Source organism: Xenopus laevis, chromosome 2S (genome assembly GCF_017654675.1).
Source record: "Xenopus laevis strain J_2021 chromosome 2S, Xenopus_laevis_v10.1, whole genome shotgun sequence".
Taxonomy (NCBI): domain Eukaryota; kingdom Metazoa; phylum Chordata; class Amphibia; order Anura; family Pipidae; genus Xenopus; species Xenopus laevis.
The window spans coordinates 9,763,797-9,907,975 of NC_054374.1; the positions used below are offsets into that span (position 1 = coordinate 9,763,797).

General features: G+C 39.5%; 3 protein-coding genes across 6 annotated transcripts; 2 read left to right on the forward strand and 1 right to left on the reverse strand.

The window, feature by feature from the left end:
• Nucleotides 1–29,491: 29,491 nt before the first annotated feature.
• On the forward strand, nucleotides 29,492–50,429 carry samsn1.S (SAM domain, SH3 domain and nuclear localization signals 1 S homeolog). Its single transcript, XM_018248844.2, has 8 exons — nucleotides 29,492–29,693; nucleotides 33,671–33,742; nucleotides 35,611–35,766; nucleotides 39,733–39,865; nucleotides 43,750–43,898; nucleotides 45,468–45,674; nucleotides 46,254–46,404; nucleotides 49,471–50,429. The coding sequence occupies exons 1-8, from the start codon at nucleotides 29,631–29,633 to the stop codon at nucleotides 49,668–49,670; spliced, it is 1,131 nt and encodes a 376-aa protein (XP_018104333.1). The 5' UTR covers nucleotides 29,492–29,630; the 3' UTR covers nucleotides 49,671–50,429.
• A 9,170-nt stretch (nucleotides 50,430–59,599) lies between these two features.
• Nucleotides 59,600–78,419, reverse strand: liph.S (lipase, member H S homeolog). The gene is given in 11 exon segments (NM_001094386.1): nucleotides 59,600–60,622; nucleotides 61,006–61,107; nucleotides 62,929–63,102; nucleotides 65,271–65,382; nucleotides 65,891–65,986; nucleotides 68,449–68,616; nucleotides 69,556–69,645; nucleotides 69,807–69,908; nucleotides 71,179–71,287; nucleotides 73,902–74,278; nucleotides 78,240–78,419. Coding segments are annotated over 10 exon segments (1,383 nt in total). The 5' UTR covers nucleotides 78,307–78,419; the 3' UTR covers nucleotides 59,600–60,622; nucleotides 61,006–61,019.
• A 7,454-nt stretch (nucleotides 78,420–85,873) lies between these two features.
• On the forward strand, nucleotides 85,874–96,320 carry rbm11.S (RNA binding motif protein 11 S homeolog). 4 transcript variants are annotated; one of them, XM_041583138.1, is made up of 6 exons: nucleotides 85,874–85,935; nucleotides 87,357–87,615; nucleotides 89,746–89,908; nucleotides 91,505–91,583; nucleotides 92,835–92,931; nucleotides 95,377–95,846. In XM_041583138.1, exons 2-6 carry the CDS (start codon nucleotides 87,520–87,522, stop codon nucleotides 95,674–95,676), a joined length of 735 nt encoding a protein of 244 aa, XP_041439072.1. In that variant the 5' UTR covers nucleotides 85,874–85,935; nucleotides 87,357–87,519; the 3' UTR covers nucleotides 95,677–95,846.
• Nucleotides 96,321–144,179: the final 47,859 nt, after the last annotated feature.

Below are 144,179 nucleotides of genomic sequence, written 5' to 3' on the forward strand. Positions count from 1 at the left end.
TACTAGCCTGCTGGGATGGGGGGCTGAAGAGATAACATGGACTTGCCCAGGAAAAGGGTAGAAAGTAAAACTCATCCTCACATTTCTTACTGATACCTATGAGTTCAGAAGAATGGTATTCATCTAAAGTTATGAATGATTAGCAGAACTCTTACATAGGAAATTATAGCAGACTGCGCTGGTCTTATGCATGAGCACCTCCTCCAACATGTCCATACACTTTTGCCCATACAGTGGTGAGATTAGACTTCAAGAAGCCATAATTACATTTCTTCAATTCTTTATGTTTTTTAATTAAATGTTTTTGTAAGCAATTACGCTGGTGTTGTGACTGTTTTGCACCACTCTTTTTAACCTTACATGGTGCCTCCATGTAGGATTTCAGATACCAGTGTAGATGCTTGTCGCCAGTTGAGTTGTAGATCCTCTCTATATTTCTTATATTATCTATATTTTACTCATTTAAATATTATTAAACAGTCTGCCCCACCTGATGACATCATTTCCAGCAACAGCATTTCCTGTATAGTGGTGATCAGAGGGTCGTGAATCAGTTTGTGGATAAAGCAGATGCGGGTCGGGTAGTGGGTCCAAGCAGGTTAAAATGCAGGTTGTTGGTCCAGGTCATGTGTTTTGGGTTTCAAAAAAAAAAAAAAAATTGGTGCCGTGCAGGACTGATATTCTGAAAGTGATTTATTATATTATTCCCACTCTATGTTTTTGCGAAGTAAGCTACCTTTGAAATCTTAAAATAAGAGGACAGTGCTGGTTTATTGAAGACTTTCAATTTTTGAAAGGAAACCTCATTTCAATGTTGACTTTGCATTGATCAATAATTAAAAGTAGGGTCGGGCCAAGCCGGCCAGGCCCCAAGGCAACCCGGCTGGACACCACGCTCCCCAGGAAACACTACTACTACGGGTAGGTAGAAGACCCTTTCATAGGTACCTGAGGCCCTGTTTAAAAGATAGATAGAGGCCCTTTCTGCCTGAAAAAATCCTCCCTACAGTGTGACGGTGAGAAATTTTAACAGGACTTTTCCCTAAAGAAACTGATGGCAGTCTCTTAATCTGGAATTGCTTTTCCGATCCTTTGTACCAGCTCATCACTAGGAAAACTGCTCATGACTTGCAAAGCTTCGATTTGTTCTTTTAGATTTTAAACTTTGGTTGAACTGCCTGAATTCCTCTGATTGTCTAGTGAAAGTTTAATTAGTGAATACCAAGTCGAAATAACTGCTTTGCAGCCAGGTCAGACTTCCCTGTTAGAAGCTTGGGGGATTATTTATTAAAATCCGGGTGCCAAAAACTCAAAAAAATTGAGTTTTTTTTTTTACTATAGAATGCAAATTTTTAGTGGAAAAAAAATTATACCCGAGGATGGGAAAAGTCCGAATTTGAAAATTCTGCATTTCTGACCTACTGAGGTTGTATATAAGTCAATGGGAGAGGTCCCTATCCTATTTGGATTTTTCTGCGGTCTGCACTGGAATTAGCCTGAAAATCCGTCTATTTTGGAGTTTTCAGGCAAAAATCTAAAAAATTCGGGAAAAACTCAGAAAAAACGTACGATTCAGAATTCCGTTCGATTTTTTTCGGGTTTGTCCCCCATCCGATTAAATCGTGCTTTTTTAAAAATAAATACACTCCAATTGTGGATTCTAGTTTGGTTGAACTTTTTTAATTAAAATACTCAGATAAATTCAGATTTTGATAAATATTCCCCTTGGTTTTTGTATCTCTCATGTCTGCATTTTAGCAATATTGACACGTGGTGATCTGCTACAGAATTATTCTGTAGTAAAAATATTTTAGTTATTTGGAAAGTGTGAAACAGTATCGACTATGTATGAGAGGTGCTCAAAAGATAGATTGAGATAGCAATAGCCCATTTAGTTTAAGAAAAATAGATCTCAAGAGGAACATCAGAATAGTTTCTTGGTACAGTAAGTTTCCACCAAAATGAAGGGTGTGTCATTTCATACCATGGTGCAGTGTAATGTCAAAAAAGTTTTCTCTGTTTTTATTAAAGCTCTTCCACTATAGTAGAGGGAGGGCAGCCCACCAAGCATGACTGGATCATCTCATGAAAGTTGTAAGTGACAGCATGCCTCTGGAGAAAGTCAAGTGACAACCAGATGAAACTTGACTGGAGACAGGAGAACATCCTTTACATAAATTTATGGTTTTGAGAGAAAATACATCTCAGGGTTGCAGCTGGATTACCGGAAAAACTTGACTGCATTTGTTTATTTATTGCTGATATTTTTTCAGAAACTTGCAGCTTTATGACTTTATTACAGAGATATGTTCCAAATGAAAAATGGTTCCTCCTTTTCACTGTTTTCACCATCATTTTTTTTTTTTTTTTTTTTTTTAGAAAAAAAGGTAAGGGATTTTTGTCTGGATCACTATACCTTAAAGGGGAAGTAAAGTCTAAAATAGAATAAGGCTAGAAATGCTGTATTTTGTATACTAAATATAAACATGAACTTACTGCACCACAAGCCTAATCAAACAAATGATTTATGCTTTCAAAGTTGGCCACAGGGGGTCACCATCTTGTAACTTTGTTATACATCTTTGCAAGACTAAGACTGTGCACATGCTCAGTGTGGTCTGGGCTGCTTAGGGATCGTCATAAACAAAGCTGCTTGAGTTCTGCATGGCTGGGAAGTAAGGCGGGGGCTCCCCCTGCTGTTCATGAGTATGATTGTTTCCCTGCAGAGCAGTTAGGGACCGTCTGACAATTCCTATCCACAACAGTAAATGAAGGGGGAATTTCACTGCATATAGTCAGGTTTCTTATAAAAACGGTACACATTTTTTAATTAAAGTATATTGGAGATAGGTTTCTTTTTCATTAAAGAAAGTAGAAATGGGATTTTATTTTTTTGCCTTTACATGCCCTTTAAGGCAGGGGTCCATAACCTTTTTTTTTTCCCGTGAGCCAATTTGAAATGTAAAAAAAGTTCCTGAGGGTGCCAAATATGGGTTGTGATTGGCCATTGGTAGCCCCTATGTGGACTGGCAGCCTACAGGAGGCTCTATTTGGCAGTGCACTTAGTTTTGATGCAACCAAAATTTCCCTCCAAGCCTGGAATTAAAAAAATAAGCACCTGCTTTGAGGCCACTGGGACCAAGGGGTTGCAAAGCAACGTGTTGCTCGTGAGTCACTGGTTGGGAATCACCGCCTTAAGGGCAGTGTCCGATGGGGAGATTTGTTGCCCCCTATTATTTATGCACAGCTGCGGAAAATGCCTCACCATTGGATATATCATGGAAATCACCTGCAGTAAAACTTGCATATTGCAAAGTCACCTGAAGTTTCCTCCCAAGCCGACTAAGGAAAAACGAAGCGATGTGTTGGTTTTACCTCTGGCAATTATCAGTTATTTCCAATGGGGAAGTATTTTCGGGAGATTTGTAGCTCGCAGTCGTGTATTTTTATCTCAAGTGATTGTGCTCCTTGTCAGCCACTGCCCTAAGGCTGCTAAAAAATGATTATACCCTCAAGTATAAGGCACTGTTTAATTATTACAGAAAAAAAGAAAATCATTTGTAAAAAATTTTAATTTTACTTTTAATTATTTGCTTAAAATGAGCTCAATGGGAGGCGGCCTTTATGTAATTTAAGGCATTGTGGATAACATGTTTTCAGATACTGTAATAGATCCCATTCCTATATGGCTCTGCATAGTATATTGGTGCTTTATAAATATGCACTAATAATAATTTATAATGAATAATTCCTAAAAATCACAGCAATCAATCCAATTAAATCAGGAGTAACTCATTCAGGGCTACATGAGTTTCTTGAGAGAATAGTAGTTCCTTGTTGTAATAATTGTACACATTTATATAAAATCATTTCAGAAATGCTCATAAATTTCCCCAAGAATCTTTTACTTTTTGATGCATTTTATTAACGCATACATATAAGAACGTTCATCCTTTTAACGATTTGCCACCACTGTAAATAAAGGAGCATTGTGTGGGCTGACCTCATTGTTTCCTCCAGGTTAAAAATAATAATGATCTGAATTTTAGGGCAGCTTTACGTCCACAAGTGCAGTGTGCAAAATGCAATTTTAAGTGCAATAGCCATGCTTTTTCCCCAAAATGCAGCATTTCCCCCCAGAATTCCAGAGTTAATAGGTTCTCAATGGGGATTTCGCTTGGTGCAACTGTGCTGCGCCTACCACTAGTGATGGGCGAATCTGTACCGAAAAATTTGCCAAACACATTGAAGTCAATGGGCATCAAAATAATTTTGACGCGCATCAATTTCGACTAGGGATCCGAGATTCGGTTCGGGATTCGGCCAGGACTCGGCCTTTTTCAGTAGGATTCGGATTCGGCCAAATCCTTCTGCCTGGCTGAACCGAATCCAGATCCTAATTTGCATATGTAAATTAGGGGTGGGGAAGGAAATCACGTGACTTTTTGTCACAAAACAAGAAAGTAAAAAATGTTTCCCCTTCCCACCCCTAATTTGCATATGCAAATTAGGGTTCAGATTTGGTTCGGTATTCAGCCAAATCTTTCGCAAAGGGTTCAGGGGTTCGGCCGAATCCAAAAAAGTGGATCCCTAATTTCGACGAGAGCAACAATTTTTATATGCGCGACTATTTGGTCCAAATGCATTAAAGTCTTTGGGCATCCGAACAATTTTGGCTCTGCTGGAGTTTTTGACACGGTTGATTTTTTTGCCTGCAAATTGTCACTGCAGTTTTGCGGCGAAACGTGGAAATTCGACACAAATTCGTGTCTGTTGATTTTATTCGCCCATCACTACCTACCACAGTTGCAGACAATTCAATTCAATCAAAATCAGCACAATTGCAAATGTGCTTCCTTACAAATCAGGAGCAATTGCCCCAAATATTTGTTTACATCTTTCTGTTATTTCCTTTTTAGCTTTTGGGAATTGAAATGTAAAATCTCAGATCAACAGCAGAGGGCAGCGTGGAACTGATTACACTCGTTTGCATCTGTAAATTGCCTTCATATTGCAGAGATTCCACATTTTTCTTTTTATGTAACAAGAGTTTGTACCTTTGTTTAGCAAAGTTTCCCTACTAACTATTTGGAGTATAAGAGCAAAAATTTTTTATTAGCTCAACTCTAATTGATAAAATAACAGCCCATAAAAGATTATAGATTAAATATTATAAAGACTTCTGCTAAACTGTAAAGCACATACTGTACACACCGTATAACTAGCAACACTTTACCGCAAAAAAAGTTTCTTCAATCCAAAACAGTAAGTACATTTTAAAATATCAAACAAATTTATTCCGGCTCCACCATTACATCCAACCATTCGACCCAGGGGTTAAAGGATTTGACCACAAATATGGATAAGTAGGAAGCTGTATCTCATTGTAATTTTTTTTACAATATATAGCAATTCCCAACTTCATGAAATACTTGCTCTCTCTTTGAAAAGCAACATAAAAGTAAATGTTAGTCCCTCCCGCAGTTGATAGATAGACATCATTCTCAATTAGAAGTCAGGAGCCGATACGTCTCGATGAAAACATTTTTGGGGTTCAGGTTTTCTCTGTTTTATATGTAATGACAAAGTTTAGGGAAAATATTTGATAGTGTGACCTTCTGAGATCCTTTAAAGCTAAACTCCAGATACGATGTGCTAAAAAATTAAAATATAAGCAAAAAAAAAAAGAGTGATAATTTTCTAACTTGACTTGTAAGTAGTTTTTCCTAATACTGTATCCATCGCTGATCAGCCATATTGCATTTATGTGTGTGTTTCACTTAAGTTGGCCTGGCACAAGAGACTGTCAAGGGAAAGTCATCAAATAGTCAATAGTGAAAACAATAATATGTTCAGCCAAGGCAGTTACCTTTGCCCCAAAAAACTCTGATTTTTCAAAGTCCACTTAATGACTCCAGATAGGTTCTATGCGGTCCCCCATAAGCTAAAACAGCAAGTTGGCAGGTTTTAGAGGCACAGTACATGATCAATTTCGATATTCAAATAGTCACATTTTTTTTAAATTGAAATCGAATTTTGGCCTATTCGTCAAAGTACACAAAAATAGCTCGAAATTTGATTTTTTTTTTTTTACTTTGAATTTTCACTTCAACCCTTGATAATTCTGCCACCTAGAGACCCATTTAATAAAGGTCAAATGGCTTTTTGAAACCACAATCAAACTAATTTCTCTAAAACCATGAATGCCATGAAATGTATTAAAAGCTCTGCATAGAAAAAAATACAAAAAACAAAACAAAACACTGCAGAATGTGCTAGGAGATATGAAAACCTCTAAAATTTTCTTTTTGGACAAAAGTTGGCAAAGTTTTGAATTTCATGGGTTTTTACACTTAGGGGCTGATTCACTAACTTCGAGTGAAGGATTCGAAGTTTTTTTTTGGGCTTCTTCGACCATCGAATGGGCTACTTCGACCTTCGACTACGACTATGACCTTTAATCGAAGGATTCAAAGTAAAAATCGTACGACTATTCGACCATTCTATAGTCGAAGTACTGTCTCTTTAAAAAAAACTTCGACCCCCTAGTTCGCCTTCTAAAAGCTACCGAAGTCAATGTTAGCCTATGGGGAAGGTCCCCATAGGCTTGGCTAACTTTTTTTGATTGAAGGATATTCCTTCGATCGTTGGATTAAAATCCTTCGAATTGTTTGATTTGAAGGATTTAATAGTTCGATCGAAGGAATTATCCTTCGATCAAACTATCTGAGCTAAATCCTTGGACTTCGATATTCGAAGTCGAAGGATTTTAATTCCTAGTTGAATATTGAGGGTTAATTAACCCTCGATATTCGACCCTTAGTGAATCGGCCCCTTAACGTTTAAATTAAAACCACGAGAAAAAAAATATGAATCGTGAAAAAAATAGAAATCCGAATGCTATGAAATAGGCCAGCCTAGGTTTTCTTCTAACTGGTGTATCCTTAAAGCAAAGTTTTATAGTGCAGGCAGTGTCTTTTGGCGCATTATAATTGGCGCAGTTTTGTTGTTAATCTTAAATTTATGATAGAGCTATAGAGGAAATTTACTTTTTTATTTCTTTAAATCTGGCAAATTTGCAGGACTGGTATCATCAATTCCGCGTGTATATTCACATTCACTAACGGGGGCTAAACAGCTTCTTCATTTTGTCAATACACTTTTGTGCATGCACCTTAACTAATGGCTCCCACAAATTGGTTTAAGGCCCCAACTTTATTGATTTTGCTGCCTTTATGCGATTTCATTGCTTTTTTTTTTTTTCTGGCACCTTTTATGTTGTCTCATTAAGGTAATGGACTATATTTGCAAAGCTATTTGAAGACCTTATGGGTCATTAACTTGAATGATCTGTTATTATCTAACTCAAAAACATGTTTATATTGTACACTGCTTGGCAAATAAAGGCTGTGTGGGCAATGTATAAAAGGCAAGTTGTATATTAAAAGAGATGTAGACCTTAGTAATAATCAGAATATTATCATCAATATAATGTTAGGTATCCTTGGACCTCTCAGGGTAAAAAGACATTACATTCAGAAAACAGTTGCATCCAATTCATCGAAATGAGAAACGAACTGTCTATGGCAAATCCCAAGTGATCACTAACTACTGACAGAAGCACTTGCTGTAGACAGATGGTTTCTCATTCAGATGAATGGTCTGTGGACACTGGTGCTTTTGATCTCCCTCCTATGTGACTTTAGCCTAATAGCAATGGCAATTTTATCCATTTTACCTTTCAGATCATAATTGTATACGGCAGCTATATACATAATGGTTGGGAGATACACGTATACACTGATACTGGAAGAGGTCTACAAAGAAGTAAGGAAATTATTCATAAAATCCAAGTTCTATTAATGTTCTATTCCTATTTTATAAAATGTCATGTGAAATACAGGCCACATCCAGATTGGTCTGTTTCAGACCAACCTATAAAGCACGATAAGAGATAATAAACCGATTGTAGAGGCTTCCTTGAATTTAAAGTTGACCTTTGCTAATAACATATAGTTAAGTGGTTCCCACATTGGAGCAGCGGCAGCAGAGCTCAGCGTAAAGGTCAGCTAGGGTGAGTATTTGCTCCAGCAGATTCACTTTTTTGCCATCCTCTGGATCAACTAACAGTTAGGCAGGTTTTATATATACATAAAGGGGGGGGATTTATAACACTTGGGGGCCGATTCACTAACCTCGAGTGAAGGATTAAAATCCTTCGAATCGTTCGATTCGAAGGATTTTAACGTTCGATCGAAGGAATAATCCTTCGATCGTATGATCGTACTATCTGCACTAAATCCTTCGACTTCGATATTCGAAGTAGAAGGATTTTAATTCCCAGTCACATATCGAGGGTTAATTAACCCTCGATATTCGACCCTTAGTGAATCGGCCCCTTCGAAACGGTTCTGATTCGACTATGCTCCACCTAGTGCCGGACTGGGATGCCAGGGGTCCACCAGAAAACATTAGACCATGGACCCACTTTACAAACTATTATTCCTCTTCTCCTCACTCAACCTCTTTATTCTCCTAGTCTTTTATATTTACTTAGTCTATTCTTCCATTATTAAGCATTTTTTCCCATAAAGAAATAAGGAATGACCATGAAATTGTCCACATAGAAGCAAAAAACTATTTGACATGCAATAGTCAAGTTTTTTTTTTTTCGTAAGAAAACTCCACAAGACTCCAAGATTGAATTTTAGACATTCAAAATTTTTCATAAGCAACATCCCAATCGAATGCTGAATAAAAACAAATTTGCATTACTCTAAAATTCGACCTTTGATAAATAATCCCCAAAAAGTTGAACTTGATGGCATGTATCTTTTTATAGAACCGTACTTACTATTGCAGCTTCCTTATTCATGAGATGAAAAGGGATTTTAATGATTTGGAATTGGTTTGGCCAGGAACTTGGAGTCAGCCGAATCCTGCTGAAAAAGGCCAAATACCAAACTGAATTCCGGATTCGGTGCATCCCTACTTACTATGTTACATTGAAGTCCATCTTAGGGTGAGATTTTTGGTGATTTCCCTTCCAAGAAACTATAACTAAATGAGTGATGCATCAATATTTCTCTATATCTGTACCCATGTCATGAATTAAAGGGCGCACTGGCCAAAGGTTGGACCTTCAAGTGGAGTCTGAACTGAAAAAGTTTGCCAACTTCTTTTATTGGATATGTATGTAGGGTCTTTGAGAAAAAACATACTTATGTTATTTTTTATTTTTAATTGTTGTATCAGAATATTTTAGATTAGGAGAGTACCCAATGGGAACTCACACAATCACAGGGATAACATACAAACTTTGTGCAGACAAAGGCTAAAAGAAACACCTTCTGCACTGCCAGCCAAAATGCTCCCCCACCTATTGTGATGTCCATATTATATGTCAATCGCATTACCGCTTCTCACTGGTCTGACCACTGGAATATGTTTTTCATTGGCCACAAAAGACCAGCACCACCAGCTATTGAGGCCCCACAACTGATGATTGAGATGATATCGGCATAATTATACAATAATGTGGGGATACTTTTACTCTATATATAAAAATCTGTGCTACCGAGATCTATAGAATAATTTAGAAATGTATGGACATCTATGGGGCAGATATCCTAAAGGGCGAAGTTGATAGGTGCTAACGTTGCTTGCACTCTAACGCCAGGCAAATTTTTGCTCTGGCGAATGGACATAACTCCTCAAATTCACTAAGATGCGGATTTTACTGAACGTTACCTCTTGCGCCAGACTTGCCTTCGCCAGCTCAGACCAGGCAATATGCAATGGAGTGCGTAGATCTTCCTCAATTTTTAGTGTGAAAAAAAAGTCCCAAAAAACGCTGGCGTCTAGCCGTAAATCTTTTTTGGAGTAACCGGGTTCCCCCATACATTTTCTAACATATGGAACATAAACTATACAGTGGGCTCATGTGTAGGGCAATATAACAACTCTATTGTCTTTATTAAGGTTCCCTGGACTTGTGTAATGTAATGTATTTGCTGCAACAGATATGTCCATGTAACGTCATCATTTCGCAACGTGTGCAAATTAGGTAACACTAGCGCATCTTCACTTAGTAACGCTAGCAAAATTCGCCAGCGTTTGGCGCCCTGGATGCAACCACGCACTTTAGCGAATTAGCGTTGCCCTAGCGAATTTACGCCTGGCAAAGTGTTGCAATGGCTGCAAAGCCGTCACTGGCTTTTTCGCCGGTTAGGGAATTTGCCCCAAAGAGTTCCCCAGCATGATTCCAAATGAGCATATCATTGGCCATAAGTAAACTCTTTTCTGTTTTACAGTTCTGAAGATACTTTTAAAGCGGGCAGTAAAAGCAAACGGATGCACAAAAGACTGCATTGGAAGCCACGTTGCTGAATCACTAATAATGATTCCACCTCAAAATGATTTTTTCCCCATAATCTATATATTCTTGTCTCTCCCTGTGACATCTGCTTCATTCAAGGTTACATTATTCAGATGAAGCTCCCTGGTACTCTGACATGATGAATCTGTGCAGCTTTTACTTGATAGAGTCATTTCACTATTGGCCTGCAAAGAGCTTCTGCTAAGTCAAAAATATTAAAGTGAGTTGCTGGCAGCACATATATACCAGGTCCTGCATTGCAATCTGCTGACTCAATACACTATAAACCATAAACGCCTCTCACCTTTCTGACTCCTGATCTTGCACATTCCCACACCTTGTATCTCTTACCCATTTCTCCTATTAGAGTGTAAGCTCTAAAGAGCAGGGCTTTCTTTACCACCTGTATTGTTAGTACTGTTCTGTAGCCTATATGTTTGATGTGTACCGGTATTGGATCCGTTTTCCGGAAAACGGTTATCCAAAAAGCTCCGAATTACGGAAAGGCTGTCTCCCATAGACTCCAAATAATCCAAATTTTTTAAATATTCTTTTTCTCTTTAATAATAAAACAGTAGCTTGTACTTGATCCCAACTAAGATATAATTAATCCCTATTGAAAGCAAAACCAGCCTATTGGGTTTATTTCATGTTTATATGATTTTCTAGTAGACTTACTGTAAGGTATGAAGATCCAAATTAAGGAAAGATCCGTTATCCAGAAAACCCCAGGTCCTGAGCATTTTGGATAACAGTTCCCATACCTGTACAACCTGTACAATCTTCCATTGTACTATGTTGTGGGATATGCTGATACTTGTTAATAATGGTAATAAAAAGATGTCATGTATTCTTACAATGTATAGTTTCTTTATTAAAATGCATTTTTTATTTCTCTTAAATTTTAAGAAATATGGCAATAAAAATTAATAAAGGCAGTTGTTTTTAGATAACTACAGAATTACAGTTGTATTATTAATCAGTACCATGAATAGTAGTATTTCTAACTAACCTAGAATAGAGCCCTAAATTTGTCTCTTTGGTCACTGCGGTTATACAGTAATGTCGCAAAAAAGAAAAATATTGCTATCAGAAATACTTTCTTGTGGAACAGCGCCTAAAGCAAACGGTTACCGTTTTATTTAAAAAGTTAAGGACATGTGGAATTTTCCACTCAAATTTGTTTGTATAGTTTTGGTCACAAATAGGTAAGTCTTTAGCGGTGTCACCAGTTTGAATTCAAAGGAGGAGGTCTCTCTCCCTCGTGGTGTCTTCACCGCAGCTCGTCTGTGAAGTCACTTCTGCCTGACGCGTTTCACCGACCCAATCGGCTTCCTCAGAGTCATGAAGTGTATGTGACAAAGCATCCTGAAAGGGATGCTGTCATGGGAAAAAACATTTTTTTCAAAATGAATCAGTTAATAGTGCTGCTGGGCAGAATTTTGCACTAAAATCCATTTCTCAAAAGAGCAAACAGATTTTTTTATATTTAATTTTGAAATCTGACATGGGGCTAGACATTTTGTCAATTTCCCAGCTGCCCCAAGTCATGTGACTTGTGCTCTGATAAACTTCAATCACTCTTTACTGCTGTACTGCAAGTTGGAGTTATATCATCCCCTCCCTTTCCCCCCCCAGCAGCCAAACAAAAGAACAATGGGAAGGTAACCAGATAACTGCTCCCTAACACAAGATAACAGCTGCCTGGTAGATCTAAGAACAACACTCACATTGAGAAAGAAAAACAGCAGCCTGCCAGAAAGCATTTCTCTCCTAAAGTGCAGGCACAAGTCACGTGACCTGGGGCAGCTGAGAAACTGACAATATGTCTAGCCCCATGTCAGATTTCAAAATTGAATATAAAAAAATCTGTTTGCTCTTTTGAGAAATGGATTTCAGTGCAGAATTCTGCTGGAGCAGCACCATTAACTGGTGTGTTTTGAAAAAAAACATGTTTTCCGATGACAGGATCCCTTTAAAAAGCTCATTGTCCTTGGTTGTTGTTGATTTAAGTTGTATGGAACTGCTCAGCAACCAATAAATGATTAAAAGGCTACCATGTATAACTGAGCATAGCTGCTAAATGATACCATTGCACTCCCCATTGCAACCAATCACCAATTAGAGTTGATCAAATTTTCATCAGCATTAGCCACTTCGCCCTTTAGTAAATTTGCCCCTATAGATTTTCCTGATACCAGTGCACTCCCCATCGCAACCAATAACCAATAAAGTTGATCTGGTGCAATACAGAAAATCTATAGGTTGATAAAGGTTTTTCCTGCCTCTAGTTCCGAATTAACGACAGTTTGACACAAGAGGCTGCAGGAGAACCCTGGAGTTAATGCGGCCTCCGAACCAGGCGGTAGCTCCAGAGTCTCAATTGCTGCAACACAATTGTGCTGTGAGAACAGGGCACTGCAGTTGTGGCTATCATGTTAAGATTAGCACTTCACTGCAAAATGGACATCATCGTGCTGAAAAAGTCCAGTTGGCGTCATATCCAGTATTCATGAACAAACGTGTGTCCTGTTCTCACAGCACAATTGTGTTGCAGCAATTGAGACTCTGGAGCTACCGCCTGGTTTGGAGGTCACATTAACTCCAGGGTTCTCCTGCAGCCTCTTCTGTCAAACTGTCGTAAATTTGGAACTAGAGGCAGGAAAAACCTTTATCAACCTATAGATTTTCTGTATTGCACCAGATGAACTGTAATTGGTTATTGGTTGCGATGGGGAGGGCACTGGTATCAGGAAAATCTTTATCAGCCTTTAGATTTTCTGTATTGCACTAGACTGATCAACTCTAATTGGTGATTGGTTTCGATGGAGAGTGCAATGGTATCATTTAGCAGCTATCTTCAGTTATCCATGTTAGCCTTTTAATCATTTGTTGGTTGCTGAGCAGTTCCATACAACTTACATAACTCACCTCGGTAACCAAGGCCCAAAACATTTTGGGAGAAAATGCTGCATTGTGGGGAAAAAACATGACAACTGCTGTCCAAATTGCACATAAATGACCCCTGCTATAAATGTGTATTCCTGTTTATACCAAACTGTATGGCTAAAGCTTCCCAAGTCTAGAAGATCCTTCTCTACTAAGTGAAGATCCCAAACTACTTCTTCATGGCTACATTAATGGTATTTCCTCTTTCCTAAAAAGACAAATGAATGTTAAAGAAATGCATGGTTGAACTATGGGCAGTTTGATCACATACTTATAAACCACGAAGATTCTAGCAGGTTTTACTGTGTTATACAATTCATTTTTGCAAAATACAATAAATCCTACAATAATAACATGTGCAACCTGACAAACTCTTTGACTTTACAGATCAGCAAGTACTATTAAACAACCTGTAATTCAGTGATGTTAATTGTAATTGTCAGGATAAGTGTCTATTTTTTCCCTTCTTTAGTTAACAAATGTGTGGCCCCTTATGCAAAGAGAGGCTTCAAGGTGAGGAACAGGCGGCTTCTTGGGCACCAGCCTTGCCACTCATTATTCTCTTTGACCTTACCTTGTGTTCTCTCAAATGTTCCAGATTAATGAGGCATTTGTTCTCAAAAAAAAAGAATCTATTTAAAAATCCACTTTTAATGAGTTGCCAAAGATTAATGATAATTAGCTGTTTGTTATACTTCTCTTGCGCGGCCGGCTTTTGGCTTGGGAACAATATTATATAGGATTGAAACACAGTGCTATGTGGGCTGTACCATTTTTTAAATCAGTTCTGTTGTCTACAAGTGTGCCCTGATTAATAGAAAGTCAGGTTTGGAGTCTGGGATTATACAAATACTTCAACCTGATTTATTAAGAAATACAGGTATGGAACCTGTTATCCAGAATGCTCAGGCTTTCCGGATAATGGATCTTTAGAACTTCATACCTTAAGTCTACTAGAAAATCATGTAAACCTTAAATAAACTCAAAAAACAGATTTTGCTTCCAATAAGAATTAATTATATCTTAGTTTGGATCAAGTACAAGCTACTGTTTTATTATTACAGAGAAAAAGGAAATCATTTTTTAAAATCTGTATTATTTGGATAAAATTGAGTCTATGGGAGATGGGCTTTCCGTAATTTGGATCTTTCTGTATGACGGGTTTCCAAATAACTGATCCCATACTTGTCCTTTCCTTGTTTATTAAAGGGATACTGTCATGGGAAAAAATTTTTATTTCAAAATGAATCAGTTAATAGTGCTGCTCCAGCAGAATTCTGCACTGAAATCCATTTCTCAAAAGAGAAAACAGATTTTTTTTTATATTCAATTTTGAAATCTGACATGGGGCTAGACATATTGTCAATTTCCCAGCTGCCCCAAGTCATGTGACTTGTGCTCTGATAAACTTCAATCACTCTTTACTGCTGTACTGCAAGTTGGAGTGATATCACCCCCTCCCTTTTTCCCTCCAGCAGCCAAACAAAAGAACAGTGGGAAGGTAACCAGATAACAGCTCCCTAACACAAGATAACAGATGCCTGGTAGATCTAAGAACAACACTCAATAGTAAAAACCCATGTCCCACTGAGACACATTCAGTTACATTGAGAAGGAAAAACAGCAGCCTGCCAAAAAGCATTTCTCTCTTAAAGTGCGGGAACAAGTCACATGACATGGGGCAGCTGGGAAATTGACAAAATGTCTTGCCCCATGTCAGATTTCAAAATCGAATATAAAAAAATCTGTTTGCTCTTTTGAGAAATGGATTTCAGTGCAGAATTCTGTTGGAGCAGCACTTTTAACGGATTCATTTTGAAATTTTTTTTTTTCCCATGACAGTATCCCTTTAAGTATAAAGAGCTTAGCCACAGATCTCTGGATAATGATTTATTCGGTCCTTCTTTGTCCAGAGATGGAATAAATATTGGCAGAATTAGGCAGTCATTACTTTTCCTCTATCATATAAGAGTCCAACCATAAATCCACTGCAATGTGACTACCAGATTCTCGTGCTATGTATTTATGGTGTAGAAACCTTTACACCGACGTGATTAACTTTCAATATGATAATTAACACGAGAAGAGCCAGAGGAACGCTAACAATAGCTTCAAATTAATTTCAGCTTTAGTATTTCACATAAACCTGAGAACCAACGAGCAGCATTTATATTATGGACCTCACCTAGAATAGTAGAATTTACTGAGATTATGTATATCATGTTCAGTCTGGAAAACAACATCAGTTTTAGAATGACTAAACAAATTTAATTGACAGTTAATTAGTTAATTTGGGTAGAAAAACAATAACAGGCAGATAACAGTTCACCGAGTCCATCTCGGCAATGGCACACAAGGTTCTCATCAACATTTTGTAGCTTTGTGGGATTGGAGAAACATATCTAAATCTGTCCCCATTCACTTTGAATAAGAATGAGAAAGAGTACTTGTCTCTAAGGGCAGATCCTGATGAAGGGTGGGTGTTTCCCCCCCGAAACGTTGATGTTTGGTGGCTGAATAAAAGGGGATATTCCCCGACTGCATTAATCGGTGTGTGTGCGGATCTGTTTCTTTTACACATTGGTTTCTAAGGGCAGAGACACATGTGGAGATTCGGGGAGACTTAGTTGCCGGCGACAAAACGTCTCTTCTTCGGGGCGACTAATCGCCCGAACTGCCTTCCCGCCGGCTAGAATCTAAATTGCTGGCGGTATGGCATTTGGAGCGATTCGTTTGCTGAAGTTGGCCGAAGTTTCCTGTTTCGGAAAATGAATTGCTCCAAATGCCATCCCGCGGGCGATTTAGATTCTAGCCGGGCGACACACAAGAAGAGTAACATTGTGTTAATTAACCCTCGATATTCGACCATCGAAGTAAAATCCTTCGACTTCGAATATCGAAGTTGAAGGTTTTAGTGCTATTCCTACGATCGAACGATCGAAGGAATAATCGTTCAATTGAGCGATTAAATCCTTCGAATCGAACGATTCAAAGGATTTTAATCCATCGATCGAAGGATATTCCTTCGATCAGAAAATTGTTAGGAAGCCTATGGGGACCTTCTCCATAGACTAACATTGGCCTCGGTAGGTTTTAGGTGGCGAACTAGGGGGTCGAAGAATTTTTTAAAGAGAAAGTACTTCCACCATTGAATGGTCGAATAGTCAAACGATTTTTAGTTTGAATCGTTCGATTCGAAGGTCGTAGTCGAAGGTCGAAGTAGCCCATTCGATGGTCGAAGTAGGCAAAAAAAAATTCGAAATTCGAACTATTTTTCCTCTATTCCTTCACTCGAGCTAAGTGAATGAGCCCCCTAGTGACTGCCATATACAATGCTGTTTTGGCAGCTCTCCCTGGAAGGTTTAATAACACATCAAAGCTCCAATCTTGCTAATAAAATCAACTCCTAATTTAATGACATCATTGTGGATTATGATAAACAGATTATGCTGATTGGAGCAACATTACAGAGGATATAAAGCGAAGCAAGATCCTATGCACAAGTTATTCTGAATAGGGATGGGCGAATTTGAGCCGTTTCGTTTCGACAAAAATTTTTTGGACGCGTCTTTTTTTTTTTTGACGTAAGCCAAAGTCTATGGCGCGTCATTTCCATTGCGAAACAAGGCGAAAAAATTCGCCCATCCCTAATTCTGAATTGAGGAAGCCAGTTGGGTGACTGGTGAAACGTCTTCAAGGAAAACACAGCAAGGCCAGATGATTTGACTTATTTCTATAGATATACCATGACCTGGATGAACGAGAATCTTCACAAACAATCTGTATGGCAGTAATATAATACACGTAAATGTACTACAGGTATGGCATCCATTATCCGGAAACCCATTATCCAGAAAGCTCTGAATTACGCAAAGCCTGTATCCCATAGACTCCATTTTAATCAAATTATCCAATTTTTTAAAAATGATTTCCTTTTTCTCTGTAATAATAAAGCAGTACATTGTACTTGATCCCAACTAAGATATAATTCATCCTTATTGGAAGCAAAACCAGCCTATTGGGTTTATTTCATATTTACATGATTTTCTAGTAGACTTAGGGGGCCGATTCATCAATAGTCGAATATCGAGGGTTAATTAACCCTCGATATTCGACTGGGAACTAAAATCGTTCGACTTCAAATATCGAAGTCGAACGATTTTGCGCAAATCCTGTGATCGGTCGAAGGATTTTTCATTCGATCGAACGATTAAATCCTTCGAAACGAACGATTCGAAGGATTTTAATCCAACGATCGAAGGAAAATCCTTTGATCAAAAAATCACAGGCAAGCCTATGGGGACCTTCCCCATAGGCTAACATTGACTTCGGTAGGTTTTATCTACCGAAGTAGGTGGTCGAAGTATTTTTTAAAGAGACAGTACTTCGATCATCGAATGGTCGAACGATTTTTACTTCGAATCGTTCGAATTCGATCGAATTTAACCAATTCGATGGTCGAAGTACCCAAAAAATACTTCAAAATTCGAATTTTTTTACATTCGAATTCTTCACTCGAATTTTGTAAATCTGCCCCTTAATGTATGAAGATCCAAATTAGATAAAAATCTGTTATCTGGAACACCCCAGGCACCACCGAGCATTCTGGATAACATGTCCCATACCTATATAATATAGGTATGTGGAATTATTATTTGTTCTAATTATTTTATGTTATATATTATAATTATTTGATAAAAACCACAATAACCAGCATTATAATTACTGCAGAAGAAGACGTAGACAAAGTACAGTACACAATGTGTTTGAGCTGAACCCTAGGGAAGCAAGTGAAAGTGGAGTCCTGACCTTGCTGTCTGCATAAATATCCACATGATCTAATTACAAAGAGCCACTGACACAAATGGCTGGTAAATGAAATCTAATGGAGATGCTTAGTAACTTAAAAAGGGCTCTTCTTCCCAGGATAGGTTGAACAGGCACGTGGGACATAGTAATATATAAATAACTGTAACTGTATGTGACCTCGATCATGTCCGAAATATTTATCTTGAACCAGTTAACTGCTCGCGGGAGAACAAGAGAGGTCTTTTAAAAGGAAGCCATGTTAAATGGAGCGACTCCCAAATTACTGTGAACTTCTGCCCTCTTCCAAAAGTTTTTAGATCAAACAATGAGCGTGCGTTCTCCCATGTATATTTCTGTTATTAGTGACTTTCCGAGCTCTCTCATTAGAAACAAGCAGTTGGTTGGAGAGCAGACGCATCTCTAAACTTCTGACCTAATATTAACAACACCAATGTCATTTTCTGCAGTACAAATCTGATGCTTTATTCAATGCATTTCGGTGGAACGTTGTAGAGATCCTTGGTGCTCAGGGCTAGAGTCCTGCAGCGGGTTGGGTACCCCCGGGTTACCCGCAAAAACCTGCGGTATCCTGCAGGTTGCGGGGAGAAGTTCCGGGTGCGGGTATAGACGAGGGTCAGCGGTTCTGCGGGTTTGCAGGTCATGGGTTGGGCCGTGGGTCTTCTCAATATCGATTTTTACTCCTTTTTTCCAAGATGTCACTTCCGGTTTACAATGACCGCACTTCCTGATTCTTGATGGTCAGCGAGTCACGGGTCCGGGTTGCCGATAAGGTACTTGCGGGTCGGGTAGCGGTCCAATCCGGTAAGCATGCGGGTCTGGGTTGCGGATTGCAGGCTACAGGTTGGGTACGGGTTCCAAAAAATGGACCCGCGCAGGACTCTACTCTAAGCAATCGCATGGGATTATGAAAAATCTGAACTATCCCAGAAGGTCGAAATTGTATTTAAAAAAGTATTCCATGTATCCATGCAGATACAGGTGTCAATTAAGCAACATGCTGAATCATGCTACGGCGTGTAAGAGTTCAGCAGCAACACTGAGCTCAACCTCCTCGTTAATCGTTCATCGTTAATCCCTGATGAAACTTTTTAAATATTGAGAATTAAAAAATCAGCCCTGAGTAATTGATAATTCATTTTACTGCCTGCCCTATAGTTAGGGTTGCCACCTGTACGGTTTTGACCAGGACAGTCTGTTTTTTGAAGGGCTGTCCGGGTCAAAACTGCCTGCCTGGTTTTCCAAAGTAGCAAAACCGGGCAAGATTTCCTATGATTGACGTGGCGATAGGCTAATCGCTGATCGCAATATCATAGCTCTGCCCCTGATGTCATGACCTGCCCCTGATGTGTCACGGACCTGCCCCCATTACATCACAGCTCCGCCCCCCTGACCGGAGTTCCACTGGACAGAAGGTGGCAATCCTACCTATAGCAAGTAATAAGGATAAGGTTCCCTTGGGTGTGCCAGAATTGTGCTTGGCATCTGATCTTTTATCTGCCCCTAGAGTGCTGCCAGACCCCTGGTGCTTTTGTGCACCTTGGTGCTTTTACATTTGCATCCAGGGTCTGGCTTTTCTCTGCACATCAGCTGCCTCTCATAAATACAGCACTGGGGTGGATGCAGGTCTTTGTGCTCTGTTTTGGGTTGCAGGGTTGCTAGATAGCATCTCACTTTCAAAGCACAATGCGAACAACGAGCAATTCAGTCCCCCTGACATCACGTATATCACATATACAAAGAACTGGCCTTCACAATAAATTGGAAATCATATCCAGCACCATAGACTGGCTGATGTTGGTTTTATGTTTAACTTGGAGTTGCCCGACTCTGTCTCCGAACAATGAGATATTTTTATGACTCTCTTAAATGTTCACTTTAAATGGCCGGCTGGCTTCATTTCTAAATAACGGCTACAGATAATTTTAGCCTTGTAAAAGGTAATTAAATATTTTATAGTTTTCATTTAATTTTCTTCGCTTTTATGACTTACACAATGCTCAGCGTATTAAAGGTAGACTTTGATGACGGGGGGTTCTAGATCCATAATTAAGGCTCCAGCGAGAGGGCACGGCTAGTGAAATGCCACTGCAGGTTCTCTCTTTATGCAGAGAGCTGTCGTTTTGAAAATGACTTCAGGTTACAAGGCCCCGTGTCAATTTGCGATACTTGTATAAAATCAATTTCCTGGTCCTGGTTTTTAGCCCCTTTTTTTTTATAAGATGTAAGATTTCTGCAGTTTGTGGAAAAAGCAAGCACTCGGATCAGAGCCTTGAGCCAAAAATATGGATGGGCCTCCTTTGTTTGTTCAGCTATTTTTTTTATTACTATTATTATTTTAAAAGGTGTCAAGGTGAATGTTTGGGACCTGGGGTTTTCCGGATAATGGATCTTTCCATAATTTGGATCTTTATACCTTAAGTCTACTAGAAAATCATTAAATAAACCCAATAGGCTGGTTTTGCTTCCAATAAGATTAATTATATCTTAGTTTGGATCAAGTACAAGCTACTGTTTTATTATTACAGAGAAAAAGGAAATCATTTTTAAAAATATGGATTATTTGGATAAAAGTGATTGTAGTGACTTACCTGATACCCCAGACCAGTGGTCCTGTTAACAGAAAACTGGGGGATTGATCCGCTTCTTCAGCTTCTTCTTTCTTCACATTTCCTGGGGCATACACAGTAGCATAAAAAGCTTGCGTTATTCTCTACTGCGCATTCACACCCGTGCCAAAAAACAAGAAGCAGGAAGAAGGTGGCACCATGGTGCTCAATGGAAGAACAACAATTTTTTTGCTCATAGGAGCACTGGCCTGGGGTATCAGGTAATAACTTCAATTCCCAAGGGATTTTTGATGTTTCTTCTCCTTTAAGGGCCAAACATTCGAGATCTGTATTTCGTTAGTAGTTTTTCGCAAGAGAACTCTACTGACAGAAGTTCATTAGGAAGCCAGCCCATCCCGGATCATCCCTGTGCCACGTCTTTCTTTAAAACAAGATGGAGTTATTTGAATTTTGGTTGAAAATTAAAATGCATTTAAAAAACATGCCTTTGTCATGTTTTTAGTCACACGTATAACTTTGATGGAGCCTTTGTTTCCCGTGTTTTATTGTATCCAAATAAACCATTGTGAAAGAGAAAGCGGAGGGAATGTAAGTCCTATTTCTATTCAAGGTCAGTGTAAAAGCTTCGGATGGGACGTGTGCCATGGGAAACTGCACATTTTCATCAGATCAGATGAAACGCGTCTCCTATAATGAGAAGGTCACCTTGCAAGTTGTAATCTACAGAGCACATATGGGTACGAATCCTTGGCGCACTTCATTGTAAAACTCATTAGACATGCACTTAATTGCTTGGCTTGTCACAATTAGCAGTGCAACCAATTTTATAATTAAAGGGCAATCACCAAATTAAGAGTTTTCATTGATTTTCAATTGTTTAGCCCTTTAGGTTTGCTGATGTTATTGTGCTATAGACACATGAGAAGCAAACAGCAAACAATTACATTTGCGCAAAGCAGCTGAGCCATAATAATAAGTGTATTTATTCCTTATTTTACGGAACTCCCTATTTATACCCAGGGTGCCTTGAGCCATTATGTCGCCTGAGGTGCCACAGCGATGCTGCCAAACCCCAGCCATCTTGAATAGTTATGGGCGAATAAATTAGTCTGGCACTAATGCGCGGCGAATTTCAGCATTTCGCCGCCGGCGAATATATTCGCGAATCTCCCGTGGAAATTCGCCGGTAAAAATTAGCCGGCGTCAATTTCCGAATTTCCCAATTTTTCGTGCAAATATCCGATTTTCATGATTTTTTCGTGCAAATATCCGATTTTCATGATTTTTTTGTGAAAAATGTCAGATTTTCACTATTTTTTGGAGAAAACGTTTGAATTTCAAGATTTTTTTGTGAAAACGTTCAAATTTCAAGATTTTTTGTGAACTTTCCGATTTCACGATTTTTTTGCGAATTTTTTGAGAATGGGAGAAATTCGCCCATCTCTAGTCTTGAACATAAGTCAGGGAGGGAGAGATCACTATTACTCTACTAAACAGGCAGTTGTCTACTGGCACCTGTGAAAATGCCACCTGAGGTGAGGATCTCATGTCAACAGATCCCTCGTTTATACTGGGATCAATGTTTCAAAGTCAAAGGATTTACAATGTTTGCACCAGGTCTAGTAACCCATGGCAACCATGGACCTGTAAATGCCTCCTGCTTACGACATTACCCCCCCTATGAGAGACAGGCAGTGCTGTAGAAATACATATACAATATAAAGAAGCAGTATCCTTGGCGCACTACACACCCTCGCATTACACATGTGAGCAAGCATGTCCCCTCAGTTTTTATATATATATATATATATATATATATATATATATATATATATATATATATATATATATATATAAAAACTGAGGGGACATGCTTGCTCACATGTGTAATGCGAGGGTTCTCAACTGAACTAAATCCGAGTCAATCAGGCGCACTTGTGACTAAGAGGGCACCATTGTTACTGCAGGGAAGAAAAAAACACCCAGTGCAACCGGCCAAACCCACCCCTCCTGTGAGTGTGTGCATGCGCTATGACTAGGGTTGCCACCAGTTTTTTGGAAGGGCTGTCCGGGTGAAAAGTGACTGTCCGGATTTCCAAATTAGGATATTGAATTAAATGGCATGGCGATCAGCCAATCACTTTCTGCAACATCATCAGCCCCACCCCTGATGTAATCAGCCCCACCCCTTATACCAGTGTCCCGCCCCCAATGTAACCAACTCTCCCCCTGATGTCACTGGCCTGCCCCCGACTTCATTGGCCCCACCTATTGCCCAGTTTCCATCAAACGAAAAGTTGGTAACCCTAGCAATGACAGCTGGCAGGGTGGGTGAAATGATGATTGGCCGGTGGAGGGACATTATGGGCAGGACACAAGTGCCAGGACTAGGGATAAGCAGACAGGAGAGGTATGTGATTAGTACCCCTTTAATCTTAAAATGACATACAGGGCTGGGCAGCAGTGCATTGTAACAGTTGAGACACAACATGCAGAATTTGGGTAATGGATATTAAAATGCCTGAGCAATTAATATATCGACAAAATGAGCTACAGGCAAAATAGTCACACATTTATTTGCCTAATCATAAAAAGAGTATATAGGGGGTGCTGGGAGTTGTACTTGTATTAATGCTGAATTAATGCTGTCAATTTATAGGATTTCTGCATTTTTCTTGTGGGAACTCTGGGCAGGGTGGCGGGACGGGCAACGTTCAGGGCGGGGCAGACGACGTCGGGGGCGGGTAAGGCTTCAGGGTGGATCTCTTGTGTCAGGGGTGGGGTTATAACCAATGGCTGATTTGGAAGTCTTGACAGGCAGCTTTCACCAAAAACAGGGCTGTCTTGGTGTTAACCAGGCAGATGACAAAGCTTATCAATTTACAGATGTTTGAAATAGTCAGTTAACAAAATAAATAATATATGGCAATTCAACAGAGATTGTTAGAGAATGAAGGGATTCTGTTGTATTCCCGTATATTTCTATCCAACCCAGTTGTGGAATATTTCATAAATATTCTGTTACTCTGATGCATCTCTTGGCAGGCAAGCATGGAGGCACTCATGAGCGAACGGCACACGCGCATGCGCTGGCGGCGCAGCAACGGAAAAGTTTTTTTACTTGGAGAGAGGGGTCTTCTGGAGAAGGGGTTTGGGCTGGCGGGGACCCATGAGGTTCGGGGCCCACCTGTTTTTTCCCGGTGTCCCGCTGGGCCAGTCCGACACTGATACTAATAGATTTGACACTCATAAACTGACAATATTAACGGACAATTTTTGACTACTGTAATAAATGTTCTCAGCTGCAGAGAACAGTGTTACTCAGATTTCTGTAGCTCCAACTTATGACCTGGGTTTTATTTTCCTAATTACGATTTAAAGAATATTGTTTGTGCGGGCTCTTTAGTATTGCGCAATTATTTGGCCATAGGTTGGAGTTGATGTGAATTTTGGAACTACACGATGCGACTTCATCAGTTCCGATGCGATGAGAAGAAAAGGATACGAAGAGACGGATGCAACGAAAATAAGTTAAGTAATAGAAATGTCGGACCTTGTCGCTAGGTGCATCTGACACTTCACCACTGTCGAAAGAAGACGTAATATGCAGCGTTCGCATTCGACAGTCGTGTAGCGTTGGATGCACGGAGCGACAAGGTCCGACATTTCTATTACTTATATTCTTTTCCTTGCATCGTCTTGTCGCATCCGTTTCTTCTCATCGCATCGGATCTGATGAAGGCGCATCGTCTAGATAAAAGAAATCATTTTCTTGGTTCTGAAAAGTTTAGCTAGTGGAAAGGCATGCTCCATAAATGAACAGCTTTTGTCTGCCTAAAAGCAACTGTAGAAAGGGTGTTAATGATTTATGAAGTTCAGCCTTGATGGTGACCCATATTTGAGGCTTGTATTATCACAATAAATCACTGTTTGTACTGTATCTGTAGTTACGGAGCTTCACAACTCAGTCAGCGGAATCCCAACTGGGAGACAAAGTGTTATAAACATTGCTTTTAATATCGCCCTGTGCAAAGTAGCAACAAAATGTCCCTGACAAGCTTACGGTAACTTAATGCTTTAGAAACAAAAGGGCGCACAAGCCACTCACATACAAACACTGGGAATGATGGCAGCCGTCCCCGAAAATAACACCAGCCAAAATATGAATATATTAGCTGCCGCTGAGCCAATTTGGCACGAAGCGCGTCTACAGTTGTGTTCCTTGTGGTGATTTGGACGCAATGGTGGTAGGCAGAGTGCAATTGTATCAAGAGCATTGGTGTGACTGTAATGACATTGGAAAAATATCACTTTGCTCACGGTACTTGTGGACCCTTATATGTGAATAGCTTAGAATAACAGGTATGCACTTGTACTGAGGACAGATTATTACCTGTTATCCGGAAACACGTTATCCAGAAAGCTCCAAATTACAGAAAGGCCATCTCCAATAGACTCTATTTTACGCGAATAATCTAAATTTTTAAAAATGATTTCCTTCTTCTCTGTAATAATAAAACAGTAGCTTGTACTTGATCCCAACTTAGATATAATTAGTCCTTATTGGAAGCTAAACCAGCCTATTGGCTTTATTTCATGTTTACATGATTTTCTAGTAGACTTAAGGCATGAAGATCCAAATTAAGGAAAGATCCGTTATCTGGAAAACCCCAGGTTCCACACGGTCTGGATAAAGATATCCACAGGGGAGCAGCTGGTATGAATAGCGATATAAGTGGATGATCCATATTTTAGGGCTCCCACTGGCAGGACAACCAGTTCTTTGGACTTAAGGTGGCCATACACGGGCCGATAAAAGCTGCCAACAGACCGTGTCGGCAGCTTATTGGCCCGTGTATGGGGCCCCCCGATGGGCTTCAAAAAATCCCGTCGGATTGCGGCCGTATCTATTCGTTGATGCGGTCCCGCGATCCGACCACCCGTTTAGGCATCGTTAGGATCCGATCGTTGGGCCCTAGGGCCCACGATCGGATCAGCCCGATATTGCCCACCTCAAGGTGGGCATATAGGAGGGAGATCCGCTCGTTTGGCGACATTGCCAAACGAGCGGATCTCTCAGTGAATGGGCACCTTAAGCTCCTAATAGATATTTTTATTTTCAGGCCCCATGCCATCTTATCCTCAGTGAGTCATGACAGTTTGGTTGTAGAAAGGCAGACTTCCCAGTTAATTTGATTACAAGGATAATACACAATTTATTCTAAAAACAGAAGACAGAATTCCACATGATGAAGACTTGGGCCCGGTACTTGTTGGGAGATGCACGTTTCAGAAGTTATTCTTCTTAATTGTCATTGCCTTTGTATGAACCACACCTCAGCTTCATGTCTTTGCAGCATTATCTGCTTGGTGCTTTCAAATACCAAACCATGATTCTATCACATAAAAATGGTGAATTCCCAGTACAAATATTCCCTGGTTGGCTCCTGCCTTTATCAAGACATTTAGGGGGTCACCAGTTAAATCTTTCATTCTAACCTTTGTTTTTATGGAAATCCCCATCTAAATATTATCAGTTTTTTTTTACGGAGGTCCAATTGGATCATTTCAGCCATTCCTGCCATGTTCCCTAGTGATTGTTTCCAGACTTCTCTAGAAAGGTAGAAGGTAGGCAAAATGTGTCTCCTTTTAATTATCCCAGCCTCAATGAGACTGCTTGTCAAGTCATGTTCTTCATGAAATCAGTGGCAATTCTGTATTCAGAGGCAGCACTGTTGGTCCAGAAGACGTTGTTGAGTAGAGGATCAGATGTACACGCAGTTGGCTTCTCTCTGTACAGAGTAGACATTTACTAAGGGCTATATTGGAATTTGACCAGCTAAAGACAAGTAAATCTGGTTATTACTCATATAATTAATCTACCATTGACAGCTCGATTGTATGGCATACAACTCCAGTTTGGGAACCACTTATCAACAGGGATCATTGAGGGGAAGAGTCTAGCATTGAACCCCATCTACTTAAACCTTGGCTTTCTAAACATTGCCATATATTCATTTAAGGTACTTTATTGTTATTATTATTATTATTAACGTGTATTTTTAGAGTGCCAACATATTGCGCATCGCTGTAAAATAAATATGTCTATACAAAGAAACCATATGAATTACTTACTTAGAACATACAGCGTTACATACATAATGTAAAAGGAAGATTGTTTGTTTCAATAGACACGTGCAGAGCTGAATCGTCAGATATAAAGGTAGAAACACCAGTATCGGACTATTCAGCACTAACAATGGCCGATGTTTGGGTTCCTTCAAACTTGATTACAATGTAATTCTCCTACCGCACACCTGTAGTTCACCAATCCTGTAAGCTGGTGGTGCGTTCCTTCCGTTGACCCGGCAGGGTCCCTTAGCAACCAATGTGTAAAAGAAACGGATCCGCACACACACCGATTAATGCAGTCGGGGAATATCCCCTTTTATTCAGCCACCAAACATCAACGTTTCGGGGGGGAACACCCACCCTCCATCCTGATGAAGGGTGGGTGTTCCCCCCCAAAACGTTGATGTTTGGTGGCTGAATAAAACGGGATATTCCCCGACTGCATTAATCGGTGTGTGTGCGGATCCGTTTCTTTTACACATGGGTTCCTTCAAAGGCACCGGTCAAAATTTTCTGTCCAACTCGAACGACGAGCCGACCGATATCCAAGTCTTCTGCCGATATGGGTCGGCTCTTTTCCCACCATTCACGCACCGAATATCGTATGAAAATTAGTTTCTTGCGATATTATCTGTGCGTCTATGGCCACGTTTAGAGCTAATTCTAAATTTGGATTCTAAATTGGGTTACTCAGGAAAGGGGAAACAAAAATTCCAGCAATTGACTCCATTCTTACCCACCCCCACTGCTTGGAAACACCAGTTCAGGCAATTCCCAAGTGATTCCCACCTACTATATGTAATAAGCGGGTGATCTGATGACTCCAGATGAGGAGTTATCCATTATCTGACCCATGTATGTTTCTGTAGTTGAGTTGTGAAGAGAATACAAATGGGTTTCCAATAAATCAGTTCGTTCTTACTATGGGATCAAAAAGATAAAATCGGTTTATGGTGAAATGTCTTAATGAGAATGTCCTGGGCATGCTCGTGCCCTATCACTATGCCAAGGCCCCCAAGAGAATCTCCAGCTGTAAAGCAATTAAATCCATCTTGCCTGCCCCGACATTGTCCTTAGCAAGGTCACCGTTATCCTGAGCAAACATAATATCTGAGTGGAGTTTTCTTCTCGGTTAAAGCCAGAGCTGCTCTGATTCTCTGCTGCTTGAATTTGCTGTACACGGTCTCTAGAGTGAAGGCTTATGGAATTAAATACTCACTCAGATTCTAATGCCAAAAGCACATTTCGTATTTGAAAGCTGTGGTGAGTATTACCAGAAAGATCTCTGCTTTAGACGGCCGGGAGAACAAAACATGATGTCAGCACAGAATTAGAAATAAAATTAATATTAATGTCAGGTTTTCTACCATTCCATAAATGTATGTTTTTTGACAAGGTAAATCATTTGAATTGCACTAAAGAGAGAATGGATAGAATTCTTTTATGGCAGAGACACACGTGGAGATTCGGGGAGATTAGTCACCCAGCAACAAATTAACTTTTAGTATATTATAGAATGCCCAGTTCTAAGCAACTTTTCAATTGGTCTTCATTATTTATTTTTTAAACTATTTGCCTCTTTCTAGTTTTCAAATGGGGGGGTCGCTGAGCCCATCTAAAACAAATGTAAAAGCTACAAATTGTTACTTTCTATTATTCATCTTTCTATTCAGATCCTCTCTTAGCCCTATTCCAGTCTCTTATTCAAATCAGGGCATGGTTGCTAGGATAATTTGGACCCTAGTAACTAGTTGTCTTAAATTGCAATCTGGATTGTTGTTGCATAAAAAGGCTAAATAACTCAAAACCCACAAATAATAAAAAAAGGAAAACCAATTGCAAATTGTCTCAGAACATCACTCTACATCATACTAAGGGGCCGATTCATTAACTTCGAGTGAAGGATTCGAAGGTAAAAAGCTTCGAATTTCAAAGTTTTTTTGGGCTACTTCGACCATCGAATGGGCTACTTCGACCTTCGACTACGACTATCGAAGGATTCGAAGTAAAAATCGTTCGACTATCCGACCATTCGATAGTCGAAGTACTGTCTCTTTAAAAAAAAATTCGACCCCCTAGTTCGGCAGCTAAAAGCTACCGAAGTCAATGTTAGCCTATGGGGAAGGTCCCCATAGGCTTTCCTAAGTTTTTTTGATCGAAGGATATTCCTTCGATCGTTGGATTTAAATCCTTCAAATCGAACGATTCGAAGGATTTAAATCCAACGATCGAAGGAATAATCCTTCGATCGTACGATCGCAGAATTTGCGCTAAATCCTTCGACTTCGATATTCGAAGTCGAAGGATTTTAATTCCTAGTCGAATATCGAGGGTTAATTAACCCTCGATATTCGACCCTTGATGAATCGGCCCCTAACAGTTAACTCAAAGGTGAACAACCCCTTTAATAAACGGAATAAAATGATAGAGTTGCAGCATGTAGAACTTACACATATTACCTAATTGATTACAGTGACATCATTGGGGTTATTACATCACTCTATTGCATCTTGAATCCTTTTACTGAACTTGCAATGGCTCCTAGAAGGGGAATTGTATTCTGGAGACATTAAACCCTGTCGAGGAAAAGTAAAAAAGTCTTGTTATTTGGTGTATGTTCTAAAACAGGGAAATGATTGTTGCAACACGGCTGCTGTAAGAAACAATGTGCAGCAAGTTGTGTCACATCCTCTAGTCGAATGAGGAAGCTCCGGCCGTCGGAATTAAAGTCTCGTTATCTGGGCAGCAGGCTGAACGCTTCAGTTTAGGGTACGATGCTGAAAAGAAAAACTTCAAATGTTTCGGACAAAGAGAAAGAAAAATATCAGAAGCCAAAGGTAGGACAATAATAAAATAGGAGGGAAGTATAGAAAGTTTTCTTTAAGTCTTTGTGAGCAGACACTTGCCACATGAGCTAACACTCACTCACTGTCGGCTCTTTAACTGCCATGGAAGCTAAAAATTAAGTCATTAGCTTTGTTAGATGTCTGAAAAGAACATGTTAGAGATACATCTTTTATCTTCGCCTTTTCTCATAAAGGAACATCTTTGTTTTCCTTAAATTAAAGATTATGTTTATAATTATTCATATTTTATACTTTATATGCATGCCTATCATTTGGACATTCCTGAAAATTGCTTCTATAAATTAGCATGCATTATTTTCAGGCTGCTTGTCGGTTTGCGAATACAAGTTCAATAGTTTCCCTTTACATATAAATGTACATGAATGGGACCAGAAGGCTCGGGACCTGGGGCTTTCAGGATAACAGATCTTTCCATAATTGGGATCTTCATACCTTAAGGGGCAGATTTATCAAAGGTCAAAGTGAATTTTCGAATTAAAAAAATTTGAATTTCGAGCTATTTTTGTGTATCTCGACTAGGGAATAGTCCAAATTCAATTTGAATTTGAAAAAAATTTGAGTCTCTAAATTTATCATGTACTGTCTCCTTAAAAATTCGACTTCAACCATTCGCCATCTAAAACCTGCCGAATTGCTGTTTTAGCCTAAGGGGGACCTCCTAGAACCTATTTGGGTCAATTGGTGGACTTTGAAAAATCAAAGTTTTTTTCTGGAAAAACTTTGAATCTAATTCAATCGAATGCGCTATTCCTTTGATTTGAGCGATTCGAATTCGGACAAATACGGACCTATTCGATCGAAAACGGACCTATTCGACCAAAAAAAAACCTTCAACTTCATTTTGGTTGGTCTTTTTGAATTCGAATTTCGAAGATTGATAAATATGCCCCTAAATAAAGCCAATAGGCTGTTTTTGCTTCCAATAAGGATTAATTATATCTTAGTTGGGATCAAGTACAAGCTACTTTTTTATTATCACAGCGAAATAGGAAATTATTTTTAAAAATCCGGATTCTTTGGATAAAATGGAGTCTATGGGAGACGGCCTTTCTGTAATTCAGAGCTTTCTGGATAACGGGTTTCCGGATAATGGATCCCATACCTGTAGTACCTGAAGTTTGTAATGTATGGCAGACCTTGATGAAGCTGATTAAAAGCAATTATAGGTACAGGTATGGGATCCGTTATTCAGGAAACCTGTTATCCAGAAAGCTCCGAATTATGGAAATGTTGTCTCCTATAGACACCATTATAATCAAATAATTCAATTTTTTTTAAAATAATAATGTTTAATGATTTTTTAGTAGACTTAAGGTACGAAGATCAAAACTATGGAAAACCCAGTAAATGACCCCTGCTGTGCTTGTATAATGACTGTATCAATAAATTGTGATTGTATCTCTAAAAAAAATTCACAGTCATAAGCAGTAAATATTTAATTTATTACAGCAAATTCATTGTTTAAAGCAGTATGCAACAGGGTTGGATGATTTATGATGTTGGAAAAAATGTCTTTTTAAAGACAAGAGCAGGCTTGGAGCCTTAAAGGCTCAATTTTTTTTAAAAAAAAATAACTAAAACAAAACACCAAGACAAATGAAAGTTTAAAATCGCAAAGCCTTTATTAAGTAATAATTTACCGAAACTCCGCTTCTCTTCAGAAAAGACGACAATCCATCATGCGGCGCTCGATTTCTCCTCCCTGGCTATCTCCTATAAGGAAGGCAGGGAGGAGAAATTGACCTCCGCACGATGGATCGCCCGATTACCTTTTCTGAAGAGGAGCACAAGCAGAGTTTCAGTAAGTTATTTCTTAATAAAGACTGTGCGATTTTAAAATTTAATTTGTCTTGGTGTTTTTTTTTTCAATGTACACTGACAATTTTTTTTTAAATTTTTTGATGTTACGTTGCTTTGCTGAGCTGGCACATGCCAGTGAATTAATGGCACAGCTTGGCTGGAGGGAGGTTTGTAGAATCAAAACTGAGCCAAGGGCTGATTCTGTTCTGATCATTAAAGGGATACTGTCATGGGAAAACATTTTTTTTTTTTTCTCAAAATGAATCAGTTAATAGTGCTGCTCCAGCAGAATTCTGCACTGAAATCCATTTCTCAAAAGAACAAACAGATTTTTTTATATTCAATTTTGAAATATAACATGGGGCTAGACATATTGTCAATTTCCCAGCTACTCCAACTCATGTGACTTATGCTCTGATAAATTTCAATCACTCTTTACTGCTGTACTGCAAGTTGGAGTGATATCATCCCCTCCCTTTCCCCCCCAGCAGCCAAACAAAAGAACAATTGGAAGGTAACCAGATAGCAGCTCCCTAACACAAGATAACAGCTGCCTGGTAGATCTAAGAACAACACTCAATAGTAAAAACCCATGTCCCACTGAGACACATTCAGTTACATTGAGAAGGAAAAACAGCAGCCTGCCAGAAAGCATTTCTCTCCTAAAGTGCAGGCGCAAGTCACATGACCAGGGGCAGCTGGGAAATTGACAAAATGTCTAGCCCCATGTCAAATTTCAAAATTGAATTCTGTTTGCTCTTTTGAGAAATGGATTTCAGTGCAGAATTCTGCTGGAGTAGCACTATTAACTGATGCGTTTTGAAAAAAAAACACGTTTTCCGATGACAGGATCCCTTTAAGTGGACAAATCAAATACATCAAACATGTTAATCTAGCAGTGGCCTTTTTTTGCTTTGTACAGGCCATTGCTAATAGAGCTGGACTATTCTCCATCCTAAATCCAAACACCAGTGAAATAATATTATATCCAGAATCTGATCCCAAAACATCAGCATTTGTGTTTTTTCTTTCGATTGCTAGCGGCACTTGCCAAGCCTTGATGGCTGCTGAGCTGACACATCAAATGCTCCTCATGCTTTGTAAGGAACAGCAGAAAGAGATGGGGCAAATTTACTAAAGGATGAAGTCACTAACGCTGGTGAAAATTCGACAGCGCAACGTTGTCATTTCGGAACTTCAGCGATTTACTAACGCTGGCGTCTTTTCCTTTTATCAGGGTGATAGGCTGCAATAGAGCATAACATTTTTTTGTGGTAACCGGCTTCCCCCATACATTTCCTAACGTTTGGCACATAAACTATACACTGGGCTAATGTGTAGGGCAATATAACAACTTTATTTTATTGAAGGGATACTGTCATGGGAAAACATGTTTTTTTTCAAAACACATCAGTTAATAGTGCTGCTCCAGCAAAATTCTGCACTGAAATCCATTTCTCAAAAGAGCAGATTTTTTTTAAATTTAATTTTGAAATCTGACATGGGGCTAGACATATTGATAGTATCCCAGCTGCCCCAGTCATGTGACTTGTGCCTGAACTTTAGGATGGAACTACTATCTGCCAGGCAGCTCTTATGTTGGGTTAGGGAGCTGCTATCTGGTTACCTTCCCATTGTTCTGTTGTTAGGCTGCTGGGGGGGGGGGGAAAGGAGGGGGGTGATATCACTCCAACTTGCAGTACAGCAGTAAAGAGTGACTGAAGTTTATCAGAGCATAAGTCACATGACTGGGGGCAGGTGGGAAACTGACAATATGTCTAGCCCCATGTCAGATTTCAAAATTAAATATAAAAAAATCTGTTTGCTCTTTTGAAAAACAGGTTTCAGTGCAGAATTCTGCTGGAGCAGCACTATTAACTGATGCGTTTTCCTGTGACAGTATCCCTTTAAGGTTTCCCGGGCATGTGTAATGTAATGTATTTGCTGCAACATATACGTCCATTGTACTTTAACTTCCTGCCTTGTGCAAATTCCATTTACAGGCACAAAACATGGAACCAGATTTACCAGATCATTTTGCTCCAGCGGACAAATTCCAGTGACCTTTAATGGCAGTATCTGTCTGAAACCTAGTTGACTATTACTATTATTAACGTAGTTAATATGGTTTATGCTTCTCGTTTCAGCGCGCCAGCAGTTTGGGATCCTTTGATCGTTTCAGGAAACCTTCTGTATCAAAGCCGGAACATTTACATGAGGTTAGTGCCTGGCTAAGGATTCTTTTCTAGTGCTGCTTACACATCTGCTTTGGGAAAGGACAAATGTCTCGTAGGAAGAGTCTTTCTGTGGAAAAGCCAAGTCAACACTACACTGTACTTGATTCATTTAAGAGAGATTCCTACTGATCTGAAGGGTGGCACAGGTACCAATTCGCTAGCGAAAGAGACTATAACTAGCGGTCATTCACACTCTATCACCAGGCAACTTTTCATTTTGGCGAATGGTCGTAACTCCGCAAATTGCGGATTTTACTGAACGTTACCTTTTTAGCAAGAGTTGCCGTCGCCACCTCAGACCAGACGAAGAGCAATAAAGCAGCTACATCTTCCTCAATCTTCTGTCACTTACATCATATTTTGTGAGCTGAAAATGCATCAAAGTCCAAAAAATGCTGGCGACTTTTCCTTTTTTCAGCCTGATTGCCTGCAAAAGACCTAACTTGAACTTTTTTTTGGGTAACCAGTTTTCCCCAGACATTTGCAAACATATGAAACATTAAGGGGTAAATTTGTCAAAGAGTGAAGTTCCGCCACTAGAGTGAAATTCCGCAGCTCACCATTCATTTCTATGGGATTTGAAAGGCATATTTATCAATGGGTGAAAGTGAAAGTTCACCCTTTGATAAATACGCCTTTAAAAATCCCATAGAAATGAATGGAAAGTGGCGGAATTTCACTCTAGTGGCGGAACTTCACTATTAACTTCACTCTTTGATAAATATACCCCTAATTTTACAGTGGGCTCATGTGTAGGGCATTATATCAACTGTATTGTCTTTATTAAGGTTCCCTGGACATGTGTTTTAAAAAGTGTAATTTGTAAGTATTTGCACCAACATTAAACATAAAGGCGTCCATACAACTTTAAATTTCCCACCCTATGCAAATTGACCTGAGTGCAAGATCCCTAGCCAGGTTTCACTAGGCAGTAGTGATGGGTGAATTTATCCCGAAAAATTCGGCAAAAATTGTGAAATCGAAAAGTTAATCGTAAAAAATCGTTTTTATGAAAAAATCGTGCAATTCGAACGTTTTCACAAAAAAACATGCAATTTGAACGTTTTCACTAAAAATATTGAGCAATTCGAATGTTTTCACTAAAAAAATCGAGCAATTCGAAAGTTTTCATGAAACAAATCGAGCAATTCGAATGTTTTCACTAAAATTGATCAATTCGAACGTTTTCACAAAAAAATCAAGCAATCCGAACATTTTCACACAAAAAATCGAGCAATTCAAACGTTTTCACAAAAAAATCGAGCAATTTGAACGTTTTCACAAAAAATTCGAGCAATTCAAACTTTTTCACGAAAAAATTGTGAAAACCGGCAATTGGCACGGGAGATTCACGACTTTATTTGCCAGCGGAAATTCGCTGCGAATTTATCCACCCATCACTACTAGGCAGAAATGAACGCTAGCCAATCTTCACTATCAAATGCTCGAATTGCTGAGGTAACGCTAGCAAAAAGTCGCCAGTGTTTGGCGCCCATAATGAAACTCTGCATTTTAGTGAAATGGTGTAATCTGAGAGCATTTGCGGCTGGCGAAGTGTAGCGATGGGTGCAAAATGGTCGCTAGCGACAATTCGCCCTTTAGTAAATCTGCCCCATAGTAGATCATTATAAAGGTAAAAGGACAAGGAAAAATACGTTTTTCAGTATATAATATTAACTTTATTATATAAAAATTATTTTATACTGTCCACGAACAAAAGCCTATATTATAATAGTTATTCTGAAAAAAACATGGCCCTGCAGAGAAATGAGTGAAAAGCGGCTCATTAATGTATCTTCTCCTTTACAACTGAGTGAGCTTCATTCCAAAAATTCTTCTTTACTCTACAGACCAATGAGGCTGAGAGTCTGTGCGAAGGGGGCGCTACAGAATACGATAAAACATCAAACAATGCTGGGAGCCTGAGCAAGAAGATGAAGGCTATATCACTGACAATGAGGAAGAAGATGGGGAAGAAATATATCCAGGCTCTTTCAGAGGATACGGTAATTCTTTTTTAAAGCAAGTGTGTGCTGGTCACAGTAGTAGTATCAAAATACAAATATAGGTTTTCTTTACTGTACAACAAATCTACAATAAAAAAGATATTGTTAAAAAAAAAAAAAAAAAAAATACAAATATAGATGTGAAAAAAGTTGGGAACGCAAATATAATTGTTTATAACCACGCAACGCTTCATGGAAGGTAATCAAATCTGAAGGCTGGTGGTGGCGTGTGGAATATTCTTCATTAAACTGAATTTTTATTAAATCACATTTATTAACAAAAATTATACTTTATATATACCCAGACTTGGGTATTATTGCCCTGGATGCTGGTAAAAGGGCAGTAAAAAGGTGCTAAATAGTGGCACAGATCGGGTGTATCTGGGAACTGGATTAAAAATCCATGTAAAGGTGGCCATAGACGTCACAATTATGATCTTTCCTGGAAAAGATCTTTACAAGAAAGATCGTTCATTTCAATACACACGTGTAGAGCTGAATCGTCAGATACAGCCTTATGAAAAAGTTTGGGAACCCCTCTCAGCCTGCATAATAATTTACTCCACAAAAAAGATAACAGTGGTATGTCTTTCGTTTCCCAGGAACATCTGAGTACTGGGGAGTTTTCTGACCAAAGATTTTTAGTGAAGCAGGATTAAATTAAATCAAATATGAAAAACTGGCTGTGCAAAAATGTGGGCACCCTTGTAATTTTGAATGCATGTAACTGATCAATACTGATTACTGGCAACACCAAATTGGTTGGATTAGCTCATTAAGCCTTGAACTTTATAGGTAGGTGTGTCCAATCATGAGAAAAGGTATTTAAGGTGACCAATTGCAAGTTGTGCTTCTGTTTGACTCTCCTCTGAAGAGTGACAGCATGGGATCCTCAAAGCAACTCTCAAAAGATCTGAAAACAAAGATTGTTCAGTATCATGGTTTAGGGGAAGGCTACAAAAAGCATCTCAGAGGTTTAAACTGTCAGTTCCAACTGTAAGGAATGGAATCAGGAAATGGAAGGCCACAGGCACAGTTGCTGTAAAACCCAGGTCTGGCAGGCCAAGAAAAATACAGGAGCGGCATATGCGGAGGACAGCGATTTGAATGGCGGAAGAAGAACACTGCATTCCAAGAATAACACCTGCTACCGACTGTCAAATGTTGTCATCAAAAATCTAAGGGATGATTTGAAGCAGACTGTCCATGCTCGGCAGCCATCAAATTTAACTGAACTGGAGAGATTTTGTATGGACGAATGGTCAATAATACCCACATCCAGAATCCAGACACTCCTCAAAGGCTATAGGAGGAGTCTAGAGGCTGTTACATTTGCAAATGGCTCAACTAAGTATTGATGTAATATCTCTGTTGGGGTGCCCAAATTTATGCACCGGTCTAATTTTATTATGATGCATATTACATTTTTTCTGTTAATCCAATGAACTTTATGTCACTGCTGAAATACTACTATTTCCATAAGGCAAGTTATATATTAAATGGAAGTTGCTACTTTGAAAGCTCAGCCAATGATAAACAAAACTCCAAAGAATTAAGAGGGGTTCCCCTACATTTATTAGTTCTGAATGGGACTTTTTCTTTCAAACAAACTCTTGTTCAATCAGTAACAAATACCAAGAATAATCATTTAAATTACTGTCCAGGTGGACTCCTGTGAAATTGAAACAAATGGGACTGTTTCCTGATGATTTATGCAGGAGATGTGGAACAGACAAAGGGACTAGTGATGGGCGAATTTGCGCGATTCGCCGCCAGCAAATAAATTCGCAAAATAGCTGCGAAAATTCACCGGCGTCAAAAAAATGGACACATTTTCATCCAAAAAAAATGGACGCCGGCGGCAAAAACGAGAGGCCGGCGCCGTTTCACAAATTTTTCTCCGTTTCTCAAGTTTCGCAAATTTTTCTGTGAAATGGCGCAAATACATACGATTATATCGGTTAGTGTATGGCCAACTTAAGTGTCTCTGACCCAGACAAACAAGAATTTAGTCCGCTGGGGGTGGAAAACTTGGATGCTGGGGGTGGAAAACGGCTGGCTCCTATGTTAGTAAATAAATGAATAAAAGAAAACAAGAAACACATTTTTTTAGATAGCACACAATTTTCTTTCTTACATCTCCCCAGAGGCAGAGACTTGGAGTTAACCAAATTAAGACATAACCTTTAATTCATTCTATCAAAACCATAAAAAGTAATAACAGATACACAAAGGTGCGGTTTAAAAAACAAACATTCATTTCCTTCTCAATCCATAATCATCGTAAGGCCCTAACCTGTGCTAGAGGCGGTGATCCCTTCCTGACAACTTCTAGCCACAATCATTAGCCCACACAGTGCGACACTAATTCAATCCCCTTTCACAACTGGGGTGTTATTGCCAATCGACGTATGTTTTGCAATAATCTTTCTCAACACTGGATGTTACTGCTCGTTAGTCTGGAGTCTGACTTAATACAAGTGTCTCTGACCTTGGGTTAATGAAGGAGCATCACAGAAGTGGAAGCACTAACGCAAAAAAACTTCATATAGAGATCAGAGTGTGTTCTGCACCTTGTGCAACATAAAAATTTGTCTCAAGGAGAGCAGAGAACAGCATCGGTATCACTGGTTAAAGGAGAAGGAAAGGCTAAAAGTAAGTAAGCTTTATCATAAAGGTCTATATAAATACACCAGTAAACCTTCAAAGTAATGCTGCTCTGAGTCCTCTGTCAAAAGGAACACAGCATTTCTTTCCTTCTATTGTGTACTCATGGGCTTCTGTATCAGACTTCCTGTTTTCATCTTAAACCTCCAGGGCTAGGGCTTGAGCATGCTCAGTTTGCTCCTCTCTACCTCTCCCATTCTCCCTCCTCCCCTCCTTGCTGAAAGCTCCAGAGCTATGAGTGAGCAGAGAGAGACTCGGGCAGAAAGTCACACCAAGCTAATATGGCAGCTGCTATCCTAAACTAACAGAGAGAGTTTCTAGAGCTGTTTACTCAGGTACGGTTCATCATTCTATAGAATAAATATAGCATTCTAGCTTACACGGTTGTAATAAACTGCCTCAGTAGCTTTCCTTCTCCTTTAAAGGAGAACTAAACCCTAAAAATTAACAGGGCTAAAAATGCCATATTTTCTATAGTGAATTTATTGCACGAGGCTAAAGTTTCAGCTTGTCAATAGCAGCAATGATCCAGGACTTCAAACTTGTCACAGGGGGTCACCATCTTGGAAAGTGTCTGTGACACTCACATGCTCAGTGGGCTCTGATTGGCTGTTGAGAAGCTAAGCTTAGGGCTCGTCACTAATTATCCAGCAGAAAATGAGCTTCCCTGGCTGTAATATAAGCTGATGCTACAGGTTTGCTGATTATTCAATTCTGATGCTAATTGCACTGGTTTCTGTGCTGCCATGTAGTAATTATCTGTATTAATTACTAATCAGCCTTATATTGTGACATTTCCATTCTATGTGTACTGTATATTGTGAGTGGCTCCCTAAGCTCAGTAAGTGACAGCAGCACAGAGCATGTGCAGTGAATCAGCAGAAAAGAAGATGGGGAGCTACTGGGGCATCTTTGGAGACACAGATCTTTACTGCTAAAGGGCTGTGGTTGCCTTGGGCTGGTACAGAAACACAAAGCATAATGTACAACATTTCTAACTACTAATTTAGTTTAACTTTCCTTGTCCTTTAAGGAAATGGATAGGGGGGAATGCCTTCCCATGAACAACAGTTTTGCTTCCCCAGCTTTAAGCAATACAATAGAGCAAGTTGGGTAGTTGTATGGAAAGAGTTATTTTCGCCATGTATTTTGCTTAAAAATCTGTATTATACTTTAATATCCCTCTGGATTCAATTAAATGGATCTTACTCATCAAGGCCATGTTTTTGCCGACTTTGAAAAATAAATCACTTTTTTGCGACTTCTTAACTCCTAACCATAGATTTTGTTGTTTGGCAGGACGACACTGAAGAGTTTTATTCTCACCGAGACAGTGACCCTGAAGGCGGATTCCCTACGGAGAAAGTGTCTCTAAAAGCGAGTGAATCTGTGGAAAGTCTCTACAGTCTCAATAGTGGTCAGAGTTCATCCAGTAAGTCTCCATAAAAATGCTTTCAGGGACTGCCTTTGTGTAAGTCTCTCTCTGATACATTAGCACTTTATTCTATCCTAGAAATTACTTATTATGAGCAAACAGATGGCAACTTGCACCTCTTGATACTCTTCCAGGATCAGAATATATCTATTGGCTGCCCCACAATGCACAGTATGGCCAAAAGTATGTGGACACCCCTTCTAATTATTGTAATTGGCGATTTATTCCACATCTATCATTGCCAACACAGGTGCCAGAACATCATATAATGACATTCTTGACAAGTGCATGCCACCTACTTTGTGGTAATAGTTTGGGGAAGCCCTTTACTGTTTCAGTGGCATAATAATCCCCGAATAGTTTTGCAGAGATGATCATCAAAGACCTTGACTGACCCGCACATAACCCTGACCTCAACCCACCTAAAAACCTGTGTCCAATGTGATCCAGGCCTGATTGCCCAACCACTTAAAGGGGAAGGAAACCTAGTCGGCGCAAAAACCCTCCCCCCCTCCTGTGTGTTGCCCGTCCTCCCCCCTGGCCTACCCGTCCCGTTGGGCAAATGCCCCTAACTTGTTACTTACCCTACTGCGCAGGTCCAGTCCAGGGAGTTCACAGACGACATCTTCTTCCACGTGATCTTTTTCCTGCTTTGAACGGCGTTTTGGTGCATGCGCAGTAGGAGCAATTCGCCGGTACGGATCTACTGCGCATGCGCCAAAAGTCACAAAGTTTTCCTATTTCACTTTGTGACTTTTGGCGCATGCGCAGTAGATCGTACCGGCGAAATGCTCCTACTGCGCATGCGCCGGTCAAAGCAGGAAGAAGATCGTGTGGAAGAAGATGTCGTCGGTGAACTCCCTGGACTGGACCTGCGCAGAAGGGTAAGTAACAAGTTAGGGGCATTTGCCCAGCGGGACAAGTAGGCCAGGGGGGAGGAGGGAGGGTGGGCAACACACGGGAGGGGGGGAGGGTTTTTGCGCCAACTAGGTTTCCTTCCCCTTTAAGTATGTATGGAAGGAAATCCCATCAACTATGTTCCAACATCTAGTTGAAAGCCTTCCCAATAGAGTAGAGCAGGGGTGCCCAAAAAGTAGATCGGGGTCTAACAGTAGACATTAACAAACACCTTCTCTAAATCACCCTCCTGTTTTATTCTTTTCATCCAGATATTTTTTAATGTTAAGGTTACATAAGAAATAGTTGTTTGTTAAAATATAGCAATATAAATTCTCTTAGAAATCAATATAATATTTATGTAATATTTTCATGGAACAGAATGCTAACAATGTTTTATGGATGTAGATCATAATGGGACAACATCACTTAAAGTAGACCTCACATTAGTAAAGTATGGGCACTCCTGGAGTAGAGGGTAAAGGCTGCGTTAAATTTAATTAACTTTTAGAGTGGCCAGTTCTAAGAAACTTTCAATTGATCTTCATTGTTTATTTTTATAGTTTTTTTTTTCAATTCATTGCCTTCTTCTTCTGACTCTTTCCAGCTTTCAAATGGGGGCCACTGACCTTATCTAAGAAACAAATGCTCTGTAAGACTACACATGTATTGTTATTGCTACTTCTTATGGCTTCATCTTTCTATTCAGGCCTCTCCTATGCATATTACACTCTCTTAGACCCTAGCAACCAGACTGCTGAAATTGCAAACTGGAGAACTGCTGAATAAAAAGCTAAATAATTCAAAAACCACAAAAAATAAAATAAAATAGAAATCCAATTGTCTCAGAATATCACTGTCTAGATCATCCTAAAATTTCATTCAAAGGTGAATGCCTTTAAGAGCAAAGATGACAAATTTATATCCTTAGTTTTGTCATGAGATGTTGGACAAGCAGGTGTCAATATACTTTTTGCCGCAGTATTCCCGCTATCTACATAAAGGTACGATACAGTCACATCATCAAGATTAAAAATAGCCAATTAAAACGAACTGAAATGGGGGAATTCAGAAGAGTAGTGATATTGAGACAAAATAAAAGTGGAGATAAAAGTGTTGGATTTCCCACTAAATTCAAAAACCTCTATCTCCACTTTTGTAAATTGTCTTTTAAACAGACAGTTTTCAGATTTTGTCTCTTGCATGACATTTTAAAGAATTTTTTTTCTGAATTTGTCTTTAGCTCTTACTACGCCTGTCAGTCAGCCATCAAATTGGAATTTTTTGGGGAGGGGGTTTATTTTGCCTAGGAATATTATACATATTTTTTTTCAGGATAACCTGAGTTTTTTTTAAATCTGCCTACATGTTTGTGTAATTCCACTTCAAGATACCAGGGTCTTAATACTAGAAATGTTATATTGCATAATATAGGGATTTGTATCAGAAATATGTTTTATTATCTTAAGTCAAGTGTCTAATTGCTGCTGAAACTAAAAAAAATGACTTTACTTTTCCTTTAGATAATATTTTCACTAAAATTGCTGATATTGCCCCATTCATCAAGCTAAAGCTAGTAAAATAACGCAGGGTGATTTAAAAACTTTTTTCATATTAAATTGTATAAAATAGACTTTTTTGTGTAATCAGTGTTTTAATTGTTTTGTTAATGAGGATTTTACATTTATAGGGTTAGATAGAAATTTGTGACTGACTATAAAATGCTAATCCCTATTAATATGATAATAATTCCCCAATGAGGCACCGACAAGAGGTGTGAAGTGAAGATTGGCTGAACCAAAGCAGAGCAAAGTATTTTAGAGTTGAATTGACACATGGGGAAGAGCTTCACTGAGCTTTCAGTGATGGGCGAACTTTCATAAAAGTGTCTGTAAATAGTGATGGGCGAATTTGTCCAGATTCCCTTCGTTGGAGGATTTGCGAATTGCCTGCGAAATGCGCAAAACAGAAAAAAATTAGCGAAACGCGTGTCAGCGGCAATTTGACGCGCGCCTATTTTATCCAATTGCATTAAAGTCAATGGGCATGCGGTAATCTGTCGATGGCATCGGAATAAATTCGCCCATCACAATCTGTAAACTGTCCTTCACTAAAATATCAAAAGTGGCAGTTGAGTTGGAATTTAGGCGGATTTCTATTTGTGAATATGGAGAAAGTATTTTACTCTAGTTTACCATCACTATATACTGAATTACCTACAGTATATATATATATATATATATATATATATATATATATATATATATATATATATATATATATATATATATATATATATATATATATATATATATACCAACCCGATGGTCATGTAATGGTCATGTAAAAAAACGTCATGTAATGGTGACTTACCCTGGGGGTCTAGCAGGCCAGCGGGGACGCCACGCCGGTCTTCTCCGGCCGATACGCCGGTCAACTAAGGGCGCGCGCGCCGCGTCTCTGCTCTTTTATAGGCGCAGGCGCCTACCACCACTTTTGTGAATTCCCCCCAAAATTATTAATGCCTTTTTTTCCAATGTGCTTCTAAGATGTGAGTTAGGTGTTTATATAAAACTCCAATAATGGACCAGAATCAATTCAGTGAGAAAAAAGATTTATCACGTAAAAAGTCATGGACGAGGTTCAGTTCAATTCAGAAAAAACATATCTCACTGTTTATCAAGTGAAAAAGCTGGAAGTGAATTTGGAGAAAGTTTTTTTCTCCTCAAATTGAATCTCATCCATGAGTTTTCACGTGATTAACCACGAGATAACTTTTCTCACCTATTGTTCCTTAACAAGTTTCATTCAATGACAATTTAATGTTAATCATTCTTTTTTCCCTAATTCATTTAATGCAACAAATTAGATTTATTTCATGAGAACTATTCAAAAGAACGGATGTGTAAAAGGACAGAACTTGTTCATTAAGAACATATGAACAGGCAGAAAAAAAGCATTAATGAATATCACCCGTTTCATAGGTGGTGTAACCAGCTGCTCCGATGGCACCAACAGAGACAGTCTAAGACTAGATGAAGACATTTCTTACAATGGACCTTTCTGTGGAAGAGCAAAAGTTCACACTGACTTCACCCCAAGCCCTTATGATGCAGATTCATTGAAAATTAAGGTTAGACAGTACATTTGTTAAAACTTTGGACAATTTCTGTTAACAATAGAGACCTAGGATCCGTTATCTAGAAACCTGTTATCCAGAGAGCTCCGAATTATGGGAAGGTTGTCTCATATAAACTCCATTTTATAATTAAAAAATGTTAAAACATATTTCCTTTTTTCTGTAATAGTAAAACAGTACCTTGTACTTGATCCCAACTAAGAAATAATGAATTATTAATGGTGGGAAAGCAATCCATATGGGTTTATTAAATGCTTATTTTTAGCAGACTTAAAGGGGAAGTAAAGTCTAAAATAGAATAAGGCTAGAAATGCTGTATTTTGTATACTAAACATAAACATGATCTTACTGCACCACAAGCCTAATCAAACAAATGATTTATGCTTTCAAAGTTGGCCACAGGGGGTCACCATCTTGTAATTTTATTAAACATCTTTGCAAGATCAAGACTGTGCACATGCTCAGTGTAGGGATCGTCATAAATTATCAAGTCAAATAATATCTGCCAGAAGCCGATACAATCAATACAAATCAAGACTGATTAATAATCAGAATATACAGACTGCACTGGGTCCTGTGTTGTCATGTAATCTAATGTGGATTTTATAGTTTTTGTATTGTTTAATACAAACTTTCTCCAACTCTGCAGAACCAGTGGCTGCAGCAAAATAATCCTCAAATAGAATTTTTGAATTATCTGTTTAAATCTGGCTCCATGATCTTTGTCCCTGCAGCTGGAGTTGGAAACAGTAAAGGGGATGTAAAGGCAAAAATAAAATCCAATACAAATCTCTACACAGTTGCTGACTACTCTACAGGGAAACAAACAAAGCTGCTTGAGTTCTGCATGGCTGGGAAGTAAGGCGGGGGCTCCCCCTGCTGTTCATAAGTATGATTGTTTCCCTGCAGAGCAGTTAGGGACCGTCTGATAATTTCTATCCACAGCAGTAAATGAAGGGAAAATTTCACTGCATACAGACAAGTTTCTTATAAAAACAGTACACATTTTTAATTAAAGTATATTGGAGATAGGTTTTCTTCCAGATAAATGTATTAAAAATGTATTAAAAAATTCATGTACAGCCAAAGTGACGTGTCACAGTCGGCACCCAATACCAGAAAAAACACCAGGCATAAGGCTTCGCGCCATTGCACGCTGATGTCAGACGTCAGCACGCCTGCGCTTATAAAAGAGCAGAGACGCGCCGCGCGCCCCTTAGTTGACCGGCGAATCAGCCGGAGAAGACCGGCCAGGTGGGCGTTCCCGCCGGCCTGCTAGACCCCCAGGGTAAGTCGCCATTACATGACGTTTTTGGTCCCATCAAGGCTTTTTCCCATTAGGTTGGCATATATATATATATATATATATACTGTAGGTAATTCAGAGCTTTCTGAATAATGGGTTTTGGGATAACGGATCCTATACCTGTATATACAAACATGGAGCTGCCTAGTTAAAGCAGTTGGGGCATGATGGAGCAGTCAGTGGCCAATTACTAGGTCACTTACCATTTACATATGAAAAATAAAAATAACTAGTGCTTTAATTAATTTTTTTCCCAGAAAGGTGACATTATAGACATAATCTGTAAAACCCCAGTGGGGATATGGACCGGCATGCTGCACAATAAGGTGGGCAATTTCAAATTTATCTATGTCGACGTATTCTCTGAAGAGGAAATACCACCTCGAAGGATAAAAGCAAGAAGGAAAAGCAAAAGACCAAAGCCTAAGACTTTACAAGAACTTATGGAAAGGCTAAATCTGCAGGTAACTTGCAATAAGTCACAAGCAGAACAACAATATGTTTATAAATGATAAAGTGGGAGAGTCTTTCATAGAGTACCCCGGCCGGTGAAGATGGTTTCAATGCGAGTAAAGCCAAAGGCTGTTGAGTAACAAATAATGGATAAGTAAACCTTAAAAATAAGAGAATGTAAAATTGATGAGGGGGCTATTCAATGCAATTTTGCAATATACATTCATATTATTTTTCTAATTCCAAGATATTAAGGAATACATGATTTGCTGTTAATATGAATGAATTTTGTTACAACAGCGCTACAAAAACGGATCGTACAAATTGGCAACCTTTGCATTATTGCACGAAAAACAGCCCAGATCAAAAAATCTGATTTATATGCTACCTCGGCAGGAGATGCCGGATTTTTCGGATTATGACTTTTTCCATCCTTGGTGGAATAATCAATTCCAAAAAATCCATGTTTTTTTTCCACTAAAAATTAGTTTTTTTATACAAAAAAACAAGAATTTTACATATACCCCCATAACCAGTATTACATATACTAATATTTTGACAAAATGCCATTCTATCTATTTATTTCACAGGATTACATATCAAGCCTACTGCTTAATGGTTATGAAAAGCTGGAAGACCTTAAAGAGCTGAAGGAAAGTCATCTGCATGAGCTTAACATCACGAGTTCAGAGGAAAGGGCGAGGCTTCTGGCTGCTATTGAAAACTTACAAGACTGTGAAAGTAAGTTTCCTCTCATTGGGGCTCATTTATCTACACTGGGCAAATTTGCTCATGGGCAGTTACCTATAGCAACCAATCAGGGATTAGCTTTTTGAAGCCAGCTGCCAGTAGAACATTGAATGCAGCAATTTGATTGGTTGCCATGGGATACTGCCCATGGGCAAATTTGCCCAGTGTTGATAAATGACCCCCAATTTGTCTCACCTAACAAACTTGGCCTCTAGCCCTGTACTCACCCCAGGGAAAGGTGCTTCCGGGGCACTCGCGTCTGACGCACCCTTGTCTCACGCACCTGCGTTCAGCTCGCTTGTGATTGGACACCACAAAAATGAAAAAAATATCCCATAACTTTAATGATATCTAAAAAAGCTAGTTTTTATTAAAAAAATCATGTTAAAAATTAGGCAATTTCTCAGGAGATTTGCACATTTATTCGCCGGTGGCAAAACATGGGAATTCGCTGCGAATTCGTGCCAGACGAATTTATTCGTCCGTTTTTTGGATGCTGGCGCAATTTCCCAAAAAACGGACGCCGGCATCAAAAAACGGACGCCGGCCTCAAAAATGGAGGCCGGCGTAAAGAACGAGACGCCAGCGCCGTTTCATGAATTTTTCTCCGTTTTGCAATTTTCCTGAAATTTTTTTGGAGAAACGCCCCAAATTTGCCCATCGCTACTAGTAATCCATAGCAACCAATTAGCAGGGAGAAGGTAATGGATACCTTCTTGAAAGCAGCCATTTGATTGGTTGCTGTGGGTTACTTGAGCTAATGCAAGCTTTAGGAGTTTTATACGTTTCAAAAAGCAAAACTAGAGCCTTGACTTTGAAAACATAAAGCAGTTTAATGGTGTAAAGGCCAGTGTATCACAGGTGCTGCACAAATCCCCCAGAGGGGAATAACAAGTACAAAGCAAGAGGTATTAGAAAGATTTATAGGATTACGGCTGGAGATTTAGAATCTAAAAGTGGAAGTTGAAGAGCCTCCCAATGTGTAACATGTCAATTCTACCACCTTCAGACACTCGAGCAAAGGGGAAACAGGGGCAATAATAACAAACAGGAAAATGGAATGTCGTGTAGTGAGATGATTATTTCTCGAAGCAAAACGCCGGTATAAACAGCCTTGTTTGCCATTAACTTTACGGATTTAAGATCCTACCCATGAACAGAATGACTTTGATTAGCATCATGTTGCTCAACAGCTTATAATAATCTTAATTAACAACTGAATTTTAGCATAATTAATATTATTCCACAATATACACTTTAAGGGTTTGTTTGTTTTTTATCAAAATCCATATTTTTCAGATTTTTTAAATAAAAAAAAGTCTAACCAAACTAGAATCGAAAATTTGCCATTATTTATCAATACAAATTTCATTCCCCAATATACACTGTAAGGGTTTTTTTGTATCAAAATCTGTATTTTGCAGATTTTTTAAATAAAAAAACTCTAACCAAACTAGAATTCACAATTTGCCCTTATTTATCAATAAAAATGTTATTCCCCAATATACATTGTAAGGTTTTTTTTTTTATCAAAATCCGTATTTTTCCAATTAAAAAAAAAAAAAGGTCTAACCAAACTAGAATCCACAATTTGCCTTTATTTATCAATAAAAATTGAATTCCCCAAAACCCACTGTTAGGGTTTTTTTTTTTTAAATCAAAATCCATATTTTTTTTAAATAAAAAAAGTGTAAACACACTAGAATCCAAAATTTGCCGTTATTTATGAATAAAAAAAAAACTTGAAAAATTAGATCGGGAAAAAACACCGATTTTTCAGATTGTCGAGAACAAAAAATCTAATTTTCTTGGATTTAATGCCCAAAAAGTTTGAATTTCTCGTGAAATTGTCTGAAAAGCCCAACATGTTCCCGATTATCATACAAAACCCAGTGCAGACAAATTACAAATTGACTTCTACAGGACCTCGACAGGTTGAAGTAGGAGTATTTTCTGATATAGACTTTTTGCAGCTTTGGGGTATAATAAATCTCTAAAAATTTGATTTTTTTCCTCACTAAAACTTGAATTCTTTGCGTTTTTAGCATTTGAACTTTAATAAATAACCCCACAATGTATGCCAGTCCAGTTTTAAAGGGCAAGTAAAGCTTTAGCTAGACCCGAGTATTTTATTTCATGTAGCCCCAGGAAACCCCAGTCACTTGCTCTTTTTTGGCAGCCCGTGATCCTCTTGTACCTAACCAAGGCTCCATGTTAGCAAAGAGGCACAGTTATGACCATGGGGGTTATTTATCAAAGTCTGAATTTGTCTCAATATTTTCTGAAAAAAACTCCAACCAAATCCGCACAGGTTTTTTGGGCTTATTTTTCCTGAAAACTTCGGGGTATTGCACAAAAACCCAGAGCAGATCAAAAAATCATTGGGACTTCTCCCATTGACTTATATGCAACCTCGACAGGTCTGAGATGCCGGATTTTCTGATTCCGACTTTTCCATCCTCGGGGTTTAATAAATTCTGAAAAATCTGTGATGTTTTAAAAGTCAGATTTTAGATAAAAAAATCTAAAAATTTTCGTGATTTTGGCATTCAGAGTTTCGTAAATAACCCCCTTGATGTCCTCTATCACGCAGCTACATATAACAAACTTCAGTGGGCAGTACTATAAGTATTGCAGAACTACAGTTCTACTTAGCTGTTCATCATCAAGCAGAACATTTTCCAGTCTGTAGGCAATTTTCTATCTATATTAGACTATCCAGGAACCTGTGTCTGACAAGCATTAGGGATGGTGGGATCTCAGATTTCCAATGACTGGGATGAAGATGTTCTTTACTATTGATCAGAGTCTATGAGAGTTTCCTAGTATGTCTGTGTCTGGTAATGTCTCGTAGCATAAAGTATATCACAAAGTATAACGCAACCTCTCCAAAATCCCAAAGCTGCATTGTGACAGCCACAGGTCAAATTCAGAGTATTACCTGATTGATACATTCGTAAAGTCAGTTTTGTTTATTACTCCGGCATAAAGAGAACCTGCTCTTTTTTAATCATTCGAACTCCAGATTTGATAAAACAAATGATTTTTGTTTGACAGACGATCAAGAGCTTGAAAATGAATCCGTTCCCCTGACGCTGAGCCCCGGCAATCCTACAAATAAATATGATATAAATGACTTTCCAAGGGACTCCGGGTGCTACATTTCTCTAGAGAGTTCAGAAAACGGCAAAGACGAGACGGAAGCGGAAACGTTATGTGAAAATGTGCAGAAAATCACAATTACAGAGTCGACCTAGCTGAAGCACCCAAGCCCATTTTGATGGTTGGATCAGCATCACCCAACTTATCATCTCTATTCCACCAGCTGAGAACCTAGAAAACAAACCCCAAAAAGTGTTTGATAAAGGTGTGCATTGCTTTAAGCACAAGCCATTTCAACAGGAAATAAGACATTTTAAAAAATATCGGATTTTTGTTGGGATGCACCGAATCCAGGATTCGGTTTAGGATTCAGGCTTTTTCAGCAGGATTCGGATTCTGCCAAATCCTTGTGCCCAAATCCGAATCCTAATTTGCATATTTAAATGAGGGGGGAGTTAAATTGCATGACTTTTTGTCACAAAACAAGGAAGCAAATTACGATTCGGATATTCGGCCAAATCTTTCGGAAAGGATTCGGGGGTTCGTTCCGAATCCAAAATAGTGGATTTGGTGCATCTCTAGATTTTTGTAAATGACAGTTGCAGGAGAGATTTAAATGATAGTAGTTATTAGTAACAAACAGGGTTCATATCCACATTGCTGGCTCCCTACTTGTGCAACCACAGAGTACACAGCATGAGAGGTACAGTTGAACTGACCATTTTACTACAGGAATGAGAACTGTTATCCAGGAACCCATTATCTAGAAAGCTCAAAAATAAAGGGAAGCGATCTTCCATAAAGTCAATTTTAACCAGACATTGTTTTCCTTTTCATCTAGTGAAAATGTTACAGTTCGTTTTGTGCGATTTTATTGCTTACAATTGTATGACAAAATTATGGAACAGACGAAAATTTGCTCAGAAAACACAAATTTACTAAAAAGCCAAGTTGCGTCCAGGGCGCCGAACACTGGTGAATTTTCGCTAGTGTTACTTCAGCAATCAAAGTGAAGATGAGCTAGCGTTCAATTATGCCTAGCGCAACTTCGTTAGAGGTCTTCGCTCAGGTTAATTTTCATACAGCGGGAAATGATAAAGTTGAATGGACGTATATTTTGCAGCAAATACATTACATTACACAAGTCCAGGGAACCTTAATAAAATAAAATAGAGTTGTTATATTGCCCTACACATGAGCCCACTGTATAATGAATGTTCCGTGTGTTAGAAAATGTAGGGGGAAAACCCGGTTACCCAAAACATATTTTAAGGACTTTTGCAGCCTATCACTCTGAAAAAAGGAAAAGACACCAGCGATTTTTGGGCGTAGAAACTTTTTCCACTAAAAATATGATGTAAGTAACAGAAGACTGAGGAAGATCTATACACTCCAGTGCACTTCACCTGGCCTGAGTTGGCGAAGGCAAGTCTGGCGAAAGAGGTAACGTTCAGTAAAATCCGCATTTTAGTGATTTTGAGGAGTAACGGGCATTGATGAGAGCGAAAATTCGCCTGGCGATAGAGTGCGAATGATCACTAGCATCTGTCTCTTTCGCTAGCAAAGTTACGCCTGTGCCCATTAGTAAATCAGCGAAGTGCCTGAAAGCGGTAACGCCGGTGAATCGTTGCAAGCATTGGCCACTTCGCCCTTTAGTAAATCTAAAATTCAAAAATATATTCTCAGTCAATTCTCAAAGTTAAAAAATTACTTTTTATTCATCATAAATATTAAAAAGTAGGCATACAGACCAATTGATGCTCCGCCTTACGCGTTTTGCACCCACAGGCATGCCTATGAATAAGTGCCTGTGGGTGCGAAACGCGTAAGGCAGAGCATCAATTGGTCTGTATGCCTACTTTTTAATATTTATGATGAATAAAAAGTAATTTTTTAACTTTGAGAATTGACTGAGAATATATTTTTGAATTTTTGATTTGAGTGCCCTTTGGAGTTGGGGGCTATATTCCAGCATTTTTGGCCCTTTTCGACAGGCCTGTATAGATTGCAGCAGTTGAGTAGTAAGTTTTTTGGACTTTAGTAAATCTGCCCCCATGTCGTGATTTGAATGTTCCGTACAGTATATGTTTTAGTTGTGCATATTCAGGCAGGGCATGACCAATTTTCAGACACCCAAAAAAGGGTGGGGCTTACAAGAAAGAAGACAGAGTTCTGAGAGACGGGAGACTGGTTGGAGATAACTAAAGGCTTAAACATGAGGTAGGCAGAAGAGGCACATGCCTTAGGTGCAACTGTGGGGGCGCTATCAGGATCCATGCGGATTGCAGAACAAAGAGGCAGGGGTTGGTGTTTGCTAAGCACATGTTAAGATTGTGAGGGAAGGATAGGGGAGATAGAGTATGAGCCAGATCTGTGCAGACGACTTGAATGTGCTTTGGGTGCCAATGTCATTTGGTATGGCTCTGGGGTAACTGGGTTTGGACCATGGGTAAAGCCTGGTATTTTGCAGGCATGCACCATCCTGGATTCGGTTAAATCCGAGCAGGAATCAGCTGGATCCAAACCCTACATTATTGAAAAAATGTGCAATTTCTGCCGGGTTTGTGGGTTCAGTGCTGGTTTCGTTATTTGCCCAAATCCCTAGGATTAGGGGATTGGGCCAAACCCTGAAAAGCAGGGCTTGTTGCATCCCCAGTGTTTTGGGAGTTCTGACAGCATAATGATAAATAGAAGTGGGATTGAAAGTAAAGCAATTCATTAAATATAAGAATTCACATCTAGCCTCAACATCATCTTGAAAGTTATTTAGTGGCAAAGGCCACTAAATGCAAATAATTGCAAATAATTGCAAATAATTGCAAATAATTGCATATCTGTAAACTCAATGAATACAACCCTGTGCAATGCAATAGTACAGGAAGGAACAGAGCATCATCACCCTGCTCACACCAACCTGACCACATAGTCAAACCAAGTAAACGATCAGAGAACTATTCCTTGTAATTCCTTCTTAACCACCATGGGAAATCTTGGAACAGTCCCTATTTTCCCCTCATGTTGTAGTGTAAGTAGGTAAGCGTTTAGAACCCAATAAACTGTAGTTAGCCCCTTAGCCCACAGATTTCAGGTTGACTTTCAGGTTCAGGTTGACTCTCATTACTAATGATGAGTTGTAAGAGATAAGTTCAGCAAGCTCAAGTGCTTCTACTTAACACCTGGTCCTAGACCTTTGTTTACCTTCACATTTTATTGTCTTTTAAATGTCATACTGAGTTACCTAACCTCAATATTTGTATTACTAGAATTGGGTCTGTTAAAGGAAAAGGAAACCCTTCAGCCTAAATTGCTAGAATTTAATTCAGCCCTTCTTGTTCTAGCGGATCGCTAGGACTTTCGGTTTGTTTTTTTTTGCAAATTACTTATTAATTCTCTAGCGGTTTTAACCTTTAAGTTGGTCTGTGACCATTCAATTTTTCCTTTGAAGACGTCATAAAGATGGCGACCGCAACTGTTATGCGCATGTGCAAAGAAAAGTCTTGCATCCCCCGCAGACAATGCAAAGCTCGTTCATGAAGGTATTTGTGCATATGCTCTGCCTCCTAATAACGTATTGTGCACATTCTCCTGCTCCTGGCGCTGCATAATGGATTTTTTTTGTCAGTGCTTTTTTCTAAACTGTGGCATTTAAACAGATTATGGGCTGGAAATACAAGAAATCTAACACACTACAAGAGAGACTAGAGGTTTGTCTTTCAAAGCAGCTAAAGATACAGTTAACACATTCCTTGTCCTTTAAAAAGGCACCCTTTGTTAACTGATTTTTTTCATCTTTGCAGCAATTAACTTTTTCCATCCCTATTGTACCTTGTCTGATAGCTTTTTACATGCTTTATTGGCCTGAATGGGATCTGTTATCTTCCGAAGGTTCCGAAATACAGAATGGCTGTCTCCCATAGACTCAATTTTATCCAAATAATCCAAATTTTTAAAAGTGATTTCCTTTTTCTCTGTAATAATAAAACAGTAGCTTGTACTTGATCCCAACTAAGATATAATGAATGCGTATTGGAAGCAAAACCAGCCTATTGGGTTTATTCAATGTTTATATGATTTTCTAGTAGACTTAAGGTACAAAGATCCAAATTACGGAAAGATCCATAATCCGGAAAAACCGAGGTCCTGAGCATTCTGGACCATACCTGTACCCAGGGGTGTAACTACAGAGGAAGCAGATTCTGCAGCTGCAGGGGAGTCCAGGAGCTATAGGGGCCCCATGAGACCCTAAATAATGAGCAATTTTAACATATATTGGTAAAAAAAAAGGGACAACCTCTGGTTATGCTGGGGCCCTAAAATGAATTTGTTGTGGGGCCCAGTAAGATCTAGTTATGCCACTGCCTGTACCTGATACGTTTCAGGTGTCCCAACTAACCAACACTTCTATTAAACAATAAAGGTTTTGTTTTTTAAAGTCTTTCCTTGCTTACAGTGGGTTTCAAGTAAGGATGACTAGCGATGGGTGAATTTCTCCCGCAAAATTCGCGAAATGGCGAAAAATTGTGAAATCATAAAGTTTCACGGAAAAATTGTAACAGTTCTGAGTCTGCACCTGAATTACTGAGCTGCCAGACTCAAACACCAGAGACAGGGACATTCAACTTTAAACTTAAATTTTGGGAAAACAGTAAAAAAAAATAAAATAATGGAAAGTAATTGAAAAAAGTCTATTTCTGGGGAACAATCTAAAAACAACTGAACTGAAAACAGTGTTTGGAAGGTGAACAACCCCTTTAATATTTTGCAATAAAAACAAAATAAATATTAAATGTACATTGCAATTTTTCTTAGAATAGGAACCTCGTCAATTTCACATTCACTTCTTTTAAAGGTTTACTTATCCTTTAATATATTAAAATTAGGGATGCACCGAATCCACTTTTTTGGATTCGTCCGAACCCCCGAATCCTTCGTGAAAGATTCGGCCGAATACCGAACCGAATCCGAACCGAATCCGAACCCTAATTTGCATATGCAAATTAGGGGTGGTAAGGGGAAAACATTTTTTACTTCCTTGTTTTCTGACAAAAAGTCATGCAATTTCCCTCCCGCCCCTAATTTGCATATGCAAATTAGGATTCCGATTCGGTTCGGCTGGGCAGAAGGATTCGGCCGAATCCGAATCCTGCTGAAAAAGGCCGAATCCTGGCCGAATCCCGAACCGAATCCTGGATTCGGTGCATCCCTAATTAAAATATTAATTCGATTTACCCATAAATATTGCGGTGATCAAAATACCCAGAGTGGCACAGCCCTACGGATTTATACTGGTCTTTTACAGGTATGTTCTCTGAAACCCATTATCCAGAAAGCTCCGAATGACGGGAAGACCATCTCCCATAGTCCATTTTAATCAAATAATTCTATGATGCATGAATCCATTGGGTTTATTTAATGTTTAAATGCTTTTCAGCAGACATAAGGCACGGAGATACACATTATATAAAAAAATTCTTATCTGAGAAACCCCAGGTCCCAAGCATTCTGGATAACAGATCCTCTAACTGTACTGGCCTGTACCCCTGTTCAGTAACTATAGGGTTGAGGATGGGCATTGATAATAGACAAAAATAAATCCTAAGCAGAGACAAAAAATGACTGGCACATGATATAAACACAGGCGATACGGGCAGTTGTCTAACTAAATACATCACCTCAGTTCTGCCTTGTGCCTCGTACACCTAATAATGTAAAGAACGAGGGTTAAATAAAGTTCCATGAACTCTCTGACACACACTAAGTGCACATCCATTATCATCATTACATGAGAACTCCATCTTTATTGCAATATATATACTCTCTAATCAGCAGCTGAAGTTTCAATGGTATAAAGGCACAGTGCCATCTAATGGTCACTAGACGACAATGCAATTTAAAGGAGAAATAAACTCTAAAAATGAATATGCCCAAAAATCTTGTATTTTATATAGTGAACTTATTGCACGAGGCTAAAGTTTCAGCTCGTCAATAGCAGCAATGATCCAGGACTTCAAACTTGTCACAGGGGGTCACCATCTTGGAAAGTGTCTGTGACACTCACATGCTCAGTGGGCTCTGATTGGCTGCTGAGAAGCTAAGCTTAGGGCTCGTCACTAATTATCTGTTTTTTATTACAGAGAAAAAAGGAAATCATGTTTAAAAAAATTGATTTCCTTTTGAATATGGAGTCTATGGGAGACGGCCTTTCTGTAATACGGAGCTTTGTGGATAATGGGTTTCCGGATAACGGATCCCGTACCTGTATTCAGTTTTCATTCAAAGAAATGCACTAGTAAGCTACTGAACAAAGTACTGTGTTAAAGGTTTAAATGCACAAGGCAGTAATAATACAAAGACCGTAACAACAGAAACTATAAAATATTTTAAGACTCTTAAAACTATAATTCGGTAGTTTGAAATGTGGGGGTGAAGCTATAGGTGTAACTTCATTTGGGCAGGTAAAATGTCCTGTAATGAAAGAAAAGGTCTGGTAGCCACACGGTACTTTTGTTGCCAGAGAGACCATGGCCTGGTTCTAGTGCAGGGGTCCCCAATCTTTTTTACCTGTGAGCCACATTCAAAAAATAATAATAAGAGTTGGGGAGCAACACAGGCATGGGAAAACTTGATGGGGTGCCAAATAAGGGCTGTAATTGGCTATTGGTAGCCCCTATGTGAGACTCTGTTTGGCGGTACATCTGGTTTTTATACAACCAAAACTTGCCTCCAAGCCTGGAATTCAAAAATAAGCACCAGTTTTGAGGTCACTGGGAACAACATCCAAGAGGTTGGTGAGTAACATGTTGCTCGTGAGCTACTGGTTGGGGATCACTGTTCTAGTGGCCGTGGCTAGTCCCAGGAATCAGACCCACTCATTGTATGGGTACAGACTATGGGCACCCAGGCTGTTGGATCTGGCTGTCGGCATATTTTTGCAGGTTGAGAGAAGCAGATCAACTCAGAGCCCCTGCTCCATTGACTTGAATCGGATCAGACTGAAGGCAGCCCAAATACTGACCTCAGCTTAAAGGTGGCCATACACTGAGAGATCCGCTCGTTTGGCGATGTTGTCAAACGAGCGGATCTCTCCCCGATATGCCCACCTTGAGGTGGGCAATATCGGGCTGATCCGATCGTGGGCCCTAGGGACCAACGATCGGATCCTAATGAATAACAATGGGCGGTCGGATCGCGGGACCGCATCAATGAATAGATGCGGCCGCGATCCGACGGGATTTTTGTCCCATCCGATCGAGATCTGGCCGACTTTCGGCCAGATCTCGATCGGTGAAGCCCGTCGGGGGGCCCCATACACGGGCCAATAAGCTGCCGACACGGTCTGTCAGCCGCTTTTATCGGCCCGTGTATGGCCACCTTTAGTTCCGCTGCGTGTGACCGTACAGAGGCTGATCAGATTCAGATCAACGGAGCAAGACAATTGCACTCATATGTACTAAGAGCTCATCTGTACAGACTTTCACACTGACTGTGTACAGCACCCTGTGATATGCGGAAATCAATCGTTTCTTACAATACCTGGTACGTTGGATGATTTTCTAATGCAGGGGAACAAAGAACATCTCTATCTGACAGAGAGGGCAAAGGAAAAATGTGTTTATAGAAATAGTAAAGGAAAGGGTTTTACAACTGCTGTGAACCATAACGTGCACCAAGAACACAACCATTAATAATATGGACATTGCAGGCGAAGAATAAAAAATATCCGGTTGCACAGTGCCATCTAGTGACCAAAACCAGGGAGACTCATTTCAAATATTTTCTGAGCAAAATCAATGCGTCTTTTTGCAATAGCTGCTGTGTCATTTATATTCATCAACCCTATTGATTCAGCCTCGACCAAGGCTCAAGTGCTGACCACAGAGAGTTTTAAAGCAGTGCTTTCATTTGTAACTACAGACATTAATAAAGATAAGGTGTCCCTGCTTATATAAAGCTTTATTCCTGGAGCTTTTGTTATACTCCTCATCTGGACCACTTTTACTTCCGTAGGAGAAATCTTTTCTGTGCCCAGACTAAAGAAGCAGGTGGCTTTTTTTTTACCTGATGATGGGATCTCTGGAATACACCATAAATATATTAAAACTAGACATTAAGCCCGTTAAATTAATGGGCGCTAGAACATGTGTAGTCAAACATTCGCCAGCCTACCTTCCAACATTTCAGAATAAGAAAGAGGGACAAAATTGTTTCCCGCGCGTAGCGTGGCGAATTTTTCTTGGCCACGCCCATTTTTTGACCACACCTCCTAATTACCATATTAATTTTACAAAATTTGGCTGCTTATGAAAGTTTAAACACACTCCCTTTCCCTCCATGTTTGCTGCTCAGCCCTCCCTTCCCCTCAGTGCTTGTTACTGTCAGCCCTCCTTCTGTGTCACTGCTTGTTACTGTCAGCCCTCCTTCTGTGTCACTGCTTGTTACTGTCAGCCCTCCTTCTGTGTCACTGCTTGTTACTGTCAGCCCTCCTTCTGTGTCACTGTTTGTTACTGTCAGCCCTCCTTCTGTGTCACTGCTTATTACTGTCAGCCCTCCTTCTGTGTCACTGCTTGTTACTGTCAGCCCTCCTTCTGTGTCACTGTTTGTTGCTGTCAGCCCTCCTTCTGTCACTGCTTGTTGCTGTCAGCCCTCCTTCTGTGTCACTGCTTGTTACTGTCAGCCCTCCTTCTGTGTCACTGCTTGTTACTGTCAGCCCTCCTTCTGTGTCACTGCTTGTTACTGTCAGCCCTCCTTCTGTGTCACTGCTTGTTACTGTCAGCCCTCCTTCTGTGTCACTGCTTGTTGCTGTCAGCCCTCCTTCTGTGTCACTGCTTGTTGCTGTCAGCCCTCCTTCTGTGTCACTGCTTGTTACTGTCAGCCCTCCTTCTGTGTCACTGCTTGTTACTGTCAGCCCTCCTTCTGTGTCACTGCTTGTTACTGTCAGCCCTCCTTCTGTGTCACTGTTTGTTGCTGTCAGCCCTCCTTCTGTGTCACTGCTTGTTACTGTCAGCCCTCCTTCTGTGTCACTGCTTGTTGCTGTCAGCCCTCCTTCTGTGTCACTGCTTGTTACTGTCATCCCTCCTTCTGTGTCACTGCTTGTTACTGTCAGCCCTCCTTCTGTGTCACTGCTTGTTACTGTCAGCCCTCCTTCTGTGTCACTGTTTGTTGCTGTCAGCCCTCCTTCTGTGTCACTGCTTGTTACTGTCAGCCCTCCTTCTGTGTCACTGCTTGTTACTGTCAGCCCTCCTTCTGTGTCACTGTTTGTTGCTGTCAGCCCCCCTTTTGTGTCCGTCTTGCTTAGCCCTACCTTCTATGTCCGACGTGCTTGCCGCTCAATATCTCACCCTCCCTTCGTTCCATGTCCATGCTTGACTCTGCTCTCCGCACCCGCCTTCTCCTCTGATCTTAGCCAGCCCCGCATTCCTTTCTCCTATGCGCTCTGCCTGCCTGCTCGTTCTCGTCTCTCAGCCAGCCCCTGCTGCTCAGAGGAGAAGGGCCTGTTGTGAGAGAGTGTGGCTGTCTGGAGAGTGTTGTGGCTGCAGCGTGACCCGCATCAGTAAAATAAAGATGGCGGCGCTGGCTGGGCTGCAGCATATGCGCAGCTCTCGCGAGACAGTTGGGAGGTATGCGCCAGAGACGGTCCGTGGGGCACATGCGCAGTAGCGCAATCCCACGGACACAGGGACTGGACGCAGAGACACTTCAACTTTATTATATAGGATAGGATAAGCCCATCTCCAAATAGACTCTCCTTCCATCCACTTTCACTGGTCCCAATGGCAACTGGGAACACTTTAATTCTTCTGCAATAAATGTGGCTATAAACCTTTCACCTTCCAAACCTGTGTTGCACAAGTTCCTTCGAAGTTTTCTATTCAACTACAATGAACCTTATCAACCCGCCCCCCCCAACACACGCACATCCAACCCCATCAATAAACTCTCCAAAGACTATAACAGCAGTCAACCCAGCGCAGCCAATAAATTCCACTCATGCAATAGTTCCACTCATGCAATAGTTCCACTCATGCAATAGTTCCACTCATGCAATAGTTCCACTCATGCAATAATTCAGGCCGGTACCTACTCGACATGAATAATTTATTTTATACAAAACTATACATGTGTCATGTTTATACAGATATTCACATTTCTTAGCAGTTCGTCAATGGTGATCACATATAAAAATAGAAAAATATCAGAAAGAATATATATATATATATATATATATATATATATATATATATATATATATATATATATATATATATATAAATAAAATACAGAATATCAATGCCCAAGATTTAATAAAGTGTCACATTTTCATTTAACTTTATACATCTCCTACAGGTTCAGGTGGTTCTCCATTAAATGAGAGTTATACCCATCTGTCATGGAAGAAATACGATGTGAAACTCTGCCAACTGATTCAAAAGAGGGATTCCTCTGTTTCTGAGAGATGCTTGTTCATGAGTGGAGGGACGAGGAACTACAATCGACTAAACTCCCAGCAGCTAACGACACGGTATCTCCTTCAAATGTCAGATTCCACCAACTGTCAGAACTATGCATCAGCCTAGCTTGGGAAATAAATGTCACAAGAGTTAATGGTTCCTCTTTCCAAGGAACATACGGAAGTACCTAAATCAAAACACCAGCCGATAATTATACAAAAGATACAACTTTTCATTTTTATATACAGTGATTTAAAATTTAAAAACAAACTCATTCACTAGAGAGTATTTTAAGGCCTTGCTTACTCTGTACACATGAATGTACTGTGAGAGGTTTATCTGTTTCATGGTTCTTGAAGAACAGGACCCTTAATAAACCTCATTCAGGGGGTTATTTATTAAAGTCCAAATGGTAAAAAAAAAAAAAAATTGAAAAATTCAAGTTTTATTTAGTATAAAATCTGAATTTTTACTGAGAAAATAAACTAGAGTTTTTCTGGATTTATAAAATCCAGATGCTGCAAAAAGTCAGAATCCGAAAATCTGGCATCTCAGACCTCAGAACTATTTGGAAGTTTCTGTGGTCTGTGCTGGAATTGACCCCCGAAAACCCGACTATTTCAGATTTTTTGGCAAAAATCTGAAAAATTGTGGCTTTTCGGGAAAAAACGGACGATTTGGGAAAAAACTTGTATGATTCAGGTTTTGTCTAAATATTATTGCGTTTGTCCCCAATCCGATTAAATCGGGATTTTTTGATAATAAATAAGGTACAATTGTGAATTCTAGTTTGGTCAGGCTTTATTTAAAAAAAAAAAAAAAAAAAATATCGATTTTTATTAGTAACCCCCTAAAAGTCAGAGACTCCATTTGTCCATGCCTGTACCGTCCAAGCCAGGAGTAAATATAAAAGATACTCCCCAAATATATGCAAAGAGAAACATGTCCTATATATGATTCGTTACCACTGATATGTAATCGAATTAAACACATTTCTGAAAAAATACTCCGTGTCATAAGATGTATATTGATCTGTCAGAGGTTTTTTTTTTTCAATTACAGGTTTGTATCTTCACAAGGGATTGGATTAAATTCCATCTCTACATTTTCCAGTAGCACAAAGTCATAGCGACACAATATGGGTCTGGAAGAGAGAAAGAGAACAAGACATCACACACACAAACCATTCCATATTCTTATTCTATATATTAGAACAATATTTTTTTAATTTTTAATTTAAAGCCAATATCCCTCCCAAAAACACAATATGTACAATAAGAATTTATAATATACATCATTTATACTACAGGTATGGGATCTGTTATCCAGAATGCTTTGGATCTGGGGTTTTCCCGATAATGGATATTTCTGTAATTTGGATTTTCATAGCTTAAAGGGGTTGTTCACCTTTAAATTAACTTTTAGTATGATGTAGAGAGTGATATTCTGAGACAATTTGCAATTGGTTTTCAATTTTTTATTATTTGTAGTTTTTGAGTTATTTAGTTTTTTTATTTGGCAGCTCTCCAGTTTGCAATTTCAGCCATCTGTTTGCTAGGGTCCAAATTACCCTAGCAACCATGCATTGATTTATATGAATAGGAGAGGCCTGAATAGAAAAAGGAGTAGTAAAAAGTAACAATAAACGTGTAGCCTTGCAGAGCGTTTGTTTATAGATTTGAACACTGGAAAGAGTCAGAAGAAGACAGCTAATAGTTCAAAAACTATAAAAAATATATAATGTAGACCAATTGAAAAGTTGATTAGAATTGGCCGCTCTATAACATATTAAAAGTTAACTTAAAGGAGAACACCGCTTTAAGTCTAGTAGTAAAATCATGTAAACATTAAATAAACCCAATAGGCTGGTTTTGCTTCCAATAAGGATTAATTATATCTTAGTTGGGATCAAGTACAAGCTACTCTTTTATTATTACAGAGAAAAATGAAATTATTTTTTTTAAAAACTTGATAAAAAAAAAAAAAAAGTCTATGGGAGACAGCCTCTCTGTAATTCTGAGCATTTTGGAGAACAGGTTTCCGGATAATGGAGCCCACACCTGTACATGTATGGAATCCGTTATCTAGGAACCTGTTATCCAGAAAATTACGGAATGGCAGTCTCCCATAGACTCCTTTTTATCCAAATAATCCACATTTTTAAAAACAATTTCCTTTTTCTCTGTAATAATAAAACAGTATCTTGTACTTGATCCCAACTAAGATATAATTAATCCTCATTGGAAGCAAAACCAGCCTATTTTTAATGTTTTCATAATTTTCTAGTAGACTTAAGGTATGAAGATCCAAATTACGGTAAGATCCATTATCCGGAAGATCCCAGGTCCCGAGCATTCGGGATAACTGGTCCCATACCTGTACTGTATATTCCTGTAAATTCTAACTATATATATATATATATATATATATATATATATATATATATATATATATATATATATATATATATATATATATATATATATATATATATATATATATATATATATATATATATGGGTTAGTAATGAGTCGTTTTAAGCTTCTATGTCTCTATGCCAACGCAATTAAATAATTATAAATTCACCAGTCTTTATTCAGTGCCACCGGTTCCCCCAAAACTGAAAAACTCACAGGGCATTATGCCATTTGAAGTCTTTATAAACAGCAAATAAAGATGAATCATAGGGAGGAGAGCAGTGTGATTGATGAGATTTCAGAATGGCGGCTGATAATTACCCCCTATGGCTTAGTAAATTATTCGGGTATGTTGCTGCTGCTGCTGCTGCTGCTGCCAAGTCTTTTATTTATTTAATGATATTCAGTCATATGCTTGGAATTTTCTTTTTACCAAGTACTGTCTACTGGCACTATATTTAGTGAGGCAGATGGAAGAAAACAAATGAAATGACATTATTTGGTCTTTTCCTTATTCCCCAACCCTTACATACAAATCCTGTTTTACCTGTTTGTGTTTGTGAGTGGTCTCAGCCTCATTCTCAGAACTCTCAGTTTAAACTTCGGGCCTATGACAGAGCCGGTTGCAAAGGTGACAGAAATACTGGTTATTGGGTCCAAATCTTGATCAAATTTGGCCAGCAGGCTCACTTCTTTATATTGTTCAAACATTGTATGGTCCCTAAATAAGGAGAGATACATTTGTAGGTCATTTTGAAGTACAGGGTTTATGTTTGGCAGAAGCATCCGATTGTGGAGGATTCAAAAGATCCAAAAAAAAAATACATCTCATATTTGTTTATTTGTGTTTTCATTCCGTTTGCTTTAGGGATGCACTGAATCCACTATTTTGGATTAAGCGAAACCCCGAATCCTTTGTGAAAGATTAGACCGAATACCGATCCACATCCTAATTTGCATATGCAAATTAGGGATGGGAAAAATATTTGTTACCTAAAAGTCACGCAATTTCCCTTCCGCCCCTAATTTGCATATGCAATTTAGGATTCGCCCGGGCAGAAAGATTCAGCCGAATCTGAATCATGCTGAAAAAAGACGAATCCTGGATTCGGTGCATTACTAGTTTGCTTTTCTATAAATCTCCTGCATGGAATACCTCCCTGCACAGATCCCCTTGCTGCCAGCTTCAAAGTTTTTTCCCTGGCCTGTGTAGCGAATGCAATCTGTTGGGTTTCATTTCAGATACTGGAGATACTGAGAATGACACAACACAAGATAAAAGCTTATTGGTTTGTGTACGGTGACCTGCCGGATATATGGTGTAGGTTAATAAAAGACTGCATTGATGTATCCAAACGAGTCTCTAAAAGCCTGATGCATGATTGTTGGCCATATGTAAAATAACGAGATAACCCTGATATGGCCCAGTAGTGTGATCAAATTAGCCAAATATAGAGGTATGGCCAGTTCAAGGAAGCCTTAAAGGAATTGTTCAGTATAAAAATAAAAACTGGGTAAATAGATTGTATGTGCCAAATAAAACATTTTTCTAATATAGTTAGTTAGCCAAAAATGTAATGTATAAAGGTTGGAGTGACTGGATGTCTAACATAATAGCCAGAACACTACTTCCTGCTCTTTTGGTTTCCACTGATTGGTTACCAGGCAGTAACCAATCACTGACTTGGGGGGGGCACACGGGTTATAACTGTTGCTTTTGAATCTGAGCTGAATGCTGAGGATCAATTGCAAATTCACTGAACAGTTATTTCCCATGTGGCCCCTCTTAAAGGAACTGTAAGACACAAATTTTTTTTATAAATAAAATTAATTCTACCCACACTAATAATAGAACTACCCTGCATTAAGTTTATTAGCATCAATGCTTTATTAAAAAAACACTGTTTGAAAACACTGTTTCCTGTCAACTGAAAAACGGCGACAGGGCGACTCACTCTGCAGATCTGCGCTCCACATCTTCCCCTAACCCGACTTATGGCAAAACCGGAAGAGGTAGGGCTTTTGCAGCGGCAGGAAAACTACGGACAGCTCAGTTATCCGATTGTGAGTATTCTTATGCATCAGTGCCCTTAATGGGCCTCTTTGCACACTAGTCTATTCTACCACAAATGATGTCTGCCATCACCCAACATTTGTGCATTGTTCAATTTTACTGTTCGCCTTTCAAGTAAATTCCAAATACCCTGCTTGGTAGACTACGCAGCCGAGTACTCTGCACAGAAAACAGGGGTTCTCCCTCAATCTCACGCTAGCTGGCCTTCAGTCTAAGACCACCTGCTCCAGGCCCCCCCTGGGGCAACAACCCCAAAGTTTGGCAACCAGTGATCTAAAGGGTTGTAGGCCAGATGCCACCCTACAAGGGATTTTTTGTAGCCTTTTTCTGCGCCACAAGCTGCACAGAGGTCTTTGTACAACTGCATAACTTTAATACTGTATATTCTGGCCAATAAATGTAGCAAATTGAACAGAACTTGATCTAGTCCTACTTTTTCTAGTCAGAAAATCAAGTTGGTTTATATATATGTGGCTCAAAGGCACTCTACACCCAAGTAGGTGGAAACTGTATTTTAGTGAAACTCATTATCCAGACTCTTCCCACCCAGTCTCTCTTGCTAACCCTCAAACAAGAAAGCAAAATAATTGTAAGATGAGGTTTGTATTGTTATTATAGTTTCACATTAGGATCTACCACCTAGTTGCTAGGCTTGGGACTCTTACAACAAGATAACAGTTTGAGTTCCAACGAAAATGCAAAAAACTTCAATATGTAAAAGTATAATAACCTAATGCAAAATGCTGACATCATGCTAAAAGTTAATTTCAAGGACAACTGTCCCATAGAGATAATAGATTTCTACTGCCACTCACTTGTCCAGCTTTGACTCGGTTACATTTCCTTTAAGGGACATCAGTCTAATGGTGATATAGCCCCTTCTGGTTTGGCTGCTCCAGGTCATAAAGTCCAGATAATAATGAAATACTGTAAAATGACATAATTGGAAATGTATGAATAATGACAGAACAGACACCACTTGAGACAGAAACATCAACATGCCTGTAGTTATAAATATTTGCTGGTAATATACTTGTTCACTTGTGTAAATTATAATATATCTCCATGTTATAAAGTCATAAGGCCACAGAACTAGGGTCTTCTTATTCCCAAATCACACTGTCACTGACCACTGAATCCTCTGCTACCAACAGCCAACAGGCTATTTCAGTTTGGTCATGTTGGGAAAGTCCTTGGAGAGTCCAGAAGATCATGAACTATGCTGAGAGTTTACTACTGGGATGAACAACCCAAGATGATGTTGAGCGACTCCATTTATCATATGGGAGTCTGTTGCCGAGGGAACCCTCAAGTAACAGCTCCTCAATAGCTCACCTCACCAAAGTTGGCCCCTAGACTGCGCATTCCATTGAGTTCCATTGTCCTTTTTGCCTAATATCATGATTCTATTTTATGCAAATTCAATTTCACTCACTGCAAAATGGATCCTTAGCTGCTGTGTCAAAGAAAGCTTTTGTTCCCGGAGGATTCTTCTTCACAAGATGATCTTTCCACTTATCGGCGTAAAACCCTGTTAAACACACATTCAGGTGCAGATTTATTAAGGTTAGAATGGAAAATTCGATATTTCTCTTTTTTTTTTATCACAAATTTGAATTAAAAAGCACCAAGTCGAATGTGAGATTTAAAACACCTCGACTATGGAAACGGTTCTAATTCAAATAATCGCCACCTAAAACCTGCCGAGCTCATTTACAAGTCAATGGCAGAGGTCAGCTGAACCATTTGAAGAGGTTAATTGCCTTCCTGACATTCGAATGGAATTCGAATTTTAGACAATCAAATATTAGACGTTTCAAGTTTTTTCATAAATAACCTCCATTTCGAGTTGTGAGTTCATTGGAATTTATTAGAGTAAAACAAAAATCACAAAAATTCAACCTCTGATAAATAACCCAATTAATGTGAAAAATGCAACTCATATAAAAATATTTTTCCACAAAGACACACAGTGCTGTCAAAGCCCCACCCGCCTGTGATTTTCTCGGGAGTTAACAGATTTTGCAGTCTGTCCCCCGGTCTCCCATCACTCTTACGCATTCGCCCCATTTCTGATGATTCCACAGGTTTTTTGGCAAAAATCCAATGTGCACATATGCAGGACATTTCAAAGACGAGAGCGATATGCACATGTGCAGTAGTTTCAGGAGTTGTTGCGCACATGATGTTACATACACTGACATCATGCTTATGTCATATACCCGGAAATATATTCCCCCGACCCCCAACTGCGTGCTCTGCAACGTTGACAGCTATGCTTTAAAGCAATATTAAATCATACACATTTAAAGGGACCCTTCACCCAAAAAAATGATTACAAATCCTATTTTATCACGTTAGTCAAGCTAAATAAACTTTAATTACACTATATACACTACACATTTGAATCTTGTTTCCTTCAGTCTGGGAATTCATAATTATAACAAGCAGGCAGGAGCCATTTTGTGGACACTGTTATTAAGACAAGTCTTGTATCATCTCAGAATCTTGTTTGTGCACCAGAATGGGGGACCTGATGTCCATCCCCATGTCCTGGCTACACAATTAAACGGTGAAGAGAACTGGGGGAATGTGGGAAGAGCAGTGACATGTAGGAAGTGCTGAATGGAAAGTGAAAGTAATTGCCTGCCCCGCCTCTATGCCTAAGGCATAGAGGAGGGGCAGGCGATATTTGATTGACAGCTGAGATTTTTAAATGAGTAAATAAAAAAAATGAATTTGGATTTCATGTTTAATTTGAAAAGGACTTTTATTATACAGCTTTTTATGTCTGGGTGACAGGTCCCCTTTAATTCATTTGCCCTAAACATTCCATAACGGAGCACTTATGACTCCAGTGCTCTAAATCTTTCCCCTCAATCCTAGGGCAATTTGTATTTTCAAAATCTGCCCCTGCCTCCAAAACTATGCACTCCTAACACCACTAGCACCATTTGCTAAAATAAATACTCGTAGTTGCCCCAATCAGGGGAAAATCAGCAGGGGTGGCAAAAAGCTGCTCCTGGTAACTACAAGAGCTAAATTATGATTATTAAATTGGAACTGCAATTGCGCTCTCTGCACTAGTGGTGTAGTTTCAACGCTATAAAGTTAAGCGTATAGGGGTGTCGCATCGCAGCTGCCTCGGGTGGCCACAGGGTCCAAAACACCCCTTCCTCTAATAACTTAAAGATGCTTAAAGTTGTACTTTGCAATATCTGGATGACCTCACGCAAGAAATCCTGATTTGACATTAAAGTGGACCCGTCACCTACACATAAAAAGCTGTATAATAAAAGTCGTTTGCAAATTAAACATTGAACCCAAATTCTTTTTTCCATTAAAGCATCCATACCTGTTATAAAGGTTTTTAATAAAGGTAGGGCAGCCAAATACTTTCACTTTCCTTCAGCACTTTCTAGATGCCACTTTCCTCCTCACATTTCCTCTCCCTCCTGACGTTCTATAATTGTGTAGGGCAATGTGTACGGGCATTAACCCAACACATCAACCCTGGAAACATTTCTAATTTGAATATTCGCCACCTAAAACCTGTCGAGTTCGTATAGAAGTCAATGGCAGAGGCCCGTGAAACCATTTGAATATGTTAATTGCCTTCCTGACATTCAAGTTTTTTTCCCGAGAGGACTATTCAATCAAATATAAGATGTTCGAGTTTTTTCATAAAGAACCGCCCATTCGAGTTTTGAGTACATTCGAATTTATTAGAGTAAAAAAAAAAAAAAAAAAAAAAAAAGTAACACAAAATGGCTCCTGCCTGAGTGCTGTGATTGTGTAATTCCAAGACTGAAGGAAACAAAATGCAAATAATGAATGTAGTGTAAGTAAATTTAATTTTGCTCAACTAACATGATAGAAACTAATTTGGAAATATTTAGTAGGGTGACAAGTCCCTTTAAATAACCCCTGGGTGGTTTATATTGCTTATGAAATATTACAAATAATTATTTTACCCTTAAAATCATACCGTACCTAAAACTGGGCAGGACAGGGGCAGGAATTCCTTGCAGTCAGTGCAGTTTCCAATCCGGTAGTCTCTGTAGCTTTTGCAAGGGAAACCGACAAGGTCACCGTTATTTGTTAGGGAGGCGATGTACAGAAACACGGATCTCTGGTGATCACACTTAAAATATTCAGACCCTGTATATGCAAATGGAAACAAATACGATTTATTTGCAGTACATTAATGTGCACCAAGCAGGGCAGCCATTAGAAATCACGGGGCACCATACAACAAAACTTTCGGGGCCCTCTGGGCCCCGTCCACACTGGCACCCAAGCCCCACCCCAGATCCCGCCCACTCCACCCAAGCCCCACTTCACACAGACATCAGCGCTAAAAAGTAACCCCCCCACACACAAGTTATAAAAAGCTATTGATGGTCAGGGCTAGGGCCAAAACATTGGTGCCAGGGTCTCCCTTACAAGTTAAAAAAAAATTGGGGCCCCAATAGGAATTGTCAGATGGTCCCTAACTGCTCTGCAGGGAAACAATCATACTTATGAACAGCAGGGGGAGCCCTGACGCCTTTCCAGCCATGCAGAACTCAAGCAGTTTTGTTTGTTTCCCTGTAGAGCAGTTGGCGGCTGTGTAGAGATTTGTATTGAATTTTATATATGCCTTTACATTCCCTTTACTGTTTCCAACTCCAGCTGCAGGGACAAAGATCATGGAGCCAGATTTAAACAGATAAACTGGAATTCTATTTGGAGGATTATTTTGCTGCAGCCACTGGTTCTGCAGAGTTGGAGAAAGTTTGTATTAAACAATACAAAAACTATAAAATCCACATTAGATTACATGACAACACAGGACCCCGTGCAGTCTGTATATTCTGATTATTAATCAGTCTTGCTGTATCGGCTTCTGGCAGATATTATTTGACTTGTGATGTTTTGATCATTTACGACGATCCCTAAGCAGCCCAGACCACACTGAGCATGTGCACAGTCTTGGTCTTGCAAAGAGGCTTAAAAAGCTACAAGGTGGTGACCCCCCTGTGGCCAACTTTGATTAGGCTTGAGGTGCAGTAAGTTCATGTTTAGTATACAAAATACAGCATTTCTAGCATTATTCACCAGATAATATTGTCTTTGGGCAGCCAGGCTGGTCAGTTCCTCCGTTAGGGTAGAAATCAATGTGTCCCAAACTCTCCTTGTAGCCCAGTCCTTGAATGGAAAATGTTAATGTCCCTTAAATGGCAGAAATAAATTTAATAATAGTGCATTTAACAAATCACTTTCCTTTTCACCTAATCCCAATTAGTAGAACAGGTCAGTGAGATACAGAATGCTTTGAATATAAACCACACACATTAAAATGCATTTACCATCAGTGTCTGTATGAACCACATCCACAAACTGGGCATCTGTATAGTGCAATCTTTCTTCAGGGGGCTTCCCATTAAAAAGTGGTCCTGCGGGATCCAGGCCTGTAGCAAACGACAATTTTGATATTTAAATGTGTCCCATGTTTGACGATGCAAGTTTATAAGCTCACTCATAGGACAGGGTTATTGCAGCAAAGGGCAATGGGTTCCTAAAAAGTAATTAAAGGAGAACTAAACCATAAAATTTATCTGCTAGAAATGCCATATTTTATATATTGAACTTATAGAACCAGCTTAAAGCTTACAGGAGAAGGAAAGCTGTTGAAGCAGTTTATTGCCAATAGATTGGCCACAATAGTGAAAGCTATAAGACTTTATTTATTATGCAGAATTCTTTACCATATCTGAGTAAACCGCTCTAGAATCTCTCACTGTTTGTTTAGGATAGCAGCTGCCATATTAGCTTGGGGTGACATTACTTTCTGCCTGAGTCTCTCCCTGCTCACTCATAGCTCTGGGCTCAGATTACAGCAGGGAGAGAGGAGCAAACTGAGCATGCTCACACCCGGGGCAAGGAGATTTAAGATGAAAACAGGAAGTCTGATACAGAAGCCCATGAGTACACAATAGAAGGAAAGAAATGTGGTGATTCTTTTGACAGGGGACTCAGAGCAGCATTACTTTGAGGGTTTACTGGTGTATTTATATAGAACTTTCTGATAAAGCTGACTTAGTTTTAGCAATTCCTTCTGCTTGAAGCATCTCTATAGTAGCAATGATTCAGACCATCAAAGATGTCATAAGAGATTAGCATCTAGGATAATGTTAGGAGTGTTGCTAATTGCAGCAGATATTCGCAAGTTGCTAGACTCTGTGCTTCCCCTAGTACTGCTGGGCAATGATGGAGAGGTGAGGGCAGAGGGAATCTAAAAGACTGGTGCAGTAAAACTACAGAAAAGGTAAGATTCTTCATTTCATTCTCATGTATGTGTTGGACCCATTTATGTTCCTTCTAACATTTATAATGTTGCACCCCACAATGACCTGTCCTCCCTTGGCCCACACCCGCATTTCTAAGTTCCTCTTATAGACCCGCTGATGACATCACAAAAGGGGCGGGGCGAGCAGGCGCATCGTCTATAAAAAGACTAACCCGGAAGTCGGAATTTGACAGTGGTGGGCGGGGAGAGCTGTAGAAGAGCTCAACCGACGAAGCGAGCGAGGTCGGCTTGAACCTGCCCGACTCACGGTTAATCCCGCAGATATCGGGTCTGCATGCACATCACTAACATACAGTATGTATTTTTTTACATTTTCAACATAAATACAATCAATACAGAATAACTATAGGACACGGACATAAACACATCACCTGTAATTCTTCCAATAGAGCCATTGTACATTTTCCCGACAAATCCAGATACATGTGCACCAAGGCTGACTCCGACCATATAGATAGAATCAAGTGTCGCCCCTTGGCTCTGTTAGAAACAAATTTAAATAAATCGGGTAATTCTGTATGAAATCTTTGGTAGGTAACCCAAAAGCAATGTCTGTTGTGCTTGTGTCTCTTAAATCTTTTGTATATTTAACTTTGTGCTATGCTTATTTACCATTACGCAATTACAGATATGGGACCTGCTATCAGGAATGCTTGGGACCTGGGGTTTTCTGAAGAATGGATCTTTCTGTAATTTGGATCTTCATACCTTAAGTCTACTAGAAAATCATATGTGTATGCTATGTTGCTAGAGGGAAGGGAGGGGCTTAATTATACAGAGGCTTCTCAGTGGGCTGTGGCTTGCTTCACTTTAATCACTGGGACCAGGAAATAAAATTCAATTTTATTTTCAAACGTTGCCCTGTTTAAAGCAAGAAATAAAAAAATGTAGATATTTCCTGATTAAAACAGAGAACAAACAAGGAACTAATATTGGAAAATGGTGTTTATTGTCCCTTAAAGGGCATGTAAAGGCAAAAAAATAATATCCCATTTTTACTTTCTTTAATAAAAAAGAAACCTATCTCCAATATACTTTAATTAAAAAATGTGTACCGTTTTTATTAGAAACCTGACTGTATGCAGTGAAATTCTCCCTTCATTTACTGCTGTGGATAGGAATTGTCAGATGGTCCCCAACTGCTCTGCAGGGAAACAATCATACTTATGAACAGCAGGGGGAGCCCCCGCCTTACTTCCCAGCCATGCAGAACTCAAGCAGCTTTGTTTATGACGATCCCTAAGCAGCCCAGACCACACTGAGCATGTGCACAGTCTTGGTCTTGCAAGGATGTTTAACAAAGGTACCCCCCTGTAGCTGACTTTGAAAGCATAAATCATTTGTTTAATTAGGTTTGTTGTGCAGTAAGTTCATGTTTATGTTTAGTATACAAAATAAAAAATTTCTAGCCTTATTCTATTTTAGACTTTACATGCCGTTTAAATAATAACTAGAAAATTCCTATCCCATCTGCCAACTCAGGATACCAAACAGGCCTTTCTGGAGGTTCCGCTGTGAAACAGCATTTAGGCAGGATTTGCTATAAATCTGAGCTGAATTGTCATTTTTCCTTTCTTCATTGAATAAAACAGGGACTGGGCCGGCGGGACACCGGGAAACAAACAGGTGGGCCCCAGCCTGCCCACACACACTCCCCTATCAACTGATCCCCCAAAAAAATTATATGCGGCGCAGCACACCAGTGTTTAAACATGCGCGTCTCACAACGGCATTCTTGCATGCGAGAGGGACCCCAATGGTCCAGTCCGACCCTGAAATAGAAACTCATGTCTGGTCACATATTCTAAAGAGGAACATGAATAATCGATAGGGAATTCTATGGCTTTTCTGAACCTAAAACCATTGTAGTAAATAGTCTCTGTAACATAATACTAGGCAGCTAAAGCTGGTCACATTTATGTGCAGGTTGTTGCTAGTCTACATTTTTCTGATCAATCTGATCATTTTATTTTCTTTCCCTTATATGCAAAGTGCTTGTTTGGCTGAGTTAAACATTATAGGAGCCTATTTTTAGTTGTCTGGCTACTGCTAATTAAATTATTTTTAGTTATGTCACAAAGAAATGGCCCATCCCTATTTTACACACTTACATTTCACCCAGAGGACTAATTAAACCAGTCCTACAACTACGGCAGGAATTCTTTTACATCTGTCACACTCAAAAGTGCCCTTTCCTTCAGGCAAAATTGGGTTTTTCTCTTCATCACCTTTCTTCCTAAGTCATTTTTGACAGAATCTTTGGAAACCCATTATCCAGAAAGCTCCAAACTATATAGACTATATATAGCTCCAAACTATATAGACTCCATATTAAGCAAATCATTGCAATTTTTAAAATATAATTTCCTTCTCTCTGTAATAATAAAACAGTAGCTTGAACTGGATCCCAACTAAGCTGCATGAGTCCATGTTTAAATGATTTCAGCAGACTAAAAAGGTATAAAGATCCCAATTACAGAACGATCCCTGAGTTTTGATATTTCTAGCAGCATGTTCTCATCTTGCTGCCCAAAAGAACAAAACTAATAACTTAATAAAATATTGTTTGGGTTACACAAAGGGCCTTATTTATCAAAATCCGAATTTTTAAAAATAAGCATTTAAATAAAAAAAGGTCTGACCAAACTAGAATTCACGATTTTATATATATATATATTAAAAAGGCACTATTTAATCGGATCAGGACAAACTTGATAAAATTGATCGAAAATCCGAATCGTATGTACTATTTATGGTCTTTTTCCCGAAAAGCCCACATTTTTCAGATTTTTGCCCGAAACAGTCCAATTTTTAGGCTAATTCCAAACTTCCAAATAGAATAGGGACCTCTTTCATTGACTAATATACAACCTCTGCAGATCTGAGATGGCAGATTTTCGGGATTCCGACTTTTTCCATCTTCAGGGTATAATAAATCTCGAAAATTTGAGGGTTTTTTTCCACTAAAAATTCAGATTTTATAGTTAAAAAAAAAGTCAAATTTTTTAGGTTTTTGACATTCAGACTTCAATAAATAACCCCCAAAATGTACAATATTATAAAAAATTATTACGTTTCTCTGCTTTTTCCTTACCAGCATGTTGTCAATAAGTCTTTTTAAAATGTCTGCAACTTTTCTGGTTTTGGCCGCAGCATTGTGGTAAAGGACGGTCGTGGCTCCGCGGTTCCAGTCCACTAATATGACATTGAAATCCTGAATATCAAGAAACTTTTTGACAATATTGTCTATCCATACTGGCGGGGAACCTGTTGGCCTGTAGCCATGGGTAATAAAAACAGTCTTCCTCGTAACATTCAGATACTGAAAGCCAGTGGAATTGTCTTCATTTAAATCTTGGGCACATTTTGGATTTTCAGGTGTATAAAGGAGCAATTGCACTTTCAGCGCCGTCCCAATAATGGAGTTGTGTATGTTGAGATCTGTAAAGCTATGGCATTGTCCTTCTGTATCTGTAAACAGGAAAACAAGTGAAAATTCAATATTCATGGATCATGGATTCCTTTTCCAAGAATAGTTAAATAATTTTGTTTTAAATTATAGAGGAACATTTTCTCTTATGCAGAACATTTGTTTTTAAAAAGATCTCCACCGTATAAGCTGCCACAGTAGTAAGTTCAACCCACTGATATATTGTTATTATTATTATTATTATTATAATAATGCTGCCTGCAATCCTTTTTTCCACTTAAATGCAACATTGATATTTAACAGGTTAAGAAGATAATAAGGGATCAGTTAATTAGAAACCCAATATCCAGAAAGCTGCCCCACCCCATATCCCGCCCACTCCACATCACAGTTAAAAGACCACACAGACATCAGCGCTAAAAAAGTAACCCCCCACAAGTATAAAAAGCTATTGATGGTCAGAGTCCCCTTATAAGTTAAAATAAATTGGGGGCCCCAAAAAATTTGTTAAAATTTTTTTTCCATTTAATTTTTTAAAAAAAAAACATTGGTGGCAGGGGCCCCCTTACAAGTTAAAAAAAATTGGGGGCCCGAAAATTTTTATTTAAAAAAAAATGGTGCCAAGGCCCCCCCTTACAAGTTACAAATATAAATTGGGGCCCCCAAAATTTATTTTTAAAAAAACATTGGTGGCAGGGGCCAGGGGATTAAAAAACTAAACAAAAAAAAACACAAACTGGTGTTCAGTAGAATTGAACTCAAGGCTTCAGGACTTCAACTTCGCCTCCTTTCGTGACTTTGGGTCTTTTCGCCGATTCAGGACTTTAATTTTGGCTGTTTTCGTGACTTCGGGTCTTTTCACCGCTTCGGGACTTCGGCTGTTTTCGCGACTTCGGCTCTTCGGCACTTCTGCATACGACAACCTACAAAATTACCGCACGGCTCGGGCGCTGGTAATGGGGGCCTGGCTCTTTCAAAAATGCAGCACTGCCGGGCCCCCCTTCAGGCCCGGAACACTTGTCCCCCTGTCCCCCCCTGATGGCGGCCCTGCCGAAAAGTCATATAAAAAAGACAAAACCCTGGCATTTTTTCATATTTTAATGTGGAATTATGTTTAAAAGTTTTTTTGTTTTTTTTTTTAACCATTTGAAGCTCATGCCACATTTGTTTTAGGGTGGGCTCATGTCTAGGACATTTGTTTGCTCATTCTGCACAAGTGCGCCTACTCATGTTTGGGAACAGTGGAACAATCTGAACATGGTGGCAATTTAGAATTCCCACTGGAGGTCAATGGGCGCAGCATACTTACCCCTATATGTAATAAAGGTCACTAAGTTTGCACAGGAGCAATAACCCATAGCAACCAATGAGATGTTTGCCAGTAAATGCTTCCTGCTGATTGGTTGCTATGGGTTATTGCTCCTGGGCAAACTTAGTGCCTTTTATTACATAACCCTATTGGTGTTTTAGCCCTGGGCAAATTTGCACCTGGGCAGTAACCCATAGCAACCAATCAATGATTAGCTTTTCTTCAGGCAGCTGCAGGTTGAACATTGAAAGCAATCATCTGATTGGTTGCTGTGGGTACTGCCCAGGTGCAAATTTGCCCAGCGTTTATAAATAACGCCATAAATTATAGAAACCCAATGAGACTTTTCACCACTAATTGCATCAGATTCATCAAAACATGCACACTCAATGTCTTCTTAATCATGTTACTTTAGAGTCAGTGCAATTTCCATCTGTGATTCTGAATTCAGCGCACAACTCATGCTGTTCTGCCGATGCCCAAATAATGTCTTTAACTGTTCATTCCCTATTGTATTAGGGTTAGGGCTAATATTATTAATAGTATTAGTGTAAACAGCAGTGCAGGGTACAAAGATAAAATAAGTAAAAAAAAAGGAATGTTTTCCCTGCAGGACAATTAACCCTAATTATGTTTATCCCACTCATTAAAAGACTTGTTTGGCCTGTGTTTGTGCTGGTCCTTTAAACAGATCAGAGTGATTACATATACAGTAACTGGAATGCGGAGCAATGTGCCTACTGTACAGGCTGACATTCCAGAATAACCATATCTCTGCATCACACCCAGAAGGAGCAGCAAGCTAAATATAAATGTCGGCACTAGGTCAGAAGTTTGATTTAATTCTCAGATACAGGGTGCGTTTCTCATATGAATGAACTTTACCATTACACCCATGGGAGAGACAATGATAAAGATGGGACTAGTCATAGGCTGGGGCCCATTTGTCAGCCACTAGGCCAGTCCAATGGGGAGTTTTATCATATTCAGCAATTCCCAGCAATGCAGTGAATACAACCCCATAAAGAAGAATGGGCTGCGTTAACTCATGCGTTCCCTTGTGATGGAACATATGAAAGAAGGAAATAGTGGCTCATCTGTAGGAGCCACTGTTACGGATTTGTTTCTACTTAGGACGACAGATCTCCTCCTCTTTGGGGCGACTAATTTCCCCAATCTGCTTTCCCGTCGGCTAGAATGAAAATCGACGACGGGGTGGCACTCGGAGTGCTTTGTTTTCCGAAAGTCACCCGAAGTTTCCTCGTGATACATGAATCGCAGCGTTTGTCTCGTCCCTTAACAGTGAATTTACTCCCAACTTTAAGTAAGAAGCTGGCTATAGACGTGCAGATATCGATGTTGATGTCGGATGAACTATCATGCGGGGACCTCATGGCCCGAAGAGGGGCAACAAGGTCTTGACGGGGCCTTAGGAGTGCAGCTATCCCCGCCCCTCCCCTTTTTTTCTATTGCAGGGCACTGATTGGCTGGTGAGTCCCGGGAGCGTAGGAGCAGAGGAGGAACAGCGGTAATACTTACCATTCGACGCCGGGACATGGAGGAAGAAGGACGCAGCATCCCACCCTCCCTCCCTGTATTATGTGTGTTAGTCGCAGTTGCGGAGGGTATCTTTGCAAGGACCCCCAGGGGAAGTTAAAAGGGGGTATTTCATAGTCAGTGGAAGTAGCCTGGTAGGCCTGGGTCCTCATAGTATGGTATGCAGCCCGGTTTAGGGTTAAGAGAATGGGTACAGACACCCCACCCCCATTCCCTACTCCCCGGGTGGGGGAATAATATGTTAAAGGTTTAAAAAGTTTGTTATACAAACGGTTGTTAAATGGTTAAAAATGTTGTACATGAATATTACTTTATTTTTGTGTTTAAATAAACAACTGCGGCCATCTCTGTCCAAACCAGTGGTGTGTATTTATTATTTGGGGTAGGAGGATTGTGGTGTGGGGGGAGGTAGAGGGATCGGTGCAGAATCGACGCTGCACCCGTCAGGTGCCATCTCCCGACCTGCCACTAACCATTCAGATCAAATAAAAGTAGTAAAAGAACAGATCAGCCGATGTTCTGCCCCTGACAGCAATCGTACGAAAGTTATGTAAGACAAAGCTGGAGACAGTTTCCCACTGATATCGTCAGATTGGCAATAAATACAGAGATATTATCGATAGCCGACAGAAATTTTATAACCAGTCCGATTGACTGAACAACCGATCACCATTGCACGAAAAATGCAGGGACACTCCACACACTGCCCAAAAATTGTACGAAATGGAAATTCGTACGATTAAATCTATGACCAGTTTAACACTGTTTACGCATCCCCTGGCAGCTGAAGGGTTAAACTAACAAAAGCAAACGTGTGATTAGTGCACAGGTGCAAAACAGCTCCTGTATTTGCAAATATACCCCTCTATATCTGCACCATCAGCAGAATACAACTGCCTAATACTGAGCCCCAAATTTATATCTGCCCAGTGCCTTTTAAAAGATTAAATGCTGGATTTAGCTCTTTAATACGTGTAGAAGGGAAGCCTGTCTGCCCAACCTGTGGTCTTCCTGATGCTGTGGACTGTGACACAAACAGAGAGTTGTAGTTTAGCAATAGATGCAGACTTACAGGTTGGTGACCCATGGGTGCAGCTGTGCATAAAGTATCCGGGACTATGACCCATTACACTTACCCGATCTCCCCCAGGACAGCAGGCAGCCCACGAGCAAAAGGCCATTGAAGTAGAAGCTCAGCAGCATAAGGGCAGATTCAGCTCTCAGGAGTCATGAAAATAGGGGTGTTTGTAATGCCAGAGCCGGGAGAATGAGGGGTGTGCGAGGATCTCTATATTGCTGAGCAGCAAAACTCCTGTGCTCTGTGTTGGAAGTGACAGTCTCAGGCTACCTGAGCTAGACCCACCCCTTTAGGGAGAGGCAGTTTCTTTAAGTGGGTGGATTTTGTTCGTTCAGTTCACTTCAATTAACCATTCATTTACTCTCCCCTTCTCACACCGTTTGCTTTTTTCCCTCTAGACAGTGATATTTATCCAAGAGTGAAGTTAGAGTTTGCCACAGTCCTCCAAAGTCAGGTTCTGCCATTTATCCATGTTCTCTCCATTTATTTGGGATTTTTATCAATGGGTGAAAGTAAAGTTCACAATTTTCTTATATGTTCATTGAAACAGTTAGGACCTCATAGGATATTCTCCCATATTGCACTTTGAGATGGCATGGTACCATAACTAGGATTGCCACCTCACCCTTTTAACATACCTCCCAACAATTTGGAAGTAAAAAGAGGGACAAAAAATTTTTTCGCACATAGTGCAGCGACATTTTTTAACCACGCCCCTTTCTGTGCCCACACCCCCTAATTACCATGTTCATTTTACAAAATTTGGCAGGTTATGAAAGTTTGAAAATATTTCTCCTTTTGCATACCTCCCAACTGTCCCTTTTTCGGAGGGACAGTCCCTCTTTTGACAGCTCAACCCGCATTTGTACTGGAAAGTCCCTCTTTTCTCTGCACTGAACAGCCAGAAAAAGAAACAAAGTTTCTCACTTAATTGGCTTTTAGCAGAGAGCCCAGAACAGCTAACAGGTGCAAATAAGATACTTTGTAACAATTTTGAGACACAAAAACACAGTTTAGATGAGGAGAAATATTTTCAAACTTTCATAACCTGCCAAATTTTGTAAAACAAACATGGTAATTAGGGGGTGTGGCCACAGAAAGGGGTGTGGTCAAAAATTGCTGTGCTACGTGCGGGAAAAAATTTTTGTCCCTCTTTTTAACTTCCAAAATGTTGGGAGGTATGCTTTTGTGTCTCAAAATTGTTACAATTGTTTCTTATTTGCACCTGTTAGATGTTCTGGTCTCTCTACTAAAAGCCAATTAAGTTTTAAACTTTGTTTCTTTTTCTGGCTGTTCAGTGCACAGAAAATAGGGACTTTCCAGTACAAACGAGGGACTGCAGGTTGAGCTGTCAAAAGAGGGACTGTCCCTCCAAAAAAGGGACAGTTAGAAGGTATGCTTTTAATACCGAACACATATGGAATCCACAGCCTGCATGGCTAATTAGCAATTCATTTAGATGCATGGCTGCAGACTGAATTGATTCTGGGTAGGACTTCATGGTACGCGGGTAGAACTTCACAGTGCAGCTTGAGCCTGCGTTTTCATCCAACAGTCGGATAAATGTAGTTCTTACCTGTGATTAGGGTTGCCACCTTTTCTGGAAAAAAAATACCGGCCTTCCTATATATTTATCTTTTTTGCCTATTAATAACATTGGGATCAACCATCATTTTTACTGACCAGGCTGGTAAAATAACAACCAGATGGCAACCTGCGATTTCTCCTTCATTTCCTGTATCTATCTACAGAACATCCGACACGCCACATGCGTTTAGTTTTCGTCCACGAGCGGTTTTCATCGAAATCGACGCCCGGCGACGAAAAAAATGCACGATACAAGTCGGATAGAGACGCAGGTGTCAAGATTCTAATTGGACTGAATGAAAAGTCGCAGGTTAAAACTACATTATATCCGATACGACACGACTGTCAGATGTGGATGCAGAAAGCAGCATCCGACAGTCGGACGGTGTAGTGACTCCTGACGAAGTGGGAACGCCCCCGAAATGTTGTGATGCAATAAACGTACCAGGGGTATGACCCTGGTTTCACTCGCTCTGTGTGCCAACTTGTATTACTTTGTTACATAAAAATTGGGAGAACCGTCTCCCTTAAGTGTTTGAGCACCATTCGGAATCATCCTTGAAGGGCCTGAGTGTGCCCGTGACCTTCTACATAGTTGTTACCTCCGACTTTTCATTCAGTCCAATTATATCTTGACACGTGCGACTCCATTCGACTTGTCACGTGCATTTTGTCGCCGATCCGACGAAAAGCACTCATGGAGTTCTAGCCTTATGTGCAGCCATGCATCAAAATGAAGTGCTAATTAGCCATGCAGGCTGTGGATTCCATATGTGTTCGGTATTAAAGGGGAGCGGTGGCAACCCTAGCGATAACTGAATAGCATGGAGTGGCATAAATGCACAACATATACAAACATTTAAGATTTAAGGTTAATAATGTTTTGGAGTTACAGAAACATTTTGGGACAGTAGTGAAAATATTGGGGCAGTACAGGGAGGGAACTAGGGGTAGGCAGAAGAGGCAGCGGCCTGATTGGGGGCGCTGGGGAGCTACTTCTTCTGCCTACCCCTACCTGGACCTCCTCTACCAGCACTTTTGCATACACAAGCGTCACTGTGCACGAGCTACAGGGGAAGGAGGGGGGGGGGGGGCAAGCTGGCCGGCTGGGGCACTAAAACCCACAGCTACAAGGGGGGGGTCCAGGGGAAAACGGGTTATTTAAATTCCTTTGATTCCCTTGCTCCACTTTGCCCTGCTGCAAATGAGGACCCCACAAAAAAGAACTCCTTGGGGTATACGTTTTGGCGGTAGGCTGCCATTATGTAAAGGACCCCTTTTGTATGAAACTGTCCTGCTATGTCCCATACGATTCGAACTAAAAATCGTTCGACTATTCGACCATTCGATAATCGAAGTACTGTCTCTTTAAGAAAAACTTCGACCCCCTACTTCGGCAGCTAAAAGCTACCGAAGTCAATGTTAGCCTATGGGGAAGGTCCCCATAGGCTTGGCTGAGATTTTTTGATCGAAGGATATTCCTTCGATCGTTGGATTAAAATCCTTCGAATCGTTCGATTCGAAGGATTTAATCGTTCGATCGAACGAATAATCCTTCGATCGTTCGATCGCAGGATTTGCGCTAAATCGTTCGACTTCGATATTCGAAGTCGAACGATTTTAGTTCCTAGTCGAATATCGAGGGTTAATCAACCCTCGATATTCGACCCTTCATACATCTGCCCCTACATGTATCCCTTAATATCAAAATAAACAATGAATGTATATTACAAAAGTGCTTAGAATAGCCCCCTCATCAGTTTTACATTCACTTATTTTAAAGGTTTACTTATCCTTTAAATATCATATTCCATGTTTACATTCAATCTATAGATTAAAGCAATCATTAAATAATTATTTTAATGCCATTATATTCTGTAACTGTTGTTTGTTAAATTAGAATAAGACAATGAATTCATGTAAAAGGCTGTGTTACTTGCTGGTGATGATAAGACGCTTTTATACCTAATGAGAAATAACTTGTAGAATCAGGGATTGAATTTATATTGGATATTCCATTTCATTGCATTGGAGATTCTGTACTCCAAGTGTATCAGATATGAGCATCAAGCAGCGTATGAGTTTTCCCCTGGCAATGATAAGAGGCTGCACAGAATGAAAAGCAGCTGGTGCTCGCTGCAGGCTAAATGCACACCAGCTGTTCCCCCGTAAAGCGCTGCAATGGATAACACTGTTTGAGGGGCTTATTTTACACTAAGGGCCCTTACTCATGGGCTTTAAGCTGTGCTCCCCTGCGTTCTGATTTCATGCGTTCAGCCACAGGGGAGCGCAGGAGTAGACGCGCTGAATTCTTTTCAATGTGGCTGTACTCACACAGACTCATGTAAGTGTCGAACGCAGATAAAATGCAACATGCTGCGTCCCAACCTGCGTTGGGCGCTTAAATGCGTCTGTGTGAGTACAGCCACATTGAAAAGAATTCAGCGCATCTACTCCTGCGCTCCCCTGCGACTGAACGCATAAAACCGGAACGCAGGGGAGCGCAGCTAAAAGCGTTCATCTGTAAGAGCCCTTACTAGGTACGGGACTGCTATGTAGAATACTTTCGAACCCAGGGTTTTTTTTGGATAAGGGATATTTCAGTAATTGGAATTCATACTTTAACTCTACTAAAATGATTTAAACATTAATTAAACCCAATAGGAATGTTTTGCCTCCACTAAGAATTAACTATATATCAACTAGCTGATGTGGTCCTTGATTGCGGGGAAAGTCATACCTGCCTGACTGATATCTGGCCTATTTTTGACCAGATATTGGTCGGTGGAAGGCCCCAAATCAGCAGCTGAAATCTGCCCATATATTTAAGGGTATGACTTAAAGGGGTGGTTCATCTGTAGATTTACTCTTAATATGTTATAGAACTGCGAATTTTAAGTAACTTTTCAATTGGTCTTCATTATTTATTTTGTATAGTTTTTTAATTATTTGCCACTTTCTTCTGACTCTTTCCAGGTTTCAAATGGGGATCACTGACCCCATCTAAAAACAAATGCTCAGTAAGGCTACACACTTATTGTTATTGCTACATTTATTGCTCATCTTTCTATTCAGTCCCTCTCCAAATCATATTCCAGTCTCCTATTAATTTCAGTGCATGGTTGTGCAGTCTCCTATTAAATTCAGTGCATGGTTGCTAGGGTCATTTGGACCCTAGCAACCAGATTGATGAACTTGCAAACCGGACAGCTGCTGAACAAAAAGCTAACTAACTCACAAACAATAATAAATCAAAATAGTTTGATTGCACAATGAAATCCTTAGAATCGTTCGATTCGTATGATATAATCGTACGATCGTACGATTTTACAAAAAAAACATCGACTTCTCAAAACTTAGCCAACGGCTCATATAGGTTATAAGTTTTTTAAAGAGACAGTACTTCAATTTTGTAATGGTCGAATTTGTGAAGTATTTTCAATAGTAAATGAGCCCCTTAATCACTGATGAGGGGGGTGCCTGCTTCTTTACATACAGGTGGGCAGCATTAAAAGGAAATATAACCCTGAACGTTGCCAATCTCTATAAAAATATATATCTCATAAAACTGCCATTTTAATTTCAAATACTGTTTCATATACAGGTATGGGATCAGTTATCCAGAAACCCATTACCCAGAAAGCTCTGAATTACAGAATGGGTGTCTCCCATAGACTCCATTATAAGTACCTGGTACTTGTTCCAAACTAAGATATAATTAATCCTTATTGGAAGCAAAACCAGCTTGTTTGGGGTTATTTAATATTTATGGCAGCAGATTACGTGTCCCCTCTAGGAATACTGACCTGCACCTACAGAAGAGCACACGGAGCTCATGGGCGCCATCTTCCAGTGATTTGGTCATCTTCGGGTCTTCTTTCTTACCTTCGACACATGCGCAGTGGTAAAGAACCGGAAAATTGCTCCAACTGTGCATGTGCCGATATACTGCTCACTTTGCGAATAGTGATAGGCGAATTTATTCGCCAGGCGTGAATTTGTGGTGAATTTCCATGTTTCCCCCAGCCCGACGTCAACGTTTTTTATGATGCTGATGATGAAATTGTCGCGAAATCTTTGCAAACATGACAAGTTCGCCCATCACTATTCATGAAGAATACCGAAGCAACGAAGATGGCGCCCGTGAGCTCTGCTGCACTCTTCTGCAGGTGCAGGTCAGTATTCTTAGAGGGGACACATAATCTGCAGTAGCACTGTGCAGGGGGAGACACGGAGGGGGGCCAGCAGAGGGGGCCAATGGGTCTTTTGCCTAAATGGGGTTTAGTTCTCCTTTAAGGTATGAAGATCCAAATTGCAGAAAGATCCGTTTTTAGTAAAACCCCAGATTCTGAGCATTCTGGATAACAGGTCCAATACCTGTACAAAAAGCCTGATACATTTGTTCAAAAGTATGCATACCTCCCAAATGTCCCGTTTTAAGCGGGACAGTCCTGCTTTTGACAGCTGAACCCACAGTCCCGGATTGTTACAGAAATGTCCCGACTTTCTCTTCCATCTCCTGCACTGAACAGCCAAAAAAAAAACAAAGATACAAAGTTTCTAACTTAATAGGCTTTTGGCAGAGAGCCCAGAACAACCACCAGGTGCACAAAGAAACTTTTGTAACAATTTTGAGATAAGCAAATAAGTAATCGTAACAATTAAGATATAAAATGTCCCTTGGGAGAAGTTAGACTCACAGTTTAAGGGCAGAGACGCACGCTCAAATTCGGGGAGATTAGACACCCAGCGACAAATCTCCTCTTCTTCGGGGTGACTAATCACCCCGAACTGCCTTCCGCTGGATAGAAGGCAAATCGGCGGCGGGGCGGCAATCAGAGCGATTTTTTTCTGAAGTTGCCTCACGAGGAAACTCTGGGTGACTTCATAAAACGAATTGCTCCGAGTAGGCAGTTTGGGGAGATAAGTCGCCCCGAAGAAGAGGAGATTTATCGTCAGCTGATTAATTATCCCCGAATCTGAGGGTGTGTCTCTGCCCTAAAGGGCAATTCATCTTCATTAGCAAAACTGTAATAACTGAAAAAAACCACAGAACTGTGTTCAAACTTTCATAACCTGCCACATTTTGTAAAATGAACATGGTAATTAGGGGGCGTGGCCACACAATGGGCGTGTCCCACAACATTTTCGCCACGCTGCACGCGGCAACTCTTTTGTCCCTCTTTCTATTTCAAAAATGTTGGGAGGTGTGTAGTAGGTACTATTGGATGATGCTATAATAAAGCACTGCAATGCTAAAGCCTATCTCTCTGTCTACTATGAGGCAAGGGCTATATCAGCCAATGAATGGACAGAACTCCCACACTTCCTGTCAGAGATAGATCTGCATTATTTCCTGTCAGGTGATCTCTGAGGTAGCACACAGACCATCACAAAATGGTGGCTCGAGGGAAAATATGTAAAGGGCAATATTTACTGATATTCATATGCTATTATACAATTATACAATTATTTGATATGTCATTTACTATGATATAAATCACCTGTTTGTTATGTTTTGGTTCAGAACTTAGTTTTACATTGACTAAGAGGACTGCGAACGTGCCAACCTATTGCCTGGGCTGCTACCTCACCTGATAAATACTGTACAAGTACCATATACATCATAGCAATGACAAAAAACAGTGACTAGATGTTATTGGCCCCCCAACAAATCTAGTATATCTAGTGGTGGTTCTATTTCACCAATATATGTTGACAATTCACATTAATTAGGGCCTCATGGGCCCCCTATACTTCCTGGCCCCCCTAACAACCAAGTGTTTATATTTGGCATTTTGGTTCTGGAGAAAAGTGAAGAAGAAATGGGTGAAATCCGAAATGCTGACACAATAAATAACCCCAAGACCAACCGCAATGCTGTTTAGATTATTTCTATTGGGAACATGCTGTATCAGAAAGGAAAAGTGGACACAGTTTAGCTAAAACAGATGCTCAAAATTGTTACAAAAGTATCTTTGTGCACCTTGTGACTGTTCTGGGCTCTCTGCCAAAAGTCAATTAAGTTAGAAACTTTGTATCTTTTTTTTCGGTTGTTCAGTGAAGGAGATGAAAGAGAAAGTTGGGACATTTCAGTAACAATCTGGGACTGCCGGTTGAGCTGTTAAAAGTGGGACTGTCCAGCTCAAAACCAGGACAATTGGGAGGTATGCATACGTTTGGGCAAATGTATCAGGCTTTTCGTACAGGTATGGGATCAGTTATCCATTGGGAACATGCTAGGGAATGTGTGGACACAGAAGAAAGGGAAGAAAGAAAGAAAGAAAGAAAGAAAGAAAGAAAGAAAGAAAGAAAGAAAGAAAGAAAGAAAGAAAGAAAGAAAGAAAGAAAGAAAGAAAGGAAGAAAGGAAGGAAGGGAAGGTGGACACAACCTAATTAAGACAGATGTTCAAGGCAGGTCCGGACTGAGAATTAAAATATGTTCTGGCATTTCAGGTAGGGATGCACCGAATCCACTATTTTGGATTCGGCCGAATACCGAACCGAGTCGTAATTTGCATATGCAAATTAGGGGTGAGAAGGGGAAAACATTTTTTATTTCCTTGTTTTGTGACAAAAAGTCACGTGATTTCCCTCCCTGCCCCTAATTTGCATATGTTCGGCCGGGCAGAGGGATTCGGCCGAATCCGAATCCCGCTGAAAAAGGCCGAATCCTGGCCGAATTCCGAACCGAATCCTGGATTCGGTGCATCCCTAATTTCAGGTACACAGAGGCCAAAACAGCCCCCACCAGCCCACTAAATACTGAGTTTCTGTGGCACCTTATAGCAGCCCCTCTGGCATTTGCCAGAACCCATAGATTGCCAGTCCGGGCCTGGCTCAAGGCATTGCTGCATAGAATAGCAACATATATCTAAAGGGATGGGCATAGAATAGACTCTGCTGTAGTGTATATATTATATAGAGATGGGAGGAATGACAACTCCTGCAGGAGAGCAGCAGGACGAGTGCTCCTGGGCTAGGAGTTCTACTTCAGTGGGAAGGATAGGGTTAAGTCCAGAGAGGGGCGGGCCAGAGGCGGGGAGGGAAGCAAAGGGAAATGAAATCATAGGAAGAGGGACAGCGTCAATCTTGCTGCAGCATGAGTAGGTAATGATTATTCTAACACTATCTTACAGATCTGCCTATGCACGCACTGATCTATCTTTTCTGCTTAGTTATCTTCTAGCCATGCTTGTTTGCTTAGGAACAGGTGGGGGTCAATTAGAAGCACTCCAGCTCATGCTGAACTGCAGCTGTCACCATCCTGCAACTGCTGGAGTGCAGTGAGTTTCAGTTCAGCAGGACCTGCTGACTGGGCATTCCTGAGCTAGGAGCAGAGAGTGAATGAGGACGTATTCAGGTAATGTTATATATCTGCTATTGCAATGCCGCTGCAATGTATACACCCTATTGGACAGGGCTGTGGAAAATGCTGGTGCTTCAATAACAGTTGTTTGGTTTAGTTGTTACAGGTAATTCTTGTTTTCTCATACAGCTAGAGTAGAAATGCTGTTGTACAGTCACTGATGTCTGCATTAATATATATTTATTTAGTCTCATTTGACTTTCATTTGGGTTTTTACAGGAAAAAAAGGAAACACTGATGAAAAGGATGAAGTAGTGTATGATACAGACAGTTAAACTCGACACAGATCTTCTTGCTGCCACTGACATACTGCAAAGTCTCCGCGCTTGGTGTGATGCTACTCAGGACTGGCACGATGCATTAGGACGACTCGTGCCTGACCATGTTTAGAAGACAAGAGGAGCTGGATCGCACCCTATTTGTGGGCAATTTAGACTGCAATGTCAACGAGGAGATTCTGTACGAACTCTTTCTGCAGGTGACTGGCATGTAGAAAGGCATGAGAGTGGGACAACTATTACCCTGAATAAGAACTGTAAAACTTGATATTTGAAGTACTAGATGCACATTCATGCATGTATCTGGTTAGAAAGGTCACCTAAAGGGTATATTCACCCAAAAACTTCTAATTGCTGTTAATAGTAGGGATGCACCAATCCACTATTTTGGATTCGGCCGAACCACCGAATCCTTCGCAAAAGATTCAGCCGGAACCAAATCCTAATTTGCATATGCAAATTAGAGGTGGGAAGAGGAAACATTTTTTTACTTCCTTGTTTTGTGACAAAAAGTCAAGCGATTTTTCTCCCTGTCCCTAATTTGCATATGCAAATTAGGATTCGGATTCGGTTCAGACAGACACAAGGATTCGGCAGAAGCCGAATCCAAATCCTGCTGAAAAAGGCAGAATCCTGGATTCGTTGCATCCCTAGTTAATAGTATCTCAAACAGTGTCATGGCCTTAAAGAGGACTCGCCACCCGAAAAAAATATTCAAAATCCTATTTTATCACATTAGTCAAGCAAAATGAACTTTAATTACACTATATAAATGATTTGAATCTTGTTTACTTCAGTCTGGGAATTCATAATTATAGCAAGCAGGCAGGAGCCATTTTGTGGAAACTGTTATTAAAGGGGTTGTTCACCTTTGAGTTTACTTTTAAGCTGATGTAGAGAGTGATATTCTGATACAATTTGCAATTGGCTTTCATTTTTTATTATTTGTGGTTTTTGAGTTATTTAGCTTTGTATTCAGCAGCTCTCTCTTCAATTTGCATTATAAACAATCTGGTTGCTAGGGTCCAACTTAGTCTAGCAACCATGCATTGATTTGAATAAGAGACTGGAATATGAATAGGAGAGGACCTTGCTATAAAGATATAGAATAAAAAGTAGCAGTAATAATAAATGTGTAGCCTTACAGAGCATTTGCTTTTAGATGGGGTCAGCGACGCCATTTAATTATAAAACTACAAAAAATAAATATTGAAAACCAATGGAAAAGTTGCTCACAATTGGCCATTCTTTTACATACTAAAAGTTTACTTAAAGGTGAACCACCCCTTTTAAGGCAAGCCTTGCATCAGCTCAGAATCTTGTTTATGCACCAGAATGGGGGTCCTGATGTCCATCCCCATGTCCTGGTTACACAATTAAATGGTGAAGAGAACTGGGGGAATGTGGGGAGAGCAGTGACAACTAGGAAGTGCTGAATGGAAAGTGAAAGTAATTGTCTGCCCCGCCTCTATGCCTAAGACATAGAGGAGGGGCAGACAATATTTGAGATTTTTAAAATGAGTTTACAGCAGCTTTGAATGCTTTAATAAAAAAAGGAAATTCGATTTCGCGTTTTATTTGAAAAGGCTTTTTATGTCTGAGTGACAGGTCCACTTTAAAGGAGAAGGAAATCTACCAAAGCAGTTTATTGTCAATAGATTAGCCACAACAGTGCAAGCTTTAACACTATATTTATTCTGCAGAATGCTTTACCATACCTGAGGAAACAGCTCTAGAATCTCTCTCTGTTTGTTTAGGATAGCAGCTGCCATATTAGCTTCGTGTGACATCACTTCCTGCCTGAGTCTCTCCCTGCTCACTCTGGGCTCAAATTACAGCAGGGAGGGGAGGAGGGAGAGAGGAGCAAACTGAGCATGCTCAAGCCCTAACCCTGGATGTTTAAGCTGATACAGAAGCCCATGTGTATATAAAGGAAAGAAATGCTGTGTTTCTTTTGACATTCTTTTAAGAGTGTACTGGTGTATTTATATAGACCTTTCTGATAAAGCTTACTTAATGTAAGCCTTTTCTTCTCCTTTAAGCAGTGTCATGGCCTTAACACAACAAATAACAATATTTTCCCTTATTCGTGGTGCAGACAAGATAACAGATGGTTGGTCTGTGTTGCCCGGCTGTTTAATCAAGGTATCAGAATACTGTATAAAGGAAGACACTGCTTTGTGTATCAACCTTTTGCAGTGAGTACATGCTGTGTCATTGATGGGCATGAATAGACAGCTTTGGCTTCTTCCTAAGTGCCCTTTTACAGATCTAATACCCACAGGGGTACCTTTGTCAAACTGCAATTTAATATTTGCCTTGTCTTTCAGGCCGGGCCTCTTACCAAAGCGACCATTGCAAAAGACAAAGAAGGTAATTCAAAGGCATTTGGCTTTATCCGCTTCAAGCACTCAGAATCTGTGCCTTATGCCAAGGCCTTACTGAATGGCATCCGATTATATGGACGGGCAATTAAAGTTCACTATCAATTCGGTAAGTTTTAAACCACCTTTGGGGGTGGGGTAAAGGTCTCAAAATGGCAAGTCCTTAAAGGAACAGTAACACCAAAAAATTTAAGTGTTTTAAAGTAATGAAAATATCTTGTACTGTTGCCCTGCACTGATAAAACTGATGTGTTTGCTTCAGAAACACTACTATAGTTCATATAAACAAGCTGCTGTGGAGCAATGGTGGAAATTGAAAAACGGCTATATGGCACAGGTTAACTAATGGATAACAGATAACACCATTAAACAGACAGAGCTTATCTTCTATCTGCTGTGTAACTTGAGCTTATTCTCCTTTGAATGGCTGCCCCCATTGCTACACAGCAGCTTATTTATATAAACAATAGTAGTGTTTCTTAAGCAAACACAGCAGTTTTACCAGTGCAGGGCAACACTGCATTATATTTTCATTACTTTAAAACACTTTTATTTTTTGACGTTACTGTTCCTTTAAAGTAATGATTTCTTTGCAGATGGAGAAAACACTGATCTGCTCCACTGGGTAGTGCTAAGACTGTACACAGGAGGGGAAAAAGGAAGCAGATCAGCAGTTTTTCCACCGGCGTACATAACACCTGCTGTAACATTACTCTTTAATCATATTCTTAGCAACGATTTAGCTGTTCTTTATTTTTTATAAACATTTTTTTTTAAAGGGGAACTATCGCGAAGATGAAAATGTAATATAAGCTTCAGCATACTGAAATAAGAAACTTTCTAAATATACAGTAGTCGATTAAATATTCTGCATTGGTTCTGAAATAATCAAGTTTAGTTTCACTATCCCTCTCTCACCATCTGTATCTCTGCATTCTGTCTTCATACAACATTTGGGTCTCAGATAGTCATTGGCAGATCCAATATATCTTATAGGGGAGCTGATTTTACCTAGATGATATATTAGATCTCACTCCATTAAAATCACAAGAAATACTGTCTCTCTACATGCAGAATTTGTGCAGAATTTTGTATTTGATTTGTACTGGAATCAGTTATTTGAGTGAGCTCTAATACATCTATTAGGAAAGGAGCCCCCCTATAAGATATATTGGATCTAACTGTCAATAAATATCTGACACCCAACTGCTGCATGAAGAGAGAATGAAGAGAAACAGATGCTGAGAGAGGAATAGTGAAGGTAAACTTGATTATTTCAGAAATGATGCAGACTATTTAATTGATTATATTTAGATAGTTTCTTATTTCGGTATGCAGAAGCTTATATTAAATTTTCATTTTCGCAATAGTTCCCCTTTAAATATTTTCCCTATTACCCAACTTTCAGATTGTGTGTGTGTGGACCCCCCAAAAAACTATTGCTCTGTGAGGCCACAATTTCATCATTCTTGTTGTTTTTATTACTTAGCTTTCTGTTTAGACCACTGCCTAGTTGCTAGAATAAGTTGGACCCTATCAACCAGATAGCTTCCAAGCTAGAGAGCTGCTGGACAAAAAGCTAAATCATTTAATAAAAGAAAATGGAGACCAACTGCAAATTGTCTTAGAAACAACCCTGTCGACACCATGTAACTGTGAACTACCCCTTTAGGTTATTTAGCAAGTTTATTTTACTGTTTCACAGGAAGTTCCTTCTCTTCTGAAGAGACTAATGCACCTCAAAGTTCAGCTAATGGTTTCACCCCATATCCCCAAGACTACGGGTAAGTAAATTTCTAAATTTAGTAACCAGAAATAGTGCTCTTGTACCTACTTTCAGTAGAGACTTGGGGAGTCAGGGTTTGTGAGTTAAACGTAATTTGTTTTATTGTCATAGTAAAGAAAAAATGTCTAATGTACCCGTTTGGAAGGACGTGTTTTCCATTTAAATCATTTGGAGTGGTCATGAATGCTTTTCAGTGTTATGGGTGCACTTACCGTATATACTCGATTATAAGCCGAGTTTTTCAGCCCTCAAAATATGCTGAAAAACTCCACTCGACTTATACTCGCGTCAAGCGCAAAAACGGTCGCCGGCGTCTAAGAATAGTCGCCGGCGTCCAAGAATAGTCACCGGCGTCCAAGAATAGTCTCCAAGAATATTCGCCGGCGTCCAAGAATGGTCGCTGGCATCCAAAAACGAGACGCCGGCACCTCCAATGGGAGCAGAAACCCTCAATTTTTTGATTGAAACTTACCAGAAGCTGCTGCATTTCTCACCCTAGGCTTATACTCGAGTCAATCAGCTGTCCCAGTTTTTGGAGGTAAAATTAGGTACCTCGGCTTATACTCGGGACGGCTTATACTCAAGTATATACGGTAACTGTGGGTATATTAACCTTTGTCCCATTTAAATGATCGAAGAGGACTTAAAGGAGAACTAAGAAGAAGGTGTTTTGGCTTCTGTACCAGCCCAAGGCAACCACAGCCCTTTAGCAGTAAAGATCTGTGTCTCCAAAGATGCCCCAGTAGCTCCCCATCTTCTTTTCTGTTGATTCACTGCACATGCTCTGTGCTGCTGTCACTTACTGAGCTTAGGGACCCACTCACAATATACAGTACACATAGAATAGAAATGTCACAATACAAGGTTGATTAGTAATTAATACAGATAATTACTATATGGCAGCACAGAAACCAGTGCAATTAGCATCAGAATTTAATAATCAGCAAACCTGTAGCATCAGCTTATATTACAGGGAAGCTCATTTTCTGCTGGATAATTAGTGACGAGCCCTAAGCTTAGCTTCTCAACAGCCAATCAGAGCCCACTGAGCATGTGAGTGTCACAGACACTTTCCAAGATGGTGACCCCCTGTGACAAGTTTGAAGTCCTGGATCATTGCTGCTATTGACAAGCTGAAACTTCACGTTGGTGAAACAAGTTCAATGTATAAAATATTGCATTTTTAGCCACTTACGTTTAGGGTTTAGTTTTCCTTTAAAAAATGATATCAATTTTCATCATTTTACAGAATGAGTGGTCCAGAGGACAGATCTGCTGCCCTTTCAACCACAAACTTTGTGGATAACAACTATTTTCATCAGACGTTTATGTACTTCCAGGGGATGGTAAGAACACTGTATTTACATATTATATAACATGTTCAGCATTGCATTTTTTCACAGGTTACTTATATAGAATAGAGCGAGACTAATTTACTTATATCGGTTCTAAATTCCACCAGTGCAGTTCCCAGTAGCAGCCAGTCTGAGCTTTCTTTGTTTTTTATTTATAGTAGATTGATCTATATTAGCAAATTATTCCCATAACGAGAGAGATGGAACCAAATCTACAACAGACATTGGGGTATATTTATCAAAAAGTGAAGTTGGAGATCGCCACAGTTTTCTAGAGTGAAATTCCGCCTCTCTCCATTCATTCTGTGGGATTTTTAAAGGACCAGTTAGTATACATGAAAAAAAAAAACACAAAGACAAATGAAACTTTGAAATCGTTAAGTCTTTATTAAGAAATAACTTATCGAAACTCCGCTTGAGCTCCTCTTCAGAAAAGGTGATCCATCATGCTGTGCTCGATTTCTCCTCCCTGCCTTCCTTATAGGAGATAGCCAGGGAGGAGAAATCGAGCGGCCGCACAATGGATCAGCCACCTGTCGCCTTTTCTGAAGAGGAGCGCAAGTGGAGTTTCGGTAAGTTATTTCTTAATAAAGACTTAGCGATTTCAAAGTTTAATTTTTTTTTTTCGTTGTATAGTAACGAAGTTAAATGTTGATGCTACTGGTCCTTTAAAAGAGTATTTCTCAATGGGTGAAAGTTCACCCTTTAATAAATACACCTTTAAAAATGCCATAGAAAATAATGGAGAGTGGCGGAATTTCATTTTAGCTAACTGTGGCGATCTCTAACTTCACTTTTTGATAAATATACCCCATTGTGATGGGTAGGAGCACTAAAGTTGCTTCAATTATAACCCTTGGTGTTACTCTTTGATGTATAACCATGTCCTTCCAAATGCACCTTTCTGATAAAAGCAAGTTAAGCTGGCCATAGACTCAAAGATCTGATCGTACAAATCGAGGATTCGTACGATTTTCGAACCGTGTGTGGAGAGTCCCGACATTTTTCGTCCGGCGGAGATCGGTCGTTTGGTCGATCGGACTGGTTAGAAAATTTCTGTCGGCTGCCGATAATATCTCTGCGTGTATTGCCGATTGTACGATTTTCAGTGGGAGACTGTCACTAGCTTTGGTTGGACATAGATATCGTACGATTGCTGTCAGGGGCAGAACATTGCTGATCTCTTCTTTAACTAATCTGACTGGTAAGACTTTGATCTGAATGGTTAGTAGCGGGTCGGGAGATGGGAAAGTCCGATCGTACCATTATTCGTACGATCGGATCTTTGCATCTATGGCCAGCTTTACACTGCAGATCCTGCCAAATACTAGTGCATCCATATAACCAGATAAGGAGGGTTCAGTGCAATAGGCAGTGGGATACGTAAAGTAGCCCATCCTCCCTCAGTCAGATATCCTGGATTAACCCTGCTCAGTAATGCACCCCTTCAAAATTGCATCTGAAAGAAACATTTAAAGGAACAGTTCAGTGTGAAAATAAAAACTGGGTAAATAGATAGGCTGTGCAAAATAAAAAATTTATCCAATATAGTTAGTTAGCCAAATATGTAATATATAAAGGCTGGAGTGAACAGATATCTAATAAAACAGCCAGAATCCAACTTCCTGCATTTCAGCTCTATAACTCTGAGTTAGTCAGCGACTTGAAGGGGGGCCACATGGTACATTTCTGTTCAGTGAGTTTGTAATTGATCCTCCGCATTCAGCTCAGATTCAAAAGCAACAGATATGACCTATGTGGCCCCCCTCAAGTCTCTGATTGGTTACTGCCTGGTAACCAGGGTAACCAGTCTGTGTAAACCAAGAGAGATGAAAAGCAGGAAGTAGAGTTCTGTCTGACATGTTATACATGAAATCACTCCAGCCTTTATACATTACATTTTTGGCTATATCTAACTATATTAGAAACATTATTTAATTTGCACAGCCTATCTATTTACCCAGTTTTTATTTTTACACTGAACAATTCCTTTAAGCACATTATCCTCGTATAAGTTGCTAGAACCAGGGGCACTGCGGCAATGAGGCGTATTGAGACTGTCGCCTCACTAGGTACCAGGGGCGGCAAAAATGCCGCTCCTGGTACTTTTAAGAGGCAAATTTCCGGATTTCAAAATTCGGCTCTTCTATCACAGAGAGCGCAGTTAGGCTCTCTGCGCTAGTGCACTGGCCCTCTCTGCTGCCCTGGTGGACCCCCCCGGACCCCCTCAGAGGAAAAAGGTAAGCGCACGGGGGAGGAGGGGCGGCAGCAACTGCTGAGGCCAGGATCGCCCCTGGCTAGAGCAGAATATAAAATATACATATTAGAATGTGACTGCGAACAGCAAAACCTTTACCTAAATGTGTATTTCTTTAACTACAGACATAACTGTAGTGATTTCACCTTTATACAATTTTTTATTTTTTCTCTTGGAAGATAAACCAGTGTTTATCTTATGGATGGATGGGCCAGCAACCTTCCTGTTCGACACTAGCCTTTCCTTGGCATAACGACAACCCCTTTCCATGGCCGAACGAATCAGGAAGTGACGGTGTTCCCGGGCCAAGTTCTATGGACTGCAACGCAAACAGCTACAGGGCCTACCAAAACTGCGAACACCCAAATAAAAAGAGAAAGAAGCAAACCCACGATTCTACCAGTAACAGTTCAGACCTGAACCAGCATGAACAAAGCCACAAGCCGAGAAAGCGCAAGAAAAAAAAAAGGAAGACTTAGATGTCTTTGGGCAAAAGCAGAAAAAATTCTGAACTGAATTTTCCAGCATCAAAAGGATGAAATAGTGTGTAGTGTTCATTAGTACAATGGACCAAAGCTGGAATCTGAAAGCACTCACTTGAACTGTCATTTTATTTTGACTGGTTATAGTTTATTTTGACTGGTTATAGCTATGCTATATATATATGATGCAGATTCCTTGTATATCATTGTCTGCACTAAACACGTATGTTCCATACATTCTATGGAAATGCTGTGATATAGAAATATACCAATAAAGGAAACTTTACTGGAAAGGCTACACATTATACTGCCCTATAACAAAGCACCAAGGACTTGTGGGTTATTTGGCTTAGTTATAGGTAAACGGGAGAAGGGTTCTGGATCAGTGATGAAGGTAGAGAAGAAAATGTAGGTATACATTTAAATATAAGCAAAAATGTAAAAAAACGATGTATCTCTGGTTGCCAGGGAAAGTTATGCTTGGCAACCTGATTGCAGATTTCTTCTGAAATTAAATTATTTTCTTATAAGTGGGGGGTCAAGCATCCAGATATTATTCCACATTCAAATCTGTAGAGTTGCAGAACAAACACTTATAATCATTATAATAAAATGAATTAGTAATAATTTAAAAATAAAAATGTTTAATGGGTCTTTATTAACATTGATGTATATTTCCCACTTTTGGGGTGTTGAAAGGGAAACTCTATGACTATGCTAACTCTTATTCTGGTGGAAGCATGATAAGCATCTGTAACGGGTATGACTTCCCTTCAAAATTGACAGCTGCTGCCCAGTAGCACAATGTTATATTGCAGCTCCCACTGTCCGCAGGTGGTGGAGGAAAGGTTTCAGAAGCTTAACAGTAACTCTCAAAGGTGCTTTGAAAAATGATTAGGGCCCAGGAATTGTTAACCAAAAAGATGATATATTAAACAGTAAGAAAGGTAAATAAATTGTGAGGCAACATGAGAGTGAGTTGTGTAGAAAAAGTTGAGCAAGTACTGAGGATCATGCACTACCTTTAGAAGACATGCTAAGGAATAGCTCACCAGTAGTGAGACATCTTAGTGAAATGGATCCCCTCTGGTGGAAGCCTCTTAGGAATAGGAATAGCCTAATTTTCTAGACTGTGGTCCCTACACTTCAGGTATGGGAGTTCTAACTACATACTACGTCTACTTGGTGGAGCGGATGCTGCTCTTGCTAAGCAGGCCTGTCTATCTCACAACTCGTGTGCTAAGACAGAAACAGCTATCCTCTGCTTTCTACCTGCTCCCAGCTTCTCTAAGGTATACAAGAGTTGAAACTGGGACCTGCTGCTCCAGGCTTCCAGCATATCCACTCCTGGTACCAGTGGAAACCGAAGAGGAAGAACCATGTGCACCTGCTGCTTTAGGGACAGGATTTAGTCACAGCCATTATAAGATCTCTGGGTGAATAAAGTGACCCTCCCTCAGAGCACAGAACCAGGACTTCGTGAGAAGTGGGGAAATTTACTGTTGGGGTCCCTTATAGTGATGGATGAATCTGTCCCATTTTGCTTCGCCGAAAAATTCATAAAACTTCGAAAAAAATTGCGAAATGGCGAAAAATGTGTTAAACACATTGAAGTCAATGGGCATCAAAATTATTTTGACGCGCGACAATTTTGACACAAGCATCAATTTTTATACATATGGCTCTTTTGTACAAATGGTTTAAAATCAATGGGCGCCCAAATAATTTTAATGCACGCCAATTTTTACACGCGCGACTCTTTTGTCCATATACATTAAAGTCAATGGGCACAAAAAGTGACAAGGAAAAAAAGTTTTAAAACTTTCTCCTGCCGATCTCCACACATTCTCTCAGCTGTATCCAAAAAAGTCTCCAAAATTTGTAAATAGATCAGCGCCTGTGGCAACAGAGAAAAGAGAAACAGAAAACCAAAACAGTGCAGTTTGTTTGGATATTTGGACGGCACCCGGTTTTTAAAAATATCTTTATTAGGTGTGCTTCCCCTTTAACTGTTGAAAGTATGCACAAGAAAGTTCCCTTTATATCCAAGTAGTTGTATCCACCATGTGGCTAAAATGCCTACTTACAAGCCAAAATTAAGATATATTGCCCTTAGTATTAGCAGATCCTTCCTCTCCTTTTAGCTCAGTTCCACGAATCCCAATATAGAAATATATAAATCCAAAATAGTGTAACACCATTTATTAAAAATATACTTTAAAAACAAGTTGCACTCACATTTGTTTTGAAGTAAAATCACATATCAACATCTGTGTTACACAGGCTATTGCAGCTTCTATGGAGGGGCCCTGCCGGCGTGTGTAGCTCCCCCGTGGCTCTCCCTGTAAGTCTGATGTGATGTCACTTCCTGCCTTACGCATTTCGCCAAACAGCTGGCTTTCTTCAAAAGCTTTCTTTGACACGGCAGCTAAGAATCCAACAAAAATGATAGTGAGTTAATCACGACTTTGGGGGGCTGGCGACATTTGCTTGGAACGCTGATTGAGGGGCCCCGTAGTGTGAGCAGTGAATTGCAATGATTTCGTACAACAGACAGCATATTAAGCATTTCAATACCCAGTAGGACCTATTTAAAGGCTGCTGGAGTCAAAACTCAGAATTGTGCAGTGATCTTTTCTGTGCTGCTGGGGCATTGAAAGCCGAATTATCCCCGGCACTTCTGGGAATAAACAAACGCTCATGTTTTCTGCTGCAGAGAGAAAAAGCAAAACTTGACCTTGATTTTATTCAACTGCAATGAAAGAGTAGAATATGCATAGTTTCACCAAATGCGCAATACCTCAATCCAAAACAGGTCACAGACACAGACTATTATTAAAGTACGAAGCATACATTCCCTAAAGATTTAAAAAACCATGATGTGAGCAATGGAACCGGCTTAGCCAGTAAGCATACTGTAACACAAAGGGGCTTGTTTACTATTTGTTTTTATTTCTCTGGTATTCACTCTTTTTCTATTTCAAATTAAACAAGCAAATATATATATAATGCTGACATTCTAATTTTTGTGCACTCCCCTAAGTGAATTGAGTCATCCATGGAGCCACCATTAGTACAAGACTAGTAAGGGGCAGCCACATCCCGTCTCTCTAGGAGAGATACGATTCACAATGATCCTCTTTCCCCACCTCTCTCGAAGTAAAAGCCCGGTGCTGGTTAGAGAGGTCGGCGCCTCTCCTACTTGAAGATCAGTAAGGATACCAGACACTCGATGGCTAGTGAAGCGGGGGTGACCCCTGCGTGTTTATTGCGTCAAATGTAACGTTTCGGGGGCGTGCCCCTTCGTCAGACATGCAGAACAATTCACACAGTGTGCTTTATACCGTAAGTAATTAACATAATTAGTACAAGGTGTAAAACATTTTTTAAAACATTGAATATAAACATTTTAGAAAAAACTTTTTGAAATAGTGCCCAAAAAGACCCAATATATTCTTCAATCATTTGTAAACCTTAGGTTACATTCATTTAAAAACGTGAAACACTTGTGTGCACACCAACCGTATATATATATATATAATTTATACAAAATGTCCAAATTTCAGCTCGTAGTGACAATCTTATAAACAAATGGCTGGCAATATTTCTGTAAAAGATACTATCTTACCCTCCTCATAAGCTTTCCCTGGAATGTAACGAATCATTGAAAGAATCTAAAATGGAAACATGGAAACATAGTTATAATCCTCTTTGCTTTATTCACTTTTCACTACCAACAACTTTATTCTTCACAATTTAACTTAGGACTCACCGCCACCTAATTATGCTTTAAACATTAACTTAATTCACATCTTGCCTCTTTACAACTGTGTTCTGTACCACTGCTATACTCTCCTTTGTGGATTTGTACTAAATAAATCAATTCTGGTTTATGTTCCAAAAACATGATGTTCTAGTAGACTTAAAACATGAAGATCCAAATTACAGAAATATCCATTATCTGGAAAACCCCAGGTCCCCAGCATTCTGGATAATAGGTCACATACATGTATATATATATATATATATATATATATATATATATATTGAAATTGGAGCTGCTACAGTAAGCCATGTTTCTTTTTACGTACAGACTGATATGCAAATGTATTATTTTTGTTTTTAGTCATTGTTATTATATCTATTTAACCACTCAACCAAGAAAAGAACTAAACCCAGTATCCCATGGCAAGAACATTGTATTCCACTAGATGGCACTATTTCATTCCTTTTTCTTTCTCAGTTCCACCTGTTCGTATACAATGCATTTAACCTTTTCATTTAGGTTTTTTTTATATTTAGCAAAATCAATAGAAATAAAGTGATTAAACATCGAGTCTCTGGTGAGATTACTTATTTATTTGTTTTGCTAGAAATGTGCTCACTTGCATTTTTATATTGGATGCCCATTCTAATCATCTTTATCTTTATGATGCATTGTTCATATAATGGTCATTTATATGGAGATAGTGCAATGTGCCTAAGGAAGAGACCTTATCTTCAGTGCATTTGTCTCTTGCATGATAACGTTTCCTCATTTAGCCTCATTCTCTGATATAAAGTCTGGGTTTCAGCTGCGCTTTGTGATACCCTGCGGCACTGATACCAATGAGACAGGGTTTGCCTTTGTTTAATTAACACAAAGTACACATTCTGTTAAGCTTCTCATTGTAAAAAATAAAATCCACTGCTAAATAAGGTAAGATGATTATAAACGAACCCCTTTAATGCTGTATATAAACAGCATATATTTGCTGTTAAAATGTAAGGTTTAGGGTACAAGTGCAGAGCTTTCAGTCAATGACCACTAGGGGGCTTGTGCCATGAAAGAACCAGAGAGGTCCGGGTTTTTTATGTTTTATTGAAAACTTTCCAAAAGAATATTAACATAATTTAGACTAACTTGTCAGCCAATTACATTACACTCATACAGAACCATAAAATCCCCTCCCCCCAGTCCACTGCTTAAATGTCCTGATGGATAACTTGACAATGGGACAAAGACAGTCTCAGTCTGATGAAGAGTCTATGCATTAGCCGTGGATTTCCAGTGGAAACAATGAAGAAGCAGAACTATTCACTAAATCAAGAAGAATTTGTTGCTCCTGGTGGCCTGAAGGAGTGAAATCCAATGTGTTGAGCTTGGTATATCTGGAAAACTCCCAGTCCCACATAAGAACAAAGACTAACAACAAGGTTAAAACTCCTAGAAACCCAACGGTACCTGAGCAATGCCCCATTGGTAGTGAGCCAAATTGAGGCCAAAAATAACTGGCATGCAAGCCAACCTCAAGCAAAATTAGGGAGGCAAATGTGTGCTCAGAGAGGTAGGGGAAGAAGCCAAAATCTGCCCACATGGAACATACTAAAAGTCGCCTTAAAGCAGAAGTTATTCACCTTCCTTAGCTACAAAGGACAAAACTAGAGATTTTAACCCTTGTGAAGGGATATCTGCTCCTAAACTCAATGCTACTACTACAGGAGCAATGGCTGAAAAGGAGTCAAAGTCTGATACAGATGTAGGGACCCATAGGTTTAGTAAATCCCTAAGCCTCTTTATCTCCCTAGTTGCTGGGAAGATGCCCATGTATCTAGTTACTGATTTACATATTTGTATTATTAGCCTACTGCCTTATGAACACTTCCTGACACACTTTAACATAGTTTGTAATGGGGGTGCCTTACTCGTTGGTAACCCTTGATGTACCACCGACCTTTTGTGTGGGGGAACCCTTGAGTGAAACACACCAGGTAGAGAGTTGCAGTTGAAACACATTCTCTTTATTGTCATGCCCTTCCGTAGAACAGCAGCGCATTCACAGGGCTCAATCTCCCAGCCTCTTGCAGAACATTACCCGTAACAGCATACTGCCAGGCGGGGGGAGACACACTTGCAGGCACCCCTCTTGGGTCCTGGCCGGCTTAATCCTGATCAGCCTTTCCTCTTAAACCCTGGCTGGTGGGAACACTATGCCCACTCAACTCCTAGTTGGGGCTCTAGCTCTTACCTCTCTCACTTACACTCCCTAGCATACTATAACACCACTAGGCCTCACACTACCTAGGCTCAGTACCTCTTCCAGGAGATGACTCTACTGCTGCAGAGCCCACTACTCATCTTGCTTCCCATGACACATCTCTAAAAAAAAAAAAACGTCCCTTATATAACTTAGTATTCTCCGCCTGTTATCCAACTGTTATCCTCTAGCTCCCCTAGTGGCCAACCTAAATATATATGTATGTATATATGTATTAACTATTACTTAAACATTTATATTAAACCATTCACATTTTACCCTGTTACAAGTTAGGGGGGTGGATTTTTCTCTTTGGCTTGCATCTGTTGAGCAAGTGACCCTGGCTTCAACAAGGTTCCAGTAAAGCTGTGCTGCCCTAGAGGGTTCTTCACCTCTAGTGAAAGCCAGGGAGCAGGCACCCAGTGAATAAGGCTTACCCAGTCACTGGTGAAATAGCACTTTCTAGGAAAGGGACATGGAGAGATTTCATAGACACAGAAAAAAATCTCCAGCGCTCGGTCTAACTGACGCTGTGGCGTTGACCGTCTAACCCACATTCTGGAGTTGACCAGCTAAAAAGCCAATATTTGTACACAAAGAGAAAAAGACAAATTGCCAGTGCACAGTTTGCCTTTTAAAATAATTATTACAAAAATGAGGTGTTAGTACCACCCTTTGGCCAAAATATGTAAGCTCACGTGCCACACCAAGGTCCCTCATTGTATGTGAGTTCTACACTATCCATTAGTATTCTAATGTTGAAGTGCATTTATAATCAAGTCCCCCAGCAAACAGTGTGACTAAGTATTAAGACCAACAGTGTACTTACCCTTAACTCAGGAGTTCTATGGTACGTCGTACTAAAAGTTAACGCAAAAGGGAACAACCACTTTAATAAGTGTCCTTGGTTACCAATCCTTAACTATACATGGAGATATACAGTACTTATCAGTCGCCTACAAATGTATAAGGTATTCTGTAAATGGAACTTTTGTATGAGGACATTTGTTACAATTTTATCCATATGGGCACCCGTACTGTAAGAAAATAGGCCTGAAGTTGGACAGAAACATTATCTCTAGATTGTCCCCACCCTATTCACTTGAATGGCATTCAGTTTAATGGGACAGTGGTGAGTGTAAGCTTTGTCCTGAGCTACAAAGTGCTGAGAACATTTTGGAACAATGAATTTATTAGTCAAAGCAATATGTTGTAAGGAGTTGTTTAGTATCTCATGTCCTAAATTACACATGAAATATATATAATAATGCAAACCCCAAATGACGTTGAAAATTGCTATTCTTTCCTCCTCGGCTTGGGTATCGATCCAACGTTCGCACGTTTGGCAGTGGTAAATTACCTTTAATACGGTAAGTTTTTCAGGGTGACATTTGGCGAAACTTTAGGAATATATCACATTCTCATCAAAGAGCTGCACAGCCGAACAGATTTATAGATGGGAGAGCCTATTAAATTGATTGTACATCACGGCTGTCTCCGACATAGGCCAGCTCTGCGCTAATACTCACCAAGTGCCCTTTTCCTCATTCTTATTCTCCGCTCACAAAGCTTGAAGGTAAAAGGCCTTAACCAGTTTTTTTTTCTTCCTTTCGGCTAAAAATATCTCTGCTGTTAATTTTTATTAATTTGTCAGAGCCGGGCAATGGATGATATACTGGACTAAAGCACCAGCCAGGATTAACACTTCCTTTGCCATACTACTGATATTTGGTTTACGCAGGCTGGCCATTGATACTCTTTCCCCACTGATGAGCTTGTGTCTTCCATTCAGCATTTATTATACTGTTATACCTCTACTACTTATCCCTGGACTAGTGGACTCCTTTTTGCTAAAATTAGAATAAGCTAGAGCACAAGGGATGCCTCGAAAATATTGGTACGATGGTGCTGTGCCGCTTAAAAAGATCCCTGGCCTGGTGCACTTTTCCCAGTAGAGCAGTAAGGGCAGAGACACAAAGTCAGATTCGGGGAGATTCTCCCTGAACTGCCTTCCAGCCGTCTAGTAAATCGCTGGCGGGATGGCACTTGGAGCGCTTCGTTTTCCGAAGTCACCTGAAGTTTCCTCGTGAGGCAACTGCGGACGACTCTGGAAAATGAATCGCTCCGAGTGCCATCCCTTTGGCGATTTTCATTCTAGCTGACGGGAAGGCAGGGGAGGCAGTTCGGCGAGATTAGTGACCCCGAAGAAGAGGAGATTTGTCGCCGGAGGTATTGAGAGAATAAAAACCCCAATCAGTGGCGAAACAAGCACTTGCCTCCCCCCCTCCATAAAAAAATCTTCAGAGGGGCCCTGCACACACAAGGTGCTCCCATACACACCAAACTTTAGGCACATGATCTGCTCCCCTCTTCCCGCCCATGCAAGTGCAACCGCACACCTACATTTAAAGAGGAAGCAGTTGGGGATTTTCAGGCTATAGAGGAAGCCATTCTCATGGTCTGTGTGCCCCTTTACCCTGAGTCCGCCCCAGGCCCAGACTGGCAATCTGTGGGTTCTGGCAAATGCCATAGAAATTCACTATGATACACAATGATATCACTAAGAGCTGATTATATAGTGAATAAAGTACCCTCTCTTGTAAAATACAAGGATATTATGACCATATAAAAACAGGCCAAAGGCCGAGTGTTTTTATACAAGTCATGGAACTCCGAGGTTACTTCTAATATCCTCATATTTTACAACTGGAGGTACTTTATTTATTATAATACACAAGTTTCAGTGAGTCATGTGACAGAAATGACATCAGAACTCACCGTTTATAAGGATATAATTTACAAGATATTCATGGCTTTTGTGTATTATATAGTGAATAAAGTACCCCCTCTTGTAAATTATAAGGATATTATAAGTTACCGAGGAGTTTCATGACCATATAAAAACAGGCCAAAGGCCGAGTGTTTTTATACAGGTCATGGAACTCCGAGGTAACTTCTCATCTCCTTATTATTCACAAGAGGGGGTACTTTATTTATTATAATACACAAGTTTCAGTGAGTCATGTGACAGAAATGACATCACTACTCACCGTTTATAAGTACAGTGTATATAAGTTATAGGATATTCATGGCTTTATTGTATTATAAAGATTTAATGATATTAAGAGGCCCATTTATCAAAGTCAAAATTTACAGTATCTCAATATTTTCTGAAAAAAACTCTGCACTGTTTTTTTCTCCTTGTTTATTAATACACTTTCCCGAAAAAAAAATTTGCGGGAAAAACCCGGAATAATTGTGAAAAAAAGTATCGTCCGAATTTTTCACCCAGATTTTTTCAGATTTTTGCCTGAAAACCATGAAATCTTCAGATTATTGCATGAAACCCAGTGCAGATCAAAAAATCTTTGGGACTTTTCCTGTTGACTTATATGCAACCCCGGCAAGTCTGAGACGGCGGATTTTCAGATTCTGACTTTTTCAATTCTCGGGGTATAATAAATCCTGAAAAAATACGTGTTTTTTCCCACAAAATTTTTTTTGGGTTTTTGGCATTTGGAGTTTTATTAAATAACCCCCTTAAAGTCAGTGTTGTCATCAGTTATAAACATCACATAGAGATGTCACTGACTCAATGAAACTGATGTATTATTATTATGATATTATTATAGTGTTATAAGAAATAACATATACCCTACTGTAACATATGAGGATATTCTGAAGCCCCTGTTGTCTGATAAAGTTCCCCAATTCCCATGATCTCTCCAATACTTTGTGTATCTGGGTTGGTACTGTTGTTTATCAACTCAAGTTTAACAAATTAAATATCCTGAAAATTACAGCAAAAGTAATGATTTTTTTTTTTGGACGAGGTTCCTGCTTTTTATTGACCTATCCAAATGCTACACAGTGGCTGAATAATTGCCTCCCCGTGTCTCGTTATTTATATAAAGGAGAGCCCCAAGTATTTATCAGATTTCAGTATGAGCACCTCTATATCATATTCAAACACACGCAAGACTAATGTGCTGACATTTAGATAAATAAACAAGTGCTTCTATTACCCAGAGCCGACACTGCAGCCATTTATTGTTTCTGTATGAACAATTGTAAACATACCCAGCTATTATTTCCCTACTTTATTTTTACTGGCCCTCTGTGTTGCTTTAATGAACGTTCTATTTTTTTTCTTAGCATTTAATAGCACAACAGATGTACAGCTTTAATAAAAAAACAAACTATCCAAGGTTAAGAGAAAAACAACTCTATAAGTTCCCGAAAAGAACGGGGTTATTACACTTCAAATGTAAACAATTTAAAGATGAAGCCTGCGGACCCAATGTGTTGTTATTTTGATTTTGAAATATGACTTTTAATAAATGGTTGATATTTATATTCTACTGTAATGTAGAAAAAAGGAACCCTAACCCTAATAATACTAAGTGGCTAGATTTTGGAATATGAGTCTAATGTGTCAGGAGTAATATAATTTCTATGTTAGTAGTGTTGGTTTTAATTGGTCACCAGGTGGTGCTGTTGGGTAAGGGGTAGAGATGCCCACAGATTTGGCGGGTTCGGGCTGATTGTAGGTGTAGGTTTTGTAGCTGAGAAGCTGATCTCCAATGAGGAAAGAAGGACCAGTGTCCTGGCAGAACCTCGTCCAGATTAGGGACCCAAAGCAGAGGGGACTTGCGTAGACAGCGTGCTGACAGTGTGTCAAAGTGTACATGATCTCAATGAGGAGGCAGGCAAGTAAGGCAACCAGTGGGACCTGGTGGCCTGGGACTATTAATTTTGGTTGGGGAAGATTGTGTGTGGCAAGTATCACTGTGGAAGCTGTGCTGGTTCCTGAGTTCAACAAAGGGCTGTGTGGAACCTTTCATTCATGGCTTCCAAGTAATCACTACAATACCCCGGGGAGTAAAGGTGGCCAGGGTGTAACGTGCCCTGGTGGTCTAGTGGGCCGGCGGGAACACCCCACTGCGCCTTCGCCAGGGACGCCCGCTTCGGTGATCTTCTTCCTTCACCTGCCAGTTACTCTATGGCACGCTTACGGGTTTTATGTGTCACAAGCGTCATGAAGCCATCACGTTTTGCCGCGAATTTTAAGTATTTAAAGGGGCTTGAATCTAAACTCATTGCCCGTTGTTAGGTCTAACTTGTTAGTATCCTCCTGTAATTTTGTCCTGTTTGATTCCAGTTTTGACCCTTGCCTATCTGACTATTCTTTGAACTCTGCCTGTACCGACCCGGCCTGTTAGACCCTGCTTGAACTCCACCTGAACTGACCACTGCCTGTCTGATTACACTTTTGTCTACTCCCTGAACTGTTGCCTTCCGTCCAAAACCTCAGTAATGACTGTGCCCCTTTGCCTGTCCAGAAGTCTTGCTTGGCTCCTCTCCTATTAAGTCCTGGTGGCATCTGAGTAGCCAAAGGCTCCTTCCAAGGCCAAAGGCGGCTGCTGCAGGCAGAAGCAGAGCTGTGACCAGAGAGCCTAGCACTTGTTCTGGATTTAGGGAGCCGTACGTGACACAGGGTATACAGAAAGCAGCTGAACACCATGTAGACTTCATAGATCAATGCTTTTGAGATATAATATAGGGATCAATGCAAAGGGGCAAAGTGCCCTGCAGAATTGTGCTATGGGGCCCCCAAACCCACCCACGCCCCCCGCCCCAGGGGGGGGGAACACCTCAGGCAAATGACAAGTGCACACAGGCTAGAACTTATAAAAGCGTTTTGATAATGACCAATAAAAACCCTAAAAATCTTGGAATGCCATTGTCTATACTTTACTGAAAGTTCCTTTGAATGTGTACTTCCCCTTTAAGTTGTCATGTTTTGCTTATGTTTGTATCTGCACCACACCACGGTCATGTAGAGTCAGTATTTTCCATTGCAATGTACTCTTTATGTTGGTGCTGTAAAACCTAATGACTGTTCAATTGTTTTACTCCAAGAGTTACTGCACATGCAGATTTATAGATGGAGCTTTTATCAGCTATGATAGATGCTGGGAGCTTGACCCGAGTGTATAAGGAAGCTTCACTTGGAGAAAGGTCGGTAATGAATTAACACTTCTTGTTTTATTTAATGACAGGGCATTGAACACAGGCTATTATGTTGGATGAAACATAATCAGCTAGTGAACACATGACATGTTGTTTTCTATGGTACTACATGTAGACATTCTTTATTCTTCTGTTCATTCTTCAGTAGATACAATAGGGCACCTGTGACTTTAAATGCTTTCTTAAAAATAAATAACCCAATTTACCATAGGTTTAACTTTTTTTTATCAGGTTTGAAATCTAATCTGCTCTTAAGACATTAACCTTCCAGTCAACACGCAGTATTACCAGATCTGCTTTTTAAAAGCTAACGTCTCATTGTTTGCTGTTTATCTATTAAGGAGTCACGAGGAAAATTTGGGTTGGGTGACTGGGTGAAAGTCTAGTTTTTGTCCTGGAATTTTGGTTATGGTGAAGCCAAGATTCATGGTGGAAATGTAACAGATTTAATTAAAGAAGAACGTAACACAGAAATGTAATTTATCAAATAATTTAAGTACATGCCTGTATTTATAAGGCTGCCTGTTATGTTTTGGGTAGCCGAGGATGAGGAGAGTATAACAGTGCTTTATTAGCAGGCTCTCATGCAGCCATTATACAACAGTAACTTTCACTTTTAAGCTACCAGGAAGTATGCACAGTAACTCATGTAGACGGTGACACCTGCAGGCCATTTGTATAAACACCACATATTCCCCCTATAGTAGGAAAGCATTTGGACATGTGAGGCAAGCTTGCTTAAAATCAGCAGCTGTAACTGTAGATGATAGTAAATCAGTCGACGCTACAACTTCTATGTGCTCATCCCGTGTATCAGAAGCTGCAGGTAAAGGTAAATGTGACAAACAATCAGCAGTAACATTTTTCAAACCTGGTTTGTATTGCATTTTGTAGTTGAAATTCAGTAGCCTTGCTGACCATCTAGATATACACATTCCAGCTCTTCCTATTCCCTTTGTTAAGCAGTGTAGTTAAAGGGCTATGATCAGTGCATAAGGTAAATTCTCGACCCCATAGGTAGGTTCTCCATTTTTCTGTTTCTGTTTTTCCCAAACACACGCTAGAGCTTCTTTTTCAACAGTGGAATACTTACGCTCTGTCTCTTAACATTTCAAGAATAAAGGCCCAATACCTAGAAGAGTCATTAGAGGTTACTGGGCTCCACATAAAAAGTTTAGGTCCCCTTTCCTCAGCATGGTTGCACAGAGGTACTGTCTTGTACATTTATAATCTGGAGTCACCCCTAAAACTCTGGTTCCCCCAGAAGAAATAGGCTATAATATTTAAGTTATTCCAGCCTTGCTAATGTCTTGTAAGCATGCTACAAGATTTCCCATATAATGAGCCCAGAGGATAGGATCATTTTTTCCTCTATCCTGCGTATATAGAAAGAGTTTTATCCAGTTTTACAGATTACCAACCATATCAGCTCAATATACGGCTGAGCAACCTTTACTGAATAAAGGCTAAAAGTGCAGAGTTGAAAATTATTTAACGGAGTCAAATGTCCTCTTCCTGCTGATAAGTAATTAGTATTTCTTCAAGGAAAAAATACTTATTAAAAAGCAATCTTAAATAAATGAAATACATTCTTACTTATGTATGTATATATATATATATATATATATATATATATATATATATATATATATTTCGTTCAGCAAAACACTAGAATTAATTAAAACTATTTAAACCGCATAAAATCTTTTACGCATGCTATAAAATATATTTTATTACTGAAATTGCATTACACTTAAATATTGATGACCTTATCTTGGTGCAGTAATGCCTTCTCAATCTAAAGGAAATATCTATCTTTTTTTTGTTCTAGAAAAAGGGACCAGAATTGTCAATAACTGTAAAAGATTTCCATAATGCAACGCCTGCCAGAAATAAATGTGGCCAGTGGCATAACAAGATGTTACTGGGCCCCACAGCAAAATAATTTGAGGGCCCCCAAACTACAGTATCAAGAGGTTGTCCTGTTTCACCAATATGTATTAAAATTGCTCATTAATTAGGGCCTCATGGGGCTCCTATACCTCCTGGGCCCCCTGCAGCCACAGAGTCTGCTTCCTCCACCATTAGTCTATGTCTATGAAGCAATGGAAAATATCTCTTGAGTGATACATCTGGCAGTCTGATGGACAAATATAGGTTTTGTAGATAACAAGTGAAAGCTACCTTGTTTCTAGCAGAAGCTAACTATAAAGTTTGGTGAAGGAGGTAAATTGGCCTTGCAATTCCATACTTCCTATTTGGTGGCAACAGTTTGGTGAAGACGATTCCTTGTTTTTGTATGAGAATGCCACGCAACTAGATCTTTACCCAACTGATTTGATAACGAGTGGAGGAATCTGAGCCAAACTAAATACATGGTTACAGTTCATAGTAACATAGTTAAATTGGATTGAAAAAAGACCAAAGTCCATCAAGTTCAACCCCTCCAAATGAAAACCCAGCATCCATACACACACCCCTCCCTACTTTCCCATAAATTATATATACCCATATCTAAGCTAACTAGAATTTTGTATCACAATAGCCTTTGATATTATGTCTGTCAAAGAAATACAAATTATAATGGAATACCAACACCAAACCAGGATTAATCACCTAGTCCCAACCCCACTGTTCTTCTGTCTGATTTTCAATGACTCCCATCAGCTATGTTCCAACATTTAGGGGCAGATTTACTAAGGTTTGAATGGTAAATTCAACATCGAATTTTCTAATTATTTTTTGGGTCAAATTTCAATTTTAAAACCAACAACTCGATTTTGAATTTGAATGTAAAATTTATCACAGCTCGACCCTGGATACAGTTCTAATTCGATATTTCGCCACCTAAAACCTGCCCAGTTCATGTGCAAGTCATGGGCAGAGGTTCATTGAACCATTTGAAGATGTTAATAGTCTTCCTGATATTCACGTTTTTTTCCGGAGGAGAACCCTATTCAGATTTTTGGGTCGTTCCTATTCGATCAAATGTTAGATGTTCGAATTGTTTCATAACCTCCCATTCAAGTCGTGAGTACATTCAAATTTACATTAATAACATTCACATAACTTTGAAATTCGACCTTTGATAAATAACCCCCTAGTGTAAAGTCTTCCAAAAAAAGTAGGAAGCAGTGGGAGCAAAGGGAGGAGCAAGTGCTGATTTATACTCATAGTTTTATGGGATGTTGAACAGTAAGGTTTCAGGACACCCATGGTCCTAAAAATATAAAATTATCTGTGTAGTCAACAGGTTCTTAATATGACTATTATAATAAAACAGGCATATTGGTCTCCATTACTAGTAAAAGAGATTTTTGACATTTTGAAGTAATCCTCAGTATGTTGGTATTATTTTTTAATAAAGAAATATATTCCATACTCAGTACTATTTCTGAGTGTCCCTATATTCACTTTGCAAGTAGTGGTTTTACTTTTCCTATTTAAAATTCATCACAGTTGAAAAATAGTGAACACAGTATTTTCCTAAATTGAATCAAAAAATTGGATGAAGGGAATGCCAAAGAGTTTATTTATAATTCTGTCAACCCTAACATGGGAACTGAAGGCAAAGCACGAGGTGGCAGCATCTACAGTATCGAGCAGCAGGTCAGTAAACATGAACTCCTGTAATGTATTAGAGGAACGGACAATGTTCTTATTTTGACATGTGAAGATTTTGCTCTTTAGAAGAGACAGAAAGTCGATGCTTCACCCACAGCCTGTGTAATTTCAACACAAACAGCCTTTACATGGGCAGGGTACGGGTTGTGCTCCATGTCACCAGCAAATCTCTGAAATAACGTCTTAATCTGATAAAAACTGAGAAAATCAGCCATGCACCAGATCCTTTAGGGATATCAAGAAATCCAGTTGGAATGAATTTCCATGGTTGAAGCCGTTTATCCCCTAAGTGCCCTGTGGTACCTGCAGAACATAGTTTTCGGTAATATAGCTATTATTTTACCCTGACCTTAGCTTCTCATACAGTACAGTGCCCACACACACACAGTGGTCATCTGGAACAATAACATTAGCTTTGGCCACCTCTGCTCATACAGTAACATGATAGACTTTTTAGAGGGTTCCCTGCTGCACTTTAAAGGGTATATTGATTCTTTGCTCAAAGCAGAACCATATCCAGCCTTGTAGTAGATACTTGTCTGTCTCTCTCATCCCTTCATCGCTAGGGTCTCCCCAAAGCACGTCCCATGTCCTGCCTCCCAGTGTCGGACTGGGACACTAGGGGCCCACCCAAAAACCTTTGACTAGGGGCCCACCAATTAATCTTAGACCAGGGGCCCACTCTTAGTACTATTATTCTTCCTTTCCTCACTCACCTCTATTCTCCTTTACTTTACATACTATAATCTATTATTCCATCTATTTAACCACTTTGTTCTCATAGAAATAGGGAATGGCCATGAAATAGGCCAAATGTTTAGCAGCACAAGGGCCCACTGACACCTTGGCCCACCGGGACTTTTCCTGGTATCCCGGTGGGCCAGTCCGACACTGCTGCCTCCTCACTTGTGTCATTGACACATGTAGAAAATTGGCACATCACCACCTCCTCCTCAGCTTCATTTCCATACAAACTGAAATGGTCAAGGTCTGGTTGTGTGCTTTAGAGATTTTAAAAAAGATTCCATTTGTACCCAAAGGCTGCTCCTTTGAAGTTCCTATCTCAGGTGCCTATATAGAAAACGTGTCCCAAGATTTAACTTATCTTTAGGGTCTTAATTTGTTATGTCCTGTTTAGAGGATTTTATGCAGGTTTAAGGGATTGAAAATGCGCTCTTAGGAAATACTGTAAACATCAACAAATGGGGCATACTTTAATGAGTTAGGCGAAAATTGCACACGCACACCTGGCCTCTCAATAATCCATATACGGTGCTTGGGGTATAGGAGGACGGCATACTTTAATGACACATTGGGGGTCATTTAAAAACTTTGCGCATCATATATTTATTTGCAAATGGTTGTACTGCCCATGTTTTTTCCTGAACGCTAAAATTTTGCACTGCTGCGCCCGCCTTTCAGTTTTTTGCGAATTCGCATTGAGAATACATTTTCGCAAATGGCTCGCAAATGAGATGGGTGTTTGCGTGAGTGTGCCCACTGAGTGAAGATGTTGTGAGTGAAAATAGTGTTGACAGTAACTTAAATTCACAATTTGCAAAACTGTTTTGCAAATATTTTCTCCGCCACCAAAATTGTGGCGTAATTCAAACAATTTGCGAATTTTCTATGTTAAAAGCTCTTATAGACATTTGCAGTGTGAGAAAACAATCACAATTCTGTTTGCACACTCTTATTCAGCTTTATAAATGCAACCATGTGCAGGGCAAATATATTCACTGTGCGAACCAATCTGCCCTGCGCAAAGTTTATAAATGAGCCCCATTGAGCTTGTTACAGTGCAGAGTTAAACAATATTAGGGGAATAAAAGTCGCAAAGAGCAAAACAATTTACACAAATAAGAATAAAAATTCACAACTTAATACAATGTAATACTCTTTCTTAAACTGTTAGTGCATTGTGAATTTTAATTGCGCATTGTGAATTTTAATTTGGGCAGTGCACAATAAAAATTCGCAATGCACAATGAAAATTGCAATGTAATAACAGTTAAAGGAAGAGTATTACATTGCGAAATGAGAATTTTTATTCTTATTTGTGCAAATTGTTTTGCTCTTTGCAACTTTTATTACATTCACTGCGCACTGGTGCAAAATATAAAATTCGCAAACCTTCTTCCCCTGTCGGAAGTGGTCGCTAACAGTTTCCGGTTCGCAAAAGCTATATTTAATTTGCACAAAGGCAAATTTGTTCACACAAAGGCATTGCAAAAGTTTTTTTCCATTACCAACTTTTATTACATTCCCCCAAAAATTTGGGTCACATGTTTTATGCCATTTCATCCTGCTCCATATGTTTATTGCACTATTAGTTTTGGAGCATAATACATCTCGAAAAATGCATGGACTTCTGCATCTTGCTAAAAACTTTCATTCCTCTACACCTCCTACATCCCAAATACATACAGGTACCACTTGTGCCTCCATACATGCCAGACCACCTCCTCCGCTCCTCTCAGAGTAAATGCCTGGTCGAATCCCCACTTCCACTGCTCTTTTCCACCTTAAATCTTTCTCTCTTGCTGCTCTTTATCTGTGCAATGCCATCCCTCAGTTCCAATAGAACAGTGATCCCCAACCAGTAGCTCGTGGGCAACACGTTGCTCCTCAACCCCTTGGATGTTGCTCCCAGTGGCCTCAGAGCAGGTGCTTATTTTTCAATTCCTGGTGTCTTTAATTTGCCCTTAGGTTATAAATTCTATGGGGCAGGGACCTCCATCATCACTAAGCGCTTGATTTTAAATAGAACTGTATTTCGTATTTTTTATATTTGTGTTGACTTTTGTGCAATGTTCTGGACACAATTGCTCTATATAAATAAAAATGTTTTCTGCTCAGGTCTGTATTGATTTCCTCCAGGTACGTAAATTTCCTCCTACACTCCAAAATCACATAGGCAGGTTAATTGGCACCTGATAAAACTGGTCACTGGTGAGTGTATGTGATAGGGACCTTAGATTGTAAGCTTCAGTTGTGCAGGGACTGATGTGAATGATGCACACTCTCTGTAAAGAGCTGCACAAGATGCCAAAACTATATACATAAAGAATAATAATAATATGTTCATATTATTATAACACAGCTGAAATAAATATGAAATGTCACCAAAACAAACTGTTGCTTAAAGTGTGAAGATTATGAAAACAAATCTAAGATAATGACTCAGTATCTAGAAAGAAGGACACTTGACGGGTGCAGGGTCGATTCCGCACCTATCCCTCTACCTCCCCCCACACATCACAATTCTCCTACCCCCAAATAATACATACACACCACTGGCTTGGAAAGAGATGGCTGCAGTTGTTTATTTAACACAATAATACAATTATAATCATGTATAAAATTTTTTAACCTTTGAACAACCGTTTGTATAACAAACTTTTAAACCTTTAACATATTATTCCCCCACCCGGGGAGGAGGGAATGTGGGTGGGGTATCTGTACCCAAACTGCCAAGATAGGTTCCTGTTCCTTTCACCCAACCCTAAACCGGGCTGCATACCACACTATGAGGACCCAGGCCTACCAGGCTACTTCCACTGACTATAACTTCCCCTGGGGGTCCTTGCAAAGATACCCCCCACAACTGCGACTAACACGCATAATAAAGGGAGGGTCCCCGGAGGCAGAGAGCTTACACTCTAATTGGTTGCTGGCAGTGTAGGCAATTGCTGTAACCCCAGCTCTTTTCATCAGTCTCCTCTTGACTTTCCAGAAATCTATTTTGGGTTTTTTTTAATACATAAATTCCAACCATAGGTGGAGCCTGAACACCACTGACAAAGCACTCCAGGTTGGGTGTTTTTTGAGAAGATATATATGTACTTCTAACACGCTGACAGGTTGAGCTCCCCTGGGTGACATCCAAACTGTTGTAATTGCAACCCCCCCAGTGGCATTAATCATTCAAGTACAAATTGAGTTTCAAATGTATAGAGTATTTATCTTCTTTCGGCAAATGTAGCTTTCACGAACATAATCTTTTCCAACATTCCGCTGCACTTACAAACACAATAATGCATCCCAGAGACCCCCACGTTTTTAACATTTTCATTTACTGCATAAAAAACAAAAGCTATTAGCTGCCGTTCTGAAGCGTGATATTACTCGTTTAAATGTATTGAATGGAGCTCCTTATTCATTGGAATTTGATTGCAGAACTTGCTTAACTGTTGCTCATTGTAGTAAATAAGATATACAAGAGGTGCCGTAACCGCTGTTACCTGTTGTAAATAATATTTTTATGGACTTCATGGTTGTGTCAGAGCTTCAGTAAAAATATAAAAACAAAAATACAAATATTTACAGACATTACTGGGTAACTGAACTGAAGTTATTTGTATGGCAATGTCTGCCTTTCATATGGATCACAATCGCTCAAATGGCAAAATCATAGACACTGATTGGTTATGCAATAGAACTCTTACCATGTAGCCACCCATCTGGTCATTCTAAAACAACTGGACTTGCTGAGCAATCATTTTACTACTCATCAGAGCAGCTTCTTCAGTTCAACTGGTGTGGGAAGTAATCGGTATATAAACTCTTCCACTAATCGAATCCAATCCTATCACAGTAACCCCACGGAATCACACCTCTGTGAGTTTCAGATGTCGCCTCTCGGAAGAATTACACTGTGCCATTGTGATTGGATTAGTGGAAGAGTTTATATAACAGGGACTTCCCACACCAGTCAGTTGAACTGAAGAAGCTGCTCGGATGAGTAACATCTTCAATGATTACTCAGCAAGTCCATTTGTTTTAGAATAACTTCTATTAGATATACAGTGTCGGACTGGCCTGCCGGGATACCAGGAAAACCCTGGTGGGCCCACGTATCAGTGGGCCTTCTTGCTTCTAACCATTTAGCCTATTTCATGGTCATTGCCTATTTCTTTAGGGGGGGAAATGCTTAATAATGGTAGAGCATGGTAAGTAGATATAAAAGACTAGGACAATAAAGTCACGGTCTAAAGTTTTCTGGTGGGCCCATGGTCTTCGGTATTCAGGTGGGCCCTTGGCATTCCAGTCGGACATATAGATATAACATGGCTTGGATGAATGAAAACCTTCATAGTCATCTGGGTGACATATTTCATGTTCATGTGTCCGGTTATATTAAAATGACAATGACATATAAGCAGTTTATGCAGGTCCATAGGAGCACAAGGGGCCATTAAAATACATTGGAAGACACGTCCAGGACATGGGCTGGACAGCCCTGGCAGTCTGAGGAAGAAACGATAAGTGGAATGCATCATATCCATGATTCTATGTACTGTAATGGATTTATGTACATCCAAGTTCTGTGCGGACCGATCATTAAATTCTCTTTTAAAAGCAAAAGGCTTTTGCATGGACACAATGGAGAGAGTATACTGACACAATTCATTCAAGGTAGCAGTGTCCAAAACACACACCGTGGCTCACACAGCATCCATCCAATTTCTTCTGATGAATAGTGAACAAATGCCCCTATTTACCCTGTGAAACCCTGGAGTTATGACCACCTCATCCTAGCAGTAGTTTCAGGTTTTCCACTGCAAATTGTGTCAATAACCACATCAGACTTCCCCCTAGTGAATTACATGCAAATGCCTTTTGGAAAGTGGGCTCCTGGAGTGGGCTCCCATTCTGAAAATGCTAGACACAACTTGCACCCTTTTAGCATCAACGTGCCTGAGCAGTTGCCTCCTCTTTGATGCATGGGGTGTAATTGTGGCAAATGCAACTCAAAGGGCACCTGTTATTACACTGGAATTATGGAAAAAACGACTACATGCAATTTGCATTTGAAATTGCGCTTTGCACCTTGCCCTTGAACAACAACCATTATATCACAGAATTGCTGTAGGTCTGCATGCAGATTCCTAACCCACTGAATACAATGTTGCCTGTGTATTTATGAGGGACGGTTGGGGGTCCATGGGTCTCCCATAGACTCCATATTAATAAAATAATTCACATATTTAAAAATGATTTCCATTTTTTCTGTGATAATAAAACAGTACCTTGTATATCTCAACTACGATATAATTAACCTTAATTGGTGGCAAAGCCAGCCTGTTGGGTTTATTTAATGTTTAATTACGGTTGCATGCAATGGACATTTATTTTCCATAACGGGATGACAGCCATGCATTTTAGGATGAGTGCAAGAAACTTCTCTGTCACACAAGACTCATGAGCCTTGATGGGTTTCCTAAGGCTACATACATACACTAAGCACTTAGTATCACTTTGAATTTGCATTCCTATTACATGGTACTTGAGTGCATTTTTATAATGTCCCTAGTGGGGGAGGAATTCTTGGATTCTGTAATAAATGTTCCTACCGCACACTCGCCTTTCCTCTCACTGCGTTGGTGGTGCTGGTTTCTCCGTTGACCCCGGCCAGGTCCCTCAGCAACAGCAAACAAGAAACGGATCCGCACACACGCTATTATCAGCAGTTGGGGGGACACCCCTCTTTATATATCACCTCGTGATCAACGTTTCGGGGGGATAAACCTCCCTTCATCAGGAGGAATCAGCAGGAATTCTTGGGGCAGATTTACTAAGGGTCGAAGTGAATTTGAGGGAATTTTCCGAATTTGAAGTAATTTTTTGGACACTTTGACCATCGAATAGGATACTACGACTTCGAATTTACTTCGACCGATTCAAAGTAAAAATCGTTCGAATATTCAACCATTCGATAATCGAAAAAACTTTGACTTCAACACTTCGCCAAATTAAACCTGCCGAAGTGCTATGTTAGCCTATGGGGACCTTCTACAAAATTTACACACACATCGAATAAAAATCCTTCGATCGATCGCTAAAATCTTTCGAATCGTTCGTTTCGAACGATTTAATCGTTAGATCGAGCGATTTTTATTCGACCGCAGGATTGCCAAATTTGTTGATAAAACTTCGAATTCGATATTCGAATTCAAAGTTTTTTAATTTGATGGCCGAATTTCGTCGTTTTTTGTACTTCGAAATTCGACCCTTGATAAATGTACCCCATGATATGGGGAAATTCAGCGAATGGTTTATACAAGGTTGATGGTTTATACAGTAAACACATTCTGTACCTGCAACATCCAAGTAAATAAGGTGCAAATTTAAGTATGTATTTGACCTGCGACACCATATAAATGATAGGCTCTCTGTTGGCTGCACATTTAAAAAGTGGTGGATAATATTCTGCTTAAGGAAAGGCAATTTTCTCTGTCTAATATCAGATATTTTCACTGCATTGCTCTAATTTATCACGTATACCAGCTTTGCTTGTGCTTCAGTGCTGGGTGATGTCTTCTTCATTTCATACCTCCCATGCATAATATCTGTGTTTCCAATTCTTGAGACAGTTTGAGGCCAGAGGAAGACTGTAATATTCTGCCTGGAGTCGAACCGGTGACCTGATGTTCCTGTGCTGTCCGCATTACCAATGTGCTATGTGAACAGACAGCTAAGGTCCTGGTTCACTCCTATTGCTTTTCTTGTATTTGCAAGTAGGATTTGCTTGTTTCACCTGTTACCAATCTGACTACAAGTGATCTGTGTAAGTCATTAGTCCGGCTATAAAACCCCTTACTGACTCATTGCCCAATGTAGGTCTATTTCCTGATAGTTCCTGGGTGTGATTCTTGTCTTATTATCTGTTCCTGACCTTTGCCTGTTTTGACCTTGATGTATCGCTGCCTGAACTGCCCCTTGCCTGTTTGACCAACTCTTCTGGATCCTGACTTTGTACCATGTTACCGATTGGTTTTGACCCCAGCCTGTTTATTCTGACTACGCTCCTGATTCTGTACTGCACTGTCTCACTGGTACTGATCCAGCCTGTCTATCCTGACTACGCCCCTGGCTCCTGATTCTGTACTGCTTACCTCCCAACCGTCCTGTTTTGAGACAGTCCCGCTTTTGACATCTCAATCCGCAGTCCTGGATAAGAACTGATATGTCCCAAGTTTCTCTTTGACCTGCTGCACTGAACTGCCATAAAAAGATACAAAGTTTTTAGCTTAATTGGCTCTTGGCAGAGAGCCCAGAATACATACTTAACATAGTTTTGTAAAGGTTTTAGATAAGAAAAGAATTTACACAGCTTAATGGGCAATTCACCTTCATTAGCAAAACTGTAATAACACAGAAAAAACAGAAACGTGTTCAAACTTTCATAACCTGACAAATTATGTAAAATGGACATGGTAATAAGGGTGTGTGGTCACGAAAATGGGCATGGTCAAAAAATGTTCACTGCGCTACGTGCGGCAAATTTTTTTGTCCCTCTTTCTGTTTCCAACATGTTGGGAGGTATGATCATCTATTATTGTAAGCCAGCAAGAGAATTGCAGCTATTCTTATGGCTCTGGACTTCCTTCCATGCTTCTGCTTCACCATCTATAGGACTTGCCTGTGGATATATTTTGAGTAGAAGAGTAGTCAGCACATGGATTCTCAGTATTCTTTTGAGATGGTGCACGTTCTACAATGGCCACTTCCCATTGGCAAACTGTGTAGTAGAAGATTGAACAGCACCACCAACTCTTCAAATGGTTAAAAAGCCTTTGTTTATGCTTTTGTGGGCATCACCGCAACGTTTCAGGCCATGCGGCCTTTTATCAAGCTAAAGGCTGCATGGCCTGAAACGTTTTGAGTAGACAACTAGGACTTCCCCTGCACCCGTTTGCTTTTCATATGCAGTCCATTGTGTCTCATGATAGATTTCCAATTCTCCACCAAAAACCTTTAATTATTAAAGGAACATTAGCCCTTCCTCCTTCTCACCTTGCCCCATAAGAGTGATATTCAAAGCTGTTCTCAGAGCAATTGCTTAGCAACTACATGTAGATCTAGATATTTGTGTGTATTTGTGTATTTCTATTTACCTTCTGATAAATAGTAGAGTGAAATTCTCATCATATTCCTCATGATTTTTTTTATCAGATCTGATGTTGTGTAGACTTTTTTAAATGCCTGTTATTGTTTGTCTTTATGCGACATCATTGGTTTTGATGAGCATTTCACATCTGCTTTAGTCTGGGATGCATAAACCAAAGCATGCACTACACAAAGTCCTAATGTTTGTCAATCAGTGTTAGTTCTTCTAACATAATATGAAACCAGAGCCCACGGTTCCTTGATGGAGATAAAAACGCAGAAAATTGGAATGATCCCAGTTGCAACATCTGGTACCTAATATAAAAGCAAAAAGTATTCACTCACATTTCTTTTAATCATATTCCCTCTCTATCGTTACATTAAAATAGAACTGCATTTCCATTTGAAGAATATATTTTTGTAAATAACACACAAACAGTTCTCATTAAACTTTTTTGGGGACACCTTCAGTATATTGCGTTTCTATTTAGTTAATATTATCTTAGCAATGTAAATAAAATGTAAATAAATGTAAATAAAAAAAATATATAAAAACATCAAAGGAATGATCCTACTTATAGTATCCCTAACACATCTTATCTCATGTCTTGTAAAACAGTGCTCAACAGCTTAGGGGCCCATTCACTAAGCTCGAGTGAAGGAATAGAGGAAAATAGAGGAAAAAAAATGTTCGAATGTTTTTTTTGGCTACTTCGACCATCGACTTGGCTACTTCTACCTTCCACTACAACCTTCGACTTCGAATCGAATGATTTGAACTAAAAATCGTTTGAATATTCGACCATTCGATAATCGAAGTACTGTCTCTTTAAAAATTTCTTCGACCCCCTAGTTCGCCACTTAAAACCTACCGAGGCCAATGTTAGCCTATGGGGAAGGTCCCCATAGGCTTTCAAAGGTTTTTGTGATCGAAGGAATATCCTTCAATCGATGGATCAAAATCCTTTAAATCGTTCGTTTTGAAGGATTTATTCGTTCGATCGAAGGAATTGTGCAAAATCCTTCGACTTCGATATTCTAAATTGAAGGATTTTAATTCGGCAGTCGAATATCGAGGGTTAGCCTAAGCGTCATCTGCAATGTTTGTCAGCACTGTATTCATGATGGAGGCACCTTGAGAAGGTGGTAGCTCCAGGGTTCCTTCAAAACCTTGCTTCAATAGATGCAGAGTACCACAAATGACGCAATCCCAATCCCACTGAAGCTCAAACAGAATTGTGCATAGGATGCAACTGCATCAAGAGCAATGTTTCACTCGAGTGGCAATTACACTGGAAATGTGGGGAAATTGCTCATTGTAGATGAAAAACATGGTGTCTTGTATCCAAAATAGTACTTTGCATGCTGTGTTTACTCTTTTATCTTGAAAACTCCAGGTCCCAAACATTCCTCATAATATATTCTATACTTGCACATGCCATATGCAGCATTTTGTCTTAAGTTTAGGCTTATGCGCATAAAAACACAAATGCAGTCTACTTAAGGATATAAATAATATGCCATTGTATGAACCCTTAAGCACCCACCACCTCTGAACCGCCATGTTGCTCTATCAATGCCCATAGTTCAATGTTTTTCTAATTAATATTATCTTTAAATTAGAGAAGAAAGATAGCTTTAAATTGGTTATTATTGGTTTAATTACTGGATGTGACAATGTAGGTTTATGTTTGTTAAGCCTAAGAGCCAACTGTCTTTAATGCAGTTTTCATTAAAGGACTATACTGAATACAACACAACCCCAAAGCCCCCTAATATCTCAGGCTTCCTCATCTTGTCTGCATGGTCCGCCTAGACTCCTCCTTGTCCATTTTTTCCTATGAAGAGTCTAATTGAAAAACAGTGGAAAGAAAAGACGAAGATTCACCATCAGTGAAATAATAAAGAACACATATGAGTTGCAGAAGTATGCCTACATTATCCAATAACAAATAAAGCAATTACAAGGATTCTTGGATGCAGTTTCATTACAGGCTCTGTATTTGCAGGAGATGTAATTAAAATAAAGCACCTTTCACCATCCATTCTGAAAACAATAAGTAAAAGCCTCCAGGAGGTCCATGGGAATAAATTGTTTTAAAGCTGAACACCTTGTCTTTTATTTTGTCTATGGATTTCAGTCAATATCCTAAGCTTATATTAGTGTCCATGATGAAATGTGTCAGTAATCCACTGGAAGAAAAGAAACTGCAGCCACATTTTCTAATTATCTACTAACAACCATAACCTCTGATATATGAAAAAATATTTTATAACTATATTTAAAGTACCCCAGGGTGGTAATTTTTTTTTAAAGAAGATGAGCACCAGCCCAATGTACAGGTTAGCAATTAGAATCACTGGGGTTTGCTTAACAAACTGGCAGCAGTCACGGTCTGGTCCATCATCAGGGGGGCACAGGGGGTACTCCTGTACCAGGCCTAAAGGGGGGCCCCCTTGGCAGTGCCGAAGCTGTGCCGCCACTTCGGAAGTCCCGAACTGCCGAAGTCCCAAAAAGAGCTAAACTGCCTAAGTCCCAAAGCCACGAAAAGAGCCGAAGTCACGAAAAGAGCCGAACTTGAAGTCCTGAAGGCGTGAAAATAACCGAAGTCACGAAAAAAGCCAAACAAAAGTTGTGAAGCCATGAAAAGACCCGAAATCACGAAAGGAGCATAAGCTGAAGTCCTAAAACCATGAGTTGAGTTCTACTGAACACGTGTGTGTGTGTTTTTTTTTTTTTTAAGCCCTAGCCACCAATGTATTAATTTTAATACTATACAGGCCCCTGCCACCAATGTTTTTTTTAAAAAAAAACTTTTATGGGGGGCCCTGGCTCCAGCGTTTTCTTTAACTTATAGGGAGGCCCTGACCATCAATGGCTTTTTATAACTTGTGTGTAGGGGGGGTTTACCATTTTTAGCGCTGATGTCTGCGTGATCTTTTAACTGTGGTGTGTGGTGGGCGGGATCTGGGGTGGGGCTTGGGGCTGGGTGTGCAGGGCCCAGGGGGCCCCAAAAATGTTGTTGTACGGGGCTCTATGATTTCTATTGGTGGCTCTGGTCACGGTTATCTGTAAATAGGGTCAAGAAGGGGCATTTGCAAACACCCCTGCAATTTTGCCCTCAAACTGTAGTGTTAGGTGCCTCTTACTAGTTGCCTTAATTGACAGCTGTAAGCCCTCTTTCCTACCTTCTGGCCCATTTGTTCTCTGCTGCCTGCCCACTTGATGCCCAACCAAAAGCTATCTTTACTTATGAGATGAAAATAATTAATTTTATATTCATGATTATTCATAATTATGTTGGAGATTCAGCTAAGCAGGAGGAGCAAGGAACTCTTCTGGCAAGACTGGAGTTAATGTTTATTTTATTGCATGCATACTGGCATGTTTGGAGTTAATGTGTTTATAATCCATTCCTGTGCTTACTGACATGTCTGAGGAGTAATATGCTTATTATCCATTCTGCAATGAATTTAATTTAGGCATATTGCATTTCTGCAGCAATCTTTCTGACATGTATGGTGTTAATAAGCTGGATTTCTGCTGGCACATATTCCATTTTCTACAGTGACCTTACTGGCATGTCTGGTGGTAATAATGAGCTTATTGCCCATTTTTGCAGTGATCTTACTGGTTTGTCTGGGGTTAATATGTTTATTATCCATTTTCTACAGTGATTTTACTGGGATGGATGCAGTGATTTTACTTGCATTTCTGGTTAATTATGGCTTAAGGGTGTTACAATTTTTGGGCTGTCCCAGGTTTAATTTTTGGCGCTACAGGAGTCCTGTGTCTTCCCTATATGGGAAAGAGCAGGTACATTATAATTTGGCTTCCACCCAGGATCAGGATGGACTGGACTGTAATACCCCTCCCTGAGAAACTTCTCTGATCCACAATCACACACAGAGATAAGGTAGGAAGGTTTAATTGCCGGACACTTTACGTTTAAAAAACATGCATACAGTACAGTACATACAGTGTATACAGTGTGCCACCTTCACTTAATAAGGCAGATTGTTTGGTCTCTGAGCTCATGGGGATCCCCACTTATGTGACAGTCTCTTCAGAGTCCAGCAAACAACTTTCTTTGGCTTTCCGTGCCTTGAAAAGAGCATACATTCCTCTTCAGAGACCTGACAAGGACTTCCTTCCCTTCTGCTCCACAAACAGAGCATGTTTTCCGGACTCTGGAGTTCTCCACTGACTTTCCATACACTGTAATATCTGGGATGTTACAACACCTTTCTCACTTTCAGCACTTCCTCTGCAGACCTTACTTCCTGTCATCGTCATTCCCAGCACTTCCTCTGCAGGCCTTACTTCCTGTCAGCTTCATTCCCAGCACTTCCTGTGCAGGCCTTCCTGTCAGATTCATTCCCAGCACCTCCTCTGCAGGCCTAACTTCCTGTCAGCTTCATTCCAAGCACTTCCTCTGCAGGCCTTACTTCCTGTCAGCTTCATTCCCAGCACCTCCTCTGCAGGCCTTACTTCCTGTCTGCTTCATTCCCAGCACTTCCTCTGCAGGCCTTACTTCCTGTCAGCTTCATTCCCAGCACTTCCTCTGCAGGCCTGTCTTCCTGTCAGCTTCATTCCAAGCACTTCCTCTGCAGGCCTTACTTCCTGTCAGCTTCATTCCCAGCACCTCCTCTGTAGGCCTTACTTCCTGTCAGCTTCATTCCCAGCACTTCCTCTGCAGGCCTTACTTCCTGTCAGGGTCATTCCCAGCACTCTCACTGCAGGCATTCCTGTCATCTTACAGAGGTGTGGACTCTTCTTCCTCCCTGCACAGAAACAACAAAGAGACATACATTCACAGCCTCCCTACAATTAATTAAGTGAAAAATGAATTAAGTTTATGTATGTGACATTTCAGTTCCACCCAAGAACTTAAGAAAGTAGCCTTAAAGGATTGTTGATCCATATTATGGAAAGACCCCGTATCCAGAAAACTCATATCCAAATTATTTCAGATAACAAATCCGTTAACCCTATTTGCTTCTATTATTCTACCCACAGCAGGGTGATCAAATATAATTGCTGATAGCTTAGGGTTACTGCCGTTTTGCCCAGTGTTTTTGAATGAGCCCCAATATAACTATCAATTGCATTTGTTTTTGTACTAGAACATAACTACTCACAGCCAAAGAAAAGCAGTTATATTATTTTTTTGCTGAGGCAAAGATGTAGAACTCTATTCCTAAGTATTTTTTGGCATGGAAGATCTAATGCCTGCTCCAATATACAGTAGAGGGCTTTCAAAATACGGCACCATCTGCATTTTCCACCTTAAAAGTGCAAGTGGCACCGTAAGGCACTCAGTGTTGTAGAGTAAAAGCAAGGAACGTACAGTGAAATAAGTACTCTAAAGGTTTGATGTACGATGTGTGCCCAGTTCCATTTTAAACCTATTCTAAAAGTATATGGAATATTTGCTAGCTAAAGAGAGCTTCCCCTTGCCAATTATTTTATGGTGCATGTTTAACGTTAAATACTACTAATAAAAAAATTGCTTCTGAGCTTTTCACAGTGAGGCATCTGTGTTAAAAACCTGGCTTGGCATTTCATATACAATTTTAGAATGATATTCTCAATACAATGTCAACAACATCTTATGTCTACATATTTAAGATGTGTGTATGTATTGTTATGAGCTATAGTCTCTAGACTAAATTAGGCCTCCATAGGGTCTGGTATTAACTACTTTGTCCATCAAGACACTTGTTATTTGCTTACAGTGCCTTCACTTAAATCTTTTTATATATTACTGGCGTAATTATGAACAATCCACATCCCCTAAAAAAAGTGGTACTTTGCATCATCATATTTTTACAGTAACAAAGATAGTTGTTCTGACCCCTAAAAAAAGATCTTTAAGGATGAGTTTCAATCTCATGACAAGAAGAGAAAATCCATCTCTAAAGTTGTATTAAGTTGGAAATACATAAAGGCAGGGTGGCATTTATGGACACCCAAGGGTCAGACCATTCAGAAAATTCCACCAACTGATGCCAGTTCATACTAGGTGTATGGGACATCAGCAAATGCAAACTGCATACATATATTCAAACATCCTGCCTCAAGCTCAAATATCTTCCAAAAAATAAATGGTTAGCATAAATAATCCTACTAGTAAAAACTTACCAAGTAGAGGGATGGCACAGGTTTTCTAGTCCCAGGCTCTCAGCTCAAGGGAGTGGATATAGACCGTGTAGCAACAAAATGAGGGGTATAGTGTTATGTTTTGGTAGCTGAGGCTGAGTAGAGTATAACAGTGCTTTATTAGCAGGTTCATGCAGCCATTACACTTCAACAGTAGCTTCAACTCTAATACTTTTAGGCAGTATAGAAAGTACTATGTACACAGTATAACTCTTGTGCACGGTGACACCTAGAGGCCCTTTGTATAAAGACCACATATTGGACACACTAGAAGCCATACCTCGTTAGACCAAAAAGGTTAAAAAGAAGAATACTTTATTGAATACTTTATCAACAGGCTTGAGATGATTGTTCAATAAAGTATTATTCTATTTTAACTTTTTTGATCTGACTTGGTATGGCTTCCAGTGTGCCCTATACCCCTCATTGTTTTGTTGCTACGGCTCAAATATTTTACCTGCATACAACACTAATATGTCATTGCAAGCCACAATAATGGGATCACTAGAAGATTTAAAGAACCCAATTGCAAACTCTCTGATATGGGTATCCTGCTGTCAGCAAACCCCGTAAAGCCTGGACCCAAGTTTTAAGGCTTCTCAAAAAAGACCCGGTTCATCGCAATTCCTGCTAGCCACAGTGGGGCAACTCCATTCTTCAGCATTTCTTCAGCTTCGAGGATTTCCTCTATTGGCCAAAGCAGGGAATTAAATACCTGGGTGACCTCTTGCAAAATAATACTTTCTTCTCATAAGATGGTCTTAAATTTAAATGCACCTCAAATAATCTCCTACTATTTAATCTGACACATATCCAGAGCTCAATTTGGTACACTCTCCCTTGCCTTGATTACACTGGCAGTGGAAGAGACCATTTCAGCAGAACAGCCTGCAAAGTTGGTATCCAGGTTCTACTATAACCTGCTGGCCAGTGTTCCCCCCTCCATCCCTTACAGCACAAGCACGATGGCAAGCAATTATCCCTGATCTTACCTAGGATGATTGAGATGAGGCCAGGAGTGTATAACAGTTTGATAGCTGTGAGAGATAGGCTAATACAGTATAAATATATACAATGCCTTTAACACTAAAGCAATGAGCAAGAGAGATGATGATACCTGTCATAGATGTAGAACTCCTACAGCCAACATTCTACATATGAACTGAGCCTGCCCAGCAATAACTGCCTTTTGGTTCAGTAATGGCCTCTATAGCAACTATCCTTGACATACCACAGGTCCTTAGTTTGTCTTTGGGGTGTAGTGGATCACCTCGTGCCTACTGTCCATGCAAGGCGGAGTTTTTGATCCCTACTGTTCTATGGTAAAAAATTATGCACTGCATGGGGCCCACCCCTGAGCTTCACCGCAAAAATTACTCCTGGATTAACCTAGTGATCTCTGTAATGACTATGATTAAACTTACATATGAAGCTAAAGGGACTGCCCATGAATTCTATAAGGTATGAAGTCCTTGGTGGGAATCAGGCCCTGGCCTACAACCAAGGGTTGTCAATACCAATGTATAATGTGCTTCCTCTACATCTGCAATGCTTCTTACAAATTGTTAATTTGAAATTATTTTTGCCAATTTATCAAATAAGCTCATTTAAAATTGATGATGTGTTGGTTTGACTGACATGCTTTTTGTTTTTTAAAAAAAACACAACTATACACTTTCAGGTATATAAACATCTATACAAACAACTTCTTTTCAGAACCCAGACACACAGATGAATACTATTTGCTCATCCATGTAAGCCAAATTAGAGTATATATTCATAAAATCCATGAGTTAGGTGTATAATTGGCAAGGCTATAAGGCATATTTATAGAGTTGCACAATACTGGTGCAGTCGTTGTCTTGCAATCCAGTATACCAGAAAGGCATCATGTGGGCCTGATGGAGCATCTCCTGAAAATCCCCAACTTGCACAGTGTTTTTGCACTGGGTAGTGATAAGCAAAATTTTTCGCTGAGCTTAGCCGCAAAAATGATGCCCATAGACACCAATGGGTGAAAAAACTTGACAAGCCGCATTGCGTGACAAAAAAACATTTGACGCCCATAGACTTCAAGGTAAATTTTCACCAGTTTGTGAATTTTTGGTGAAGCAAAAAGGGTCAGATGTGCCCATCACTAATGCAGGGCAGGAACCCAGGCATGCAAGCCATGTCTGTACCTAACCCTAGCTCAGAGCAGGCATTGATGACTCCCAAAGTGTTTGATAACACTGGCTATGGGCAAGGGACCAAATGTAAAGTGTATGGGTGTTAAAAGGGGACCCTTCACCTAAAAAAAAATCTTGTTTTATCACATTAGTCAAGTAAAATGAACTTTAATTACACTATATAAATTATTTGAATCTTGTTTCCATTAGTCTGGGAATTCATAATTATAGCAAGCAGGCAGGAGCCATTTTGTGGACACTGTTATTAAGACAAGTCTTGTATCATCTCAGAATCTTGTTTGTGCATCAGAATGGGGGACCTGATGTCCATCCCCATGTCCTGGCTACACAATTAAATGGTGAAGAGAACAGGGGAATGTAGGGAGAGCAGTGACATCTAGGAAGTGCTGAATGGAAAGTAAAAGTAATTGCCTAAGGCATAGAGAAGGGGCAGGCAATATTTGATTGACAGCTGAGGTTTTTAAATGAACTTACAACAGCTATGAATGCTTTAATGAACAATAGAAATTGGATTTCATGTTTAATTTGAAAAGGACTTTTATTACCATATATACTCGAGTATAAGCCGACCCGGGTATAAGCCGAGGTACCTAATTTTACCTATGAAAACTGGGAAAACTTATTGACTCGAGTATAAGCCTAGACACAACTACAGCCCTGTCTCCCAGCAGCGCACATTCCGCCAAAGCGACCCCCCCATCGATCAACCGGACTTCTTTGCAAAGTTGATGGTGACAGAGAATTGCCAAACGGATTACTGTGTGCATTGTCCCACTGTCCCACTACCATGTGCAGAGGGTGCTGTGTGATATTGCCATCACTGTTAATCTTTCGTATAACCAACAGAGGGCGCTGTGTGATATTGCCATCACTGTTAATCTTTCGTATAACCAACAGAGGGCACTGTGTGATATTGCAAGCACTGTTATTCTTTCATATAACCAACAGAGGGTGCTGTGTGATATTGCAGTCACTGTTATTCTTTCATATAACCAACAGAGGGCGCTGTGTGATATTGCAGTCACTGTTATTTTTTCATATAACCAACAGAGGGCGCTGTGTGATATTGCAGTCACTGTTATTCTTTCATACAACCAACAGAGGGTGCTGTGTGATATTGCAGTCACTGTTATTTTTTCATATAACCAACAGATGGCGCTGTGTGATATTGCAGTCACTGTTATTCTTTCATATAACCAACAGAGGGCGCACTGTTATGCTTTCATATAACCAACAGAGGGCGCTGTGTGATATTGCAGTCTCTCTCCAAGCGAACTGTTGGTATAGGAATGAGTAAAAGTGACTGCAATCTCAGCTACTGCCCACTGACTCGAGTATAAGCCAAGGTAGACTTTTTCAGCACATTTTGGATGCTGATAAACTCGGCTTATATAGTATATACGGTATACAGCTATTTGTGTCTGGGGGACAGGTCCACTTTAAGGGCAACAATTTGCCACTTAGAACATTAGCACGTGTCCCCAGATCATAGGAAATAAGCCTTATGTGCTTTTCTTTCATTCCATTCTTCCATTTGATCAAACATACCATGAAATGTCTCTGGTTTTTCATTAGTCTTATTTCTTCATTGAAGATGATGGCTTCAACTTGCTCTGTCCCATAGCATCATAAAATGATAAGTATATTCCAAAATGTGCATCATGCTGTCAATTAAATTTATTACATATCTTATATTAATATTTAAGGTTAAGCATCTGCTAAAGTGCTATCTATTTTAAACAGCCCACTTTTATGTTGGAATCGATAGTAATTTTAGTGATGTCTAATTACACATTCTGTGTCATTGTGAATGCCATTAACTGAAGACTTTATTTACCTCGATAGGCCCTCATTATATATTTATATACAGTCTACTTTTGAAACAGCTTATTAGAGCTTATGTTTTTATTGGTCAGGGGAAATACCCTGTATGTCTAAAGTTAGAGTTAGAAAAAAACATATATATATATATATATATATATATATATAACATATATATATATATATATATATATATATATATATATATATATATATAGATATAGATATAGATATATATATACACACACACACACACACATTGGGAAAGTCCAATCCATGAGTTATTAGCATACTACTTGTATTATTTTCAGTCCTGCCCTTTGGTTTTTGTTGGATTGGGAATTGTACAGTTGTTCAAAGACAGTGTCCCCCCCCCCACTGCCTTTGAACTACAATTCACCTATGGGGAGACACCCAGGCTAGAAATATGTTCCTGTACTAAAGGAAAACCATTGGAAAATATTGGTGGGATGGAAACATGGGACAAATTATTGCGTTGTCAATGGGAGAATCCTGCAAGTTTCTTGTAGCAACAAAGTTAGATTATCCATTCCATCAAACTGATATTTAACATTCAGTACCTCAGACCTCTGAACGAATGTTCTGTATCCATAGTACAGGGCCATATCTAAAATGCTTTAAGTATAACAAAAACTGTTTTAGAAAAATTACACTTTGTTTCACCTGCACAGCTCAAACTTTTGCAGTGGACCTTTAGTTGCACCAACTATAACTAAAAAGACAGACTAGAAAAGCATTTAGTGCTAACTGTGAAAACCCTACCTAGAAAACGTCCAGAAAATCTCTCTACATAAAACAGCAAAACCCTAACTACTAGTATTTGGTCAAAAATCCTTTACATAACTTAGGTAGCATATATTCCCATTGAGAATGATAATAGTTTTAATAGTAGAAGAACGGTGGTTAATGGTCCTAAATTAGAATAATACCTGTGCTATCACTGTAACTAGTGATGGGCGAATTTATTCGCCAGGCGCAAATTTGCGGCGAATTTGCGCGATTCGCCGCCAGCGAAAAATGGCGCAAATTCGCCCATCACTAACTGTAACTATTGTCCATTTGGTCCAGTCCTAGGGAATTTGTAGTTATAATCACTGATGAGAAAATATAGAGTTATGAACATACCGGTAACTGTAATAATTTATATGGTCTGGAAAAAATGTAGAGATACATAAGACAAGAGCCAGACATGTGTCTGTGGCCAGCCAGGAGAGATATACAAAATAGGTGATACCCTAATATGATACTGTCTAGACTCAGGGTGGGAGTCTCCAAGATTTTTTACCCATGAGCCACATTCGATTGTAAAAATAGTTGGAGAGCAACACGAGAATGTAAAAGGTTCCTGGGTGGCAATTAAGGGCTGTGACTTTCTATTTGGTAGCCCCTATGTGGACTGGCAGCCTACAGGAGGTTCTGTTTGGCAGTATACCTGTTTTTTATGCAACACAAACTTGCCTCCAAACCTGGAATTCAAAATAAGCTCCTGCTTTAAGGACAACATCCAAGTGGTTGGAGAGCAAATTGTTGCTTGCGAGCCACTGGTTGGGGATCACCTAGACTCAGGTCTAGGGGATACAAAGATAAGATATCACATAGTTGGGAAGGACATCTGCATATGGTTTAGCCTCAAAAAAGGTTGAAAGGGAAAACAATCAAATATATGGTAAACTATGTCAACTCAACAAATGATGACGGAGACAGTATCTTGGATGGAAATAGGTAAATACTTGCAATATCCTGGGATTCAGTATAAGGTAAATTATAAGTGTGCAAAGCAGAATATTGAAATTCAAAACTTTATTCCTGGCTAGAATTGTATAACTGTACTATAATGGCCATTTTCAATTAGTAAAGCAAATGTATCCCCTTATCTATATTAGCATGTGTGTAAATCTCAAAGGGGGCATCCCATGTAGAATGGTAAGTTATGTGGACATTGGTTATGTCCTGAAGGCCTGGAGCTCATTTATCAGCACTGGTCTGGACAGTAACGCATGGCAAACAATCAAATGTTTGATTTCTAATCACTGATTAGTTGTTATGCATTGCTGCCCAGGTGTAACTTAAGCCAGTGCTGATAAATGAGCTCCCTCATATAATAAAAGGCAGCAGGTACAACCCAGTTACTTAATAAATAACATTATTTAAAAAGGTTGAGCACCTTAAGTGTGATGTTCTGAGACACTTTTGCAATTGGTTTTCATTTTTTTTTATTATTTTTGGCTTTTGAGTTATTTAGCTTTTTATTCAGCAGCTCTCCAGTTTCCATTTTTAGCAAACACGCTGTTTTGAATAGGAAACTGGAATATGAATAGGAGAGGCCTGAACAGAAAGACGAGTAATAAAAAGTAGCAATCACAATACTTGTGTAGCCTTACAGAGCATTTGTTTTTAAATGGTATCAGTGACCCCAATCAGAAAACAGGAAAAAATCAGAAGAAGAAGGAAAATTTAAAAAAAAATCAAAAATAAATAATGACGGCCAATTGAAGTTGTCCATTCTATAACATGCTAAATGTTAATTTAAAAATGAAATAACCATTTAACGTGCAAAATACTGTATCTGTTACAAAATGTACTGACATCAAACAGTTGCGTTATACCTATAGATGTTTAAAGCATGGTGTTTATAATCAGTTATTATCCAGAATGCTCAGGACCTGGGGGGTTCCAGATAAGGGATCTTTCTGTAATTTGGATCTTCATACCTCAAGTCGACTAAAAAATCATGTAAATATTAAATAAACCCAATAGGCTGCTTTTGCTTCCAATAAGGATTAATTATATCTTAGTTGGGATCAAGTACAAGCTACTGTTTTATTATTACACAGAAAAGGGAAATCATTTAAAAAAATTAAGTCTATGGGAGACGGCCTTCCCGTAATTCTGAGCTTTCTGGATAACTGTTCTCCGGATAATGGATCCCATGCTTGTACCAAAAACCTTGGGTATTTATAGTAACGTGCAAAGTTTGCTCCAGGTTAACTCCACATGTAGCAAAATGAAAGCAATTTATTGGATGTTGTGGGTTACTAGACCTGGAAAACTATTTTTTAATATGTTGCCCTGTTTGTAGAATGTTGATAATTTGTACATAAAACAAAATAATCCACAACTGACAAGATTAAAAGCAAATGTATTGTGAGTGCCACCAAGATGAATATTTCAACATTGCACCATAAATTAATTTACAGTATAAAACATTATATTAAAAGACAAGTTAACCATCTCAAACAGTTTCTAATTTTCAGAACAATGAGAAAGAGGAGTGAATGGAAAAATATATGGCGGACTCTTTATCTCTCTAGACTCTCTAGAAATGTGATGAGATAAAAAGACGTATTTTCCATGTTACAAATAACTCTAGGCAATAATCTAGTATTGACAAATCCATATACATCACATCTACAGTAATTTGTTTCATAAACTCATATTAAAGAGAAACAGTAATATCGCTTCAGCTAAACAGGCCTATAAATCACCCGGCTCAATTGAACAACCGATCTACTGTGAATCCCCTGAATTGTCAGCCCGTTCCAAAAACCCTGATTGATTAAAGGGAAAGGCTGCTTCTAATGTGCTTTCTAGCTACTGTATCTAATTGCAGCAAAATGAAATATGTTTTTGTTTCCATACAACAATTAGTGCTACGACTGTTCGCTATTTTGTGCCGTGCTTCATGAAACATCTCCCTAACAGTTTTTAGTCTCTAAACTGGAGTCTGATATGAGCAGTGAGCTGTATCTGTCAAATGGAAAAGGGGGAAGAGAAAATACTAGAGGGAGAGGAAGAACATGACAGTTTTTACAATAGATATTACTTATCTTAAACACTAGGAAATAGTCATTCTTATTGCAAATAAAATAGAACCTACGAAATTCAAATAATTATATAGGACAAGGATTAATCCTAGGGGGTGGTATATGGTTTAATTTAACACATTTCTCACCTGCTTATTTCTGATTTCCCTTTAGATTGTAAATTCTTTTGCATAGGGCCTTCCTCACATTTTGTACTGGTCATTATAAGTAATGGGTGAATTTATTCACGGGCGTGAATTCAAATTAAATTTTAGTGTTTCGATTTTTTTTTATGCTGGCGACAGTTCTAAAACAGGCAACAGTGTCAAAATTCACGTTTCTCAAATTTTTCACCCGTTTTCCGAATTCCGCGGGAAAATCACGAAATTCGTGGCAAAGTGAAACGGGACAAATTCGCCCATCACTAGTCATTATGTATGTAACTCTGTGGGGCTAATTTATCAACACTGGGCAAATTTGCCCATGGGCTGTTACCTATAGCAACCAATCAGTTATCAGCTTTTTAAAGCCAGCTGCAAGAAGAACAATGAATGCAGCAATCTGAATGGTTGCTATAGGTAACAGCCCATGGGCAAATTCGCCCAGTGTTGATAAATGAGCCCCAGTATGTTCTATGTATGTAATTCATGTGATTTCTCTGCATAAACACATTTATTTTTACAGTGCTGCGGAATATGTTGGTGCTCTAAAAATACATGTTAATAATAATAATAATAATAATAATAATAATAAGAAGAATAAATTGAAGCTTGTAGCTAATTTTATTACTAAGCTAATATATTTTGTATTTACTCATTGGGGAGGATTCGTATGGTAACTCCCTGAAAAAGGGTGGCGAATAGTGATGGGCGAATTTCTCCTGTGAAATTCGCAAAACGGGCAAAGAATTGTCGAATTCGCAAAATTTTGTCGCACATTAAATGGGCATCCGTTTAATTGTCGCCGGCGTCCTAGCAAATTTTCACGGCAATTTCGCAAATTTATTTGCCTTCGGTGAAACTCACAAATTCGCGTCTGTCGAAGAAATTCGATCATCACTAGTGGCGAAGTACAGTGCAAAACATTTTTGCTATTACTGAATGTTTGTATGGGATTTTAATGAAGCATTGAAATACCCCCTTTCCTCATTGGAAGTTATTGATGACCCTTGATTTTAGTCTTAGTCTAAGGAGTTGGCCGACTCACTTTGTGGCCAGTGGAGGAGAATCAAAAGGGCAGATTTTGCCTACAGGGCCCATTCCTAATTTTTTCATGCAAGGCACGCTGATGTTTATTTTAGCTGCAGTACTCATCTTTCTAATGTTGCAAAAGGATGGATAATCTTTTTTTAAAAAAAAATCCCATTATTTATGGGCCTATTTGCTGCTTCTAATTCTTTGAAATGCGGTGTACGAAACACAACCAGTTAGGACTTAAAGATGAAACCTATAAACCAGTGAATCCGAACCATTTGTTTTAAAGGACACAGCAGAGTGAACACCAAGTCAGCTATCATTGTCTGTGTGCTCCAACTGACCATATCAAATTCTTCTTCACTGTAGATGATGATGGAAAGAGACCTTGTTCACCTAATGATGCCGCTGCAGGCTGAAATTGTTTCTCAGCATGGCTCATTGACTTACACATATGGCTGTAACCATGCCTCTCCTATATTTAACCAAAACTCTGCCTCTATAGTTCAAAGTGCAAGAGGACATCTACAGAAAGTATCTACCAAGGGTTTTGGAATAACTTCACTACCCCTATTTCAGATCTTGTTGAAATAAAATTTGTTTGATCACTGGCATCTGGTATACAGGGTCATTTCTGCCAAATAAGCCCCTTAATACAAATGAATCTTGTCTTCAGGGCGCATGTGGAACCAGAGCTGGATCTATACATTGGCCACCTCTAGGTCAAGACCACTAGTCGTCCCCCTTTTCCCTTTCCTCCTTCTCTCCTCCCTACACCCATATGCGTGTGCATGCACAAGTCTTACCTATGGGTCTGGAGCACAGAGATTTAAAGAGCAACAATCTCTCCCATGTCCCTGGGAGGACTTGGGAACCCAATTGCAATGCGGTTGGGCGGAATGCCACCCCTAAAATTGTGCTGCAATCGGCCCAGGCCTTTCTTGTTTTTTCTTATAGGAGGGGTTCATCTCTTGCAGGCCCTGCCTTCAATAGAGCTTGACCACTCCTTGCCAATATAGTAAAATTTGCTAAAAGTCTTGACATTGGGTTAAATTGCTCAGCTGGAAACATGATTTCATGTAACATTACAATTTATATATAGTACTTATTCGATTTAAAGGAACATTTCAGGGTCAAAATAAAATCTGGGTAAAAAGATAGTCTGTGCAAAATAAAAAAAATGTTTCTTATATAGTCAGTTAGGCAAAAATGTAATGTATAAAGGCTGGAGTGACTGGATGTGTAACATAATAGCCAGAACACTACTTCCTGCTTTTCAGCTCTCTAACTCTGAGTTAGTCAGCGACTTGAAGGGGGCCACATGGGACATAACTGTTCAGTGAGTTTGCAATTGATCCTCAGCATTCAGCTCAGATTCAAAAGCAACAGTTATGACCCATGTGGCCCCCCCTCAAGTCTCTGATTGGTTACTGCCTGGTAACAGGTATCAGTGGAAACCAAGAGAGCTGAAAAGCAGGAAGTAGTGTTCTGGCTATTATGTTACACATCCAGTCTAACCATTTACCCAGTTTTTATTTTTTTACTTGTAGGAGGGGCTTCCAGATTTTAAAGGGGAAGTAAACCCAACTGTTACTCACCACACGGAACTCGATGGAAAAGTTGAACAGAAGATTTTTATTTACAGGCACGCCAGAGGCTTTTCATATCAGGCACACATACACACCAGCATTTGTTCTTCTTTAAACATATTGTTACAATTTCCTTCTTTCCAGTTTCTCTTTAAGTAGGCACACCTTCCTTGGGACTTTGGATCCCACCTAACCGACTAGTGGTCCAGTATATACTCCATCCGTATCCCCCCCACTCTCTAATAGTGGCCCAATACCTTCAGGGTGATACCCCTCCGCTCTTCCAGGTTAGGCCCTTTTTATTCAAATCCTGGACTGTAGCCTCGGTGTCCTTCCGACCTAGTCTTAAACTATCACTGGTTCCCTCACTTACGAAGAGCCTGTAGGAAACTAACTCCACTTTCCTCCTTGACGGGGCCACAGCTGCCCTTATTAAATCTCCTGACTATCTCATGCACCTAGTGCTTGCTCACTTAAGATCTTTACTGTCTATCATTTCCTATCTACCGTTGGGGTCTCCACTCACCAGCCAGGTGATGTTCCTTCGGCCACGCCCTCCCATCAAGGCACCTCCTTTTATACCCTTCTCTGGCCCACAGTGACCTCTGGTGGCCGGGGTAAAAACTACACCTAAAAATAAATTAAAGACCTCTGCTGCCATCTAATGGTGATTGCCAGAAATTACATCAAACACACTTAAACATATATACATTTTACATACATGCACATTTTGTCACACAAAAAGATTACAACATTCCCGCACATAACACTCTTCATCACTTTACACCCCCTTACATACTGAACAATTCCTTTAAGGAATATCACATCCCCTGGTGTTTAATATAAGGATTTTAGCAATTCTGTGACAACATAAAGGCACAAGGCCAAATACCAAGGTGACTTCTAATAGCCTTATTTTTAAAAGCAAGGAGATAATTACTACTCTACAGCAGATCAGCGGCATGCTTGAGATCACTGAGCATATCAGGAACGCTATTGATTGACTGGTTTGTCAATGTGATGGAGGTTAGTTCAAGTATCTTTAGCTGGAAAGTATGTGAGAAGGGAGATAGAAGCACTGGAGAAATACATACTTATCTTTGTCACTCTCCAATAATAAAGAATGAAAAATAAAAAGATATCAAGTAGAATATTGATCATAATTTGCTATTTACCGTAAGACACTAAAATGAAAGCTTTCTTTTTCATGCATATCTAAGGTGCACGCATCAAAATGACATAAAGGGTTATTTACTAAACTCTGATTTTTTTTTTAATAGAATATGACTTTTAAAAATCACAATTTTTTCTGAATTTATTAAACCTCGAGGATGGAAAAGTCTGAAAATCCAGCATCTCTGACCTGTCGAGGTTGCATATAAGTCAATGGGAGAAGTCCCAATTATTTCTTGATAATTGGGACTTTTGGAGTGAAAATTACGAAAAAATCATGAAAATCTGATGAAAAAGTCCAAAAAATTCTTGAAAATCGGATTTTCTCCCGCAAATCAAATTTTCAGGAAAACGTAATAATAAATAAGCTTATTAAAACCCAAGCAGATTTGATCGGAGTTTGTAGCAGAAAATATTGGGATACTTTGATAAATAGGGGTTATTTATCAAAGTCCGAATTTATCTCAATAATTTCTGTGTGTCTGACACTTTGGTCAAAACTGCATCAGGGGCAAAAATTGGCTTCATTTTGGATTAATAGATAACACTTACAGTGTTTAAATGGGCACAGTTCTAGGTGGCAGTTTTAAAACTTGTGCTGTAAATGAGAAACATTGATATAAATTCTGTATACGGCTGTAGGATCTGTTATCCAGCATGCTTGGGATCTGGGGTTTTCTGGATAAAGGGCCTTTCTTTGTAAATCCAAAACTTACATTTACAGGTTTGGGATCCGTTATCCGGAAACCCGTCATCCAGAAAGCTCAGAATTACAGACAGACCCCATTTTATCCAAATAATCAAATTTTTTTTAAATGATTTCCTTTTTCTCTGTAATAATAAAACAGTAACTTGTACTTGATCCCAACTAAGATATAATTAATCCTTATTGGAAACAAAACCAGCCTATTGGGTTTATTTAATTATTTTCTAGAAGATCCAAATTATGGAAAGATTCATTATCCAGAAAACCTCAGGTCTCAAGCATTCTGGATATCAGGTCCTATACCTTTACTTAAAAAACATTTAAACATGAATTGAACCCAATATGTTGCATTTGCCTATGAAAAGGATTCATTATATCATCGTTAGAATCAAGAGAGGTATGGGACCTGTTATCCAGAAAGTTTGGAACCTCTGGTTTTCCTGATAAAGGATCATTCCTTCATTTGGATTTTCATGCCTTTAGTCTACTGAAAAATCACTGAAACATTAAATGCCTTAAAGGAAAAGGATTAGTTATATCTCAGTTCGGATCAAGTGCAAGTTACTGTTTTATTATTACAGAGAAAAAGGAAATCATTTTTAAAAATTTAATTTATTTGGATAAAATAGAGTCTATGGGAGATGGTCTTCCGGTAATTTGGAGCTTTCTGCATAACAGGTTTCTGGATAATGGATCCCATACCTGACCAGTGTACTGAGTTTTTAATACAGAGAAAAAGGAAATACTTTTAAAACATTTGAATTATTAGAATAAAATGGAATCTATGGGAGACAGCCCATCCAGAAAGCGTAATTTGGAACTTTCTGGATAACGGGTTACCGGATAACGATCCCATATCTGTATTATAATTACAAAGTCATAATATTACAATTCCAAATATGGACAGAACTAAACTGTCAGATTACAACGTGTGTGGCGTTAATAAAACTTTAGACTAAACAAAAATCTGCCATATTGCGTTGTTATTTGTATGTTTGCTGTGTCAGGACATTTATGAACTATAAGATTTCCATCTGTTGCTTCCGCGCTCGAAGCCCACTCACTGTATGGCCATTGACTGTAATGCATTTGGAGAAAATAAGTCGCCATAAGAAAACACGCCCATTGACTTTAATGCATTTAGAGCGAGAAAAATTATAAAAACGCCAATTGACTTTAATGCATTTGGAGAAAATAAGTCACCATAAGAAAAAACTCCCATTGACTTTAATACATTTAGAGCGAGAAAAATTGTAAATACGCCCATTGACTTTAATGCATTTGGAGAAAAAAAGTCACCATAAGAAAAACGGCCATTGACTTTAATGCATTTGGAGAACATAAGTCGCCATAAGAAAAAACGCCCAATGACTTTAATGCATTAGGACAGAAAAGTCGCCACAAGAAAAAACGCCATTGACGTTAATTCATTTGGAGAAAAAGTCGCCATAAGAAAAAACAGCCATTGATTTTAATGCATTTGGAGCATTAAAAATTTGATGCATGTAAAAACGCCTATTGACTTTTCACTGTTTCGTGAATTTTTTCGCATTTTTGCAATTTTTTCGGCAAAGTGAAATGGGACAGATTCACTCATCACTATTTTTAGTTTCTTAAGTTGACATTATTATCTTTAATAGAGAAAATAACATATTAACTCCTTCTACTAACATTTAAAGCCCTTCACTCCTCTGCTCCTCACTACATTTCTTCTCTTGTCTCGCTATACTTTCCTGGTGATGTTCTCCGCTCTTCTCAGAGCCGCCTTCTCTTCACACGATCCACATCCATTGCCACCTCTCATCTCAAACCCTTCTATCTTGCTGCTCCTTCCCTCTGGAATTCCATCCCTGAATTCCTCCGTAAGGAATCCTCTCTCAATCTCTTCAAGAAAAAAACTAAGAGCCTACCTGTTGGAGCACTAGAACATTAGCCTAGTCCTGTCCCTACTGACTATGCCTTACCTTGTGGACTTTTTCATCTCCAATTTGTGCCTGTATGTTAGCCTCTCATCCACTTAGACTGTAAGCTCTATGGGGCAGGGACCTCCTTCCCACTACGTCTCTTACCACATAGCACTTAAGCTCTTTGTCCTGATATGATACTGTTTATATTTATTATGTGATTTGTCTCCCCCATGTATACTTTTATATATATTGTACTTTTATGCACTGTACAGTGCTGCGACTCCTTAACATCGCTTTACAAACAAAGTTATATATACATACATACATACATACTTAGATACATACAATTTCCTAGGGGGCTTGAAACACAGTTTAGAGCAGGGGAGTCCAAAAAGCAAATTGGGATCTACCAGTAGACCTTTAGTTGGTGATCAGTAGATCTCAATACACTGTCAACAAACAGCTTGTCTTAACGACTCTTCTCTTTCATTCTTTTCATTCAGATATTTATTCTGTTATGGTTACATGAGAAACAGTTGTTTTCTTATGCAATATAAATTCCCTCATAAATCAATATAATATTGAAAGGGGACCGGTCATCCAGACATAAAAAGCCGTATAATAAAATTCCTTTTAAAATTAAACATGGAATCCAAATTCTATTTTTATTAAAACATCCATACCTGTTATAAACTTGTTTAAAAGTCTCAGCTGTCAATCATATATTACCTGTCCTGCCTCTAAGCCTTAGGTATAGAGGCGGGGCAGGAAATTACTTTCACTTTCCATTCTGCACTTCCTAAATGTCATTGCACTCCCCACATTCTCCTTCCCTCCTCACCATCTAATTGTGTAGCAAGTGCATAGACATGGGCATCAGGTGCCCCATTCTGGCACATAAACAGTATTTTGGCATGGTTGAAAGCTTGCCTTAATAACAGTGTTAACAAAATGGCTGCTGCCTGCTTGATGTAATTGTGAAATCCAAGACTAAAAAACCCCAAGATTTTGATAATTTTTAAAGTTCAAGTGAAGATTATTTTGCTTGCCTAACATCATAAAATAGGATTTGGAATTATTTCGTAAGGTGACAGCTCCCCTTTAAGTAATATTTTCCAGGGAACAGAATGCTGCTGTTATAGATGTAGATCATAATGGGACAATATCACTAAAAGTAGACCCTGCATTAGTAAAGTATGGGCACTTCTAGTTGAAAGAGTAAGGCATTGGCCTACATTGGCTTACATTTCTGAATTTTGCTTGGAATTAATTCCCTGTTCTTTTGTGCAGAGAGCAAAGGGTCCAACCAATATTTGAATATGCCCATAAATACTTCAGTTTGGCCTTTTTTTTTACTCAACAAGTAAGTCGCACATCTAACATAATCAATATGTGACAAATGGAATTCTTTTAGTAATCGACTATACACTATACGGGCGTATGGCAAAAGGTAAAGGAAAAATCAATGATTAATTACTGTGCAGTAGTAGGGGAGAAAAGAAAAGCAGCAGTAAAATCTATTTACTTGTGCGCACCGAGTGCATTTATTGCATTTTATTCTAATATACATTCGCTGATGTCTCTTATTGTTTATGGGCAGCGCTTGTCTATTTTATGACTATAATACCGTCATGTAAACACGAGATATCCCAATTCCTTCAGATAGATTATCCGTGACCCCTTCCGATTTCCAGCTTTTCTATATGAAAACGATAATCTCAACGATATAGCGTAAGAAAAATACAGGTTTTTGACAGAAAGAAAAAGGAGACGACCACAACTGCCAGGAAATGCAATGCAAGCAAAATATAATATAGTATAATTGTTACTTAACTTAAAAGTAAATCCGTTTTATCCAGCAATATTCTGTTAATACATATGTGTGATTAAAATAGGTGTCTGTTAAGAGGTATAGCTTTCTAAATCCCAACAGAATTTTTAGCAAGAGGAACCCATGTTGCTGGTCCCCATATGATGTCATGATCAGGTGATTTAAAGAGTCATTTATAAACAAATGCAGTTGCCCAAAAATGCAGAAACTGCAGAAGATGCAACTCCAAGCTCTGCTGCAATTATGCTGATATTCTGGGAGGGGATGAATGCTGTGTAATGGCTAAAAACCCCCCACAGTATTTGCATCCAAAAATTGAACTTTGTACACTGCACTGCATTAGGAAATTCTGTTTCTTGCATAACTCCCAACATTCGAAAAATGTAAAGAGGGACAAAAAACATAATCAAAAAGTTTGACCATGCCCATTTTATGGTCACACGCCCTAATTAACATGTCTAGAAAACATGGCAGGTTATGAAAGTTTGAACACATTTCTGGAAGTTTTAGGGCCATGATTTATGCGTTTTGCTAATGGCGGTAAATTTGCATTTTAAGTCCTCCCAAGAGACCTTATCTTAAATAGTTACAAGTGTTTATTTGCTTATCATACATTGTTACAAATGCATTGAAGTGCAGCTACTCAGTGTTCTGGGCTCTCAGCCAAAGAGCCTCTTATTTATATTACATTTCAGAAACTCTGTATCTTTTTCTGGCATCAGTACTGGAGATCAAAGAGAAACTAAAATCCAGAATTGCTGCCTGAACTTTCAAAATTGTGACTGTCCTGCAGAAAATGGGACAGGTGGGAGGTAAGCTTTTGGGAAGACTTTTTTTTAGAGCAACATGGTCAGTGAGTAGACCTTCTGCCTTGTAGCCATGGAGTGATGGATCGTATTTAGCATGGCCGTATTCATATATAGAGCACCCAAGGGCCTGTGACTAGGGTGGCAGCTTTAAGGGGGACCCTTGGGTGCTCTATATATTGATAATAAAGCCCAAAGACATTCTCCCTGCTGTGTTAGTAAATTATCTTCAGTGCCTATTGAACTGAAAGCCAGAGAATAAGAACTTATCTGTTTAGTTCACTTATCTGGCCACCATGTGTTAATGAACATGTAGAATTCGGGCCAGGCTGGATGCTACTATGGAAAAATACATTTGCAGGGAAATGTGTCCATACAGATAAACCAGGGTAAGACCTTCCTATGGGGCAGATTTACTCAAGGGTGAAAAATTCACCAACGACCGCTTCGCACCCATCGCTACACTTCGCCAGGTGAAAATTCGCTCAGGCGACGCTAATTCACTGGAATACAGAGTTTCATCATGGGTGCCGAACGCTGGCAAAGTTTTTCCTAGCATTACTTTGGCAATGCGAGAAATTTAAATCGAAGATGCGCTAGTGTTCATTTCTGCCCAGTGCAAATTCGATACAGGTTTTGATCTCAGGTTAATTTGCATACGGTGGGAAATTTAAAGTTGAATGGACGTATATGTTGCAGCAAATACATTACACTACACAAGTCCAGGGAACC

Excerpts from the sequence above, each read along its gene's own strand:
- samsn1.S (XM_018248844.2), top strand. The coding sequence starts at position 29,631 with ATGCTGAAAAGAAAAACTTCAAATGTTTCGGACAAAGAGAAAGAAAAA. Across the intron at positions 43,899-45,467 it reads CAGATTCATTGAAAATTAAG|AAAGGTGACATTATAGACAT; the intron begins GTTAGACAGTAC and ends TTTTTTTCCCAG. Across the intron at positions 46,405-49,470 it reads AAACTTACAAGACTGTGAAA|ACGATCAAGAGCTTGAAAAT; the intron begins GTAAGTTTCCTC and ends TTTGTTTGACAG.
- rbm11.S (XM_041583138.1), top strand. The coding sequence starts at position 87,520 with ATGTTTAGAAGACAAGAGGAGCTGGATCGCACCCTATTTGTGGGCAAT. Across the intron at positions 89,909-91,504 it reads TAAAGTTCACTATCAATTCG|GAAGTTCCTTCTCTTCTGAA; the intron begins GTAAGTTTTAAA and ends ACTGTTTCACAG. Across the intron at positions 92,932-95,376 it reads TTATGTACTTCCAGGGGATG|ATAAACCAGTGTTTATCTTA; the intron begins GTAAGAACACTG and ends TTCTCTTGGAAG.